Below are 121,896 nucleotides of genomic sequence, written 5' to 3'. Positions count from 1 at the left end.
GTGATGCTGTGCATGGTCTGCACCTGGAATTTGGCTTCCACAGTCCTCGTGCTTGGATCCTGAGGGACTCACGAGTCCTGCTGGTTTTCAAGCTTGAATCTGCAATCTCAGTGCAGCTACAAATGCATCATTTACCAAGCATGGCTGAGCTTCTGCCTCGGGCCCTTGGGTCACCGCCTTCCTGTGGCAAATGCATTGTCCAATGGCTGGGGTGGAGTTCAGGTATTCCTGTCTTCTTTAGACATCTCTGTTGGGTTTCTAGGCTAGGACAGAGATGCTTCACAGAGATCTGCATTTTGCTTTCTCCTAACTCAGGGCTGTGTGCTGAGAAAAAGGGGCAGCTTGTAGGTGGGCCATGCCTGTAATGGGAAGGGGCTGGGGAGGCTTTGTAGGATCTCTGGTAAATCATTGCTTGGCACACAGGACAGATTTGAGCAGGATGTCTCTGTAGATCTCCCCAGGATGGTTTGACATTAAAGTGTGATTTGGGCAGCAAATTTTACACTCTTTGTGCTCCACCCAGCAAAGCCCTGTCAAAATGCAAAGTGCTGGGGATACTCTGGTGCTTCAGGCTTGACTTTGTTTTACCTTGTTTTATTAATTTAACCTTACTTCAGCTCTTGGTTAAATGTAATATTTGTGTCTCTGAGATGAGCAACAAACACTGTGCCACACTGTGGGTCTTGCTCTGTTAGGAGTAATGGATGGGAGTCAGTGGTTCTTGTCCAAAACAAGACTTTCAGAATCAAAGACATAAATAAGAGCCAAGAAAAATTAATTGTCTGTATTTTTATTACATGGCAGATCTTAGAGAATTTTTTATTTTTAAATCCTGCTCCTACTGCAAGATCACTGAAATTTACAGCAGAGATTGTTCCTAATCCTGTGTGCCAGGGGAGCAACATCTGGATTTGCCCTTTCACTCACGGTTTTTGCTCAACACTTCAACACACAGTCAGGACCTGGCTGTGGTTCTGTGTTTTGGGACCAGGGTGAGATCTCCAGGGGATCCCAGATAACCTCCAGCTGTTTCCAGGCTGTTGGAATGGAGCTTAAGCTGGGCTTGAGCTTCAGAGAGCTCTGCTGGCTTCTCCTGAGAGGAGAACAGGAAACTTCAGACAGCAATGCTTTCCACTTAGGGTGACAGCCACAGGAACATTCCATTATCAAATTAGAAATTTTTCATATTCTTGAAGACTAAATGCTGAGACCTTCAGGTTGAAAAGGCAATAGATTATTTATGCTATGCTGCTGTTCTCAGGTGATAAATTGGATGGTGCCATTGCAAGCAGAGAAATAATTAAGAATTCTGGTACAATTGAGAAGTCAAATTAGAAAGGATAATATCATGGCTTAAGAAACCAACTGTCTTTGGCTGGAGAGTAAAAATAATTTAAAATGATAAACCATACCCTCCACTGGCCATTTATTCTGGTTTATGCAGCAATATCAATGTTCCAAGTGGGTTCTTCTGCCTTTCCGACACACAGCTGCTACAGGACACTTCATACTCACAAGTACTCCTCAAAATCATACAATCTGAATGGAGCTGGACAAATAAATACCCAAGTAGCTATTCTATTTGCTCAAAGCCATCAGCCTAGAGAAAGAAAAAGGACCAGGAAGGTAAAATAAGGGTGATTGCACTCTCTGGAAAATGTCCTTTGGGTTTGGCTCACCAGACAATTTCTGTGAGCAGAGAAGCGAATTTTTGCCATTGTCTGTCAATTTTAAGGGAGGATAAAGGTGGACAGCGCTTCATCCATGGTTTAAAAATTGTGTATTAGACTAAATTGGCAGTACATAGCTATGTGAAAACATGTGGGGTTTGTTTAGTGCAAGGCACAGCTCTAAATTAGATATAGATATATAGATATAGATATAGATATAGATGATATATATCTCCCTTTTTGGATGTGGTGGTACCCTCTGGTGAGTGAAGGTTTGGCTGCCTGCAGCCTCTCTTGATAATCTTAGCCAAAACATTTGTCATTTGCAAGGAGGGGTTTCATTTGGTGAGGGGAAAATAGAGATCCAGTAAGTAATTTTTTCCATATTTTTCTTTAAATTAGTCTTGCTGTTTCTCATCTAATTAATGAACCAGTACTGAAGAAGAAGACTTAAATTCTTGCTCTGTTTCTGAGATGTAGCACGTTTTTAATGAAAGCGGTTTTTAATGCAAACCACTCCTGTGACTGTCTTTGCTGCCTTGCCTGCTGCTAGGCCATGGAAATTCTGTGTGCAATAATTTGAACCAATGGTGCAAGCACTCCATGGGCCTCTTTAAAAACCTCTCTCACAGGGCAGGGAACTCAGGTGGGAACAGTTAAACTGAGAGAGTTCCACTTTTGTGTTCCAGTTCATCAATCTTTAAAGAGACACTAGTAGGTCAAGTGGGTACAGCACTGATCAATGGACAAGAGGAATCCCTTTTTAAAGTAATCACAATTCATCTCCAATGGGCAATGGAGAAAGTAAAATAAAAAGACACAGCCCTTGGGGTCCTGGTGGGGGAGAACTTAATTAGCTGAGCACTCACACACTCCTTAGAGAGCTCTTCCTCAGAGTCCATAAAGGATTTGCAGTCCATTACTCTTCCAGAGGGCAGGTTCCCTGCAATGTGACAGTGACAAAACCTGTCTGTGCCCCAGACTCTTGCCAAAGGCTCCTTGTTGTGTAACTGCACCCCAGGAACAGCCAGGAACTGCCTGGCCATCACCTGGAAGGCAAATACCTGCAGGGCAGGACCCTGCAAAGCGCTCGTGGTTGATTTTATTTGAGTTCCATTTGAGTTACAAGCAGTGTACTATTAAACTCTGTGTGGTAGCAGTAAATGAGGCACGTTGAGGGGATATTTTAATGGCATTTTTGGTAAGAAAAGCTTCTGGAAAGTTGTACACGAGCTGAAATTACTATTCAGCTGCCCATCTGAAATCACAAAAAGTGATATTTGAGATGTTTCATACCTGTTGCTAATTCCAATATAATTGAAATTTGGAGGTTGCTGTCTTTATAGTAGTTAAGTTTGAGTGCTGTTTCCCCCAGGACAGAAATTCACAGACTATTTACTCAAAAATGGAAAAAAATGTGTGCTGTGGGAATCTGAGAGCCAGGGTTCTGTGAACAGTCAGAAATCAGAGAAATGGAAGCCTCGTGCAATCCATTTCCTTACACAAAAAAAAAAAAAAAAATCAGCAGAAATATCTGAGTGACTGCCCAGGGTGACTGAAAATACTGTTTTTATTCAGGTGTCAATATCCATAACCTCATACAAACTCAGGAAGCACAATCCAACTCGTGGCAAACGATATCTCATTGCTAAAAGAGAGAATTTAATGTGCCACTATGTTAACTTTTTTTTGTTCTGTGAATCTTGAGGTGTTTTTTTTTTCCCTCCATAAAAATCTCAGTTTCCTGGATGAAAATAATTAGAGAAGATTTTTCTTTTCTGTTTTCTAATTATTTTTAAGAGAGTTAATAGCACTCTAGCGGTGATGAGAAGCTGATTAAAAGCTGATTGTTGTCTACCCTGAAAATAAACAATCAATGATTTGTTTCTTTCAACAGATCTCACATCTTTAAGGCAATCATAATTGCCTTCAAGAGAGGCAGGGGAAGTGGGGGGAATCTCATACTTCATTTCCAACCCTGAGCATTTCAAAGCATAATCAAAATTACACCACTCACCCTCCCCCTTGCTCTTCCCATCAGGCACATGGTTACATGATCATGAAGAGGCTTTTGCATGAATGAAGAACAGGGAAAGAAAAATCCATCACAGGCAGATTGGGAACTGAAAGTCTGAAGTTCAGGCTTCCCTGAGCTTTGTGAAAGGGATTATTATTTAAAGAAAAAAAAAATATAAAAAAAAAAAAAAAAAAAAAAAAAAAAAAGAGATAAAACACCCCATATAAAGAAGAAAGTTTCCAGCCTTAGCCATGAAGAGGACCTGGTGTTGCTCATGGAAACACGTTCCCTCAGCTGGGACAGGGGCTGGAAGGAGCATCCTCTGACAATCCAGGTACTTGAGAAGGAAATACCAGTTAGCACCTCTCTTGTTCTTTCTGAAGAGCAGTTTCAGCTTTTTGTGGCTGCTGCTCTCCTCTGCTGCTAGTGCAGCCACAGGAAGGTGCCTGGGACCTTTAGGGGTTTGCTCCTTTTCCACTGCAACAGTACCCAGAGCTCTATAAGGCTTCCTTAAACCTGTGGAGGGATGAAAACAGCATCCAGCAGATGATTAACCTGCCATGGGAGACCTTTTCCATGACTGATCAGTAGGTACCTCAGGGAGGTCTCTTCCTCTTCCTCCCAGCCCTTTTTTGGGGATTCACACATGGGCTGCTGCCAAGCAGGGAGAGGGGCTGTGAAAGCAAGAAACACAGAGGGCTGAGAGTCACAGGCAAGGAGGCATGAAGGACCAGGCAGGAAGAGGAAAGGGTGGAGGAAATTCCTTCTGGAAGTGAGGAGCAAAATTTATGGGACTTCTGAAATGTTCTTGCATAAGGGAATGCAGTTCTTGGTGTGTCTGGAAACGAACATAGCTGGGAGTGTTGCTTTATGTGCTCATATTGGGATTTGGAATTTTTCTGGTTACCAGCCGAAAGGCAGGACCTGCTGGAGGGATTTGTCAGTCTGGGGTGTGACACTTTTTACTTTTGAGTAACAATTCCTGAAGTGATAGGTCAGAAATTCTATTTTGGAATTCTACTGCTCAGTAGAGCAATGTTTTTCCAGAGTAACTTGAGGAAGTAACTGATAAGCAAACAATGTTTTCTAACACTGAGTAAGAAGCTGATTCAGATCAAGAATCTGGGTTATGGCTGCCTGGTCTGTGCTTCCCTCACCTGTGCAAGTTTTATCCTTCATTATTGAGATTCTGTATGTTAGGGGCAGAATTTTACACCACCCCAAGATGACTGTGTTGTTTTTTTACCAAAATGGGAATACCAAAAATGCTCCTTTTCAATTTCCCAGCAGTTTCCTGTCTTACCCCACACCTGCCAGAGAGCAGGGACAGCACAGCACAAAGAATTTGCTATTGGGTTATGTAGTGGATAACACAGGTGCTAAAAAAATGTGTGTTCAGCCTGTAATTACACTTCTGAAAATTTAGTGCTGTATTTATGAAATGCTTTTCCTTAGAATCTTTAAATAATTAGCTAATGAGTCCCAAGTGGAACAATTATCCCATATACCCAGACAGAGAGGATTCTTCATCAGCCAACGTGCATCCAGGGCTCATAAAACATGCTTGTGTTCTAAAAGCAAAGCTGGCTGTTCTGTGCTTTCCTCTTGCAGCTTTTGGGAATTGAAACCAAAGCAGGGACAGGTGACATTGGTGACAGAGAAATGGACAGGCCCTGTTGCTGTCAGGGCCTGACACAGCTTGGGGAAGCACTCACATGCTGTGAGTGAGGTGGTTTTGGGAGTAACAAGAGAATAAAATATTCTAATGCAGTAGAACCAGAAATAACCAAATTTGTTTGCATGAGGACCCTAAGAACCACAAGAATATATTGAAATACAACACACCCTGACTCTGCCTGCATGAAAAAAACCATGTCCAGGAGGCATTTTCAGTTTGTTTCTGCCAGGATTTTCCTCCAGTAACCTCTGACTTGATTCAGGGTATTGAGGATGACATGAACAGTGACTGACTACCTCCCATTTATATCCCACTGTTTTCTTTTTGCTCCAGGGCATAAAGGATATGTTGTCCTGTTACATACCCTGAGCAAACATGTAATCTGCCCTGTGCATGGAGAGGGGAGCCTTGATCATCCCACAAGTGCTCATCCAATTTAAAGAAACCTCCAGGAACCAGGCTCCATGAGATTCTGAGCAGTTTGTACCACTAGTTTCCCCCACTTAGATACAGAAAGTTTCTCTTCCTGCACACAATTAATCTTTGCAGGCCACTGAATTTATTTTTATGCTATTTGCAGCAGCTACAGAGAACCACTTTAAATCCTGCCCTTCTTTAAAGAAAGCCTCTTCAAGGAGACAGTTGACATGTCTCCAACTAACTTTTTTTTTTTCTTGACTAAGCAAACAGTTATTTTCACATTTTTTTACCACTTGCATTTGCTGACTCTCTTAATTTTCATGTTATTCCCCTTGGATTTCCTCTTTTTTTAAATTTGAACAGCCAGCCTTAGGAGTTTACTTCTTGCATGTGAGCCCTGGGCTCACCCAGAGTAGGTTTGTGAGCCACCACACACCCAGAGTAGGTCTGGGCCTCCCAGTCCATTATCCAGAGGCACAAATGGACAGGAATTTTCCTCTTCCATCCCTTCCTCCCTCCTCTGAGTGGATCCTTGGTGAGGGGAAAGGAAGGTGAGTGACCTGCTCTACAGCAAGGTCAGCTATCTTTGCCTTCCATGGGAGAAATTAAATTCCTCCATCAGCTCAGGGTATAGAAAACAGTGTTTTATGGCTCAAGATGCCCTGTGCAACAACTCTAATGCTTTGCTACCTGGCAGGCAAAGTTTACAGCAGGGGAAAATGTGTTTTTGCTGTGTTTGAAACATTCTGCTGGAGAGATTTCCTTCAAAGACATTTCTCTCCGTGTTTTTTTTTTTTTTTTGGTGTGCTGCCTGCTTTAGATGGGAATTTCTCTGCTTCTGGGAGTGGAGCAGGGCACTGTCTCTGCTCTGAGTCCTCTTTGAACAGGGCTGCAGTAATTCCTGCTCTCCCTTGAACAAAGTGCCTGAAGCCTGCACACCTCTTTAGCAGGGCTTGTGCAGGGGGTGGAGAAGATTTTGAGCTGCAGTGGGGAACAGAAAGAACCTGGATAATCACAAGGAAAAATTCTTTCTGATAAGGGTAATTGAAAGAGTTGAAATCCTATGGATCTCCTGTGTTGGCTGTCCACATTGGCAACCTTGAAATGAAACCTTGGTGGGGATAGCTCCCTTTCCTGGAGTTTGGTAGGATGGTCCTTAGTGGGGTGGTGATGATTAATGAATAATATATGGAGAAAAGGGTCTATTCTGCCTCCACTTGCCAGAATAGCTGCACTTGGCCCTTGAGCAGCCCTCTTGGTCTGGATGGAGTTTATCCTGGAGGAAAGATGAGAACTCACTTTGTGTTGAGAGAGCAGAGGAAGCAGCAGCTTTGATTTTAAACTCTTCCTTACTCTGCCTGGACTTTGGGTGTTCTGGCAGTCAGCCCTCTGCTCCTTGCTGGAATTTCTCTCCTGATCCTGAGCTCTGCCCTTTCTGCTGCTGTGTGACCTGAGCTCTGCTGCCTCAAATTTGGAGGCCACAAACTCTCACTTAAAACCAGTCCAGCTGGAAAACCTTTCCAACAGATGATACACACAAGTGGCCACTGTGACTCTGGCACTATGAACTAATGAAGTCTCTGTGTCTGGGCTAGAAAATTTGGGTGATTTAGGCATGTTTTGCAGGATATCCTCCCAGGGCATCATCTTTAAACACCCATAAGAGACAAAAGGTTTGTTCTCATGTTCAAAGGAGGTGGTGAGGACAGATTTACCCTAGAGAATGCTGCTGAAGACAGCCTTGGTTCCCTCCAAATCCATGGCACAGAGGATGTCTGTCTGTGTGTGCATGGTCTGGCTTGCTGGTATGGTTGACACCTTCTGTTGTGTGGATATAACAGCAGCTCAGCTCTCCCTCCTCAGCAGGATGTGGGGTTTATTTCCTCTAGCTCTCACTGGCATTGTTTTCTTTCCCTCCCCAGCACCCCCAGTCCCTGTTCAGTGAGATTTTGAAATATTCCTGTGGAAAGGCCTGACCAGAGGTGACAGACTGAGCTGCTGCCAGCAGAGACTGATGTCGTAAATGGGACGTGATGTTATAAAAAAACAGTTCAAAAATTGCCCATGAAATGTGCAGGGAGCCTGCTGGGGTCTGAGAGCACTGGGCACTGCTGCAGCGACCCTGTGGTTTTTGGATACCTGCCTGGATGATTTTTGTGTGGTCCAAAGAGCCTTCTCACTTCACTTTGCCATGGGGAGCTTGATGTGACGAGTCCTCCATCCCTCAGAGATTCCTGTAGGGAAGCAGAAGAGCTGACATCAACTCTGGGAGTAAAGGGAAGAGGAAATTGGTCCAAGAAAAGTTTTATTTTCTTGCACTGTGAGCTTAGTCTTGTGCTACTTTCCAGTACCTGAAGGGAGCCTACAGGAAAGGTGGTGGACTTTTTACAAGTGTGTGAAATGACGGATGGGGGGGAATGGATTCAAACTAATAGAGAGTAGGTTTAGATTGGATATTAGAAAAAATCCTTTGCTGTGAGGGTGGTGAGGCCCTGGCACAGGTTGCCCAGAGAAGCTGTGGCTGTTCCATCCCTGGAAGTGTCCAAGGCCAGGTTGGATGGGGCTTGGAGCCACCTGGGATAGTGAAAGGTGTCCCTGCCCATGATGGGGGGTGGAATAGGATGGACTTTGAGGTCCCATCCAACCCAAAAAGTTCTGTGATTCTGTGATGATTCTGTGACTGTGATTCTGTGACTCTGTGACTCTGTGATTCTGTGACTGTACTCCATGGGTAACTTTAAATCCTCTCTCAGTTTGCTCAGTGCCTTCCTACCTGGTGTAACACTTACTTGCTGTGAGTAAGGATTGGCAGAACGAGGCCTTTGAAGGCCTGACACATTCTGGTGTGATGTGTCAGCTGGGAAAACCACGGGAATGTACCGGGAGGTACAAGCTGAAGGTGCAGTGCTTACGGTGAGGTTAATTAACTGTTGGAATAACTCAGCTGAGGTGGATTTACTGACCCTCAAAGCCTTCAGAGCACGCTGCAGATATGTGAGCTGATGTGGAGATTTCTGGGTGATGGTTAAGGGACCAAATGCAGAATGCGAGCCGCGTTATTCCCTGCACCCACCCACTGCCGGGCCCGATGGGCACCGAGGACAGGGCTGTCCCTGTGGGCTGAAGACCAGCGTGTCCCTGCCGTGCCCAGGCTCCGAGGGCAGCTCAGCGCCCGGACCCTGCGACAGCGACGCGTTCGTGTGGTTGATGTGGGGCGCTAATTGTGCTGGAGAGCTGCGGAGCGCAGGGAACGGGGCTGACCCAGGGCTAGCCCGGGACAGGGAGCGGGGCTGGGCAGGGACAGGGAGCGGGGCTGGGCAGGGACAGGGAGCGGGGCTGACCCGGGGCTAGCCCGGGGCTGGGAGCGGGCCTGGCCCGGGACAGGGAGCGGGGCTGGGCAGGGACAGGGAGCGGGGCTGACCCGGGGCTAGCCCGGGGCTGGGAGCGGGCCTGGCCCGGGACAGGGAGCGGGGCTGGGCAGGGACAGGGAGCGGGGCTGACCCGGGGCTAGCCCGGGGCTGGGAGCGGGCCTGGCCCGGGACAGGGAGCGGGCCTGGCGGAGATTGCCGAGCGCGGCCGGAGCCGGGAATGGGCCGCAGCCGCATGCAGAGAGGCGCGCGGCCGCCAGGGGGCAGCACCGCCCCGATGGATCCTCGGGAAGCGCCGGGAGCGGCCCCGGCACCGCGAGAGGGACGGCGGAGACCCGGGCCGTGACAGGGACCTGTGTCCTGACAGTGATCTGTGTCCCGAATGGACAGCAGAGACCTGGGTGTGACAGGACATCAGTGACCTGTGTGGTGACAATGACCTGTGTCCCGACAGGACATCAGTGTCCTGTGTGGTGACAACGACCTGTGTCCCGACAGGACATCAGTGACCTGTGTTGTGACAATGACCTGTGTCCCGACAGGACATCAGTGTCCTGACAGGGACATCAGTGACTTGTGTCATGACAATGACCTGTATCCCGACAGGACATCAGTGTCCTGTGTCCTGACAGGGAGATCGGTGACCTGTATCGTGACAGGTACAGTGATCTGTGTCCTGACAGGACATCAGTGACCTGTGTTGTGGCAGGGAACTTGGTGACCTGTGTCCTGACAGGACATCAGTGTCCTGTGTTGTGACAGGGACAGTGACCTGTGTCCCGACATTGACCTGTATCCCGGCAGGACATCACTACCTGTATCATGACAGGGACAGTGATCTGTGTCGCAACAGTGACATCAGTCACCTGTGTCCCAAGAGGGACATCATTACCTGTATCATGACAGGGATGTCACTCACCTGCACCCCTACAGGGCCATCGTTCACCTGTATCCTGACAGGGACAGTCACAGTGACCCCTGCACCCCGACATCGCTCACCTGCAGCTCTGGAGCTGCACCAGGCCACAGGGCAGCATCGGACACAGCCAGGGATGGTTTGGGTTGGAAGGGCCTCAAAGCCCATCCATTCCACCCCCTGCCATGGGCAGGGACACCTTCCCCTGTCCCAGGTTACTCTGAGCCCTGTCCAACCTGGCCTGGGACACTCCCAGGGATGGGGCAGCCACAGCAGCCCTGGGCAGCCTGTGCCAGGGCCTCCTGACCCTCACAGGAAAAACTTTTATAAAACATCTGATATAAATCTCTCCTCTTTTCATTTAAAACCATCCCCCTTGTCCTGTCAATACCTACCTAAAAAGTGTAAAAAGTTGCTCTTCCTCTTTTTTATACTCCCCATTCTAGTACTGTCACTGAATAACTGAGTGCAGTGATTTAGCCCCAAAATGTGTCCTGGGTTGGTCAGTCAGTGTGTAGGTGTTTGCTTTAGCTCTCTCTTTTGTCTCTAGCTCCCCTCAACAGCAGCAGTTTTCAGATACACACAGTGTACTTGTTGTGTATCTTTTCCCCCCTCCTCCTAGAAATGTCAGATATTGGTCTATTTTCCCTTTGTCCTTTATTCAGTGTGAGATAAGGGTTTGGCCAGGCTGACATTGGGGCTGAAGTCAGGCTGGAAAATCCCCTAAACAGTACATGGCCCCCAAATTTCTTTCCTTCTCACCCCTTGCTTTACAGAAGAGGAGACTTTAAGAGATGCACAGTTGTATTTTAAGTGAGGAATTATTCAGAATGGAGAAATTAAGGCCTTTTAAATATTTAACGAAAGGAGGTTTTCTAAATTATTTAATAGCTTATTATAAAAGATGGCACAAAATGGTTTGGTAATTTATTCTTTGCAGAAAGTAGCCATAAAAAGTATTTTACAACATGTAAATATTGGTAGGAAATGTACCTAATTTAAAGTGTTATCTTATTCCATCTGTCAAAGGAATTATACAGTGCCTATACAGTTTTCAAATAACTTTAGACCTTTATTGTTTCTGTTCTTGAAACTCTTCCCTGGCACAGGGAAATGCTGTTTATACTCATTTTACTCAAGTGCAGAGGCACAGGGAGCAGATTGTGCACCAGCCCTGACCATTGCAATTCTCTCCAGATCCCACAATCTTCATCCCCTAAATACTGACCCAGGGGAGGGGTGTAGCCTCTGGGGAGCCCCTGTGCAAAGCAGGAGTTGCTCATGGCCAGTCCATGCATAAATGCTGAAAAATTCAGCCCTTCTTCTCTCCAATTCCCTCTTCCTTCTTTTCTGTATCTTTGCTGGAGATGGAGGTGGGTTCAGCTGCTCACTGGGCAGAGCTCACTGTATAAAAACAAACAAACAGCTCTGTTTTCCAAAGTAATGTGTCACCCTGAGACAAGACAGGGCCAGCAGCTAAACCCACTGTTCACACAGCACACACAAAGCATGCTTCTGCCATCAAAAGCCTGGAATTCCTTTTACAGCTCTTAACCAGAGCCTCTTGTTTCTGTTCTGATCTGTCTCCTTTATTGACATAAGCCAGCTGAAGCTGGTTTCAGGAGTTTGCCTTAATCTCCCCTTATACAACTCTATTTTTTAAAGAAATATCAGTGCCTGGAAGGCATCAGAAAGCCTGGAGATATGCAGGTGGAGGTATCATCTGTCACTTTCAGTGCATCCACTTAATTAGGATGAGCTGGACTAATCAATACTCCCTTGCCTTTTACCAGTGTTTAACATGTGTTTACAGAGCAGGTTCCACTGATGTTTGTATTTACCTGTAGCTGCATCTGCACGGGGTTTTATTTTCCTCTCTAATAAAAATTATGGAACAGATAAGCACTAAAACCCAAGTTAGTGTACTGCAGTATTGATTTCTTCAAGAGCACTGTAAGAGTGTATTTATCTACCCGTCCTATTATGAAATGGGTAAAAATGTACCACATAACCATTTCAGTCAGTCAGTGCTGTATTGAAAATCCTGTTTGTTAGCTTCTTTTAATAGGCCTTTTGAGGCACACTCTTGTTTTATTTTTATTTTTTATTTTATGTGTATTTGTGGAAGAAAGGATGAATGCAGGATGGTAGTGCTTTTTCTTAAGACAACTCTTTGCCTACATTTTGTTTTGATATCCACTGCTGATTTGATAGAACTGCTGGTTTTGGCTCGGCCTGGAACTCCACATTGGAAAGCAAAGAGAGCAAAATGTGATTAATTATAGATTGCTGGCCTGGCACCTCTTTAATTCCAGCAATTACTCTATTTTCTCATGGCATTCTAAACAAATAAGAGTTGTTAGGGCCAGGTTGGATGGGGCTTTGAGCAGCCTGGTCCAGTGGAAGGTGTCCTTGCCATGGTTTGGAACAAGATGAGCTTTAAGGTCCCTTCCAACCTGTGATTGGAAGGTTCTGTGATTCCATGAGTGTGTTGAGCAGGGGCTTTCCTGTCCTGAGCTCTGAAGGGAGCTTTTATGTGCTTTTATGACCCCAGACAGCTCTGCTCTCCAGTGTGGTGCTGTAATTTCATGTTTCTTAAAAGCAAATTTCTAATTGATTAAAGGATGAGTGAAATGGAAAGAATGATGGGTAAGATAAGAAAAGGTTGGGATTGCTGTCTAGGTGAAGACCACATTATTACCACTCTCACAAACTGCTCTGTGTCATATTTTCAGTAGCAGAAGGTCAAGTTGCGCCCAGGAATGGAAGTGAGAGAACAAATATAAACAGCAAAAGCAAAGAGGCCTGAGTGTCTATAAAATGGAGTGTTTGAGCTCCTCATTCTGCAGAACATGTGTCAGAGCTGCTGTGAAAGTGCTTCCACGTGGAGGTTTCAAAGTGTAACTCCTGGATTACAGCATCAGCTGTAACCTGTGTGTTTCTCGTGGAGAGGCTGAGAAAACTAAGGTTAAAAAAAAAAAAAAAAGTTCAGTCACCTGGGAAAGATTTGGATGACCAAAATCTGAATGGTACACTGATTTTAGAGCTTGCCAGGAGAGGCAGCAGGGTCAGAGGGTGCAATAATGCACAATTCCAGACACTCTCCTGGGGGTGTGACCCTCTCTGCTGAGGCAGGCACAGGGCCTGGGCCAAATCTTTATGAAGACAGAGACAGATTTCCCCCACTATTTTTAACAATCTCTGCTTCAAACTCTTGGGTGTTGGGTGGAGAGACCCCAGAGAGCTGCTCACATTCTGTTTGCAACCCCATGTACAGCAAACTCTGCCTTTGGTTACTGTAGTGACACCCCAGAGCTGCCTCACCACAGCTCCTCTGTGCTCTCAGAAAGAAAAGAGAAATAAACCTGCTGCCTTTTGCCCCGGATTGCACTGTAGATGGCACTGTGAAACTAAGATTTTGGTAACAAAGATGTGTTTTAGAGCACCTTTGCAGACGTTAATTGCAGTGTAATGTGGCTTTCTTTCTAGGTCCCCGAAGTGAAGGAAAAAATTCTGAGATGCAGAAAGGCTTATTTGCTGCTGCAAATGGGAATCTGGAATAACTATGAAAAACACACTGAAATAATTGTGTTTGACTGGAACAAAATTCTTGCAAAGTCCCCAAGGTAAGAGCACTTTTTATCTTTCAAATGACACTGAAGATTCTCTGTTCTGGTTAGCAACAATATCCACTTGAATCCAATAGAGAATGAAGGCTTGACATTTCTGAAAGCAGCAGCCCACTGACGCTGAAGGGCTCAGCACCCCTTGCTGCATCTGTCTGCCAAATTTCATTTTTTCCCTGCCTTTTCAAAGATCCTCTTGTATTTCTTTACATTAGCAGGCTGAAAACTTGTGTCCTGCCTACCTGCAAGGCAGACTAAAGCCTGCAGATGTGTCCTTCGGATGGCACTGGATGCTTTAAGCAGCCTTTCAGTTTGGATAGGAGCGAGTGGATGCTTTGTGGTGATACACTTCCTCCTGGAATTGAATGTTCTTACTCAGGGCTGAGGTTACCCTGTTAACCTGATGAGCCCTGGTTTCACATTCCTTGTTTAGTGTCTCAAAAGAGTCAAACTCAGCTGGGGAAAACTTTTGGAAATAGGTCAGTACAATTCTATTTCCACTGAGACTGGTTTTGCTGCTGCACTGGGAGTGGTGGGAACACCTGGGTCCAATAAAGTGCTGGAACAGCAACTGTTGAGCATATGATGCATGATTTGGGACCTGTCCATCATCACACCTGCCCCTTCCACCACCTTCCACCAGAAATGGCACGATCAGAATGCCTGAGCAGTGTTTAAGGGGTGTTTAATTCCACAGGAAAGGTGGAGGAAGGTTTGTGTCTTCACGGTGACACATCAGAGTGACACCAGAACTTGGATCAGATCTGAGTATTTGCATTTAGAGCAACAGAAGGATGGGGTTGGAAGCTGAGCAGATGATGACGTCCTGTTCATGAGCTGTAACCTGTGTGTTTTGAAAACTAAGGTTAAATTCAGCTCTCTCTCTCAAAAAAAAAAAAAAAAAAAAAAAAAAAAAAAAAAAAAAAAAGAGTTCAATCACCTGGGAAAGATTTGGATGACCAAAATCTGAAATGGTACAGTGATTTTAGAACTCACCAGGCAGTTTTTCTAGGCTAATACTGGACCAAGAGCAATAGTGACATTTATGCTGGTTTCACAGTGACTCAATCCCATTAGCTGCAGTGACATTATGGGTTCAGCTGCATGCAAGAGGTGAATTTGGTTCAGCTGCTCTGAATTAGCCTGGGAGTGCTCCAGGAGAGGGCACTTACGGGGTGGGTGAGGAGCAGTGATGTCTTTATCTGCTGGGCTTGATTCATGCTCACAGAAGTCTCCTACAAACAGCTGTAAAAGGCCAGCAGGGTGTTTGTTCCTGCATTCAGCATGGAAATATACTGGGCTCAAAACAGAGCATCTTCTCAAAGCCAGAAAAGGTACCTTCTTGCCAAATCCATGCTTAAAGTGTGGCTTCTTTACATATAATTTTCATTCTCTGAAATCTGTAGACATGGTGAGCTGGTTTATTTGCAATATTTATATATTTTTTTTTTTTAATTGTAGGCTGAAGGTGCTGGGGTTTGCACCAATGTATTTCTTTCTACAGCGTAAACCAGAATTTGTTGCTAAAATCTATTTACATGCAGCAGGCTTCTGGTCTCTTAACTTTTGATATTAATAAGTGCATTTTTTATTTGTTTGGGCTTTATCAACATTTGCAATTAGAGAAAAATATTGTTCTGCAAAGCTTGAAAAGGGAAATTGTGTGAGCAATTTTAAGAGAGAAAACAAGGCCTCTGTTTTGGTTTCATTGGTAGATGTTCATCAAATTTAAACAAGATCCAAGTGTGTCACCTGGCTGTGATGGTAGATCTGTCTAAGGCATGTGTTGCTTGGGATTTCCTTTTTAAATTTGTCTCTTTAGCACTTGAATATTGGATTAGCTGAATAGTCTTAGGTATTTTCAAGAAATACAGATAATTTTGTTGTAGAAAAGACTCAGAACTGGAATCTGCAGAGGAAAAGCAGTTCCCAAAGGACTTTTTGGTGCAAATAAATTCGTGATAGGCTTGCCCAAATCCCAGCATGCTGATTAGCTGCAGACTAACGTCACTGCCATGAAAACAGTATTTGCTTCAATTTATGCAAATCTATAAATTGCCTTTAATTAATTTGATGTATTCCTGCTTGCAGAATTTGCTGAAATTGTGGAACACAGTATCTAAGGGTTCAAGTACATAACGCCCATTTATGTATCATGCAAGCAATAAATCATCATAACTCAGTTTAAAAAGATTATTAGATTCTCTTTCTGTATGATGAATGGCATAACATAAGCTATTGAGGGATTTAATTTTAGATATTTGCAGAAAAATGATGGAGGATTTGGGATCTTAGTTCTAAGAATAACAGGAATAAGAGTAACAACACCTTCTATAGAGCAAATATTTTCTGAAATGCAGTTTCCAACACAGAGAAGTGAGTCCTTGCATGTTTGACTGAGGTGCTGCTTCATGAGTGTTTTACCCTCAGTAAATATTTGGGTGATCTCCAGGAAATCTCCCAAATATTGTGTGTTGGGGAGACCCAGCCCAGAACTGTGCAAGGCTACAGTAAATTTTACATTATATTACAATAAATTATTATATGATATATTTCTTTAGTTAATATGTCTTGAGAAGTGTTAAGTAAAAATGACTTTTTTTTTTTTCTGTCATTGGGGGAGGTGCAGTTCAAAAATAGTAGCACAACTCATAAATGTGTGTGTTTAACTTTGAATCTGGCTGGATCTTGATAAAAGAAAAAAATCCCTTATCTCAGATTCATACAACTGCATGGCACTCATAATGTGTTATTATAAACATGTGTTTGTGGGTAATGTGATGTGTGATAGACATTGCTTGTAATTATAAAATGTCCTTAACGAAGAATTGATCCCAACCAAGTAATGAATATGATTTTGTGAGCGTTGCCTTGCAATAACCCACATCAGTTATTCTTCAGCATCCCTTCAGCTTTTCCTCCCCGCATCGTTTTTATGTTATTCCCTACTTGCATTGTTCTTTCACTCAACTGCTTCCTTTTCTGCCTCCAGGATGAGATTCTGTGCCAAATCAATGCTTCTGTCTGACTGGCTCTTTCTGCTCTATGTGTTAATGGTCTGCTGTAAATTGTTGTCCGCCTCTAGTCACCATCCCCGGGGGCACACAGGTAGGAGCTTTTAAACTCATTATGTGCTACTGAGACCAATTAATACCACTTGCAGCATGTTAGAGCCCACTTTCTAGCAATGGATAATTGATGAGGCTGTTGACAGCATGTTATAATCAGTGCAATAGGTTAAAAATACACCACCAACAAGGAAGGAAAAAAAAAAAGAGTTATTGTAAATGTTCATGGCTTTTCTCTAGTTATTTACGTACTGAAGCTCGCCAGGAGGTTTTTGGAGTGACTTCATGACTGCTAGGTCTTTGGCATTTGTTTGTGTCATTTTGCTCTATCCTTATCCAAAAACATTCTGAAATGTATCTTTATCTTCACCCTCTTAATCCTGTTGTTATCAACTGACTTTAAAGCAGTGGTGGGCAATAAATCGAAGCCCTCAGACTCATGTTAGCCAGTTCTCCCACTGACTGACACAAATTCTGACCTGTGCTTAGATCAGCCTCTGATACTCTCCTCCTTTTCCTAACTGGCATAATGAGGAAAACAAAGATCTTGCTTTTAAGGGATGCACTATTGCAGTAGGGAAATACCTACCAGGCATTAATAATATGATGTGTTATCATATTATTAATGCCAGAAAAAGCTCAGAATGAGCTGGATTGGCTTCCAGCCTGGATTTTTGTGGCAACATCTCTGGTAGGATCATGCAGACATCAGCTTGAGAGCAGAAAGAGATGGAGATGTAGCAGTGAAGGTATCTGTGCAAGTCCTGAATAAAATGGGATAGCTGTGCTAAGACTCTGCTACCTTTGATCCCACTAGAGAGAGATAAGGTAGCAAACAAAATACCCCCTGTCAGAGCTGCTCTTCAGGAGAGATCAAAAGTCTGGCTGCAAACCCCACAATGGGTTTGTTCTCAGCACCATAGACAGCTTCATGGCTTGGGGATTTCTGCAAGTGTTCCTCTCCGTGATGTGCCCTATGCAGTGTTCTTAGCTCTGAGCCAGACTCCTGTGGGTCCAGGTCTAATGTTAGCATCCACTCCCCTCAGGGCTGGGAAGTGAGGATGCATTTGGTAGAGGCTCCATCCTCCAGGAGAGACAAACTATTGATCTCTTTCCTGGCTGCTTCAGTGGCTGTCTGGGCAGGAGCTGAAGGCTCCTCCTGTGCTCACCAAAATACCTCCAGAACTGGCAGGCAGGACTGACTGACCTGCACGTAGCTGCTGCGTCTCTGAGAGCTACAAAGCCTCCTCCTTGCCTTCCCCCATCACCAGCTCGGCTTTCCCTGGCTGTGCAGCACTCTGGTTGCTGCAAAACACAGCCACAGTTTATGGAAAGTAACTGCATTGAGAGGCAAAAGCCTGAGGAGTGACTCCAGAGAATGCAGTGGTGGAGGATGACCCACGTTGCTGCTTTGCTCTGGGAATTAGTTGTGTCCCTTCAATGAGGAAGGGAGGTCTGTGCACAGTCACAAGTTGATAGCAAAACATTTCAGAGCTGACTCTGCAGACAAACCTGGAGAGGAGCCTTCTGCAGCTTTTGTCATTTGGGGAGTGGTCATGTCAGAAGAAATGTTATTTTTGTCCTTTCAAGATGCACTTTGCCTGTATACCTAAGGGAAATACCTGTAATAAGCAGTGATATGGTATTGTGGGCTTGTATGATGAACACAGTGTATTATGTGAATCATGACAATATTTTTTACATGAAATTTCGGACTACTTGAGAGCATACCTTAAATTGACACCAGGAATTCCTTCCTCCCTGACAAAGAGGTACCACGAACACAGTCAAGTTACTTGACTTTAATCATGTTTGTGTGCTGTGATTTCTCTGGTGAGCTAAAAGAAGGTTCTGCTCCTCATCAATAGCTTGGTCCAGCTGTGGAGCTGTTTTTTCAGATGGACCCCCTTGAAGCTGGAGCCTTCATGCACATTTTTTAGATCATGGTATCCTGTTCTTCCCCAAGTGTGAGTTTCCCTCTCTGCACACTGAAGTGACCCCCATCCCTCTTTGATTCCATGTGGTAGATGAAGCACTGATCCCAATTTTGATTCTCTAAATCTGACTCTTGGCACCACAGAGGGTTTAGGGATCCGTTCTCAAGGGCCCTGCATTTCCCAGCCCCATCTTATCTTTGCTGCCTGACACAACACATAGATTGCCCTTCTAATGGATAATCAAATCTCTGATGGAATCTATTATGTGAGCAAGGTGCTGCCTTGTTCATCAGGAAAACAAATAATTCAGAGCTTTTAGCAGAGCCTGTTTTGTGGAAAGCAAATAATTAGCCTCATTTATTTCATACAAATTAGCATGTTCTTGGATAGCAATTGAGACAAAATTTTTGCAGTCAATAGGCAGCATTCCTGTTCTTCAAAGTAAAATGTCCTGAAGCACATTAGAGGGATGAATCCAAGGCTTGGGTTCAGTAAGGGCTTTGTCCTTTAGGTCCAGCAGGTACTGCTGAGCTGGGAGGCATCAGGAGCCCAACCTGGGGTGCTTTGAGAGGAGCTGGTTTTTGAGAGCAGGTTGTGTCTGCTCCTGACACTCATTGTGTTTCAAATTATTTACTTGACATCATCAGCACCTTTAAATAAGTGTGTGCTCACTACAGCTAAGAAACTTTGTTAACCAAGAGCAGACAAGAGAATTCAAGATGAAAAGTGGGAATTGACATCTTCTTTTCAAAATGCTGCCATTTTTAAGGAGCCTAATCTGGGAAAAGACAATTATTGACCTAGGTCATGCTAGATGGTGCTTGAAAAACTCACATTTGGCAGCTGTGTGCCCTATTCAGGCCGGGACAGAGACTGGATCTTATGGACCCAAGAGCCATCCTGCTCCTAATAAGTGGGAGACAATGGCATTGAGAAATCCCTTTGACAATGGAGGCTCTTCCCTGGAATGAAGTGTAAGACAGACCTGGTTCTCTCTTTTGCTCTGTGAAATATTCACCACAAGTATCCCCTGAAATACCTGTCAGAGGAGAGATGCTCAATCCTGCCTTGCTTTGGAGCAGTTTGGGTCTTGAACTCAGCTTGGAGACTGCAGCCTGTTTTTCATTGGAACAGTGATTATTGCCCTGACTGACAGCGGCAAAAGGCAGAGGAGGAATTTTCCTTCTCATCACCATTAGATCATTAAACATGCCATTTTTAGATCATTAAAGATGCTGCTTGTGCAGATTATTTTAGCAGCCCCTTGTATTATTTGTGTGGAGAAGAAACCTGAGAATGTTCATCAGACTTTGTTGCTGTGAATGCCCTTCTGAAGAGTTTCTCTTTTGCCCTGACAATAACTAAGGGAAGCATAAGCACCAATTTTACTTTTTTTTTTTTTTTTTTTTTTTTTTTTTTTTTTTTTTTAATGGGCAGTATTTCAGGCTTTTTGAGTACCTAATACCAATATAATGATCAATTCCATGCTGTTCTGGATGAAGCAACATACATTTAGCACCAGAAAAGGTTTGTTTCCACCTCACTGCTCAAAGCCACAAATGAAGAAGCATTGAAAAGACATTTTGTCAGGTCAGCTCGTGTGAGGGCTGGCCCTGCAGACCCTGAGCTGGCACAGCCAGCTGAGCAGTTCCTGCCATGAATTACCTGGCTTTTTGGAGACTGGTTTGTGTGGGGATGCTCACCTGCAATGCTTCCAGCTTTGCTGAAGGGTCTAAATTTTTGGGCAGAATGTTCCACATTACTGCTGCTTTTCACAGCTTCAAGGACTTCTTTTCTCTACTTTCAGGGCTTTGTAGATGGACTGCTCCCACTGGAGTCAGAGGAAAAATTCCTTACTTACACAGGCTCCGGGATTTAATCTCCCTAAAGGAGAGCTGAAAAACGCAGCTTTATATCAGAAATATTGCTGCTTTTAAGAAAACAGGGAAAACCCATGCTGCTTGCTGTCCCTTTATTTTGGGGTTGGAGCCTCGTTTTTCCTGGCAGCGCTGCTGGGCAGCCGTGAGATGGATTCCTGTTTCCACCAGAGGGCCCTGCAAGGCTGTGCAAGGGGCTCCAGCACTCACCCACCACCAGCTTCCTCCTGATTTAAATCCCAACTCTGCATTTTGCTAACTAGAATTATGAGTTTTCTCTATTTCCACGGGTCAGGCATGGTTACTGCACAATAAGCTTTAGCCCTTTGTTCTATTTAACTCCTTTTATGTCTTAATGTTTTATTCAGTGTGCTATTTATGTGGTTTATTACCCAGCTTCTAAATACAGGGTGGCTGCAATATACAGCCCTGACTGTAATCTCTTCAAGTAATAAGGTAGGGAAGGCAATTCACTTGAGAAATAGGTTCTCTTTAAGACAAAAAGGAGCAGAATTCTCAGTGTGAAGTTTGCCTGTGTACTTATTTTTGTGGAGAAAAAAGTGTAAGAAATATTTATTTTCCATTTTAATTATTTTCTAAATAACAATGAGAGCTTTTGATATATATGACAGACTTTGATAACGACTTAAAATTAGATGCATATCTTTGTTACCAGTAAGAATTCAGTGTTGATTTTTTTTTTTTAATAGAGTAAAATGTAGCTTCTGGTATCATTTTCCAAGAATGCACACTTTAACTATGTGATTGCATATGGAAATATTTGTGTATTCCTGGGAGCTGAGGGGTGGGAGGGGGAGAATTACAGACAAACTTTTAAATGTGCATGTGTTGTGTTTCAAATGTCATTGTTTCAAAAGTGGGAGGGAAATTCTGTAATAAATAAGAGAGAGTCTCATTTAATACAAATGGTCAAGCACAGTTTGTCAAACTGTAGAGCAGGAGGCTGATACCAAGCTCTTTCCTGCAGTATCAAAGTGACCTTATTTTAAAGCCATTGGGGAAATCTTGTGAAAATATTGTCATTTTACATTGGCACCATCATTTTTTTAACATAACTGCCATCTGCTGTAAATGATAATCTTTATATTGCATTGACCAAAATTCTAACCAGGAAAGCTTTCTTTACCCTGTGTCTTTTCTTTTAAACCTACTCTTCCCAAACTTAGATCTGATAACAGAAAAAAAATATTACCTTGCCAATGGATTGTCTTGTGCTAGTGTGAGACAGAAATGGTTGGATAAGTGTAAATCCACAAATAGAATGGAAAAGATCTCGTCCTTGGTGTTCACTTCAGTGAAGTGATGCAACAAAAAGCTCTGTTCTGGGTTTCCATGGAGGTCAGCCTGCTGAGTCCTTGGGAGGATGGATGCCAGAGTGATGAAGGCAAGAGATTGAGATGTAAAGGACTTGCATCAGTTCCTTGCTCTGAAATGATTAAAAGACCTGCCTAAGATGAAGTCCTGACCCCACTGAAGTGGGAGTTTGATTCTTCTGTGATTTAGTTTCCAGCCCACTCCGGATGTGTCTCAGCAGAAAAGTTAAACTCCATAGTTATGATTTTATTAAAGCTAAAAGCAGTCACTCACAGCGTTCACCACTGGCAAATCACTGCCTTTTTGAAGGATGGAAACTCTTTTAGGCTCTGTTCTTCTATTGATCCCCAGCTCTGTGCTCACTGGCTGGGCTGCACTGCCACAGCCTTCCAGTTAACATTGATTGTGACAGCAGGGCAGAGCCTGCCCCAGAATCACAGTCCCATTTCAGTGTAATTGTGAGGCCTCTCATCCCAAATGGGTGGCTGCCCAGGCCTGAATGGATGCCCATGGCAATGGGCAGCAGTTTCTGGTGATTTATTTAGGCTGTCTGTTTTTGTCTGTCTGCCTGGTGAAGGGAGGCTCAGAGGCTGCCCAGGGAGGGCTGACTCTCCTGGTGGGTTTCATTTGCCCACCTGGCTGTGGGTGGGTACAAAATACTCACCTTGTGTTGAAGAGCAGGAGATCTGCTGTCATCCTTGGCTGTAGCATCAGGCATGGTCCAGCTGTGCCTGCTCCACTCACACTCTGGAGTGCCCAGCTCTGCTCTGGTGCCAAGCACCGTGCTCTGACCTCCAGAGATCTGCCCCTCAACTTTAACTTTGAAAGTTTGTGGTGCTGATGTGCCTGGTTTCAAGGGCGTCTTTGAGCAAGCACTTCTTGGAAACTGTTATTAATGAATAATGGAAGAACCTGGAGATGGAATTTTTTTTTTTTACTAACATTTAAGTGTTTTGCTGGCAGAGTACCTTGGGATTGCTGCTGGTAGCCCTTTGCTGCTGCTGTTTTTCAGTGTTTGGCAGCATTCTTGCATTCCTTCAGGAGAGTGACAACTGATAGCAGACAATGGATTCTAAATCAGGAGATTAAAGATGTCTTGTAGGCTTCAGCAGGGTAATCTCTCCTCATCACACTGGACATGGAAGCTAACCTGACATTCATTATCTTCCAGGGTGGCAATCTTTAACAATACCTCCAGAAATGCCAGAAGTTATGAGTGGAAAATTCTGGGATCAACTGTCCTGTTGCTTAGTGTTTGGCCTTTATTTATTTATTTATTTCCTTTATTTCCATTTATTTTTTCTCCTTATGGATATCATCCATATGCCTTGCAGTCTGTGAATGGTCACTAGTTTTCTGATTTATGTTGTTATTTTGGGAAATAATGAGCAGGGAAGTGTGAGGCAAGATTTCCCTTAGCTTTATTTCCTACTTGCACCCTCCTGATACCAGTTCTTTTTTTACCTGTGTTTTCTTCAGGTAGCATCTTAAGATGAAGTCCATATTTTGGAATAAGCAGATTTATTTTGGTGTCTTTTTTTTTTTGTACAAAGAGTCACAAATTAGCTGGGGTGGAATGGCAAGCTCTGTGTTTAGCAGACCTGGGGTGTGTTAACAGCTGTTTGTAGGGTGTTGCATCACGTTGGCTGGTTTTGCCTGATAGCAAAAACAAAATTATGATTGTAAAGCAAAAATACAAATGTATCAAGGTGTACATTTCATAAATGAACCCAATCAAGGTGTACATTTCATAAATGAACCCAACTTTTGGGTTTATTTTATTTTCAGATTGGGTGTAAAACATTAAAATACCTTTTGTGCTCTGTATATCCCATCTTCTACAGCTTCCATTCTTTTCCCAGGAGATTTCCTTCTGCATAACAGCAAATAAGGCTGAGAGGGAGCAGACACTGATCTCCCTTGTTCGTGGTGTCCCTGATTGTCTCTGAAAGGGACACAAAATCTCTCCTGACTTCCCATGTTGAGGAGGTGCCCTTTTCAGAGGAGATCAAACAGGAAGATCTTAAGACTCTGTGTCAGCACTGACACTTGTTACTAAATTTTCTCAGATTTGTCTTTAGAAAACATAATTTATTGAAAATGTTAAAAATCAAGTCAGAATATAACTTAAGAAAAGAGCATATGATGTCAGTTGGCTTAACTCACCCAGCAATGAGAGTGTCTGGCATGAATTGTGGCTGTGCTGATGATTTCTGTCCAGTGAGTCCTTTCAGCAGATGCTGGTATTCTTCCAGCTGGAAAAAATAAATCAAAGCAACAAAACATCATCAACAAAAAAAAACCAAAAAAAACCCAAAAAACCCAAAACCAAAAAAACCCCAAAAAACCCTACTAAAATTCAGTCAACTGAAATTTGCTCATCTAAAAGAGTTTGAATGCAGAAATAGGTCCTTGCTGTTCTCTGCAGGCACTCCATTGGAGTTAGTACTGTTGTGTCACTGAGGAAAAAAGTATAGCTGATAATTTTATTTTCAGTGTTTCTAAATATTGTTAAAAGAAAGTCTGATTGCTCTGCAAGGATTGTCACTTGCTCGGCTGGGTGTCCAACTCTATCTGTTTTTAGAAATGGCTGCTGACAACTGAGTTTAATAATTTACTTGCCTAGAGTTAATTTTTCAGCCTTTGTTCCTCTTCCAAGGTTTCAGAAATATGGAGACAATATATTGGGTTTTATTATCAGATCTATGTTCAATGTTGTTTGAATTATATAGAAAAAAGCAATAGTTTGATATTTCATTCAGAAACACTGTGACAGATGGGCTATTTTTCTCCCCCTGCCACACACTATTTTTAATATTTCATTTGGAAATACAAAAGACCCCTCAACTTTGTGTTGACACTCTTTAGAAATTGAGTAAAATTGCTGCCCTCAGCAAAATGCAATTTACTGCCACAGTCCCCAAACAAGGAGCCAAGATAATTAGTCTGCAACTGATAAATAAGTCTGCTATGCTAATGTGATGAAACATCCTTTTATCAGACTGTATCACATGATAGTTTGTGCCAAGCTAGAGAGAAAAGAGAGTTTACTCTGAAAACATGTCCTCTTCTGGGGCAACAAATCTAATCCAGCACTGACTTGAAAGAATTTTCCTGACCCTTCCCTGGTATCAAGGGATTTGGATTGAGTGAATTCTGGATCAAACCCAAGACCTGAGTAGGGTTTTTTGCAAAATCATTTCCATTTTTCTTTTGGCTGTAGCCAGAACAGCATCAAAGCAGCATTAAAAAGAGCTATGGCTGCAGAAGGAACAGTTAATCAGGGAATAAAGGTGATTCAGCATTTTCTCTGTGTCATCCCTCCAAAAAGGAGAAGGGTCTTCACCCCAAATCCTGCAGCCTAAATAAACAGCGATCTCTTCTCTGCTAGCCAGACCAAAGCAATAGAAGGTGTTTGTCAGCACCATGACCTGCTTTACAAGGCAAGTGTGATCCTTCTCATTTAAGAGATGGAGATTAAACCCTTGTGTGCATGGTGGACGCTTCCATGTCTTGGGAGCCAACAGGTCTCAGGTGCAGAACAGAGCCAGGGGTCAGGTTTGGATGGTCCTGCCTGGGCTGTGATTTATGCAAACACCACACTTAAACACCATCACTGTGCTGGCCAGCACAGGTACCACCAGTTAGAGCTGGCACGTGACTGGGGAGCTCCTTCCCAAACTCCTTTCCAGCATTTCTCAGTCCAGAGTCTGTCAGCTGAGTTGGTCAAAAGGCACTGCAAAGAAAGGGCATTTATTCTTATTTATTAGTTTGGCTCACTATATATTTTTGGTGAAATATGACATGACCTTTCAGCCTGAGATCTGTTAGATGATAAATATCATTAGCAGGGTCACTCCTTGGCCAGGGGAAAGCTGCCTGTTGTGCAGTGATGAATTCAGTCAGGGGACAAGCAGAGGGAAGATGTCTGCTTTGTGGCAGCCTCAGCAGATGGTTGTACTGAGGATATTGCTAATTGCCACTGCTCTTGTATTAGCATGGTGATTAGGAACTGGTTTGCTACTTGGCTGTGGGGATGGGGAGAGAAGAAATGGGCTCCTGGTGTCTCAGGTGAGAGCACAGGGGTTGTGCACCCACTGGCTGACCCTGGTTTCATGCAGTGTGAAACACAGGTGATACTAAGGAACCTGGAGCTGAGGGGCAGCAGGTACAGGCCTCCAGCAGAGGAGGGATCAGTGACGTTATAACACACTGTAAATAAAGCATTAAACAAAGTGATTCTGAATATAAAAAGAAATTGGTATGAAAATCACAAGGATAAACACCATGCTTCAGTAAGAGTGTGTGTAAAAATCCAATTGCAAAGTGCTCTCTGGGGCAATGAGAGTTATTTAGTCTTTTTTGTATAAATCTGGTGATTTAAGCTATTTGCTTTGTGAAAGGACTGCAGGATGGAGTGAACAGGATGTGAGTCTTAGGGAAAAGAAAGGCAGAAATCCCTTTCAGTGGAGACAGGATCTCATGATGTCATTGAACACTTGATAGGCCAATTGAAATTCAAAAATCACATTTAAATTTCTGAATGATGACATGAGAGGGAGATAAATAGGTCTGCACTAATGATTACATAACCTCTTGGCTAGAATCAAATAATATGTTGTACATTTTCTGTTAAGTCTGCGGTCCTGTGTCCAAAAAAGTGCTAAAGTTCAAAATGCATTTGAGAAGTAACATCGTGGAAATGTCCAAAGCTGAGTTTATTCTTCATGTTAGGTGCTGTGCAAGTCTTGTTTGTAGGGGTGTGTGAATGATCAGGGCTTTAATGCTCCAGTTAACTTGTTTAACAGGTAAATGGATTTATTGTGTTTTGGTACAGAGGCAAATCAAGGATATCTCTCTACTGACAGAGCACAACTATCCTAAATGAGTCCTCCTGAAATTAATCACTGGGAGTGTCCTGGGCTGGGTGTCTTGCTCAGACAGAGCTGAACTGAACACAGGGCAGTAAATCAAAGCAGATTCCCTTGCAGAGTCTCTGTAAAAGCTGACTTGGTGCAGCCTGTAATCACAGGGCAGCCCTGGCTTCTGCCTGTGACTCCAGCAGAGTGATTTTATAGCACTCAGGACTTCCTGGAGAGTGGAGGAGTTCTGGTTGTGCCCCTGCTTTCCTGGCAGGTTGACTGAACAGGGAGGACAACGTGTCAGGCTTTCAAACTGTTACCAAAACCCCAAGATAATCAAACCAGATGAAATGTGGATTATGATTCTCCCACTCTGCCAATGGTGCAGTTGAATATCAGGTACTGGTGAGTGCTTATCAGTCACCTGTTTCTCCCCATACACCAAAAATAAAGCAGCATCCCCTTCTTTGTTGGCTGCTACACCACTGCTGCTCTTTGGGAGAATTCTGTTTCGTGGGATTCAAAGATGAGTTAAATTAGAAGGATAAATGATCATTTTATGTTTCTTGTAGCAATTTTACAGGAAATATGAAGGTCTGAAAAATACAGAGACTAACACTTCTCTGTCTCAGCAGTGTCTCAGAGCAGAGCACTGATTGTGCAGCTGAACTGCTGAGGAAATCTTTGTCTTTTCCTCTTTCCTGGTCCCAAGTCAGCCAACTTTCCCTCTGCTTCCCTCCCATTCTCCTTGATTTGGAGGAGTCTGTGCCATTGATGTCTTGCTGTAGTCTCCTATTAGCCTCAGGAATTTATCTTCTTCATAAATTGCCCTGTAGTACCCTGACAATTTGTGTTGGCTTTAAATTGTTGTCACTGTCTCTGCTTCATCATCCACAAGTAATGATGTTGGTAATGAAAATGTTATGCTATCATTTACAAATTCTTAGCTTGTCTGTAATCTTTGAGGAGATGATAAGTAGATAACAGAATATCAAAGTCTCATTTTGCTCTACGTGTATTCTGAGCTCCCAAATACGGAAACAAGGCAGATACAGGCTTTTAACGCTAGATTTAACAAGATATTTAGGTACCTATCACAGCAGATTAACAGCCAGTAGGATTTTTCTAGTGGGTTTATGCAGGGTATGTGCTGAACCTCCATTTTAAGTGTAGTGAAATTCTAGATCTGAAGACTTGGAATTTGTGCTGGTATAAGATCCTGCATGTTACAAAGCTCTGTGTCACCATTCCTCTCTCAGCTCCAGCATCTCAAACACCTCAAGAGCTGCAGGGTGGAGATGGATTGAGCCCATGGAGTGATTTCTCAGGCAGCACCAGGAGTGAGTCTGGGCAGGAGGTGCCTCTTTGTTCCTTGTGCAGAAGGAGCAGATTCTTACAAAGGCTTCTGTGGTGGTGTTCACAGGGGTCCCAGGAAGAGGGAGGAGATGAGAATCTGACTCCATGTTTCAGAAGGCTAAGAAGGAAGGATTTCATCGGAAGGCTTGAAAGCAAAGAAAGAAAAGGAATGATAAAAGCTTGTGACTGACCAAGAGTCTGAGACAGCTGGACTCTGATTGGCCATTAATTAGAAACAACAAACACGGACCAATCAAAGACCTACCTGTTGCACTCCAGAGCAGCAGATAACCATTGTTTTCATGTTGTTCCTGAGGCCTCTTGTGACCGTGTTCACAGGGGTTTCAGGTTGAGGGAAGAGATGAGGATCTGACTCCATGTTTCAGAAGGCTTGATTTATTATTTTATGATATATATTATATTAAAACTATGCTAAAAGAATAGAAGAAAAGATTTCTTCAGAAGGCTAGCTAAGAATAGAAGAAGAAGGAATGATAACAAAGGCAGCTGTCTCAGACTCCCTCTCCGAGCCAGCTGGGCTGTGGTTGGCCATTAATTAGAAACAACTAACATGAACTAATCAAAGATCCACCTGTTGCATTCCACAGCAGATAATCATTGTTTACATTTTGTTCCTGAGGCCTCTCAGCTTCTCAGGAGAAAAAATCCTAAGGAAAGGGTTGTTCATAAAACACGTCTGTGACAGGCTTCTCATTCACGCTTTATTTTCCTTTCCCTGCACACCTTGGCCTTGCTGGGCATTGCCAGGAGGAGCAGCAGGAGCATCCCTGTGCCCGTGGCTCTCTCTCCATCCCCGGCCGGGTCCCTGTGCCGAGCCCCGCTGGATGGCAGCAGCGCGACAGCCACGGCCTGAGCACCGCCGCGCTCCCATTGGGAACGCGCTCTCCCACATTTCCACGGGATTTCTCCCCACTTCATCTCTTATTTACCTCTCTGTGTGTCCAGGAGAGGCACAGCTCGGTGTTTAGCTGGCTCAGTGTCCAGCACGCGTGTTGCTGCCGCAGATTTTGCAGGAGCAGGGGCCAGGCGAGGCAGTGAGGAGGGGACACGTCCCTGGTGTGGTGACCCTGCAGCAGGACCAGCCCAGCCCGCTGCTTCCCAGGCGCATCTGGACCTGGGAAGAGAAATGAAATTGAGCCTGAACGTTTCCTTTCCAAGTTTTATTAGGCTGTATCAACAGCAATTAAAACAGGCAGGTATTTACTGCCTGATAGCGCTGACAAATAATTTAATTTTGCACTGCTTAAAAAACGATCCTCGTCTTAGCAGCCTTTGTAATTAGGTTTGACCTTAAGCAGCCCCACATTCCTCATGTTGGTATCCTCGTGTTAGAAGCAGTTATCTGAATTTTGGGGTCTATTTAAAATGTAAATTATGTTTCTTAAAATTTGTAGCAGCATCTCCTACGGCATCAAGATGTTTAACGTTTATGTTATAAAGGTACATAATAACTAAATGTTTCACAACCAGATGCCATGATTTTATGCTGAGTGCTTGGACCTGCCATACTTTATATGTGTGCTCGTATTTAAATGAGATCCAGCACAGCTCCAAGGCTAACAATTTATTATGATAAAAGTGTGGGCAGTTCACCTCAGTGTCACTGCTGTATTTTTCAGCTATTCATGTGTGGACTCTGTACTGTGAGAGAAAATATCTTGCTGTCAGCTACAGAATTTACTAATTATCCAAGAGCAATTTAAAGAAATGCATCAACCGAATATTTAGTTGCAGGAGACCAGATGTTAAAAACGAAAAAGCTGTGTCTTGTTCATTGAAGTTTCGGCTCTACCTAGATACCCAAGATGTTGCTATCATTTGAATTTTAATTTTTGTGAGACTTTCTCATGTTAAAGAGAAACCCTTGACTATAAAAATTTTTATTTTAGATCACACCTGCTTTCTTTGGAAGTGGTTCTAGGTTTAAGAGAAAATATTTGTGTTTACAAGGGTGTGAATATGGCATTAAGTGGTTGCAATAAGGATAGTGCTGTTTGTGCAAGCAGGAAGTATGATATCAGAACAGACTATTTCCCTAGAACAGCAGGGTTATAAATGCTGAATTATTAACAGTAAATCCACAGCATTTCCTTTTGGATATGTAGAAGAGACTTAATCCCAGCCACAGGTCTTTATGATGGTTTTAGGCACGAAGATGGAGACAATGAAGTGAGGAAAATTGCTATATGGAAAAAAAATTGCAAGCTTGGAGCTGGTACAGACATGACCTCTGTTATAGCCCTTAATCCTGGAATGAAACAAGATTTTGGCAACTTGTTCACCTCCTTCTGAACTTGCTTGCAGATACAGCGATGCAAAACTCTTTCAAACTTATCAACTTACCAGCACTGGCTGAATGCATTATCTGATGCTGCACTGTGGAAATTTGGGCTGTTGGATTGATCTGGTTGACTGAAAAGCTGCAAGGAAAAATTGCTTTGAAGGAGAATTTTTAAAAAGTAAAGAGATCCCTTAGTTTTGGGTTAATTGTGCCATCCAGGGAAGGTATTTCATTAGCATTATTAATCTAGGACTCTGCCTGGCCCTGTGGGAGAGTGCTGTGCATGCTCCAGGTGACAGAAGATGGAATATCCATGGAGAGGACAGAGCAGCTCTAGCAGGCAGACATAAAATAATCCATATAAAACTGGGGAGTTTTAGGGAACTTTGGAAGTTTTAAGGCCACTGCTTAGAAGTGCACTGGGATTTGGTCCTGTACATTCATTATGAAATGATACAGTTTAATCAAGAGGTGATTTATGCACCTGTAACAGTGGTATAGACAGGCTGCTAAATTCATCCTGATATTGGTGCCTTGTTCCAAGTGTTGGGATGGGCTACAGGTGATGAGAACAATGCTTTGTTTTTGTCCTAGTTTGTTACATTTCAATTTGCTCTTATTATATTTGTCAATCCAACAGTCCAGCATGTTCTGAATTAATTATGAAATGCCTCAGTGTAAATGGAACTGGGACTTCTGCAGAGAACAGGAGATTGCTGTGGTTTGCTGAGTTTGGTGAGACTGTGTTTCACAGTGCTTTCCTAAAGGGCAGCCATGTGTACACCTTGAATTTCAAACACTTCTTAACCCTAAAGGACTGAAATTCTAAAGGAGCAGGAGAGATGATATTTTCCAGTGCCTCCACCTGCCACTGACTCTCCAGTAATTTTTGAGAGTGCTGGGCCAGCAGAGGTTGTGTCAGTGCAGACTGTGACCCAAACACTGGGCTCCATCCCTCCCAGCACAGCCTGTGCTGTTCTCAGGTGTCGGTGTCCAGCTCACACTTGGTTTCTGTTCCATTAAACTTTTATTATTAGATCTCATCCCTTTGAGACATCAAGCATTAGATATCATCAGCAAATGCTGAACTGGAAAGGTCATTGTTTTCAGTGTTCCCTTAAGACTCTTCTGAAAATCCCACCTTTCAACTCTCTCATTAGTCACATTTGTTACATGAACAATGTCATTCCTCATCCTCAAATGACAGGGTAACACCAGTAGTAGCTCACCTTTAATTTCTTTAGTGGTTTTTTTTGTGTTCAGTGACAAAGTTATAAAATATGTGTAGCAGGATGCCGTAAATAACTGCAAGCTGAGAACAGAATAATGATGGAAAGCAACTAGTTAGCCAGATCATTTAACTGCAATGCTTTGTACTGCTGGAAGGACTCACACCAGGTTGCTTGCAGAGTTGCTGTTCTGAACCTTCTAGAAACCTGGAAGGTGTGTAATTTGAGAACTCTTATGGATTTCTTTATATAATAGTTCCAAGAAGCCTTGCCCCCTGTGACCTAATTATGTCACCTGCATGCTGCACAATTTTGTACTCAAGCAAGACTGCCACGGGCATGTGAGCTTTGTACTGAAATTTTTTTTAAATTGGCCTTCATCTTTTCTTCCCCTCTCTCCCAGTACAAGCTCCTTGACTTTAACATTTTGCCTTAGGTTGGATACTTCACTTTTTTTTTCCCCCCTTGGTGTTTTGCTTATGTTTTTGTTGTGTGTGTTTTGGGATTTTTTTTCCTTTTTTTTTTTTTTTTTTTTCCCAAAAGGCCGAGGATGCAATGCTACAACTAATTTGTATTTTTAATCTGTACCTTGTAATTAGAGCTAGGAGGGGCTGGAGGGAGATGCCAAATGAGTAAGAGCTTTTCCTTTAAAAGCTCTCCAGGCACATAACCGAGTTTTGGGAGAGCTTTAAGGGAAAGCACTAATGAAATTCCTGCAGAAAAGGAAAAATAAGCCAACAAAATTAAGACTTAAATGTGCTATTTTTATTCAGGACTGGGGTTAAAAAGACTTTGCTACCCCCTGGGTTCACTCTCAGATAAAACATGTGAATCACTAATTATTATATTCTTTTTGTGTGGATGAGTTTCTACCCCATTGATTTCCCCAGTACTGAGATTTTTAGGTGATTGAAGATGATGTTGCTGTTACTTGGAGGTTTTGCATTGTTTTACCTCAGCTTTGTTTGAAAACCAGGCTGTTTTTACTGTGAGATCAGTAATTTTCGTGAAGTTTTGTTTTTCTAGAGGGCAAAACTCCAAAGCACAAACACCAACTTATTTAAGTCTTGGAAACTGAATAACTGTGGAATTGTGAAGGTTTAGAAATACACCTTTCACTCAAGCAGAGCAATGAATTAGAAACAAAACAGTCATGGTTATAACCTCCAGGAAGGTGCTGGTGGTGAGGAAGGGTGGAGGTGGCAGAGCAGGTCTTCTGTGAAGCTGAAATAGGAGGTTGCCATCCTTTTGGGCAGGATTCTGCAGTTTAAAGCCAGTAGATCTCCAATGGCAGAGCAGCACAGAGCTTTGTGCATGGATCTGATGATGGGATTGCTCTAGCACAGAGGATTCTTTGTTTCTGGGAAACACATATGCAAAATTTTCATTATCTGTTCCCTTCTGAGTGCGTGTGACTCCATGAGTGCAGTGAACTCCAGTGCCTTCCTTCTGCCAGCTGATCCTCTAAGGGCCCCTGACTTCTGCTCTCTGTGGCTTTTCTCCCTAATCTGTGACAACCTTTATTTAAAAATACCAGTTTATAGAATGGAAATGATGGCTCTGATCATTTCTCTGAAGCAGAGATTGCAGAGCTGAGCCATGTTCATTGGCAGGTTATGCTGTGCATGAGAGGATGATTTTGCATTCCATGTGCAAGAAGGAACACAAGCCTCAGCCAGTGCTAGCATTCCCAAGGACAAATGAAAACAAATGTTGAATGAGATTTCTTTTGATAAAGAAGATAACCAGTTAAAATGAAACTCAAGCCTTTTACTTATGCAAGACTAGCTTTTAGTCTTTCTAAAGAAGACATATCCAGGTGAACACACTGGGTCTTACCTGGTATTGCTTAAAACTGGGTTATTCCCTCCCTTCCCTGGTGGGGGCCATGGATAGCTGCCTTTCCCTAATCTTATTTTTGTATGCAAAGCTGGTTTTCTCTCCATAATATTTAGTACCTATCCTCTGTGACTTGACTTTTCCAGAGTGGTTTGGGTGATTTCTTTGTTTTCTGTGGCTTAGTGAAGGCAGCTTTCTCTCCTGTCATAGCTGGAGGACCAGGCCGAAGATCCAAGTGAAGTATCATCCATAGTCTGAAGAAAGAGAAGGACAACTAGCTATCAGGATTTGTAAATTGAAGAGTAAATGACAAGGATTTTTATATTTCTGAAACTAAATTTTGCAAAGGAGCGATATCCCCACCATCCAGGGTATTCTCAGCTATACCTCTAACTTAGGTATATTAGTTTTCCAAGTGTTGTAAATAAAATTAATGGGCCTGACTTTGTTTATGGGCTGTGTCTCTGTGCAGGCTCAGCCCTGGTGCAAGCACTCCCATCCTGGTGTTAGCAGGCAGCTGTAAACCTCTATTCCTTATGGCTCCCTTGTAGCTCTGTGCTCTGATGCAGCTCAGCGTGCAGATTTTTGAGTAAGGAGAGGCAATAGTTTTCAACATAAACAAGTCCACTGGGTCACATTAACCTCCTTCAGTCTCTGTGTTAAATAATTAAAATAAACTAGGTAATGTTTAACTATACGTATTTAGAGGCTTTCTGGAGGAGCTTATTAGTTCAATATTCTAACACAGTGTCTTAAACCTTCCTGAGCTCCAGGATCTCTTATTAAATATTTAATGCATATTGCTGAAAAAGTCAAGATTTGCTTTATTTCTTAGAAGAAATGTCTATTCTAAAAACTCACTCAGCCTTTAAAACACTGGCCATCTATAAATACTACTTTTCTCAAGTTGTCATTTCTTGCAGCAAGGAGTATTTTTCATTTGTACCAATCTTAATAACAAGAATGAATACTTGCAGGAGGCTCTGCAGTGCATCCTTGCTGCATTCTGTAGAACCACCTCAAATACCTTTTTAAGCAATTCATTTGACAGCAGCTCCTTTGGATAGAAAGAAGATGTGTGTCAGCTGCTGACTGTGCTTGGGAGACATCAATATTTCTCCTCTTCTGCTTCTAAAACTGTCAAAATGAAATTAGTTAATTGGTGGGTACTTTAGTGTAGTTGCTGTGGGATAGTAATTATTGGTGACAAGAGCTGCTGGATGTGCACTAATACAGTACAGCAAAACCTGAAATTTGGAAATGTAAGGCATTATCCTGCACTGCTATTATGACTAGTCATTTTGCCACAGTCTGACTTGCTAGAGATTCAAACCTTCAGGTTCAAGGACTTCTTCCCAGGAGAGAGAAGGTTTTGCTTTGTGCAGAGCAGAGTTTTATAAGAATTGCCACATAGCTAAGCAGCAGCAGCTTAGTGGATTAAAATAGCATCAGTGATATCTCCAGTCTCTGGGGTAATGAGTTCTAAGCAAGGCAAAGACCTCCAGGAAGGGATTTTGTTTCTGTGGAGTCTCTATCAGATGTTAGTGAATAATAAACAAATATCAAGTTGTTTCACTGAGTCCATTCTCATTTTGGCTAATTGCCTGTCTTGGTTCAGTACTTCTAAAGACAAGACACAAACCAGGTTGCATTTACCTTTACATGCAGGCCTGATTCCTTACTGCAAGCAACACAAATCCTGTGTTTTCCCTCTGCCTCTAGCCAGAAACTGGTCACCCCTGCTCCAGAATTGTCCCTTTACTTTAATTCATCACTTTCCATGTTGTGGTGTGGTCTGAACTGTCAGCTGGGAGAAAAGGGTCCCTGCTCAGCCCCCATGACAGCAGCACCTTGCAGTGTGAAGGTATCTGAGGAAACCATTCACAGAATCCTGCAAACAAAGCTGCTTTCCACTTCTAACAGACTCCCCATAAATGCTCTGTGTGCCATAAAACATAAACTACTAAAAATCCACCCCTGTACAGATGCTTAAAGTTACTCAAGACAAAGGCTGATGTGTTGGACTGGCAGCATGATGGATCTCTGACACAGGATCTATTCATCCTGGTCATTGCCATCCACCTCTCCCATGGAAATCACCTGTGCTTCAGGTTGTGCACCATGGTCAGTCATAGCTCTGATCTCACAATGCTGGGAAGGAGAAATGCGAGGTGAGAAACTCTTTTAAAGAGCCCCAATTTTGACAAGGTGTTTCATGCACAAATATGTTTGTTTCTTCACTTGCAGTATTTTCAGGTTTTATGGGGTCTAGATTAACAGAATTTTCTTCTCTACTCACTGATTTTTTTTCCTGAAATTTGATGGACATGTAAAAAGTTAACTAAAAAAAAATTCTTCTGGTTTGAACTGACAGGAATGTTAGAAGAAATAGAAACCTATTCTCTCTTACCCAACTTCAGTGCTTTTTGAATAACAATATATTACTGAAGTTCCTGATAAAATGTCAGTGATTTTAAATAAATAAAAGGGAGAATGAATTATGATTCTCAAAATACTGTACCTTTTAATCTTAGAGAGCAAAATGCATTCCTGAAGGAGAAATAATGCTGGTTTTTTTCCTAGACAATTAGAAGTAGATGTCAGGTTTGTTGCCAAATAACATGTCTGATTTCATGTCTAATAGTTAGTGGAATTTAATGAGTACAAACTGAAAAGTGGAATGGTTCTCAGTAGGAAGGGAGCTGAGTTCTTCTTTAACACACCCTGCTGTTCAGTGGCTTGTAAAAGATACCCACAGGTGGCAATTCAGTGCTCTCAGTGCCTTGCCTGCGTGAAAGAATAAATCTGAAGCCAGGGCACGCTGGGAACAAACCCACCCTGGCTCACAGGCTCAATAGATTTCAAGAGGAGTGAAAAAGGGCAGCCTTTTAACTAAGGGAGGGTGTTGGTGGTCTGAGATTTTACTATTGATATTTCAGGTACTTGATATTGAAGGTAATTATACCTAAAACTTATGCAGGGAATGAAATTTATACTAAATGCAGTGGTTCAGGCCTTCAGGTGCCCCACTGCTGCAGTCAGTTTGGAAGAAATACTTGAAAACTCCTCCAAGTTCTTTTCTGGAGATCATTTGCCAGCTGGCTCCATCAGAACCCTGTACTGTGGGCTCTGTGGAGAGACAGCAGGGAAATCCTTGTGAGGGCTGAAGGGGGCTGAGAGAGAGATGGAGAGAGACTAATGAGACTAATTTACAAGGGCCTGTAGTGACAAGAGAAGGGGGAAGGGCTTCAAACTGAAAGAGAGCAGCTTTAGATGGGATATTGGGAAGGAATTTTTTGCTGTGGGGATGTTTGCCCAAAGAAGCCCATGGCAGGCAGGTTGGGACTGATTTTCCCTTCTAACCCAAGCCTATGATTTGATGATTTTATGGTTATCTCACTTTTCTGCCACTGTCCCACCCACCACCAGTGCAGAATGTTTGGCTCAGGGACTCTCATGTGGATGTTCCCTTCCTTGGGGTTGTCCTGGTACCTAGGGGAATCACATCTTTGTGATGGCTCGGTTGTCCAGCTCTTGCCTCTAGGATGTGTGAGAGTTAAGAGCCTCTGAGAAACAGGTGATGCTGAAATTTGCAATTTACTCGCCCCATGTGGAACTGGGGGTGCTGGCAATGCACGTGGTTTCTGATGCTTTCCTGCTTTTTCAGGAAACTTGCATGGCAAATTTCCTTCAGGTAAAAGTAGGAAACTCTAAGTGAAGTGTCAGATATTTCCAATATCTGAAGGTCTAATTCTCTCTGGTGCTGAGCCTTGTGAAGCAGTGGTTTGTGTAAATTGGAGTTAGGAGCACTCTGTACATGGCCAGGTCAAATTATGAGCATGTTTATTGTCAGCTCATTGGTCTGGTTTGCTGTGTAGGTTTGAATTGTGATTAAAGATAAATCATCATTTTGCAGCCTCATAGAACATAGAATACTTGGATCAGGATAGTGAGAAACCTGTTTTCTTGTTTGTAAGTGAGCTCTTCGGGGGTTTTGTTGCTGAAGCTGGATCCCTCCTTAGCTAAGGCTACTTCCAAAGTGTACATATTTATGATAACCTCAGGCCATCTGCCACTGATTTCAGAATGAATTAAAATATTCATTCTAGATGTATCCTGCCTTATCACAGCCACTGATTCACAGTGGAATGTATCTTTTGCTGTATTTTCTTGTTTTAAGCCCAATAAGATTTTTATACTCATTTTAGAATCTTTTAAGTCTTCCACATTTTTTGTCTCTCCCTTAGCCTTTCCCCAAAAATAAAAGGAAAATTTTACCTTAGATCTGTACTGCCATTTTGCCTCCTCAGAAGGAATTTGTTGGGGACTGCAATTAAAATTATTGCATATTTCACCTGTAATTCAGGAGTAAAAAGTAAATGACTTTGTTAGAATTATTTAAACAGAAATCTTGCAGGCATTTAATCACATGAAATAACAAAAGACTTTTGAAAAGCCATTCTATTTCTACATTGTCATGTTGAATACCACCATGCCTGTTCCCCAACAATAAAATTTTTTAATATTTTTTAAGCAAAACTCATTTTTATTAAGTGCAGAAATGTAGGTATTTTCACATTACAAGGCTCAGACTATTTCATTGAAGAAAAGTCATGGCAGTTCAAGTGGGTGAGTTATTTTCCTTGAGAGTTCTGTTTGTCAAGGTAGAATTAAACTGGGCTAGGCAGGACTGTCAGTGTGCTGACAATTGAGTTCTCTTCAGGTAGGGCAGAAACCAACCTGTTAATTATATTGTTTAATCTCAGCTGGCCAGGTTTGCATGCTCTGAAGGTGGATAGTCACTATAAAGAAAATCTTGTAATTTCTTGTGCTCAGAAGAGGTGCCTGCAAATAATTGCAAGATGCAATCACATGAGATCAGGAAGCTTTGATGGATTAGTAATGAGATATAGAGCCTTTCACCTCAAGGTTGTTCCTGAGGCAGGAGGTGCCCTCAGACAGGTGCTGGGTTTGCAGAGAGCTGGAGCTCTCAGGGCTGTTGATAAGTACAAATTCACTGAAGAAAAGCCGTGGCTGTGCTTTTCTCTCTGGCTGTCTCCTTCCCTCTTATCCAGAGAGGAGACAGAATTTCTGCTGTTTTCTTGGGTTGTGCTGACTGAGGGAGACGAATGTGATTCTGGGCAGGTTCCTGCAGCTGGGAGCTGCCTGCTGGGCAGTGATGATGCTGCTGGACACGAGAGCTCTGGCGCGGGCACTGAAGGGAGCCCAGCAGCAGGAGGCAGGGCAGCAGTTCCTGTTTAAAGCAGAGCCTGCCAGAAGTTCACGTTTAAAGGCTCAAAGAACAGTGTGAGGGAGGCTGTCCAACCCCACACAGCGTCCTGAGAAGCTTTGAAAATAACAGGAGTTGAGCAGGTGTGAATGGAAGGGAAGTCTTTTTCCATGGGCATGTGTGCTGTTCAGGACTGGAGCGCCTGGCAGCTCCTCACAGACAGTGCCACTAATGCAGCTCTCACTGTCTCCTGCTGCTGGCATTCACTTCACATTAAACTGACCTTTTCTTGGCTTCTCAGGACCTTCAAGCAAGGGGTCTTGCAGAGGAATGTGCCTTTGTGGAGCTGCTGCTGCTCTGTAGGAATATCTATTGCAAACAATGGCTGCTTCCCACCCTGTCCCTGCTGAGGCACTGAGTTGAAGGAAGCATCGAAAGGACACTGAATATAAGCTCACAATGTCCATGGATTTTCAAAGCTATCTACTGTTCTGACAATTTATATTGCAAGGCAATGTGTGTTTTGAGATCAAGAAAAGCCACACTGGCAGAAACCATTTTCTAGTGAGTTAAATCAACACAATTTTTAAGGGTAGAAAACCTCTGCAGAAACTGGAGGTTGAAAGGTTTTTTTGAGAATACCATCAGAAAAAACCTGTTAATAGCTTCTCCTTTTTAATATGCTGATTTCAAGAGGAAAACCCAACTGCTTTATTTAGAGTACCATCTTTGTGGAAGGAGTGAAACTAATGACAACTGTGCCAGGTCACCTTTAACTTGCTCACACAGGAGATGGTGGAGCATTGCTGTTAAAGTCAATGGCTCTTGGGGGAGACTCACCAGCACTGCAGAAGGTAATGACATGTCCTCTCCTGCCACCTATGGCTGCTCCATTATCCTTGAAAGCAGCCATGAAATTTGCAAGGCTTTAACTGGAACATCTGCTTCTCTCCCTTGGTTGTTTCCTTCACATCTGCAGCGGTGGTGACAGGGCACGTGCTCTTCTTCATTCACCCTCGCTGCTCTGACCTTTCCTGTGGCTCATTTTTTATGCTCTGTCTCCTTAATGACTATTCTAATTCATCTCTGCATTTGCTGATAGTCTTATTAGGGCCAAGGGAAAATTCCCCAGGTGAGGAAGCCTGTTGTTTTCTGGTAAGAATGCAACTTTGTCAAATCTGACAAGCTGGCTGGGACACTTTCAAGGGACAATTTCACTACATTGGTTCTGCAACTTGCCCAGTTGTGACAAGTGTTCCTGCTAAAAAGAGCAATCCCTCTCTTCTGCAGTGAATGAAGTAAATCTCCTTTTCAGAATTACATGCATGACTTACTTCTTTTCTGGCCAACATCTAGAAAAATATCCAAGTGTTCTCCTGCTAGTTAAGCATCTAATTGCTGTAATTTCAAATAGATTTCATTGCCAGCATAGGAACGGGACACTTAAAAGCCCTTGGGAATTTGAGACTTCCTCTTCAATTCTAACTCCTCTGAGCTTCTAATCCAAATATGCTTTGTCAAGTGTCCTGGAGCTAAGCCAGTGTCTGTCTGGTTTCCTACAGGCACAGGGAAATGCTATTATTGCATCTGCTGCATCCCAAAAGAAATGTGCTCAGTTATTGGGGGGCAAATTTCCATCTCATGGTCAAAAACCCCCTTCCAAATATAATAATCTGCAAGAGTCAAGAGCTCTCTTAGTCCTTTGAGGGATGGCAGTGAGGATTGAATTTCATTCAAGGATCAAACTCCCAGAGTTGTGGTCTCTTTCTGTCAAAGCTGTGACATGGTCTGGGAGGAAGCTTTTGAAACTATGTTCCAATTTGTTCCTGTGGTACATATTGCAGGATATGGTGGCTTTTGTTATTATAAAGTTATATTTTAACTTTTCACTTTAAGCTGAATGGCTTAATTAAAATAGAAAATCTACCAAATTGTTGTCAAGGACTGTCAATTTTAATAAGAATGGAAGAAGAGCTGGATTCTTGGATACTTGGAATGGGATGCATGGAACAGAAAAATAATGTTTTAACTGATAGCTCTTTCATTTCTGAGAAGGGTCTGTTAACACTCTGTCTTTACTGATTTGAACAGCCTTTTAATAATAATTCACATTTTAAGCCTGGGTGAAATGTCTTGATTGTTGCTAGGTGCCAAATAAAAAAAGCTAAATTTATGTAGAACTAGCTGTACACTGACTTCCAAATCAGCTTTTTGCTGCACAAAATAATAGGGTTGATCATATAAATGGCATGGAGAAAATAAAGTGTGAGATCACAGCAGTTCGTGTGTTGTGGCAGCACCCACTTGTGCATGCCCAGGTACTGAGCAGAGATCTCCACATTTGGCTCTTTGAACTGCACCCTTCTGGGATTTTTTTGGGCTATAGCCTGCAATTGGAATGTTAAAAATTGTAGTCTTGCACCTTTATTCTTAGGTAAAGAAGATTAAAAAGTGAAAGTTGAGAGGTTCAAGAGAGCTGCAGAATCTTGAAAAGAGAAAGAAGAATTAATGATGATGTTTTGACAGAGTCGGCAGTATCAAATAGGAAATGTGCAGACCCTGACAGCTTCTGAATTCTGACCTTTAAATTATTTTTCTGTCATTAGCAGTGTAAGTTGGGGTCAGGAGTTTAAACGTGGGCCTATGGGAAACAGTTACCAGGTTGATTCTCACTTTATTTCATTGTGATTATATTTTATTGTGTGCCTGTTACACTGCAGCTTGAAGTGCTGGGCAGTCTGCAGTGTGTAAGAAAACCCCCCATGTTTCAACAGTGCTGACTAAAAAAATGTCTGTTGACATTCTGGAAACCTCACTTATGCTTTGCACTGCTGGATCTGGCAGCTAAAATAACTGAAGTTCAATTAACTGTGCAGCCAGGTTGGATAGAGTCTGTACATGCTGAAACCACTTAAAAGTCCTCATGGCACTCAGAGTTAAAAATGCATTTGTTCAATTTAGTTTTATGGCCTGTTATTGCATAACTGGCAGCTGGATCTTATATTTGGGCTGCTGTGATGCTTTCCTTGTCTATTCCATCAGATAAACCCAAGGTAATCATTACAGCTGATTATAAAATGAGACAAACTTTGAAAATAATTAATCACTAGTGATCAAGACAGAGGGCTTTTCCCAGGGATTAAAGAGCAGCTGAGGAGCTGGTGGCCTGGTGCCCAGTGCATTGACTCCTCTGATTCCTTGTAACATTCCTCAGAATTCCATTTGCCTGATTTGCCTATCACAGGAAAACTCCATCCCACTTGTGCAGTGAAATCTATCATTCACATTCAGTCTTATCTGCTGGTTCTGGTTTCTGCAAAAGACAGTTCTTCCACTGGCAACAAATGCTGCTCTGATTTTAATAAACACAGAGTAATTAGTGGAAAGAGGGATTCACAGCCCATCTTTTAAATTAAGAATGTCAAACAGGACAAGCAGAAGTGTTTCATAAACCACACCATTTAATGATAACAGTTATGTCTAGATCTTTCTGGAACAGATTGCCAAATGAGGGTTAATTAATGAATAATTAGTTATTTACCAATTTTAACTATCAAATTTGGGCAAAGTCCTATTATTCTATAGTCCCATCTAAGTAATTTAAGGAGGGAAATATACCTTGGCATTATAAAAATAAACCCCAAAGAAGCAGAATCTCTTTATGCTTTGTGAGTGTGAGCTGTTTTGAGCAGTGAAATGGAGTACAGCACATGTTTCCTTGGTTGCTCTCCCCAGTTTCACTGATTCTATTTGGACATGAGAATAAAGATTCAATTTTCACTTGAAATGAAGAGAATGCTTTTTTCCCCAAACATCTACTTTGTTTTCTGGCAGCTTCCATTTACTTAATCTGCAGAGCCTAATGACTTAGATGACAATTAGTGTTTCATATTCTCTAAACAAACATAATTCTTTTCTGGTGAACGACCTTGAACTGGGTTAAAAATACCTCTGGTATTTAGTAGATTACAAATGTTTGTTTTACACAAGTAAGCCTGAAATGATCATTAGATATTTCAGGTGCTGGAGGAATGCTCAGAAAGGCACAAGGCTTAATCCTCAAAATATATTTTGTTGCATGCATAAGATAGACTTAAAAGGTTTTGATTTTTTGTTTTTGTTCTTGTTTTTTTTTTTTTTTAATTTCTTGAAGATTATGATACTATTAAATGAACTTCTGTCATGCCATAGATGAGCAGCAATAAGCTGCACTGAGACTGGGTGTGGAGAGCAACTGCAAATGGCAGTGAGCTCCTGGTGCCTGCAAGGGCTGTGTTAGTGACACCTTGGGCAGGATGGCTTCATTATTGCTGTGGATGGGATTGCCTTTCTCAGTTTGTGGTCCCAAATATGCTATTTTTGCTTTCCTATGGCAAGAACAACCCTTTTGTAGGAGGAAATCAGCTCTCACTTCAGGCAGAAAATTAAATTTTTGCTTACAAAGTGGTAACCGTAAGCCTGGCCTGTATGGATGTGTGTGTACCTGCTTTCTCCAGGCAAGCAGAAATCTCTCCAGGGAACTGGTTTCATTCTCTTTCTTTTCTCTCATGATAAATTTGTGAAGGAAGGAACAAATGAGAGAAAAATAGTAGTCCACATGTAATAGCGGGAGTGAATGTTAATGGGACACCTGGGAAATTCTTCTATATTAGAGAGCACAATGTTGCTCATTTGCTCCAAGTTATGATTGAAAACCAAATCTTTCCTTTGCATTTTCTCCTCTGCCTCACCTAAAATAGCCCCTCAGCAGGAAGCTGCCCGTAGGAAATTATTAACACTGCTTTGCTCTGAGGTGCCTTATGAGGTTTTAAGTCTTGGATTCTGTCTGTGCAAGTGATGTGTGTGCTTGAAGCAGATGAATATTGGTGCCCAGCTGAAAGGCAGCAGACCTCATTGATTGACTTCAGCGAGCCCTCTGGCAGACAGAGACCACTCATGTTTTAATTTGTTTTTGCTTCCAGGTCACCCTTCATCCACCTTCCCTTTTGCAGCAGCTTTCCCCTCCTCCCCCCGGCTTTTCCAGCACCTTCTCAGCTGTTTTGATTTATTGACCACTCAGATTTAATGCTTCATCCCTCAGAGAAGTCTCTGTGCTCGTGTCTGATCTAAGGTCACCTGTGCTACTTATTCCAGGGGACTTTAATCTCCATATGGATGTGACCCCTGACACTCAGCACAGAATTCTCTGTGTTACATGGTTCTCTCCAGCTGTGTCAGCAGCTTCCTCCACCTGCTCTGAAGGGTTATGATTTCATTAACTCTTTGGGTCTCATTATCAGGGTTTGAGGTCACTCACCTATTTTCTGATATGGAGGTACACCCACTGTACCGCTGGGGTTTCTTTCTATTTAGGTGCTTGTTTTGAGAGTTGTTTGTTTTTTTACCCCATGTGTTTCTTCTCACCTGAAACAACTTCAAGTGGTTCAGGGCTGCTTCCCTGAATCCCCAGTTAAAATCTTGTGATTTTGCACATACCACACTGCTGGTTTCCACAAGGAAAAAAGCACAAATGGCTTGATGAGAACAAAATCTGTAACTTTATAAATTGTAAGAAAAACTCTTTGGTTTGAAACCTGCACATTATGGAGGCTCCATCCTCTATTCCTACATCTGTTAAATGGCTGTATATTTACCTGCCTTTTTCTTACAGATGTTAGCACGAGGAATCACAATCCCGCAGTGTATTTGAGGACTGTAAGAGTAATGGTTAGCAAACAGGATTCTTTTTCTCCTTTTTTTTTTTTAATTTTTGTTTGATTTTTTTGTGTGTTACATCCTACTTTGCCTACTATCATGGGCAGATTATGGGAAGATATTTCTTGTCTGTTTATTCCTAGAACAGCTGAACTGGGCTTTTGGGGCAGATCTGGACTATCTCTGAGCACTCCCTTACTGCCCATAAGTGAAAAGGTTGAACTTTAAAAGTGGAACTGCACTGATTTGTATATTCAGAGACAATTTCTGAGAAAGTGTGTCTGTGTATACATATATCTATACCCTTGAAGGAGGAGAGCATCTAAGATAGAACCTTGGGACATGAATGTGAAATTATGAAAAATCCCAGTAGCTTATGGAATGGTAGTAAAGAAAAAGCTCTGCTGATACTCTCAGCCTCTAACATGGTGTGTAGTTTTTACTTTCCAAGTGACTTTTAGCTTCTTTTCTTGAGAAGAGTTGTCATCTTTAGAAACAGCCTTTTTCCACTTTTACCCCTCGAAAAACCCTGCCCTGTGAGCTGGATTGGTTCTTGTAAATATGTTTGGCAAATAATATGCAAAATAGCAAGTGTTATTTCCTCTAATGTTTGTGTTTTTCTAACAATATTTGCCTTCTGGTGTGTGCTTCCTATGCCCATGTATTGTAAGCAAAAGCCAGCATGAGATGAAGGCAGATGATGAACTGGCATCAAGCTTCTTAAAGTGCTTTCCTCTTCCAAACAGCATCAGTGCTGACTTCTAAACTCATTTGTTTCTCTTAATGTTGTCTGCAATATTTAGTTCCATGGCTGTTCATCCTCCTATTGACATCCATCCTCTTACCCTTTAAATAAATGATGCAGTTGATTTTGTGCAGACCAAGCTTGCTGCTTTTGAGGCTTTCTGAGGAATGTGCTGAGCTGGGCTCATCCTACTCCAGATTTGCTGCCCTCCACAGCATAGTAGCTCTCTTCATCAGAGGTGGCAGATTATGAAACAGAGATAAAAACTCCCTTTAAATTTGTATTTTCCTTATGTTTCTTAGCCAAGAAATGAGCAGAAAGAGGCGTTTGTTCAGGATTTCTGGTGGAGGCATGCTGCCTGCATGTATATTGCATTGAGACAGCACTCCCTGGGAGTGATCAGAATTAGTCACAGAGAGGAAATGCATGTGGACAGAATTGGTTAGCAACCTTCTGAAAGCCTCCTTCTTTCTTTGATATGTTCCCTGTGGTTTTGAAGTGCATCACTACCATGTTTGATATTTTATTAACAATAATTGTATTTCCCTCTTTTCTTTTGAGCATTTCGAAGAGTTTTAGAAGTATTAATTGGTATCTGCCCTTTGACTCCTATGAAGAAAGTGAAAATAAGGTCTTGTCAAATATGTTTGTTGAAAAAAAAGTACTAAGAGTAATACTGAGAATATTAAGAATACCACTGGGAATAAACAGTTCAGTAGTGATTATTGAGTCATCTCCACAAGCCAACACAACTGCTGTGAGTAATGTTCAAGTTCAATAATTTTCTAGTTTGTGCTTTCTTGTTCTTCAGAGATGTCTGTGTTCTCTGAAATCCTGGGGGGCTGCATTGCAGCTCTGCACAGAACATTCTCCTGTGATAAAGATCCTACAGATGGCAAGTAAATGGTCACAGAACCTTCATGTGGCCACTTCTTGAGGTCATTAAGAAGCATTCTAAACCTGGGCACCTGAGGGCTGCTGTTATCTGTAGGTATTTCATTATGGAAGGCAGCAAAATTCAAGGCAGGGAGAATCCTGGAGGTTGTTCCATCAGGGAGCCCTGTCCCATCGTGTCTGTGCCTGTATGGGAGACAGAGAAAGTGAACCAGAGCAGCACTGGTGTTTCTGGGGAGGAAAAGCTGTAAGGAAATTAGGATATGGATAGAAACACACATGCCAAACTGCTGATAGGAGGAAACACAGAGCTGTGTGGTTTTCAACACCCATCCTTTGTCCTGTACCATGCCTGGCTGGCCCATGCTCTCCCTTCAGTGTGCAGAAGCTGCTCTGTGACACAGAGCTTCCTGTGATGCTGATAAAATGTTTCTCCCTCTGGAGGGTTTTCTTATTTAAAAGGGAAGATGTAACCAAATTTCAACCCCAAATACTGACAGCCCTGAAGTCACAGATCTGAGTAGGTTTACACATGATGAGCTATGAATTTATGGGCTTTGCTCTCCACAGCTTTTCTCCCTCTCTCTCACTGCATTTCTCCCTGAAATGGCTTTCCTGATGTGTCCAGCATAGAATTCATTTACTGTGATCTTCACATTTTGAAAACTCTTCACTCCCTGCTCTTCTAATGACTTGGCTTCCAGAGAATCCATCAATTATAAAATATTTTAAGGCATTTCTTGAGTGTTTCTGTCAGTATAATCTCAGCTGCATGTTAAGTGTACTTTAAACCTGAGGTGAAGGTTTATTTAGTGCAAGATGAATATTAAAATGTACAGGAGAGAATTCTTATGTTCTTTCTTTTTGCTGCTGTTGGGCACTTGAATGCAAATACAACAGGTTTCAGTAGATCTAGGGAGGAATAGATTGAGTTAGGGTTGGTTAAGATTTTTTGTGAGTTTTCTTAAATGTGGAAGCCACTCTGCAAACAAGTGTTTATCCTCTAGATTCCTGAGCACTGGCAAAAACAGGACTGAAAGGCACCACTTTAACCCTCAGCATTTGTTCAGCACCTGCTCACAGATGTGCCTGAATATTAAGGAGAAATTCATATGGTGCTCAACAGCATAAAAAGTGTCAGGATGTGTGTGAACAAGCAGGAGGAAATATCGATGTGAGCGTGTAGGAGGGGAAAGACTATTACAAGGGCAATCCAATTAATGCAAATGATGCATGCAGATGTCTGGGGCTTTTTAGTGCTGTACTCCATAAGAGCTGTGCATGAGGGGTGAGGGAGGGGAGTGCTGCCTTCCCTTGTGTGGCAGGGCTGTTTTCAGACCTGGCATCCCCCTCCTGCCAGGAGATGGAGAGGGGACACCTTCCCTCGCCTGCTGGTGGAGCTGCCAAAGAGGAGTGTGAGTGAAACAGCTCCTGAACCCAGGGCTGCTTTCAGGAGGCATCTTAATCTCAGCTTCTGCAAACAGCAGTGTGTCTGTTGACTCCTGGCACTCCAGGGCACCACTGTCACTGCTTCAAAAGTCAAACAAGATAATTGAAAGGCAGCCCCAGGTTTTTGGGGCTGTATGATCGGGGCCAGAGTGTTTGATTTCCTTTGGTATTGGCTTAACAGGACTGTACACCTAAAGGAAGCAGGGTTTGAGGTGGAAAATAGACACCCTTGCAGCTACATATTGATCCTTGGAGCTGGATCTTGTCCATCCTTATGACGTACCCTCTGGAAAAAAGGCTTCTCTTATCTCAGCATCTGATGTCTGGTGAATTGTGACTTTGCTTAAGGACAAGGCTGGCCACTTGGTTTTTCGGATGAGATACGTGGCAAACACAAATATGTGGCCTGAGCAGCTCAGAATTTTTGCTTTATATTTATTCCTTTGTAAAATCTCATTCTCAGGAGACCAAGTAGACTCTGACCTTGCTCTCCTGAAGTGAATAGAAACTCTGCTGTTGATTCCAGTGAATGCAGGACAAGCGCAATGGGCACTGTAGGAAACCAATGGAAATTTTTCCTGTTTACTCCAAAGAGTTTTGATTCAAGCTATAGCACTAAAAACCAGATAATTAAATAAATATTAAATTTATTTAATAAATAAATTAACAACCTCTCTTAAATAACAATCTCATTTTAGAAAATCTTTTCTGTCAGAACTTGTGCCACCTTTTCTCCAAGCATTGTCATGTCAGGTATTTTGAGGAACAGTACTTTGGGATGAAGTGAGAAATTTGCTTTCTCTTTTGTGTGTTTTCCATATTGACTTACAGAGAAGCTGCTGTTCTCCTGACTAGTAGCTGTTTTCATTTTTTCCATGTTTATTATTAAGTACTTGCATGAAAAGTCAGTCTCCCAATAAACTTATTACAGTGGCTCTGAAGATACTTTTATGTTGTCTTCAGCATTTTGCCAACTTGCTGTAAAATACCTTATACATTTTTCTACTGTAGCAAATTTTGCTTAAAAGTAGTGTAGCTTTGTCCTCAGGGAAAGAAAAAGGAAAAAACCTCAAAAAGCTCTGTGTAGATATAATTTTTAAAAAAGTTGAGTGCTCAAGTAGAACACCACATTTCCACTCCAAGATTGAATATGCATAGTTTCTTGTCCATTGAGGTTGTTATGAATACAAATTTGGCAAGAAAATCCAGGCAGCCGAGTGTTTTCACAAGTATTTCAGCTGTGCTTGAAATACTTGTGAAACCAAAACATACACAGCAAGGAACACTGCCAAGCCAACTTTTTAAAAAAGTTATATGTATGTATTTAATACTTTTTTTTTAAGAACTCCCTCCAAGAAGTATAAATTGAATTGCTAACTCTTTTTGAAAGTTAAGATCTCACACTAATCAAGTCATAACATTTTCTGCACAAAAATTACAGTGATCTTTATTCCTCAGGAAAATTTCATTTGTAAAGGTGTGCCTGATGTTAGTTAGCAGCAGATACTGTAAAAAAATAACCCAACCCAAAAAATCCAAACAAAAACCTCCAAACAGGGCAAACATGGAGTGAGGAAGAAGCAGGATAACTCTGAGGTTTGTCACTTGGAGGATTTTCTGTTTGTGGAGAGTTCTCTGCCTTCCCCCTGCATTTCTTTATTCTCTGTGCCTTTGATATCAGCCACACCTACACCAATATCTGGGCTGTCTCTCTTCTTATGCTTTGTGCTGCTTTGATGGTGACTATTTTTGTTATTCTCAGTGTTGTCTCTGTCTCTCTCTCTTATGAAATAACTCACCCTGCTCTGTAGTGCTGTTAATTTACAAGGTGCTTTACAAACACAGATAAGAGCCATCCAAGGCTCTACTCTAAATAAGACAAGACAAATGCAAGATGAAGCACTTGAAGGCTGCTCAGGAAAGTGAGGACATGGAAATGACTTTATGCAAGGAGCTGAGGGGCTTGTGAAGTGGAGTTTCTGAGAGGAGGTTTAGGCAGGATGGAGAGGAAGTTTGGCAGGGAAGGAAAATGATCAGCTGCAAGGAGCACTGAGGTGAGATGTGAAGGCAAGAGCAAAGGAGGGGAAAAATCAACTTGGAGAAAAGCAGGAGCAGACAATATTTATCAGAGGTTTGTTCAGAATGGTCTGGGAGGGAACTGAAGAAATCCATACAGTTTGGGTATGTTTATTTTTTCTCCTTATGGACAAAACTTGACTATCTCTGACAGCTTTACAGCCTACCTTGTTCTCAGCCTGTCTGTGATGGCAAGCATAGCAAGCAGTGCTTACATGTGGATGTGTCAAAAAGTTTCCCTACTGTTTAAGATGTCTCTCTTGTATTAAATATTACCCTATCCACAGTGTCCATTTATGAAGGGAAAGATCTAAATATAAAACCTGATGGATGTCAGGACGGCAAAGGAAGATGACTGTGCTCTTTTTGCCTTCATCATTTAACTGATTACTCTGACCTGCTCTGTTTTTGTAAGGGTGAGGGAAGATAGATTGGAAAACTGACTTACAAAAACTAATTTCATAAGGAAGAATAGTATATAAACTCAGGGAATGAGCCAGATCCTGTTGGAACCCTGGCTGCTGAGAATTTAAGCTTTCTGTGCTGACAGACACTGACCCCCAAGAGAACGCTGCGTTTGACCTGAGGCCGTGGAGAAAGCTTCCAAAAAGCTTCACCTTCTAATAAGATGAAGTCCCCCTCATCATTCCTCCCTGCCACAATGGTCATCCCATTTCGATGGTTTCTCACAGGCACTGATGTGTTTTTCTCTCCATCCTTTGCCTCTGGGGCTGTTAGGGCAGCACCAGGTGAAGCAGGGCACGTGTGAGGTGGTGGCTGTGCACCGGTGCTGCAACAAGAACCGGATCGAGGAGCGCTCCCAGACCGTGAAGTGCTCCTGCTTCCCAGGCCAGGTGGCCGGCACCACGCGGGCCCAGCCCTCCTGCGTGGAAGGTGAGTGCTGGGTTGTCATTTCAGGCTTTACCACAAAACCTGTGTCCCTCCCCTGAAGATTCTCTCCCAGGTGTGTCAGTCATCCTTCCTTTCCCCTCCCTGACGCCTCCCAGCACTGTCTGTCAGTCCTGCAATTCCAGAAGGGCGTTGAGTGATTGGCAGAATCAAAGGATGCCCTCTACCCCTGGGGGGCATTGGGCCATCTGGGAGTCCTTTGTCCCTTGAGACCTCTCATGTACCTGGTTGGTGGCTCCCTACCCCTCTCCCCAGGGTTCAAAGGAGCAGCAACCCCAGGCTCAGGGAGTTCTGTTGGAATTGCTGCTGCATTCAGAGGCCTGTGGGCCAGAATAAAGCTCTGGATCCAAACCCTCCATCAGAACCGACTCCTTTCTTTCACCATTGCCTTAAAGGTGAAGGAAAGAGATGAAACCTTCTCTGTCAGGGGAAAACCTGAGGAGCAGACCCTCTTAAGGGAGGAGGCTCCATCCCATCACCACCAGAGCTCTTGCAGGCCTGGACTTGTCTCCACAAGGCCAGCTGCAGCATCCAGCCAGCCCAAAGTGTCTGTGGGGTGAAACACCACACACCCAGCCAGCCTAAAGTGTCTGTGGGGTGAAACACCACACACCCAGCCAGCCCAAAGTGTCTGTGGGGTGAAACACCATACACCCAGCCGGCCAAAATTATCTGTGGGGTGAAACACCACACACCCAGCCGGCCAAAATTATCTGTGGGGTGAAACACCACACACCCAGCCAGCTCAAAGTGTCTGTGGGGTGAAACACCACAGTGCTGCTGTTTGGTTCAGCACCAAGGCCAGACAAGCTCAGGCACGTCCTGTCCACCTATACTGGTAAATATTCCGATAGTGAGAGCCTCTGCTCACTCCTGCCTCGTTAAGATTGTTTGAGTTTATTCTCCTTGATGTCTGACTTCCCACTGCCTCAAAAAAGCATAATCCTTCCTTTTGTTAATTTTAGAGACATCTCTGTGCGTTGTTGATAATGAGCCTGTGCATAAATCTTGGTGTAATTAATCCTCTTAATATATGTGCTGGTCCATTTCATGTCTGTGCCAATAAAACTTAATTTTTTCCCACAGAAGAATTCTCCTCTAAAACTAGTTTGAAAACAGCATAAGCCAAGAAATTCAGGCTTATGATATTAACTCTTCCAGATGTCTTAAGACTTAGTAGCTTGGCTAAAAATTCACTGGATAATAAATGCAGCCCTAAGACTGGGAATGCAGATGGGGCTGGGACATCTGACATGGAGAGCTTTTCTCTAAATCATTATTCACCATTTCATTTGCCTATTTTTTTAGGGGTTGCTGCTCTTGTTAAGTTAGTAAATCTACTCCAAGACAGATTTTTTTCTTCATCTTAAAGTTACCAAAATCCCTCATTCCATTAATTCATAAGCAAGATCCTGTTTTTATTCTTTTGTGCCTAAAATCGCAACCAGTTCACTTAAACATAAAAAAAAATTTTAAGTCCAATTCTAATCTAATATTCAGAAATATTTAGTGTCAGACATAGAACTCTATGTTCTGTGTGAATGTAAATATGTTCTATGTAAATTTGTGTTCCATGTAAACGTGAATCTGTTTTTTGATTTTTTTACCTATTACGAAGCTGTCAAAACAGATATTTTTTAAAAGTAGATTTAAAAAAAATAGATGCCTAGTGTTTTTATGCTTTACAATTCAGCAGTTCAGTTTAATGGTGCATTTTCTTAGGGAGTTTTCTTGTTACATCAGGAGTGTCTTCTGCATTTTTAGGTAACACATCAAATAGCAGAAATACTTTTACATGTAGCAGATAATAGAAGTCAGGCATTATTTTAAACTCACTTAAAGACTGCAAAAGTGACACTGTCATTCTATGGCAGAAATATATAAATACTGCAGAAGCTTGATTCAGCCAACAGTTGCTGAAGGAATTTAGTTTTTTTTAATTGAAGTATAGTTGCAATTAAGTGTAACAAAATATTATGAATGTAAGGTTTTAACTGTTCAAGTGGAAGCTTTTTATTCCCCTCACTCCTTAGGGTAATGCTTTACCAGGCTTAGCTTATTTTTGCCAGCATCTGGGACTGGAGTGAGTTGCTGCAGCACAGAAGCTGAAACTCCCTTTCCTCAGCCTCAGGATCTGATGTGTTTTCTCCCACTCTGTACATACCCTGCAGTAGACTCCTACACTGTGAAAGCAAGAAACTGTTTGAGTCTTCAATTTGCATACTACAGACTGATACAGACATTTAGGGGCTTTGTCCTGAGTGCAGGCTTTATCAGAAATGATCTCTCACCTCCCAGGGAAGGACAGTCAGGTTTCACCCATTTTTTGTCCACAATCAATCAATATCAATGCAAATGATCTGAGACCCAGATGAAAGTTCATACATTTATTTTGTAATGTTATAAGGCTGAAATATTAGTTTATAAAAGCCAAAGCTGTGTTCCAAAAGTGTGTCTTTTCATAACGTTTTTCAGTAAAAGTGCAAAACAAAGGTAACTGAATGAACATTTCAGCAATATCCTGATGTCAGCTTCCCTGCTTGACACCCCAATTTAAAGGTTGCAGAAGAACAAACATGTCTTGAAATTAAAAGGGAAAAAAGTGCTTTACAAGAAGTAGACTCCATTATTTTTGTTCATCTCATCTGAATGTGTTATCTTTTAAGGCATGTGATTCAATAGTTTGTGCACATAGTAGCATAATGCAGACTGGCTGAATCCACATCTTAAGCCATATTTTATTTTGAAATCCAATATAGATTATGTAGGATTGTGTACTGATATGATTCATAACAATTTTCTGGGATTTGATGAGTGCCATGAACAATGCAAACCTGAGAAATGCATGCAGGTGTTTGCGCTGTTGTTAATAGCAGGTTTATAAGGTCATGGCTACATTTCTAAAAAGAATAGGCATGGTCTTAATAGAAATTGGCTTAAGGGTAGAGAATTAATAAATTTGCCCAGCTAAGGTGTACAACTGTGGCCTTCCAAAACATATTGCAGAAGTGGCAGTGTGACTGCAAATGGATTTTTAGTCAATATCCTAGTGCTTGCCAGAGGTTTCCCTGTTCTTACCTGCAGTATTTGCTGACACACCTCTGGGGTTTACGTCTCTGTGCAATTCTATTTTCTCACCCAGTGAAGGGAGAAACTGGCTTTTCTCTGTCCAGTCTCCCATATGCATGTATGGATTAAACAAGAAGTCTCAGCTTCATTCCCCCTTACAGCAGGTACATGACTGAAGTATGCAAATGAAGGAGAAAAGTTGTTTTTGTAGTCTGTGGAGATGGAAAGGCACTTGCATAGGTCAATTCAAATGTTGGAATCAGTCTCTGGTGGTGCCTGCCTCTTTCTCATTTGGATATGGCATTTACCTTTCTGAGAGCTGGTGAAGTGTTCTGTCACTTTTTTACCTCAAACACACTCCATGTAATTCACTATTAAACCAGTCATTGTTGATTTTCCATTCTGAAATCAACTAATTGAACATGGCACAGACAACCGCCCTGCAATAAAACAAGGGTGACAAAAAATATATTGTTTGTTTCCTGCTTCTTTTTCAGCTTCCATTGTCCTGCAGAAGTGGTGGTGTCACATGAACCCCTGTTTGGATGGAGAGGACTGTAAAGTACTACCAGACTATTCAGGTTGGTCTTGCAGCAGTGGAAATAAAGTCAAAACCACAAAGGCAAGTACAGAGATCACCTATATTTAAAGGTGCCATTCTGCTGATTGCTCTTATTGCATTTTGTCTGTGGGTGTGAGCACCAGTCTTGGCCTTTGCAAAGTTTTGGAAAGCTGTGATTAATTAGTTGCTCTCAGAGAGGAAATATTAGGTCAGAACTGCCCCTTCACTCCTGCAATCACACTGAAAATGGCCCTGATTCAGTCTGCAGTGAGCCAAAGAAATTATTTCATTGTGCTCAGTGCTAGAGGGATAATCATGTTCCAGAACCAATTCTTCAATTTGCAGGGATCCAAGATCTTTACCACTGTCACTTAAACTTAGATTCCTGTGCTGGACAGCGTTTTACCTTTTGAAAGTACCAGTCTGGCTTGGGAGTTGCTGAGAACCTGCACTGATGACAGTGTGCCATACTGAGCATCACTGGAAATCAGGCTGGTTCAGAATATTTCTAATTACAGACCACCCTGTAGCTGGCCTGATTTATTTTTTTTAAACCAAACCTTTGCTTATGTCATCTTATTTCTTAACTAATGGAGAGAAAATATCATGTCCTCTGTCTGCCTGGCAATTTAAAATGAGTTCAGTGCATTGAAGTTCAGCAAGTCACAGCAAACTGCATGTCTAAATACATCATAAACCGGGAGTCTTTAGCAGGCAATAGCAAGGAGAGACATATGCTCAGCTTTTCCCTTTACAGCCTCTTCTAGCTGGGAAAGAATGTTCTTCATTAGGTTACAGTCTGAGTTAATAAGCAATACTGTCACCAAATGTTGTTTAGTGAAGGCTGCTCTGAGCACTGAAAACTGCACTAATTTGTGGATGGATGAGAGGAAATTGGATGTTTTGGGCAGCTGTGCTGTGGCACTGGTGCTCTGTAGACATTGCACAAAGGTAGTGGCATCCCTGCTCGTGGCAGAGGGGTTGGAACTAGAAGACTTTCAAGAACCTTTACAACCCCAACCTTTCTATGACTCTGTGGCCAGTGATATTTATCAAGTGCCAAAGATGTAGTCTACAGCATGCCTGGGTCCTGCTGATCTCCTGTGGTGGACACTATATCTGGAATTTGGCCTGCAAACCCTGGAATCAGTGTGGATAACTGGGACTCAGTTACTACAAGTTAAAAATTACCCTCAGCCTTTCAGTTCTTTCCCCAGGGCTGATTTTTAACTACTCATTCGTAGATCAGGAGTAGCATTGTAGCATACACTGAAGGGTGGGACTGGTGAACAGGAGTTCTAGGTTGTACAAGACAACTTCATCTCTGGACATACCAAGGGAGAGCTGACAGTTTATACCAAAAGGACTTTATTGGAGAAGAGTGAGTCAGGTTAATTATTCTTTGAGTGAGGGTTAATTATCCTTGATGCCTTGGACAGATACTCGAGGGGTGGGTGGCAGAACAAAGACTTTTATGTTGGCACTGATGTCTGAATTGTCAGATCCTAATCATGCAGCTGCCTCTTCCTTCCTCTGGACAGCTGTAAGGAAACTAGAATGGAAAGAGAGTCCCAGGGAAAAGGGAAATATGGCATTGCATATGTTTTTATTTTGAAAATGAACCAAAGATTTGTCTCAGATTAATAAACCAAATATTTCTTAGGTATGTTATTAAAATTTTACACAAAGAGGCCTATTTGAACAGCCAAACTGTTGAGTCACCTGTGAGCCTCAGCAATGGGATGCTCAAATCAGACGCAGCAAAACCTTTTGGGACAATTACAGAAAGTGTATGCATCCATGAATTTTTTCCAATTTAATAGTTGCCTTATGTCTAAAACACAATAGTTGAGATCCATTCCATACGAATTCTTTTTCTGTGTTATGCACCAGAGATGATCTCATTGCCATTTAAATTTGTAATCAATTTTTAAAGCTTTTTAAGACCCTGGGATCAGTGCTACGTGGGACAGTGGCTTTCACAGGTTAATTATACACTGAAAGAGAAAATGTCATTTAATCAACTTTAAGTCCTCTATCTTCTCATTCCATGAACATAAGCAAAAATAGTGTAACTAAAATATTTGAAGCAGAGGAGACTGCTGACACGACTCAGTATTTAGATGAACAGTTAGTGTCTGAGTGGGACAGTTAAAATCTGCAAAGCTGAGGAATTTGCATCTTCCATCAGTTCCCTCAGGGAAGGAAATAAAAACTTCTCTATGCTGAGTGTCTGTTTAGTTTTGTGACACATGTAGACACTGCAGAGCAGAGCTGACAAAGCTTTCCTCCTTCCAGCTGCCTGTTCTCATCCATTTCCAGGACAGGAAATCCAGCAGGACCCTCCTCACTGTGCAGCCAGAGCTGTGTCCTGTGTGTGCATCAAGGCTTCAACACATCCCTGCAGCCCCTCCAGGGTCCTGAGGGAGTTCTGCTGGCTGGGGGAGATTTCTGCTGCAGGAACAATTTATTCCCATGTGCTGCCAGGTCCCTGATTCCCTCCCATGGGATGGACCCCTGGGAATGGGCAGCAGTTTGCATGAATGGCCCTTTGGGATGTAAATCCTACACTTGTGTTGGAGGCATTGGGAATGACATGAAGCAAAGTAAAATAGGAGATGTCCAGGAGGTGTTGGTGGCAAATTTAACGGTGAATTGCCATTTCTTTATCTGCAAATCTCCCTCATGCTATGAAATAACATGTAATTAACATTTCTATGGAGATTCTGCTTCTCTGCGTGATATAAAGGTGTGGCTGGGGCAAGTTCATTCATTGTCTATTTGTGTGCAGTTTTTTGCAGTAACAATGCACTTGATATCCTTTTTAGGTCGATTCTGTGTAAGTAACTCTTTCCTCTCCTTTTATAGGTAACACGGTAGCAAAGGCTAAACCTGAGGGCCACTCCCAGAACTATGGCTCATGGAACTGTTCCTTGGCTGTCACACAGAGACCCTTTTTTGTCATGCTGTTATTGACTTCACCCTTTGAACTTGCAAAGGAGTTGGGAAAAAGGGACAGCACTTCTCCTTTGAACTGTGGCTGCAGCTCCTGAACCTGGATTTTGCTATATTGGTACATTACAATCTCACAAGAAAAATCAGGGAGATTTGGTTCTGCCTGAAATGCACCTCGGATTCCCAAGGATCTGAGACCTGGCTGAAAATTGTGGAAGAACACACCTGAACTTCTTGTGGTGCACCAAGGATAAGACTTTCCTAATGACACAAAGATATGTAAAATTGTTTTAAATGAATTTAGGTCATGAATGTAACTTAGGGGATCATAGAAAGAAAATGCTGATGCTAGAACTGGTACAGATGATCTCTAAGGTCTTTTCAACCTCTATGATTCTATGGATTTGTCTGAGGTGTTTCTTGCATACAGTACAACATCAAAATACAAAGCTGATCCCAGTGAATTGATGGGACCGTGTTAGTAAATTATGTCTTAGTGTATTTTCAACTGTAATTTAGTACCTATCAAGGTGGTATGAAGGTGAAAAGATGGAACTTATAGAATTAGTAGCAATTATTGTAGGGCAATAAACTTTGGTTATAGCTGTGCAATTAGATTTATTTCCTTAGATAGTTCTAGGTAGTTTAACCTTTACATTCATAAGTGATGACAGGAAAGCATGAGGAAGAGATAAAATTTGAAAGCAGGCATAGTTTTTCTTGTCCTAAAATAAATCCATTCTCTAGGGGAATAGCAAAGTATACATATTCCTTGCCTCTTTGAATCTAGATATGGGAAAGAATTTAGCCATTAGCTAAAAATATTCATTGAGATGCCTCAAAAAAAAGGAGAGCAGGCTTGTACTGCATAAGGAAGGCTTACTGGAATGGGAGTAATTTGTTTGGATTTTCATTGCTTTGGTTATATCCTAATAGGTAACATACTTAAAATTCATAAGCAAAATTCTAGATAAAAGTAAATTTTCAGTTTCAATCAGTTCTTGTTTAGAATGATTATAATAATTAAATGTCCAGTTCCTTGACAGACTGAATTTCCAAGTGGTTACATTTTGAGACACGTAATTGTTCCCTATTATTGTAGATGCATTTCATGCTCTTTTTCTTATTTGCCTGTTAGAGATTTTTTGTCATCAGTCTTCATAAATAGAATAGAGGGTAGAGTTGAAGCTGCAGCCGGTCTGCTCCCCCTGACATTGCAGCAGACTGAAGTGCAGTGGTGCAGATGAACTGCTGGTGACCCAGAGACAGAAGTCATTGTTATGCTTTATGTAAATATTGGGGTAACAATGCACATCCAATTTTTATACAGACTGAAAGGTGGAAAAAAAAAAGCTGTCTAGTACTAATGTAAGTCATTGTGCATAAGCTCTCTAGTGTAGGGGAAAGATCCCATCAGCAGTGGGAAGCTGTTCAGGGTCATAATTATTAAATTCTGATTTGCTGGAGTGGGAGCATTCAGCCAGTTAAGTCCACCAGAGTCAGTGGTGGGAGGATCTGGCCCTGTGTTTTTTTGGTTTTGATTTCCTCGGTTTAGGTCACTTTCCATTATGTATTTGATTACAGCTGGGATCATAGTGGTCATTGTACTCAGTGATAAGCAAACAGGAGATTTTCTGCTCTGTGCTTGGACAGCTGAACAGTTAATAGACTCTGCTTGCCCTAATGAGCTCTACATTCCCAATATTTTTCCATTGTTTTGATTTTCCGATTAAATTTTAAAATTACTATTTCTATTGTTTCTCTGCATATATATTCATGGTGTCATCAGGGGAGATCCTTTTCATTTGCTATTTGTACAGTGTTTACCCATAACTGGAATTTTATTTATTTTGGTAAGTGTTCTATGGTGATGTTAAGTTAAAACCATTTCTGAGATGTTCTAGATGGGAAAAAAAGAGTTTTAGAGAAAAGTTGTCTATTTTTGAAGGTAAATTCAAAGAAAATAAGTTACTTTCCAGTGGTTATATACTGGATTTGTGGTGGAATTGAGAACAAAACCAGAACTTCTCAATTAGGTGCTACCCCAAAGGGGTGAAATGTGTCACATACCCTGAAATGGCCCTCTGGAAGCTTTTGCTGTCACTGAGGACAGGGGAAAACTACAATGTAAATTTGGTAGTAGGGGATTATGAAATATGGCCCAAATGAATGACTTGCTTTCCTTGAAGCCCAGCCCATGGCAGAGATTTTATATTCCCAAAGAAGTTTTGTTCCAGGGGATCTTGGGTCAATTTACAGCCTTTTCTGACTCGTTGCACAGGTGCTGTGATGTGTGCCTGCCTCTCCTTTTGGAGCAGTGCTGCTGCTTCCAGTGCTGTTGTCTGGCATCTGACACCAGCTTTGCCCTTCTGCTGGGAGGCCGCAGAATTAAATCTGTGCCAGCTGCTCTGCTGGGGGAAGAGAGAGATCCGTGCCTCAGATCCTCGGTGTGCTCTCTCTGGAATAGTTTGTGTCTCACTGCTGCTTCTGGATGAGCAGTTTTGGTAGGCAGCAATCCTCACCAGCTCTTTGCAGCCTCAGGCTGCTCCCACTGTTGAGCTTCTGGGGGCCAAATCCTGTGGGTCATCACACCCAGGGTTTTGTTTGGACAGACACTCTCCTGTGCTGGTTCAGAGAATAATCCTCTTGCTCTAAAAGTGGCAATGTCTTTCCATGCAGTTTCAAACAAAGATTATTGCAGACACTTCTCTGATGATATATTAATATCCAAGCTGAGCTGATTCATATTCTGATTATACCTTTATCTTATTTCTTCGCTTTGTTCTTTTTGTCCCTCCTCAGGCTGACCCTGAAGCCTTTCCTTTCCTCCAGGTGACATTTGAGTAGGCATAAAATAACCTTGGCTTCTTCATGGTCTTTTTTTCTCCCCTCTGCCTGTCTTTGTAGCCCTCCTTGCAGTTTTGGTGAATATTTTTGAATGCAGATTGCCAGAATTATGTGCTTTATTTGGCATCTGCCATTGCTGGTTTTTGGGAGTGTTGAGCACTGCCAGGACTGACTGATGAGGAGCTCCATCTCCATCCTGTCTCACTTTGAGCAGGAAGTGCCACTGTTCACATCCCAGCCATTCCTTACACCATCCTTGTCTTCTCCAGCTAGATAAGGAAATATCTGTGGTATCAAAATAAATGCTTGAATATATAGATTAAACTAGATCTATGGCATTTTATTTATCTAGAAATTAAATTATCATAATATAACTCCCTTCAAGGTTTCCCTTGCATCCTACAACTCTGTTAAATTCATGATAGATTTTTTCCATTTTCCATTTACCTCTAAGTCTTATCTTCAAGGATTTTTGTTCAAGTCTGGATCTAAAGAGAGTGGATAAATTTTTTACACTTGCTGTAAATTTTCTCAAGGGTTAGTTTATAACAAACCTACAACAATAGAATATGGCTTTGAAGACTCACAGTTTGCTGGCAGACTGAAAAGACCCTGAGGTAAGAGAACAGTTAAGACTTCTGTCATAACAATAGATGCTTCTGTATCTATTGAGATAGAGATGATCCTGTAACAAATATTTGGGATAAATTAGTGCCTCCAAACTGCAGTAATGTCACTTAAAGAACTGCTTTTTGCAGCACAGTGTCTCTCAGCAATGCATTGGGGTAATAATTCTGGACAAACTCAGAATGGATGTGCTCACCTTGGAATTTGGAATATATTGGTTATGGTTCAGGAGGGTGGTTTTTTGAAGGTTAAGGCTGCAGGGATTCTCACTGCCTGGAAATGAGAATTCTACACCTGAAAACGTGAAGTATGTACTGTTTTTCAGTTCAGTTACCTTAGAGTTTCAGAATCTCATTTTCAAGAGCAGGATTAACTAAACAATGATGAACCTTGGAGCTTTTTTTCTAAATGATGACTTTGCCTTGATGAATAAGCATATCTCCAAATAATTTCCTTTATGATTTTACTGTTAAAGTTACTTAAAAAGACAAACAAAAAAAGTGCCTGGGCAGAGTTAACAGCTTGTATTTTAGAGGCTAGATCTCTGCTATGTGAATACATCTCAGTTACCAGATTTTTCTAATTTGCATGAAAGTTCACAAATGGGGGTTAGAATAACAGCATGTACCAACCTTCAGGAGACCTTTTGCATTTTATAAAGTACCACAGCTTTATTATGGTTATGAGGACAAAGTCACCCACCAAGAGAAATTGAGTAAAAACACTTCAGGGGCCATTCTGCCATGCCCTGTGTGTATGAGTGTGACATTCCCATTAATACCCAGAAATCACATGCACTCAAAAGAAGAGCAGTTTTGGTAGCATGTTTTATTGGTAGCATATTGTTATTACAATCATTTATGCAAAATGACAGTCAGTGAAATGCTGCCAGAAAAATCACTGTAGGCTGCTCTGAATGTGGAGGCTCAAGCCTGTGAAAAGCCAATGTTGCATTTTACCAGCCCAAGATGGGTCCTGGAAATGAATATACAATTCTGGTCCTTTGAGAAGTAATGACTTGTAAAAGGTGCAGCCATGAGGGAGACTTAAGTGGAAAATCAGCTTTGTTTTCACTCTCCTGTCCCATTCCATGACAGAGAAGAACATGCTTGCACCTTCAGTCTTTGTACACTTTTCTGGACTGAAACTCAGAGATTTATAAATCTCTTCTAGCCAATGCAAGTTTTCCATTTTGGAAGGTGTCTAACAGCATGGTCAGATCACAAGTGGTTAAGCAGTGATCTTATCAGGACACTGATAAGCTGAATTTAGCTGATTTAGCTGAAATGCAGGTACCATATTTCCTTGTGGTTATAAAGCAAAGTGAGGGACCTCAGGCTGCTGTGAAGGTTGCAGCTTTTAAAGCTCTCTTAACTCTCTCAGTTTTCTGTCTCAGCCATAACCTGCACTGGGGGTATTTAGGGACACTGGATAATCCAGCACTAACAGTGACTTCGTAAATTCGGGATATATTTTTTTGTCTTTGTGAATGAAATTTTGCAGAACTGACCCCATTACATGCTTGGTGTTTATGCACTGAAGTCCTCCAGCAGAGAAATAGGAACACAAATGTTTTGTTTGCTTACTGGAGCTGAGCTTCACTTGATGACAATCCGTGCTGCCATGAGGTTGCATGGGTTGGTATAGGAATTTCCACAAAATTGTATAAATTGTAGTAATTCAGCATCCCTTCTGCTCTTCAGTGTTCTCTCTGGCTGAAGATTTGGGGATCCCATTGATGGCTCTTGGCTACAGAATCCTGATTTGTGCTCTTTGCAGTTCAAGGTTGTGGATGGATGTACTTTTTCCCCATTTTTAAAAAAACTTTGAACCACCAGAGAGGTTTTTCACAGAAATGCCTTCCAGTCAGGAAACTTGTTACTGGGTCTTCTGAGTAGAGGGAACGGTTGGCTCGGACATGAAAAGAAATCTGTGAGGGGCAAAGTTCATCCAACCCCACAAATATTCTCAGTGAGACAAAGAATGGCAATGTGACATGGGTAAGAACTTTACCTCAAGACACTTCATGTTATTGATACAAAGCATTATTCAAGACATTTCAAGGACTCTTAACCTGTGCCCTTCATATGGCTGAGGCTTTAGAGAGCCACAATAAATTGCAAAATAATTTTCATGCAACTTAAAGGAACATCTATGAGGCCATCCATGAGCCACCATGGGAAGGAGATGAACATTACAGCAGTGGAAAAAGAGCCTAAAAGGCAGCACAAAATTAGGTACAGAATCTATTTATCTGCTGTACAGTACTTTGCAGATCCACCCAAGCTCATCGTGCACTGGGTGTTTTTCCAGTTTACAGAATAATGATGATTTTTTCTTTACCACGTTTTTTGACAGATATTCCCATTGCTTAAAATTCACCAGAACAAGTGATTTGCAAGCAAAATTGTCAGCTGTTTGCTTACCCTTTAAATTAAGTAGCTCACAAAGTAATCTACTACAGTGGTAAAATCAATGTAAAATGCATTACTCTAACTCCCAACAAAATAAAATCGGTGCTTTGTAAAACAGCCCTGCTATTCACAGGACTAAACTCTGCTGTCACTGGGATTCCTGTGGAACTCCTGGAGCTGATGAGTTCACAGGGGTGCAGATGAATGCACAATGATGTTCTCTCTCTGCCTTTTGAAGATGTGCCTGCCGTCAGCAGGAGGCATTAGCAAATCCGTGAGGAATAGCGCAGGAAGAGCAGAGGAATGTGCTGCTGCTTTCAACAACTTTTACAGGGCCTGGAAAGTCATGGGGAAACTGCTTCCTCCTGCAGTGGCCCATGGCTTTCAGAGCCTGAGGATTAGGTGCACAAGTACCTGCCCATGTTAGCAGTGAGCTCAGGGATCCTTGGCTCTGCTTAATGTGCATTTTTTACAGAGGGATGGTGCAAGATGTAGTGTGGCTGTGCTGAGTGTCTAAATGTGTATTCCAAGCCTTGTAAAGAAGAGGCCAAGGGGGCACTGCCACTCTGAGATGGATCAGGGTGTGTGTGAAAGGATTGAGCTCTGCCCCCACACGGTGCCGTGTCCAGAGATGTTCTCTCTCTTCATGTGCTAAGAATCCAATAATCTGACAGCAGGAAAACACAAACAGTTGCAGAGGGGATGTGAATTCCTGCAGCAAGGGCTGGAAAGAACGTTTTTTTGTCACTTTAAGCAAAGCAGACAAGGTAGCACATCCCACAGGACACTAATGAGCCACCTGATAACACCGAGTGCACACCTGACCCCTTGACATGGGAAGTGAGGATGACAGATGTACTGTCAAAATACAAATCTATCAACTTCATCATGTAAATCTACCCACAGATGCTTTACAGTGGAGATCTGAGGGCAAACAAACATTTTAACTTACAGAGTAACCTTGTAAACAGGAACTTTTTACAAAAGACTCCAGTTAATAATTTATGAATTGTAACAGTGTCATGAGAAAAGGATTCTGAGCATTGATTTTTGGCATTGAATGACAACAAAGCCAATTCCCCAGTTTCCACAATAATGATGCACTCACTCTTCTAGTGTTGGGGTGTATTGATATTCATATTGCATTTGCATAAAATCCTGTCTCTCATCTTTTATATTATTCATTTGGTGCTTTCCATCTCTTTCCCAAATGTGTTGAGTTGTTCCCTTAAACACACAGATTTCTATTCTGCAGATTTCTGTTCAGAGTCACTTTAGGATGCTGAGTTTTGCTCTTTAATTAGGTCTGTAAAGAATTCGGTGCTTAGATCAGGAATTAATTTTGTTTTCTTGTTTATAAGTAATTTATTGTGACCTCTTGAAATGATAGCATTCGCCCTGTGTGAAGACAGTTAATTTTCCAAGATGTGACAAGCACAGTTTTTAATTAGATTAGGGTAATCATGTCAAAAAAGGAACTTTCTTTTATGAAGCATAGGAATATTTGCATTCTTTTAGCAAAACCTTTTTTTCACATGAATGAAAATTAAGCCTAGCAATGAACAGATCTGGAGTGTTGGAGCTCATGCAAGGAGAAATTTTTTGAGCTGTTTACAATACCTTTCAGGCCTCAACTTACAGAGCTGCATTTGTGGTACATGTTTATTTATGATTAATGTATCAATATTTTAGTTTCTATTTTAAAGAGGCTTTATCCAAATATCTGTAAGCATTTTTGCAGGGAAACCTTTAAAATATGGATTGGGTATAGCTCTGAATGTTGTGTCTTTTCCCCCCTGTACCCTTGAGCAGTGATGGCACAAATCCAATCCCTTTTGGATGTTCTCCCTTTGGGGAGAGACCCTGATGGATGGGGAAGGCTGGCTGGGCTATGGGGGGAGGTTTTTCTGTGTTGTTTTGACACGAAGTCATGAATGGAATCTTGGTTTATCCATTGGAGTTCTGGATTCACAGCATGCAACAGGTGTGGGGTTTTCAACACGATCCAAAGCCCCCATAAGCACCTTTGAAGATATTTTAGTTTATAGCTCTGATGAGGTTATTTGAGTCTGCCAAATCAAATCAGATTTTGCCGCTCCTTTAGAGAGAGGTACTTCTGCAGATCTGTGGTTTAATGGGCTGATGGCACTTTCAGAGATGCTACAGTTTTCTGAATTGCTGCAGGTGCACTGATGGGTGAGACCCCATAGACCTATTCTGAGCCATTAATGCTCACCACATCAGGAATATTTCAACAGAGTTATGTTCCTGGATCATTGATCTGCTGATCCATAGGTGTGCAGAATTATGTTCTGTCAGACAAGCTGAAAGAGGCAGGAATGTTTTCTGTATTCTCCAACAATATTTTTTTTTCCCTTATGGGAGGCCCAATTCAAGGATTGCTTTGGAGATTCTAGAGGTGCTTTTAATGAAGGAATGACATTACTGAGCCTACCAATTGTGTTTTACCTGCTGGATAAGTAGACATATATATATATAGAGAGAGAGATGGATAGATAGATATATCTGCTATTCATATATATATGAATAAATAGCCTGTGAAATTATGAACTATTATGAATTAATGTTTTTTCCCACTGCACATTGTGTTCTGGAGTGTGATTCCCCATATTCTCAGATCTAGGACAAATCAATATTTGATGACTGATGAAGTCACTCCTTTACATTTTTATTTAATTTTTTTTTTAATCTGTCAAGTTCATCATTGTCCTGTTCTGCGCCTTTGGGGTTTGGCTCTCAGCTGATTTCAAGGAGTGCCCAAGCAGGGAGAGAGTGTCACCAGCTCGAGAGGAATGCTGGATTTGGTGCTGCTCCTAGCCAGACTCCTGCCATGGAGATTGTATTTGAGATGCAGCTGCAGGCAGTGACACACAGGCAGTGCCAGGCTGGTTGAATAAATGCAGATAGGTTGGTAAATGCAGTGGATATCCTTTATCCATAGAAATCCCGCATGAATGAGGTAGCCCAAAGGTTTTCCATCAATGTTGGAAAGCAATTCTATCCCCCTCTGCTCTATTGCTTGTGACAGTGTGGGCTGAGAAGCCAGGGCTGTTCCCATCCTGTCCCCAGGGCACAGGTCCAAGGAGAAGCCAGACTGGTGTTTCCCAAATGTGGATTCCTGCAGCCCAACTGCCTACAAGCCAGTTCTGCTGTGTAGCAAGCAGGTAATGTGAGATGTAAGAGCTTTGCCAACTTGTCTATCAAATACTGACTGTGTGCAGCTACTGTGAGGCTTTACAGGCAGTGGAAAATTTGGCTGTGTGGTAAAAGCTGCTGCTATGCTCATTCAGCCTGAGACGTAGATCTAAATTTTCCTCATTTCTGTTCTCCTTTTCCTTCCACTCCTTATATCCAAACTGTGCATAAACACACATTCAAAAGGCAGTGAGAGATAGTCATTAAAGCCTCCTGCACTGCTCTTGCATGGACAGAATGAGATGAGATTCATTTGTCCTTTCAAAACAGCACAATTTGTTCTTCAAGAATGGTGACAGTATTGTGCAGGGGAAACTCTCCATGAGAGCATTTGGTTCTTGCAGACAGGTGCTGCAGAATGGTTTCTGTAAAGGGCTAAAGGTTTGCCAACTGCTCTGTGGCTGCCACCAGCTGCCATCCTGACACAGCTGAGCCACCCTGAGAGCTGTGGGTGGCTCACTGGGACCCTCTCAGTAATCTGTGGTGGCAGAGCTCACAGAGCTCACTGTGGAATGCCCTGGAAGGATTTCCTTTCATGCTGTTGCTCTGAGGCTGCAGCATGCATGGCACAGCAGAAGCTGTATGATCACTTTTGCTGTTGGCCCTGTTTATAGCTCCTGCTGGGATGGATTTGCATGGGTGGCAGGTGAAAGCACGACTGGCATGTAATGGAGAGCCAGTGTCATGGGGGAGACAGGTGGAGATTTTCCAGGGGCAGAGGAATCAGCTGCTGGCTTGCATCCCTCTCCAACACTGGCTTAGCCAGGTGGGTGCTGCAAAGGAACAGGGAGAATCCCATTTATCAGTATTTTGCTTGTATGTGTGGCTGGGATTGAATGGGATTTAATGCACAATGCTGTGCTGCCATCAGGTTGCAGGAAGGGAGAGAAAGACAATGCTAGATGAGAAACAATGGAATGCAAACATAGTTTTTTAACCCTTTCTAATTTTTCTAAATTATCTTAATATTTAGAGGTGGAATCATAGAATAACCTGAGTTGGAAGAGACCCACAAGGATCATCAAAGTCCTGGCCCTGTACAGGACAGCCCCAGAAATCACACCATGGGCCTGAGAGTGTTGTCCAAACATTTTTTGTAGGTTAGTGTTAACTGAAGGTGAGATGTAATACTTTACTACTTATAATGAGTGACAACCCTTTCATTTTCATGTGTTTACTAAATAAAATATTGGATTTGCAGAGGCATTCCTTTATAATTGAAAGTATTGCGAAAAATCTGAAATTAATTTATTCAGCTTTATGAGCCAACTTTTCTTACTTTGTATTGCAACCCAAGCAGACTGTCTTCTGTGGCCCTGGAGATGTCTCTGCAAATCTCAATAAATCCTCAAACTTCAGTTAATGTCTTCTGTGCATTAGTCACATGTGAGTTTAATCGCCATCATGAGAGCCCATCCTGGGTCATGGAGCCATTTCCCTTGGAAATAATTACCCTCAGGTGCAGCATAATGTGTTAATAGAATTGCTTTAAAGCAGGAGAGCAGCCCCATTAGCACTTGTCAGTGCTCTGTGTATTTTCAGGATGTCTCTCACTTCTTTTGTGAGCCATTAGAACCACAGGGCTGGGATGCAGTAAATAGTCTGGTGCACCCTGGCAGCTGTGAGTGATGAGCGGACAAGTGATTTATCCAAAAGGAGACACCTGACACTCCAGAGGGGGCTCTTTCCTGCTGTGCTTGGTGCAGCTCTGCAGCCCTGGGGCGGTGGTTTGTGTACCTGTGGTTCCTGGCTCTGCTCGAGATGTCAGAGCTGCTGAACCAGGCAGTGCAGCTGCATATCCAGCAGTGCTCTACAGTGAGATTTTCTTAGCTCAGACCACCTCAAAACCAGAGAATGGAAAGGAAGTGTGAGCAGGAGGCACCTCAAACACACAGGAGAGTGTACAGGCGCTGCCCCAGCAATCCTGGACCTGGCCGAGCAGTGTGGAGCTGCTGTTGGAGTGAGGGTGTCTGTCCCAAACCTGCACCACATGGCCAAAGGTGTGTCCTGGGGAGCTCTGGGCTGAGCTCCTTCACGTGGAGAAGGTGACTGACCCCACACCCTGGAGGAGATAGAACAGGGCAAGAAAAGGGGAGCTGGCAGCTCATTTGGCTGCATGATGGTTTTGCTCAGAAACAGCATTTATATTCCATGGCATCTGCAATCTTCCTTCACAAAGCTTTCTGTTCATTATATTAAATTGGAAGCAAATGTAGGAAATACGTGACTGTGGTTCGGTATATATTTTCATTGCTTTGCTTTTGCAATTAACTTGTTGGCATAAAAGTCATTATCTGATGACATTTGGGAACAAAAAAACAATATTGTCTGGGGCAGAGGAATCCTACCCATCTCCGCAGCAGCCATTAAGACAAACACTTCTCTGGTTTTGTGCAAGCAACCTGATCACTTTTTTGGCAATTTAAATCAGCTGATATCATCACCGTGCTCCAGACTCCATCCCAATGCCAAAGGTTGGTAAGTAATAAATGTTCAAGTCAAAGCTGACCCTATGCAGGCCTCCCAGAGCTTCAAAAAAGCTCACAATATTTCAGCCACAGCAGGTGCATTCTGTAATCCTTTATTAAAAACTCCTGCCACACATCCCCCCAACATGTCTTATGCAGATTAAATCTGACATGCTATGAAGTCACTACAACCTTTTCCTTACTCCTAATTAAAGGAAAGAAAGCCAAGAAGAGAATGAAATACTCCTGAAGAGAAATGTGAGGCAGGTGGGTAGAACTGATTGTGGTGCGTGGCAATCACTAAGACTCCAGGTTCACAAGATGGGGAGGGTGCTTGACCTGCTGTTTTTCCTGTGTGTGTGCTTAAATTAAATTGTAGGCTTTCTGTGAGAGGAAACTGACTTTGTTTAATTAAAAGCCTCTCTTCTGTTCTACCTGGACTTCTAATTCCAGGGTGATGTGTAGGCACACGGTGCTTTGTCTTCTCAGGGTAATTAGACTTAGTAATGCAGCTGTCCTGTTTACAGTGTAAATCCCCCTAATGATAAATGGAGTAGACTTTTGGAGAAACCCTGATGATACTTCAGACAGGGAGAGTGGGTGATCTTTGCAAATAACTGGTGGGTAGAAAGTAAATCATTATCTGCTAATAAGCCTCTGATTGCTGGGTGTTTTATACTGTGGAAGATTAGGGAACTTGACTTTGCTTTATTTCAGTCCTGGCCGTGGAGCTGAAGCACGAACAGGAGTAACTGGTTTGCATATGGGTGAGATTGTGACCTTGTGTCTTGAGAATCTCTTTGAGAGTTCACACTATGGCAGAAGCTCTTCTGTGGTGCTGATGAGAAAAATGTGACAAAAAGGCTTTAGAAATGGAAAATCTGCAGTAATATTTGGGGCAGATTCTGTGTTGTGACGCACCCAGTGACCTCAACCAGGTGAGAGGACCTGCTTAAACACTCTGTAGCCAAATAACAGAAGACCTCTGCGTCCCAAAACCCCCAGAGCATCAGGAGAGAGAGCGGGTTAAGGGTGGAATGAGGACGTGCTTTTACCCTTGTTTGCAGGTGTGCTCCTGAGGAGAGCAGAGTGTGCCAACTGCAGTCCCTGACTTGTGCTGAGGCAGGGCTGGGACCAGGAGGGGGAGGTCACTTCAGCTGTCAGATCGCAGAGACCAGAGACTGCTCAGCAGGGAAGGGATGAGGAAACATATGGTGTGGTGGGAGGAGGTGACAGTGGCGTGAAGATCAAGAAATATAATGAGAAGCAAACTTCTTGTGGGGTGCTGCCTTTAGGAACGCAGTGTCAGAGGGCAGGAGCTGGTGAGAGCAGGGCCCTTTGTGTGAAGGGGAATCAAATAGGGTAAAGACAGGAGCTGAGAACAGGGATGAGCCCTGGGAGGGAAATTGCCTTCTGTCAGGCATGCTCTTCCTGTGGCATGTGTCAGCCTGGAGGCCAGGGGAGCTGTGGTGTGAATTGCAGGAGCATCCTAAAGATGTTCTGTGTCCATTGGTTGCTCTTTAGAGGAATAAAACTGAGCTCTCTGGTTATTCTCTAGGTCTGGTTTTGATTCAGCAGGGGACAGGAGGCATTTCCTGGCATGATTGTATGAGTACAGCCCTGGGAGGAGGGAATGGCCATGGGAGATGTGCCACCAGCCCATCCTGCCTGGGGCTCACTCACTCCCTGGGACCTTGGGGCAGCTCTGGGAGGAAGCAACTGGAGAGGAGTTCCTTCAATTGGACTGAATCCCATTTCTCCTTGCTCCATTGCATTTCAGCTACAAGGGATGAGTTGGGTGGCTTTACCTTTCCTTGTTTTGTGTTGTGTCACACTGTCATTGCAGCTGGTGTGGCCTGGCACAAAACAATTCTCTCTGCAATGTCTGGTGCTGATCCCAGGTGTGCAAAGCCCACCAAAGAGAGCTTGAGGAGCTAATTAATCACCAACCATGTCCACTGACCATGCTCAAGAACTTCTGGACATCTGAATATCTGCTACAATTTGTTGTAGAGTCCTTGTGGCTGTTATGGCACCGTGGGAATAATTTCCTAACTGCTGAGAAATTCAAGATTTGAAAAGTGCTGTTATCTCAAATTGAGACAGCAACCCAAAATCTCAACCATTCTTATTTATCAGCTGAGGGAATTTAAAGGAAGGAGCTGGCTTAGTTGAAAAAACCTGTTTCAGTAAATTGCAATTACTTCAGTTTGAGTTCAGACTTTTTAAAATGTAAATGAAGTATTTGCTGATCATTATAAATTTCAAAGGAAGAAAGCAGGTCTATGTGAAATTCAGTCTGTTTCAAGTAAAAAAAGTGTATTAAAAAGTAGTTTAGGTTACCGATTTTTTTCTCCCTAGCTAACAAATTTTTGAACAATTCTTCATTCAAAATGTTTTGAATTAGGTGAAATGGCATTTACTGATGTTTCCTCAAAAAATTCCGGAATTATTTTAATGATCTAACCAACAACACTCTTCCGTGGCTTTTTGCCAATATGTTGGTTTATGTGTAATTATAATGGAATTATATTAAAAGTTTATTTCATAATGAAAATAACCTCAAGAGAAATGAAAATGGATACAGAGTTGCAAATGAAACACTCTGCAAAAAGTGAAATTTGCTCTGCAAGGAAATTCGTGCTCCACTTTCAGGTCTGAGGCGGTAATAAATTGAACACAGAATGTTTCACAGACAGTGTCAGATATAAAATATATTAATCTTGTCAGAGAGTGTACTAACTCTCCCAGATTTATGATCAGGTGCACTTAAGTGCTGTTCTTCTCATTAATCTTGATTTACAAACAGTAGCCTTCAGAAGAAGGGGTCAGAAGAGACAAGAGACTCACGGATGTGTTGCTTGGATAACTCACCTTCCCCTGCTGCCCTGTGCCTTTCAATGACACCCTTCCATCTTTAATTACTGAAAGGTCTTTAATCTTGTCTGAGTAAGGGCAGAATATGATGAATGTGAGGGGTTGCCCGTGCTACTCTGGGTTTGTTTTTTAACAAGAGATGTCATGGACGTTGGTGGGAACAGCAAGATAATCACATCTACCACAAGCAGGACTCGATGCTGAGAAAGTTCAAGAGGAGAGGGATGCACTGGGAAAGGGGAGAAAACAGCAGGAGAATTATTGAGTGAAAACATACAGAAAAAATACAGTTCCTGAAGAAACTGCATTTTAAAGTCTGATTGACACACATAATGTGTATAAAATTCTGTCCATTGACAAAAGAATGTCCTTTTGTAATTCTTAAAATTATGGAGAGTGGGAAAACCAAGCTTTCGCAGGAAATAAACTGGTAATTCCACTAGGTGATACTGGAGACAAATCAGTCTGCCTGCAGGCTGGTGTGCTAGGTAGGATAACATCAGCCTGGATTCTTGTCAAGGTGCTTAACCTGGAGGAGTAAATAACAAACCTCCCAAATGTACTTTTAATTCATAATAGGAATGGAACAAAAGAATTCATCTGATGAAGCTGCAAAACTGCCAGATGGGGGAAGGTAGGTTTATACCAAATGGAAATAATTTCTAACTTCCTCTCTGGTATGGTCTGTCATCTAAAAAATGTCAAGGACAGATTGAAGCATCCAGCACATTCTCCCTGCTCTTGCTTTTGTGTACTTTCTCCATGGATATTAACCTGCTGGACCATCTGTGTGTTGGGCAAGGTCAGTGGCAGTGTGGGCTAATGGGCTTTGTAGTTCTTCCAAATGGGAGTAGAAACTCATGACATTTGATCCTATGAGGGCTTTGGGAAGAGTTTTGGCATGAAACAGTTATCTGAGTTGTGAATTTAGGTCAGGAAGTAAATCCACCCTAAAGAAATATGCCTGAAGTGTACCAGAGTCAGGACTTGCCTGATACCCGCTAGAAAAATATTCCCCAGTTATTGATAAAACCCACCTTATTTTCTTCTCAGCTCCTCTAGGTGCTTTTTTCTGAGCTTTAAGACCTCTCAAAATCTCACAGATGCCATGGCGGTTCATGGATGAGAATTCAAACTTTGATGTGGTTGGAACTTGAGACACTAATTGCTTTGAAAAATAGAACCAGGGCCTTAAGCTGGCATCAGATACTGGCTGGGAGCCATGGGAAAGGCTTGAGCACAAATATGCCCTTGGCAACATAAGTCATCAAACAGGCAGTTGTTCCCCATTCCCAACCAGCTGGAGCTGGTGTACAGTTTCCACACTGAGTTTCAAAACACATTGAATTATTATAATCCAGCCCAGAGGTGACAAATTCATGGATTACTGATGCCACCTAAGCAGCCAGACTTTGCAAGGTGTGAGACCCAAGGCACAGCCCTGACAAATGTGAGCAGTGTGCTTTTCCACAGAGGGGGAAACAACATTTCCATGGGCTGCTAAAAGAAATCCTTCCCCTCATCCTGCATTTTGGCTGTGCTTGGATTCACTCACTTCAGCCTCCCTGGATGCAGTTCAAGCCATCTGCTCCTCTCCAAGAGCTGAGCTCCTGGAGGGGCCCTGGTGTGCTGTGAGTGTCAGTGGTGCTGTCTGTGGAGAATGAGGACATTGTCCTCTGCAGGCTGCTGCTCACCAAGCCTGAAGCCCTTTCTCCATCTCTCCCAGCCATCCTTCCCAGTTAAAGAGAGGAAGAAGGGCTACATGGATGTCTGTGGGCTGTTCAAGGATGGGAGAACAGAGCCTGCCTCCATGCTTAGGTTTGCTGGGCACCACTGACAGCAGCTATGTTGGGGTTGAACCGTCCACTTCTATTGTTGTTATGTTATTGTGTTATTGTTATGAGCTGTTTCTTCAATTTTTATATCAAAGGCTGCAGACTAATGTAGGAGTGGAAGGGAGGTGGTGACAACGAGACCTGGGTGCCAGCAGAGCCCTCTGTGCTGTTTCAGGGGCTGCAGCCCTGTTCTGTGCAGGATGTTGGCCAAAGTGAGACAGCTGGCAGGGAGCAGGGAGGCATCAAGAGGAGATCACATGTCAGAATCTTCAAGGTCAAGGATCAGCTTTTGAAAAGGTTGAGAAAATTTTTTATCATTGAAAGAAGGATTTTGAAGACTTGATTGTTTAATACTTATTTAGAATCCTGTTTTTTGTTTTTTTGTTTTTTTTTTTTTTTTTGGTTTTTTTTTTTTTGTTTGTTTGTTTGGGTTTTTTTTGTTTTTTGTTTTTTGTTTTTTTTTTTTTTTTAATAAAAGAACTTTTCTGGAGTACAGAAACACAGACATCAGTTTGGTTGTAGGTGAAAGTTTCTTTTCCAGGGAGAGCCATATGTACTTGATTAATAAGCTGACACTTCTCTACAACTTTTTGTTTTGCTGGCTTACAGATTCATGGGGTGACCTTCTTGGTAGGGATAAAGGGAATAGGCAGAGTGAGGACATCTAAACAGTAGAAGAAAATACACAGTGATTTTTTTTCTGACTGGTTTGCTCACCTAGGACAAGTTGAGGCTTCTTTGAAAGGCAAAGCAGCTTCAGTTGTTCTAAGCCATGCTGGTGTGTAGTTTAGCCTCTGATCTCTGCTCTCATTAGTTGGTAATAATTCCAACAGAGTCTGAAATTCCTAGTGCTTCCAGAATGCAAGATTTCAGATTTTTCATTAAAAAATTATGCAAAATATGTTCACCTCATAAGAAAATCCAGATAATAACATAATAGTCTTCATATGAAGTTTCCATGTGGTGGTAGGCAGCTGATCTATAATTTTATTCAGAGAGTCAGAAGTCTTTCTTTTTGGAGGAGAACATGCTGCTGATCATCTAATTTTCTTGCTGTATGGGTTTTCTTCATGTGTTTATTTTTAAATCTGATTATTCAATGCAGGAATACTTTCTGCACATCTGAAACTGAGGAACAGTTAACCCCTCCTCTTCATTCATCTGGTACGTACTAAAATACATCCCAGAGTGTGGAATGTGTCCCAGACTTTCTGATGAGAAGGAGCAAAGGTGAGAGAGGTGTCTCTCCAAGAGTCTACAGCATTGGTTCATGTCTCAGTGAGGCAGTCATGACTAAATGCAGCAGCCAAATTGAAATCCTGCCTAGTCTGACTGGGTTTGTTGGCATCTGATCTTGCAGTCACCTGACAGTGTCAGGCTTCCCCCTCTCTGCTCTGTTCAATGGTGCTGCAGAATGAGCAACTGTCTTCAGAAACGATTCAACAAATGGGGAACCTTGAAGAAATATTTTATGCAATTTGAGAAGGTTTAGGGCACTGCTATCACGGCAACTTCATCCTGGTGGTTTCTATTTCCTGAGCCCTAGTGGGATTGGCTTCTCTCTGCTCTGCTGGACTCTGTGCAAGATTTGCAGTTCTTTTTCAAGTGGGTGCAACTTGTTTAATGAATTAAAGTATAGGTCAAAGAATTTTTTGTTCTTGTAAGGTGACAGAGTCAAATGCTCAAAGGCCTTCCTCCCACCAATGTCACCAAGGCCAGAGCTGTGAGTGGAGGGAGATGGCCATCTGTGGCTGGGAAAACCAATTATTCAGCAAAGCCCCATCCTTTGCTAAATTAGCAAGTGTTGGTAGTAACTGCAAATGCACCATGCTCAGTGCTTGGATCTACCAGTGCTTCTCTGTGTATTGCCCAAGTGTCACTCAGAATGAGATGCAATAGCAGGTTTCCAAGTTAAAAATTCAAGGTTTTTTTAAAATATGTAAAGCATAAATTAACACATATAATGAAAAGCTGGATTATTTTTATCCCTTAGAACTGCTGCTCAGAATGTTTCTTTGTTTTGTCAGATTGGAAAGGCATCAAATTGTTTTATTCATGATTTCTCCCCATAGGTTGCTTTCCAACTTGGTGTGTTTTGTGCTGTAGAGTTTGGAATCTTTTCAGATTGAAAAGTGCAGACAAAGAGACTCCCAGCTTGTTTTGACAGTTTCTTGTGTATTTTATGCACCTGTTTAAAGCAAACACCACCCCTTGGCACCCCCTCAAATATAATGATCTTTGATTTGATTCACTCCATGGACCTAGAATTGAGATGAAAACCTGTGCAAGGATTAAACCATGTGAATAATTTTAAAATTGTGCCTAAATACAAGTGCAGCAGGGTTCACCCCTGGAAACTCTCAAAAGAGCTTAAAGAAGATCTTTCATGAATAGTTTAAGGAGATATGGTTCTCTGTTGGGACGGGGGGAACAGGCTGGTAACCTTTTCTGTCCCCTTGTGGATCTGTCTTCCATAATTACCTAATTCACTGCTTTAAATTTATTTCCAAATAAGGAAGGATTGTTTTTAGATGGAAAGCTTAGTAACACCACAGCTTACTTGGTCAGAGAAGCATGAAGAGAGGATAAAGGAGAATATATCTGGTGCCAGAGGTTTCCCAGGAGTTTCAGCCAGGCCTGGGCTGGGCTCAGCTTGGAGAGGGATCAGCAGGACACGAGGCTGAGCTGGATTTATGGGTGTAGTTATCTAACAGCAGCTTCTGCCTCTCAAGGTCAGCCCACCCGAAGTGCACATACACAGTGATGGGAGAGAGGAATAAGCCATAAAACCATAAAATGTACAGCAGACTGAGGAGATGTCAAGTGGATTACTGCTTTGACAGACCCAGGAGACCAAAGCACAGGTGCAGCCTCACAGCAGCTGATAAAGCAAGAGCAGGCTGCTAATGAGAGCTCCCAGAGCTGCTCATGCTCCAATGAGACCATGGGTAGGAGCTGCTCCTTCCAAGGGTGAGGACAGGCTGAGACACTCCTGAATTGTCTAACCCTGCTAACCCAAACACTGCTTGCTCTCTCCATCCTTGAGGAATGTGGGATTTTCACCAGAGCTGTGTGATCCCTGGTATGAGGGAGCATTCCTCAGGAAGTTTTGGAAGGGCTGAGGACAGCATCCTGTATCACAGCAGCCTTGGTGGAGTTTAACCATCAGTAATGGAAAATCTCCTGTGGGCAGAGAGAGGACTGGGGAGAGAAAAAGGTGCTGTGTTTTTTTGGTGCTGTGTTTTTGTTGTTTTGTTTGTTTCTATCAATAGGGATAAAGGAGTTGGTGTGTTGTATGTGCACCACCATCCTGGCACCTGAGTGCCAGTGCAAGGTGCTGTCTCCTGAGACTTTTCCTGCACACTTTTTTCCTACCTCCCCTTAAATTTAAATTTGTCAAATAAAAAACCAAGACACTGAGGGATAGTTTCTCTGTCTTTGGCTGTTCCTAGGTGTGGGTTTTACCAGCAGTGACTGCACCATGTACCTCACTGGCTAATTTGATGGAAGGAGCTTTGTAAAAATGGATTAAACTATTTTTCATTCACTTCAGGAGGGGATAATTAGGTGGGAACAGAACAGACAGGAACAAGTCACAAGTACTGCACTATCAGACACTGCCTTTGATCATCATGTTACTCCCAGGTTTGCAGTCACAAATTAGGGTGTTCTATTTGCAGTGGATGGGGCTTCAAGAACGTTGTGCTCAAAGCTGCATTTTTCCTTGATTTCCTCTTCAAATACCTTTTTCTCATGCAGAAATTTTCAGGCTTCTCTGGACTCAGAGAAACTGTGCTATCTCCAAAAGGTGTTCACAGGGGAAAAGGCACTTTCCCAGTCTCCAGGAACAGAAATTTTGCCTTCACTGAGTTTGAACTAAAAAGTAGGCTCTCATTTGTGCTTCTTTGAGGTACTTTCTCAGAACTAAAATTAATTATTTAATCCTCTGTTCTCTGAGCCCTGTCTCTGCTGTATATACTAAGTTTCCTTTCTACTAAGTTTCATGGCTGTGACTGTGAAGTCTGTGTGGCTTGTGAAGGTCTAATAAAAGCAGAAAATGTAGTAACAGTCAGCAAATCCACTCAGTGGCCAGGGCTGGGGGTGGTGAGGCACATCTGGGAGTCCTGGAACTGCACTGGACAGACTTACAGACCTGTCTTGTGTGCTTTGCTCTGCTCCCTCTCCAAGTCCTCCATCAGTGGGATGAGGGAAACCTTCATTTCTGTCCTTTAGGTGTGGCTTTAGGTTTGTCCTCAAGAGAAAGTCTTGAGAACAAATGCAGTGAGTCCAATAAAGGAATGAAAAATAACCAACTTCCTTTTGTAGTGTGAGTTAAGGAGCAAGGTGAAGGAGAGACTTAGGGGCTGCTTTGTCCTATTGCTTTTGAAACTGTGAAGGAAAAATCTGTAAGGTCTGAGTCTGGCAGACAGATCCTCTGTTACTGAGTCTCTTGAAACTAAATGTGGTGCCTTGGCTCCCTGGTGAGGGCCCTGGAGGGAAACAAGGCCACTGGAAAGCTCTTGAGGAAAACACAGTGAGGCTGTCACAGGGTGAAAGTCCCACAGCCTTTGAGAGAAGGCTCAAGCAAATGCTTGAAAAGAAAATTTAAAAGGGAGTCAAAGGCAGGGAGGCCTTCAAGTATTAGGAGAGATGGAGGAGAACACTTGTAATGCTTTGTCAGTCTAGCATATGGAAAATTTCTTTCTGGGACCAGTGTGGGTTTGAAGTATAGGGCTCAGCTCAAGCTGTTGGCATTTCTCCTTCAGTGCTGGGTGAGTGGGATGATGTCCTGTGCCAGTGGCAGGTGAGTCAGCCAAAAGGATGAATTTCATTTTTCCTCCAGAAAAATACTGGCCTATGTGTCCCAAGCACAGGTAATTTCTACTGCCTGTTCTCACCTTAGCAGTGAAGACTCTCCAAAATATTAATTTGGTTTGAAATGGGGAATATTTTCTGTCCAAACACCTGGGCTCTGTCTATATAGAAATTAAATCCAGGCACTTAGGCCTTAGCAACATAAAAAATATCCCCTCTAGGTAGAGGTGTGATAGAGTTCTTCATGGAATTTGTCATTTCACATTATTGCTGGGAAACAAGGAGACAGATTGCATTGAAGCCGTGGGGAGATGCTGATGAAAGCAATTTGTGCTGTGGGAAAGTGAGATATTTGTGGTGGAAATGAGAGGGCTGAGGGCTGGAGCAGAGTGGGTATGATGGGCACAGCAGCTGCAGGGCTTCCCCGTGGTCAGGTGTCACTGTCACATTTTCTGGAAAAATCCCTTCACCAGGATTTCTTCTCCTGGGAAGCTGAGAAGTCTCAGAGAAAAATGAAAACAACAATTATCTGATAAAGAAGCAATTATCTGATTGCTTCTTTGTGTTTTGCTCCTTTGGAATGTGGTTGGAAATGGTTTATCCAACATGTGAATTGTTTTTAATTAATAACCAGTCACATTCCGGCTGTGTTGGACTCTGAGGAGTCAGTCATGAGTTTTTCAGTAATATCTTATTAAGCCTTCTGTAAGTGTCCTTTCTCTATTCTTTAGTATAGTTTTAGTATAGCAGAATATAATATAATACAATACAATACAATATAATATATAATTAATATGCCTTCTAAGGAGATAGAGTCAAGTTCATAAATTCCTCCTTTGTCCTAGAGACCCAGCAAATACCCCAGTGAGGTGTCCCCATGAGCTGCTGCGAGGGCAGCTCTCTGTCCATGGTGCTGTCCACGTGTGAATTCCAGCTCTCTGTCCATGGTGCTGTCCATGAATGAATTCCAGCTCTGTGTCCATGGGTGAATTCCAGCCAAGTTCTCAGCTCTCTGTCCATGGTGCTGTCCATGAATGAATTCCAGCTCTGTCCATGGTGCTGTCCATGTGTGAATTCCAGCTCTCTGTCCATGGTGCTGTCCATGTGTGAATTCCAGCTCTGTCCATGGTGCTGTCCATGTGTGAATTCCAGCTCTCTGTCCATGGTGCTGTCCATGTGTGAATTCCAGCTCTCTGTCCATGGTGCTGTCCACGTGTGAATTCCAGCTCTGTCCATGGTGCTGTCCATGTGTGAATTCCAGCTCGCTGTCCATGGTGCTTGTCCATGTGTGAAGTCCATCCCTCAAGTTCTCAGTTCCCTGCTGGATGACACAGAAAGCTCCAGGTGCTCTCTGCACACGGGGTTTTCAGGAGTCCCACACCTTCCTGCGCCTCACCTTGCTTGGCCATCTGCAAGCCAACTCCTCCTTGGGTGGCCAAATCCCTGGGTAGGAAGAGGGCCTAAGGCAGAGATTGATTCTGTATCCTTTTCCATTCTTTTTCCTCATTCCCATGACAGAGATTGCATTAGAAACTGAGAGGATTATAAATTCTGAGTTATAGCTGTAAGGCAGTTCATGAAGGGGAAATTGGGACTGGGGAGGGTTTGAAATTTGCATATATACCACACCCACTGCCATTTAATTTGCATTTTGTTTGCATATATCATGGTTAAATAATACCCATGCAGTACTTTTAAGGGCTAAGGATTGTATCAGTTTGTCTATGATTTATATAATTTTTGCTTTAAGTGTAATTTTATAGAGTAGTTTGGAGAGCATGCAGTATGAACTTAAATTTAATTTCACAAAAATGATCAAATGACACTTATCAGCCATAAATATATAGTTCTATTTGAAAATAATGTTGTTTTCACAAAGATCTTAGATTAACAACACTGCAATCTGCTGGTTAACAACTGGAAAACCATGATCCAATACAATAGCAAATTTTCCCATACATTGGAATTGCAGGGGCATCTGCCCTGAACTGGGTGGGAACTGAGGACTCGAGTCTGCTCAGTGGTGTGTGATCCCTCCAGCTTTAGGGACTGTGAGTTTGGATAGTGTTTTAAAGCCAGTTCCTTCCTTGTTTGCATTAGGTGAATGATTTTCCAGGATGAGTGCAGCAGCTGAGTGACAGTGTCTGTCCTTCCCAGGATCGCATATGGCTGTAACATAATTATTAGATAATTATGATTAGTGTCTCATGTGGAAAGAGAGAGGCCAAAGTTATCTCAAGATGCTTTTAATATTTTTTTTTACCATGAGCTTGTCACAAATTCAAATGCAGGAAGTAAAACCACCTGATGCTATTTGCTTTGAGCCTTTCCCAATGGCACAGGAATTGCAACATCCTATTTAAAATTTGTTTTCCCTTTTAGTTTTACAACTGTTCTTCAGCACAATGACCAGTTCTGCAGAGCTATTTCTGCAATTTTAAGAAGCAGAGAGGTGCCATGCTCCTGTCATTGCATTTCCATTGATTGGGAGGACTTGGAAATTCCTTTAATCCCATCCCAGGATAAACCTTCTTCCTCAGAGATCTGGTCCCATGTGTTTCCCTGCATTTTTAGCCACCTGGTCATCTTTCAGCTGTGAGTACATCTTTGGTAATGTACTAAAACCCTTGGACTACTATGGTCTGCACACACTCATGAATCTCACTCTGCAGCCCCCCTCTCTGCTCCTTTCTATTAAAGGCAGCTCTCACCTGGCAGCCCAGCCATAAATCCTCTCTGTGGCAGCACAGAGATCTTGTTGTGTCCTTTTGGAGGCAGTGCCCTCCGTCCTGCAGTGCCCCAGCCCCACGCAGGAGCCCCTGCCCTGGCTGTGTGCTGGGCTGCCCACACGCTGCCTGCAGGGCTCAAGTTTGCCTTGAACCATCTCTCAGCTAAGAAATAACAACGTGTCACTCTGGCAACCTGAGATTAAATTGGTTTGAGCCTGTAAGGAATGCTCTTGGTTCCTCTCTAGCCTCCTGGCAGGGGCAATAATTCAGTTCTGAATGTGCAGCCCATTATTACTGAGGGCTTTTGACACATGGGTGGGAAACCTCCTCTAAACGTGGCTGAGCCTTGCCAGCAGGATGGGCACCAGGAAGGTTGACTCTGTTCTGATCAGCACCAATGTGCTTGGGAGCACATCCCCAGTCCCTGCCTTGGGCAGCACTCAAGTGCTCCAGCAGGAGCCAGGGATCTCACCCAGCTCCCATTCTGTCCCTGACCTCAGGCACTTGCACAGACTCCATCTGGAGGGGACACTGGAGATGTGCTGTCACACCAGGTGCAGACAATGTATTTAGCAAAATGGACCAAGTGTGGGTTTGTGCACTTCAGATCCAAGCATTTTTTCTTAGAACTTTTTAACAACTTCTTGTTGTTTCATAGCATTCAAAAGCAATTTGAATTTCTTCTGCTTCTTGATCTTTCTCATAGTCTTCCAGCTTTGCTGCTTTGTTTCTGTGCTCATATGTGGCATCAAAACCAGTGCACTTGCTGCTTCCCTTTGTCCAGGTTGCTCAGATGGCCCCAGCCCCTCTGCAAATTACAGATAGGTGTCAGTCTCCTGTCTTGATGGGAAAACAGGTATGCTCATGTGAGCTCAGAACAAATCCTGTAAGTCTATCCTCTGTGTTTGCACTTGAATGACTCTTTTTAAATTAAATGTAAACCACCAAAGCTGTGGAAGAATACAGTGTTTGCTTGGTGGGCTGCTAAATAGGATTTCTGAGTAAAGCCTCAGCGATTTAGGAGCACCTTTAGAGATCTGAGCCCCTGGAAATAGCTGTATGGAATGTACTGAACACAGAGGCACAGCACTGAAGGCATCTGTGCCTTTCTACCCTGTGGTGTTTCCAGGCTTGCTCAGGTGTTGCTACAACCTTAAAATCTCCTTGGTGCCACCAGCAGCTGCCTGGCTGGATGTGCTCCTGAGCCCACAGCGATGGAGGGGAGCTGCTCTGTGCCTCCATCTGTCTTTGCACACGGCTGAGGCTGGGGGATGCATGTGCATGGAGGTGAGTGAGGCTCAGAGCAGCCTGAAAGGAGCCAGGCTCTGTGACTGCTGAGCACCAGGAGCGTGCCATGAGCACGAGCCCTTCCACAGCCTGAGTGAGATGGAGCAAGACACCAGGTCAAGGAGAGACATGTGCAGCAGAGGGGGAAGTGGGAAAAAAATCCATACATATTCAATGAAGGAAGCGGGAAAACACATTCTGATTACAACTCTGGCTCTAATGTATGCAAATGTAACAGTTTCCACCCCTACCAAGGAATCATGTACTACATACATTACATGATGTAGTACTGTGTAGCAACACAGTTTATGACTCCTAGGAGAAGGAAATCATAATTCAATGCCATTAATAAAAATAATAGTGCTTTCACCCAGAGGAGCTTTCCTTGGGAAGCCTGCACAGATTCTATCTAACCTAATTTAGGCAATGTCATGAGTTGGAACAGATCGCTATCAAGTCTGTCATGCTTGTCATAACATGGCACTTGAATCGAAGACATCCCCTCCCAGGAGAAATCCCTGTGAAGGAACTGTATTATTTAATGGAGTTTAAGATTCCTTTTAACTTTCAGAGCTTGTTTGTTTAAAAACTGTTCCAGTAAAGCTCAACCGTTAGCCAGGTTTCATTTAAAGAGAAATGAGTTTGCACATCCATGATTACAGGCTGCTGTTCCTCAAAGTTGTAATTAACTGGGGGTGCAAAGGGGAAGCTGCTGAAGAGGAGCAGAGCACACACCACGTGCTTTGCAGCTGGCATTTATTGTCTTGGGGACAAGGTTTCCTGGAGCCTGTGAATGGGCACCAGCATTTATGGGAAGAGACATTCCCTGGTGACAGCCACCTGTCTCTGTCACACCTTCCCTCATCCCTCCTGCATTTTATGCAAGCTGCTAATTAGCTTTCAGTTTTTAGTGTGTAACAAGGCAGAAAACCTAAGAAGGGAATGAGACTGTGGTCTCACCCCCCAAAAATACTGTGGAGTCAAACAGCATCTTAATGAGTTTAACCCCTTGATGGTCACAGGCGCAGGCTCACAAGTGCTCATTTAATTTCTGATTTCAGGCAGCAGCAATGGTGACTGCTCATTTAATTTCTGATTTCAGGCAGAAACAATGGCTGTTGAGAGGTGTGGAAGTTCCCTTGCTCCAGTGCTGGTCTCACTGCCAGGTTTTTCCATCCCCGTTTGTCCCCGCGTTCCTGAGTGCCGAGGGAGGCGGGTTGCTCCTTCATTAGCAGCACGTGTGGGCTGTCCTCGTTCAGGGAGGCTGCTCAGGAACCTCCTGTTTGCAGCAACTTTGGCAGCTTGTCACAGTGTGTCAAGATCTGCTCGTCTCCCCAGATAGCAGAGTTTATGCATAATGCAATAAATAGAGACGGGCAGAACTGCGTTCCGCGCATTTAGCAGATTTCAGGCTGTGTGAGAGAGGAGTTCAACTAATGCCTTCCTGTCAACCTCTCAAAGCATTTAATCATCTTTTTTTTTTGTGTTTACTTTCTTCACTCCTCTTATATTTATTTGTTTATTTATACAAAATCTTTTGGGTTTTACATCAGCTATCTGTTAAAAATGAGTCGATGTCTTTTTTCTTTTTGTATGCTTTAGGAGATGCTGGGGAATACTTGAAAAAGAAATATATTGGGAGAGGCATGAGAAGGGTGTTTAAGGAACTGAAAGCTCAGAGAAAAAGAATAATTCTTTTCTCTTTTGCTGCCTGTTCTCAAACTTCTGTGACCAGGCCACTTGGTGGCCTTTGGAAACTTTGGTGTCTGATGCTGAAGCTGTGTTCAAAGCAAAGCCTGCCCAGTCCTGTGTGAGGCACAGGGCTGATCAAACCCCACTGAAGTCAATGAAAAGGCTTTCTCTGAAGGCAGTGGGCTTTGGCTCAGATGCTAAAAGCATTATCATCACTCTCTGGCTGATCCTCTTGATACCAGTTCTCTCATCAAACCCTCTGACAGAAAAGGAGAGAAAATCCAGTCCCTGCTGGTTAAACCAGCAGCTAAACACAGAGTTTTGACAGATCTAAACCATTCCTATGGAGAAATCAAAGTTTTTTTAGTATAGAGGTACAGAAACACAAGTGTTAGAAGCTACACCAATCTTCAAAGCATCTGTGCCCCCCGAACTATTAAGGTGCAGCTTTTTCATGACCAGAAGAGAAGTAAATGCTGCAGGGTATTGCCTTGCATCCTGCCCAGCCTGTGGGCATGGGGATCCCTTGGGGACTGTGGCAGGGGTGTGGGGATGTGCCAAGCTCCCAGGAACAGCCTGTCCATGTGGGGGAGGCTGAAAGATGGGAAAAAGGAGGGAGGCAGGGGGGATATCAGCTTGGGAGAGGGGGAAACTGAGAGCTGGTGAGCCATAGCCAGGGAGAGGCAGGAAACAGAGCTCAGAGCCCAAAGGGAAGAGATGTTTAATGAATATTCAAGATAAAAAAATTACATTATTAATCAGGACTGGCCTTATTTCTAGTCCTGGGATCTTGGTACTAAATGAAAGTGTAGCAGAGGGAACTTGAATCCTGACTTTTGTTCCTGTTCTTACTGCAAAGGCTCAGTCACAAACAGTCAGGTGGTGGATGCAGGGACACAAACCCTGGCTACACATTTTTATGCAGCTTCTCAAACAATAAGAAAGAGCTAAAAGACCCTCCTGATTCAATCAAACATCTCCTTCCAGCCAGCAGGAGTAACAGGCTTTGGATGGCCTGTGTGAGCGGATTAATCACTTTGCTTTTTATTATCAGTTGAGTTTCATCTAGAAATAAATCCTGCCTGATCTCTGTGAACATGACACAAGATTATTCCAGCAGGTGCAGAGGTTGGGATTTGTGCATTGAAACCACTGGTGAGCAGGGCTGTGGGGGGAAGGAGAGGATCTGTGCCTGGAGGGCTGCACTGGGTCAGGGTTTGGGGAGCTGAGAGAGGATTGTAAAGGTGAAAATCCTGCACACAACACATCCCTGGGACAAATTGCACTAAAAAGTCTTGTGAGAAGCTGGGGGTGAGTTCTGAGTGAGCTGGGAGTGTTAACCCTGGAGAAAAGCAGATCAGGGAGGAACTTCTCACTCTCCAAAAGAAGATTGTAGCAGGGTGGGGAGCAGTTTCTTCTCCCAGAACAAGTAATAGGATAAGAAGAAATGGTCTCCAGTTGTGGCAAAGATTAAGATTGGATATTTCTTCACTGAAAGGATGGAAAGTGTGGTGAGGTGCATGGGAAGCTGGACTGGCAGAGCATGGTGGAAAGAAATGTGGGAAAGGGTTTTGTCTGAGGGGGAGGCAGCTGTATCCCACCCCTCTATCAGAATTGTGCTGCAAGGCCCAATTTCCATGATTCTTCCCATGGGAAATTCTGCACAGTGTTTTAATTAGCAATAGAAAGACATTTAAAGAAGCTTGAGGTTTCTTACTCCTTACTCATGCTTTACTCATCCACTAGACCCACAACTCATAGCCTTTTGCTCTTGGTCTACATTTGCACTTTCTGTTGTTTGTCTTTAGTTTTGTTTTTCTTTTTTTTTTTTTTTTTTTTTTTATTCAGCTTTGAAACAAAGAAATATAGAGCAAATTTTAAATTATGTGGTTAAAGAAATACACTTGGGTTTTCAGCTGATTTTTGTATTACCTTTTCCCAGTGGTGCCTAATTCTGGGGTTAAGCCTTGTGTGACTCCCAGCAGAGCTTTTTGAGATCCTGCAGTGATGGCAGACCCGGTCCATGCTGGTGCTGTGGCTTCCCACAGGATTTTTGGCCACTGCTGAGAGCAAGCAGCAGGGCTTGGTGTGCCAAACCCATTCTGGACTTGTACGAAAAGATTGGCATCCCAATTGGCAGAACCACTGAGGTGAGAAACCGCCCTTAGACTGCAAACCAGGCTTTTAATTTACTTTTAATCCCTTATCCCCAAATCAGTATGAAACAAAAACGTTTAATAATATCATCCTTTCTACTGAATTACAAAATGGATGTTTTTTCATTGGAACATTTCCCCCTTCCACAGCAAGTTTCTCTCTTGTTTGGAAAAGCTTTCACAGATGTCAGTTAAAATGTCAGAGGATTCTGATCTGATCTGTGCCCTCCAAAGGACACCTGGGGTTATTTTTACCCTGCCTCTTGCCTTGCTGCCTGTTGTCTGTCGAGCCCTGCAGCAGAAGCTGTGCCCCAGCCCTGTCGTTTGGTGTCTCGTGTGGTTCTGCTCCATGGAGTTTGTGGCTGTCCCTGCCCTGTGCAGGGCTGGGGTGAGCCTGGGGCTGCCCTGACCTGGGGCCACCCCAGCACCAGCAGGAGCTGAGCAAAGGCAGAGGAGGAGCTGCTCAGCATGAGGTGGGAGAGGGGGAAATTGTGTCATGGGGGCAGAAAGGGAGCGAAATGGGCAAGATAAAAACAAGGGATGAAAAGGGAATGGGTGATCCAGCCCAGCTTTGGTGGCACTCGTGGGTGAACCTGTGCAGGTGATTTAAGCATCCAGCTGGCCTTGCTTCTGCACCAAGGGCCTGGGGAAAATTAGTGCAGTGACAAAAGCAAATAAAACTCAGTTTTTGATCCTCATTTTGGCAAAACCTCAATCTTTCCCTGACTGGTCCAGCAAACCTGATTAAGATGACACGGCAGGATTTTCTTCCTTTCCAGCTGGAGAAATACAATTTTTCTCTGTCCAAATGGAATGGGTGATTTTCTTGTCAGTGTTTAAATTGGCCTTCTTGGGAACATACTCTGAGCTGGTGATGTCTACATTACAGAATAGAGAAAACTCTTGCCTTGACAAAAGGAAAGAAAGGTGGTGGTTAATGGAACAAAAACTGTGTTCAAAGGACATTATAATAAAACCCTACAGTCAGAGAGCTTTCTGACTGTGCCTTTCCTTAGGGTCCCAGCTATGAGTTCTCTCAATCCAGATTAAACCCCTAGGGAGATTTATATATATACACACATATATATGTATATATATGTATTTCTCTGTGTGTGTATATATGTAAATACCACATAAGCCTGTAAAAAATCCGTATGAATCTCCCTATTGACTTCAAAGGCATTTAAATCCATGGTAGTAATGCAACTATATATTTGTAGCTGATTTGAGGATTTAGGGAATCTCTCTCTGAACAACTTAGGAAGGCTGTCTGAGATTACAGCATTACTCCAGGTAGCTCTATGAAATTACAAACGCTGCTCTGATTGCACTCCCAGCCTGCCTGTGCTGCTGTCTTTTTATTTCTGCCTTGGACTCAGAGTCCCAGATGTGGAGATGCTGGATTAATAATGTATGACGCTGTGGCTGGAGCAAGGCTTGTTCCACTGCCCAGAGGAGGCAGGGCTGGGAAGGGAGGGGTCACCTGGAGGGCAGGGAGGTAAAAGGTTGGGTGGTGTGGCTGCCCAAGGGAGCTGGAAGGGAACCCGGGGTCCTGAGCAGCTTTTGTGACAGCGCAGAAGTGATGAGTCAGTGCTGTGGTGGAGGGGGAGAGCCAGGAGATTCAGGACTGATATATTTTGATGGTACAACACAGAATCACAGAGAGGTTTTAAAAACCGTCCAGTCCCACCCCCTGCCATGGCAAGGACACCTTCCTCTGTCTCAGGTTGGCCCAAGCCCAATTCAACCTGGCCTTGGACACTTCCAGGGATCCAGGGGCAGCCACAGCTTCTCTGGGCACCCTGTGCCAGGGCCTGCCCACCCTCGCTGTGAAGAATTTCTTCCCAATATCCAACCTAACCTGTTCTCTTTCAGTTTAAAGCCACTTCCCCCTGTGGAGATAACAGTGAATTGAGCAGTGTCTGAAAACTCAGAGCCAGTCCTGTGCTGGCACAAGCCCATGACTGGTGGTGGCATCTCACATGTCCCTTTGCCAGGCTGGGACACAGCAGCAGCACAGAAATGAACCCTCCCTCTGTTTGCATGTGGCTGAAGTGGACATGTGCTCCTCCTGCAAACCATCACCTTCTTTATTCCAGACAGCTCTCCAATATTCATGGTTTTGCCTGAGCATCTGTAAAAGGAGCTCCCCAGGATGGAAAGCTTGTAAGTAAATGCAGGGACTGCTGGTCTGGGCTGTCACTGCCCTGGTGTGCTCTTTGGCAGGAAGGAGGTTTTCTTCTCTATCTTCCTGGACTAAGTTTTAAATAGTTTTTATAAAACAGAGCAACCTCCTGAGCCTTAGGTAATTTTATCATATTAGATATTGAAGCTTTGCTAAATCCTGTTAAACAAATGCAGGTCAAAGAATGCAAAACAAACCAATAATGTCCTAAACCTAAAGGTCGCATTTCTTCAGGGATTTCACTTGCTTCTAGTGAGTGGTACTGAAAGACAGGAATGGTTTTCTGGGGGAAAGTCCTGTGTCTGAATGGGTAACATGTGTGTTAATCACAGCCATACAGGACACAGGCTGCACCCAAATCACTGGGTTGGGTCTTGTTTCCCGCAGGGGATTTTTCTGTTCAACTGAGCTCAATTTTTTTTTTCTATTAGCTGATTTATGCCTTTCAACATGAGCTGTATCAAAGTCAGCATTTAGTACTGTATATTTACTTTGGTTTGCATGCAATTTGCAAATGATATACTGTACTTTTATACAGTTAATGCGTTCATTTTAGTGTATAATGCATGCCTAAACTTTCTGAATTTTGAGCTGAAAATATGATAAGTGGGTTATATTATTCAGTGAAGGAGTTGTTATATGAAAACACTTCCATAGCATCAATTATGTACCAGCTTAATACAAAATGGTATTAATACATGAATCAGTGAAGGCAGTTGTATAATAGAGATTCTCATGAGAACATAAGGCTGATATTTATTAAAGATGTAAGTTCCATGTTAAGAAGGAATCCTTTGTTTTATTCATTTATTTGATAAGCAGCTCTGCTGCTCAGAAAGGAAAAATTTCATTGTATATTCACAAGCAACTCTCACATGTGTTTCTCATATTTCTCACACAGCTCAGAAGTTTGATAAGCAACACAGATATTGTAAAATACAACTACTGGTTTATAGTCCACAAGTGCTGCTTTCATTTGAGCACAGAGAAACTCAGTGGCTTTGGAAATGACTCCTCAGACAGATGGAAGTGCTGAGTGGGATCCCATCCTGTGGAGCTGGGTGGAATTCTCAGTGGGATCCCTCTTGTGCTGATGCAGCGTGGTCCGAGCAGCTTCAATGTTATTTTTGCCTGGTGAATCTTCAGCTTATTCTACCTGGGACTCTTCAACTTATTCTACCTGGGTCCCAAACTGCAAATGTCCCTCCAGCTCCCAGGTGTATTCCAGAGCAGGCTGCGCGCCCAGAGAGCCCAGAGCTGTTCCAGTCAGCAGAGGTGGGTCTGGAGGTGAGAGAGGTCTTGAAGTGAGTGACGTGGCTGGGTTGGGTGTTCAGGGTCAGCTGGGATGTTTTGTGTAGAAATGGTTGCAGCTCCTTGTTTATCGGGATGGGATGGGATGGGATGGGATGGAATGGAATGGAATGGAATGGAATGGAATGGAATGGAATGGAATGGAATGGAATGGAATGGAATGGAATGGAATGGAATGGAATGAGTTCACTTGGAAGGGCCCTACGATGTTTGTCTTGTCTCACTGCAGAGAGACCCAGTGTAGAACCCAGCACATGAGGAGGGCAGGGATGAGCCCTGTCCTGGGAACAGCTCCTGGCTAGTCATGGTGGCTCCCCTACCAGGTGGATATTATTGAATATCAGACAGAGTCAACATCAAAACAGTGGTTAAGACTGGAGGAAGATGGGGGCTCAATTCTGCATATTTATATTAAGAAGTTGAAGTCTCTATTACTCCAAGGCACAGGCTTTCCCTTAAAACCCTGTGATGGGTGGGCATTAGAGATTGAGCTGCTTTAAGAGTGATCACGAGCCAAGAGCTGACTCTGCCAGTGGTGTCAGCAGTTCCCATTCATCTCATTTTCAGCAATATTTGGAGCCAGAATTAAGATGCCTTGAGATGAATGGGAGTCACTGTGTGCTGCCTTTGTTCTCATTTGATTAAAATCCAATAGGTTTTTGAGTACTGCATTTGATGAGAGGGTGCTTATTATTGTTTTTAACAAACATTTAGATGCTGTGGTGATTTAAAGGCTGGCACAACCCCTTCATCTGTCTGCAGCTCACAAGTGACTTATTTCCCCCATTCATTATAATGTGCTACAGGCACCTGGATGCCAAGAGGAACCATGGATATTTTGGAAAGGAACTCTGCTCTGCTGGAGGAGCTGAGAAAAGCCATTCTGTAAGGGACCTGTGTGAAATGCTGCACAGACATCCATGGCAAGAGAGCAAAGCTTTGGAAATCACAGCACTGGAATAAGTAGGGGGAATTTCAGGTGCCAGCACATTGCAGAGATTTTGTAGCACAGATTCGATCTAGAGGGGTCATTTACTGAATAATAGAAAATAGAAAGAAAAGCTTATACAATACCTAAACCAGGGTAAGAGTGGAGATTGACAACTGTATGATGAAAGGGAGAGGGAGAGAACTCAGTCTGTGTGTGAGAGAAAGAATGGTGATCAATAGTAACAACTGCACCCTGGTTGTTGTAAAAAGTAATGGGATATACAGGAAAACATAAGCAGGGTGATGAAAGCATGGACAAGGTGATAAAAGAGCCCATGAAAGTCAGAGGGAATTTGTCTTCAAATTTTCCAGGCATTGGTAAGAGTGACTCTGCTGCAGGGTAGCAGTCTGGTAGTTTGTTTGCTTAATAAGCACTGAAATTAAACAATAATTCAATTTAAAAAAACCCCAACCAAATCCCGCTCCTCTCAGGAACCTTAGATGTAGTTGTGGGGTTACTGACACAGAAATCAGCCCAAAGCTGTTTTGCAGAGGTATAAAGCAAGAAAGATTGCTGCATAATTATTATTTTCCTTCCCCTGCCTTGGCAGTTCCAACCCCCAAAACTCAACAGAGGATGACTTCAGTGTGCACAGTCAGTGTCACACACTGAAGTGTCACAGTTCATGAGTCAGGAGAATGTGCTGCTCCAGTGGTGGCCCAGAGGGCACCAGCTGGCAGCTGGGGACACTGGAGTGTGTCCAGAGCCAGTGCTGAGCTGCCCAGCCCCATTTTGGAGCTCCCTGCGCTATGGGAAGCTGTCCCTGCCCAGTGGGTTGGACTGGGATGAGCTTTAAGGCCTCTTCCAACCAAAATCACCCCATGATTTTGTGATTTCCCAGCCACGTTGAAGCTGGAGGCAGGGACTGGTCCCAGCAGTGTCACCAGAGCAAATATTACTGAAAATACCATCCTCCATGCAGCCCTTGAATGAGGCATGAGGGGCAGCCAAATTGTAGGAAATCTCAGTTCTTGCCATAAGTTTATGTTGAATTTCTTGTCCCCAGCATGCCACAGTGTGATGGATAAGCATCCAAAGCTCAGACAAACCTGAAGCAAGGGAGCACTCCCACCACTAATGAAGACACATTGTCACTGGGCTGGCCTCAAAGACCATTAAAGTTCCTGAGTGGTTCCAGTGGGGACCAGAACAACCCTTCTCCTGAAGAAACAGAGGCATATATTAACCTTAATTGGGAACAGCCTCCACGAGGATTTTCCCTCTGAGGAAAAGGAGCATTTTGCAGATATAATTGTTTTGGAGGGAGTAATGATTCCGTGGATGCTTCCTGAGGTGAATGATGGCTCTTGTTTTGTTTTACCCCTAAAATTGGAAGAGCTGTGAGAGCCTTGTCAAGGACCAGTGGCATTACCTGGCAAGCAGGGACTGGGCTGCTGCTCCAGCACAGACACACACCAGTAGGAGGAACATTTGTGCTGAATATTTCTCCATTATTCCTTACCCTGCAGCACAGCACAGTTTGCAGCAATTGATTGACTTAGCTGGACAGTGAGATAAAAAACTCCAGCTAAGGCTGTGTGGGAGCTGTTCTTGTGCTGTGATCAGATGTAAAACAGCCCCAGCCAGAGCCGTGTTTTGCCTGGGGTCAGATCAACAGAACACAGATCCTGGCGTTTCTGAGTGTTAATTTTCACTCAATTTCAGGAAGGCTGGAAATCATCACCCTAAAAAACCTTTCAAGTGATGGGGCATGAGGATTAGTGGGAGCCACAGGATTACCACTTTTTCCTCCTGATCAGGGAGATGATGTGCAGTAGGGAGAGGCTGACTAAGGAAAGGAAAGGAAAATAAATCAAAGCAAGATGGGACAGACAGAATCAGGCAAAACATAGCAGGGAGGAAGGTTCCCAAAAAGAGTTATCTTCTGCATGTTGCTCTGTGGTCAAGTCCTGGTTACATTTTCAAGTAAAGTGTATGAATCCTAAAGGAGCCTCCCTATCTCTTGATGGGAAATCTGCCCCTGGGATATTGCCTGAGCAAGGAGTGAGCCAGGGCTGATCTGCACAGCCCCTCCTGAAAGGGTCACTGTGACAGGTGGTGCAGGCAAAAGACACTTGAAATGAGGTAACTTTGCTGCAAATTATATACAAAATGATTTTAAGTTTTCTTTCATCATTTCCCGCTTTTGTGCCCCAGCTTTCCTCTTTGTCTCACCAGCTCTTGGCAGAGAAATTTGGATTGAGCAGGGGCTGCTGTTGAGGAACTGTGGTTTCAGCACTGCAATAAAGCAGTCCTACCCCCATGAATTTTAAAGGCTATTTTGGCTGCCCTGAAAAATGCTGATTTATGACTTGAATGCGTCAGGGTTTTTGCAATTAGCAGGACACTGTCTAGAAGTTATAGACCATCTTAGGAGGAAATAGGCAATTGTCTTTTTTCCAAGCAATTTTTATGAAACATTTTCCTTCATTCAAGCAGCAAGTTAAATACTCTTCATTAATAAAGCGGCTTCCACATTCAGATGAAGAAAGTGTTGCTAGATTTTTCTTTAGAGTTGGCATTATCACCAAGCATTGCTCTCTGCAAGAAGTTAAAGCTGTGGGCAGGGTGGTTGATTTGTTGATGCCATGCATAATATCCCCTTGGGCAATTCCATAAGCCTCATTCTGAAACCTATGAAACTCAGTTGCATTACGTGCTAATGCAGCAATTTTAAAAATAGTGGTGTCAAATATTCCATTTCTACAGATGTGAGAGGCTGTCTGTACCACATGGCATTATCAGACATGAGAGCAGACAATGAGGTTGGCTTGAATGCCACACAATTCATTATGCAAAATAATTTTCGTTTGAAGGCATTCAGACCTGTCCCATTTCTTTTAATGAAACCCTGCTTTTTTTTTTTTTTTAATTTAAAAAATCTTAGTATGCGTAGAATTTCAGTAATGAATCGGATAACATGTTCAAGCAGATATCAATTAAAATTTTAATTATAAGGAACAGTTTTTCTTGAATTTTTCACAAGATGTTAAATTTTTAATCAGTTATTTCTGGGGGGAAAAAAAGGTTTTCTGAGAAGAGAATTTTGTGAAGTTTAGACAAGGAGTATGTATAAACCTGAATTATTATAAAGAAAACGTACTTAGCAGATCTTGATGATCTAAGGGACATAATTTCCCACCAAACACCACAACCTCTGTGCAACACAGGGAAACAGAACCTGCCTAAATGAGACACAAAAATTCACCTTGTGTGAGCCAGCAAGGACAGTTGTTGCATTATTTCATTCCTGAAAACAGGTTGGAAATCTGTGTTAAAAAAAAAAAAATCAGCTTTTTAAGACGTTTTTCCATTCTATTTTGGGATGGGGAGGATGGAAAAAAAGCTCTTCATTTTCCCAAGGACAGGAATTGTGAATCGAAATAAGCACATTTTGCTGAATGGCATAAAAAGAGAACACCAAGGCAACAGCACCCACTTGATACATTTTCAGCAACTGCACATCCACGAGGGCCATACAGCTCTGAATGGGGCTCTGCTCTTGTTACAGGCAAGTGTTCCTGAATTTGCTGCTGAAATGCTCCTGTTGGTGCTTGGTGCTGGCATTTCTGGAGATAGCAGAGAATGAGGAGGAAGATGGAGAGTGAAGACAAAGCAGGGAAGAGATGAGGGCCTCAGATGTGAAATTTGGGAACTGGTGAGTAGGGAGGAGGTGGGCAAAGCTAACACAATCACTAAGTCATTTTCTTGTGCTCCATCCTAGTGTCAATTATTACAAATTCATAAAAAGAGATGCTTTCCTGCCCCTTAGAGTTATGGGGTGGAAATGTGGCCCATTTTGGCATTTTAAATAAACTCATTATCCTTTGCTTTGCTATTTATGATAGGAATCATTCACAGTTATTCCAATAGCATTTGTCCTTGGCACATTCTCCTTGGTGAAGGTACATTTTGGTTCGCTGTTAATGCACATTGCCTCAATGATTAACTTCATAAAGTGGGAATAATTGAAAGCCCAATGTTAAGCTGCATTCAGAGGGGTTTGGTTTATCAGGCTCCTGCTGTCTCTGCTATGTGCAGATTTTGATGCAGACAAGTGAAGTAATGGGCAGTGCAGAACATGCAAACCTTAATGATGGCTCTGGCTCAGCACTCACCCTATTTACAGCAGCAAAAAGTCCCAATTTAAAAGCAAAGTGTGACCTCAGGAAATATAAGGTTTATATTCCTGCCAATTCCTACTGCACTTTCCCAGGGAGGTGTTAAACCCATTATCAGCCATCATGGACAAAATCAGCATTTCCACCTTTCAATGGCATTTGATTGAGCAGATGTGGAGAATGACAGGCTTGAAGCACAAAGTGGGTACTTTGCTCTGCTGTCCACATGTCCTGCAGCCCATGGAGATGAAAGGCTCAGCCTCAGCTCCACGTGTCATTCATCATGCAGGATTGCTCCATAAAGCTGATTTTCCTTCGCTTCTTTGAAAGCCTCCTGTAATTGAGGCTTCAACTCTTTTCTTCCCATAGGTCTACAGTGAGTGTAGAAAAAGACAAATTATGGTGTTGAAAAATGAAGATTTTATAAATTTCCCAATTTTGTGACAGAAATAAACCAAGGAAATATCAGAATTCTTCATGGATATGCTGCATGCGCTGTGAGTTTTGTCAGTATTTCTTGTATGTATGGATTTTATCCTTTGGCCATTTTATAATTGCATTGCTTGGAAAACTTGGTTCAGTGAGCATCATCTTTCTGTTGTTTTCACAGAAGTGGGACAACACAGAGCAGACTGTGGGCTGCTCGTGCCTGCCACAGAGATCCAATGCTGTGTTTCATTTCCAAACCCTCTGCTGCCCGAGGCACCTGCAGCTCCTGAGGCAGGTAATGAAGTTTTGGGGATAAAGAAGTTGGCCAGTGGCTGGCACACCAGCCAGCCAGGGATGCTCTGCTGTGGAGATGGCGTGTGGAAGGGTTTGCAGCAGGCTCCAGCGAGATGGAGCCAGGAGTGTCAGTGCTAAAGTGCTTTATCTGAGGGAAATCAAAGCCCGGTGGAAGTGTTGGTTGATAACACGGCCCCGTCACTCTTTGAGGTAGGCAAGAAACATCCTGTTACCACCTGACACCGAGACACATCCAAGAGCACTCACACTTGTACTTTAAAGGCTCTGTAAGCCACAGTGGTACAAAGCAGTCGCAGCATCAGAGAATTAAGCCCTGAGGCACAAAGGCCAGATCTGTACTTGAAAAGGCTCCTTTGTGTTGCTGTGCTGGCAAACCCTCCAAGAAGGAACGAGGCGTTTGTAATCCCACACGGAGTAGGGAAAGAGATCTGAGATAGGGATACCCAGTTTTGTATGCCAGGGCTTGTGTGGCTAACACAGAGGGTTCACAAGAGATGTGAGGGTCATGAGTAACCTTGCTGTGCAGACAGAAACTCCTGAGTGGCTTAGCAGAGGCAGATTTGAGCCAAACAAGCTCCTGGCAGCCCTGTCAGGCTGGCTGCTGCTCTTGGTGGAGGTGCACTGAGAGACCCTCTCAACAGCAGCCACACACCCCACCATCTGCTCTAACGAGGGGCTTGTTCTTGTTCCTGCACTGCCTTCCTTGTCCTCCCCACAGGGATATTGGCTGGAATGAAAGTTTTCCTGTTCATTTCGCCTCTTTGTTTTCTCATGCCTCCATTCTGAATTGCTTTGCTCCAATCCTTTCCTACTAAGTAAGATTCAAAGTTTTTCTGCTGAGTGTGGACCAGCAACCTTTCCAGGCATCAGTCACACATGGCCGTGCCTCCCTTTCCTCATTCCCAGCCAGAGTGCCAGACACTCCTTCAGAGCAGAAGCTGTCTGGGAGGGTGGGTTTAATGAGGAAAAGGCTGAAGTTATTTCCTCTTGAGAATCTGTACAAGTTCCTGTCTGCTTTTTAGAACCACGATTCTGCAGAGACAAAGGAGCCACCAAACAAATGACAAACAAGGCAGAGTATGTGGCTGCTTGTTTTATGCATAGCTCAGAGCTTTTGGGTTTGTGCCTGCAGAGTCACCATATTTTAAAAATGGTAATTTCTGAGACCAATCTAAAAGGCTAATTGTTGCTGTTACTGATCTGCTTTAAAAGCCATGATTAAAGCTGAACAGAACAGTCACAATTCCTGCCAGCTGCAGGAGGCTTTGTGGCTGCCTTGTCCCAATTACAGGGTCTTTTGTAGAGAGCACACTGTATTAGCATAGCTGCAGCTCCCCTCTAACAACAAGCAATCATGAGAAACATTTAATGTCAGCCTTTGGACCATGTCTTTCTTTTCTGTACACTGTGAGTAGTGAGGGTATCTGGTGCCCATAAAACATTTTTTTTTCCCCCACAGTTAATTAACAGGTTTGGAAAATGAAAGTCAAGGTTCAGGTTGATATATTTGCTGTATTTATTTCTTTTTCCAAAAAGAAACAGCTGTCCAAAAGTTTGGGTGGCAGTTTCCATTTGTTCATCTCAAGTGGCACCCTGTTCTGCTCTGACAGCAAGGGAAGAAGAAGCAGGGAAGAGACTTTGCTTAGTGCTCACAAAAACTCTCCACTCTCTTGAAGTCCTGTCCAGAGACTTCAGGACAGGGAAAACAAGTGTGAGAAAATGTGGATAATAATACCTAGGGCTGACTAGGTCACAGCAAAAGGAAGATTGGACTAGACCAAACTGTCTGCTCCGTGTCTGGCACTTGCTTTCAAGAGCCAGCAACTCAAGAAGCTGCCTTCAAAAAGCAGCCAGACAATCCTCCCAGTGGCCCAGGCTCTCCATTAGAAAGCTGTTCACTTGAACCTCATCTATCATGGGCAAAGAAGTCTTCTAGGAATAACATTTTGTGGTAACACTGTCTAGTTTGGTCATATTCTTCCTGTGAGTTGATCCAAAGCCCACTGAGGTCAATCAGAACCTCCCACTGACTTTATAATGGCTTAAGCTCTGTTTAGTCAGAGCCACTAATCCAATTTCCACACCAGTGCTGCTGTGAATCCCAGTGCTGACACATGAAATTTAGCTCACTGCCAGCGGTAGCATCATTACAGTTCCTGCTGCTCTCAGCTCTCTCTCATGCAGATTTGTTCACAAATCTGCAGCCACAGAAGCTTGGGCAGAAGTCCTGCAAGGCAAGCTGATTTGGGCCTTGCCCACTGAGAAAGGCAGACCTCCAGGGGCAGCCTGGGGCTCAGGTAAAGCTGCCCATGTAGCTCAGTGAGGTGGTGCTCAGTGCTGGTCCCATGGCTTGGGGCAGGTTCCTCTGCTGTGAGCAGAGTCACTGCCAGGGAGGGGAATGAAATGTGTCAGGGAGACCATTGAACACCTTTTCCAAACCAGGGGCCATTGCCAACCATGTTTGTCACTGATTTCCTCAGCCCTTTGAACAGAGAGAGCTGGAAAATGCTTCAGTAGTTGGTGATGTGGCACTGGACAGCTGAATAAGGATGCACTGACCCTCATGGGCACATGCAACTTTTCCCCCAGAAAAGCTACAAAACTACACTCATCTGTGCTAGAGGTCAAGAGTGTTGATGAGTTTCTCGAGTTAATTCCCAGTTTAGACTTAGTTTTATCTTCTGGTCTGACTTAAAGATTTTGAAATTTCCTCTCTTTTTTTTGATGGTGGTTACCCTCAGGAGCCACCCAACTGGATGCACCAGCCTATGGCTCAATTCTCTCAATTAAGATTCCCTTCCTGCAAGCCATTAAGGTGTGAGATTGACCCTTTCAGTGTTCACAGAGAGTTAAAACACATGGGGTAGAGAAGAGCTGAAAATAAATGTATTTGGGGACCCAGGCCAATACTGAGGAATTTGATTGAGCTACAGTGTCCAGCTGGATGTGAGATAAAGCACACCAGTGCTTATATCTTGATTTCTAGACTAGCTGTGCAGAACCACAGTGATGGGGTTTCCCATAGGTAACACCATACCTCAGGGATTTTTGAAAATTAAAAGGTCTTATGACTGGAAATGATTATAGTTTACAAAAAAAAAGGTTTTGCTTCCTTTTTAGCAAAATGGGCATTGAGCTGTGCAGAGTCCTTCAATTTAGTGCTGAACTTGTGTTAAGTCTTACATTTCAAGACTTCCTGAGTTTCTTCTAATTTCCAAGAATACTGGAGATGAAACAGCCACTATAAATCCTGTAAGTCCATAAGTGCCAGGTGCACAGCAGCAGGTAGTTTATCAGGCCCTGTTTGTCTGGGTTTTCTTAAACCTTGTCAGCTACAATGATGATCAGCACTGACTTCCTACCCAACAGGTCAATAGAGGCTCTGATCCAGATGAGTTGTCCACGGAACATCCATTAGGACGCAGACCTCAGGTGGAGCAAAACACAACAAACAATTACAGAGACTTCCTGGGATGAAAGAATTCAAGCCACGATCGCCTGCTTGCTCAGAAATCACTGATGAAATTGGTGATATGATTCCTCGTGATGGCCTGCCTGCTTTGTGTCAGGAAGGTGCACCCCTGTAATGTCTCTTGAGGTGTTTTTAAGCCTGAAGCACTGTGCTTTGTTTTAGCAAGAGTGTTGTGCCATCCTTGTCCAGAGAAGCAGTGAAATTCTGACCCCTGAGAGGTGCTGGCCAGGATGCCATGCATGGCACAGAAAGGAAATATTTCTCTGGTGTAAATCTGCATCTGGTGCTACTGGGCCGTGCAGAAGGTAAGGGTTGGTCCTCAAGAGTATTTGTGATATGTGCTGTGGGTAAAGCAGGTTTTGAGTGCAGTGGGATAAGATAATTCCGTAGTCTGAAAACACATTTGTCTGTTGAGTCATCTATTATGTTGTTATAATGTGATAATTGGAATCCACACATTAGCAAGCCAAAAAGACAATAATTAAAGCCAAGGCACAAAAGGGAGTTAATGCTCCAAAATTATTTTGTGCAGAGTTATTTGATAAAGTAAGTCTTTCTGTTTCCTTGTGAAAACCCCTGCTCTACAATGAATTTTTCTAACTCTCTGGAAAATAATCTAATTATAGTTAACATTATTATGTTCTTTGGTGCTTTGAATGGAGCTGTGGGTAATATTGTGCTTACTCCAAAGCAAATAGCTGCATGTTTCAGTCTGACATTTCATATTGATAGAAACAAAAACATTTTGTTAAAAACAATGGATGAGGGAAATAATTCAATTTCTAGATAATATAATAAAAGAGGGAAAAGCACCACCGTGTTCTCAACAACTGCAGAAATATGCTTTGCCAGACACTCTTCTATAAATACATTTAATTATAATATTGTTTTCTACTCTAGGAGAAAGCAGGTGAAACTTAACTTTCTCTTTCCTGAAATCTTCCCATATATTTTTCCAAACAAATGAGCATCTTAAGACTCAGGCATTGTGATCACTTGAAAGCTTATAACAACACTGGAAAAAGAAAGATTAAATATGAAAGAATGGTATAAAGTCTGAAAATGTTCATTTAAATCTTCTAGTCAATCTCAAACAGACAAGCCTCATCTTTATTTTTCTTCTTTTCTTGTTTAGTAAAGCCCCAACTGGAAGCCAATGGAGTTGGAAATGTATTGACTTTGTTCCATTTCTGGTATAATTAGTCACCTATAGTTGAACACTGACGTTAGATGCACAAAAACCACCCTCAGCCTCTCTGCAGAAATGGAAATGCAATTGGAATTTGCTGCTCTCTCTGAAACAGGTTTTGCTGAACCCAATTTGTTTTCACAGCAGCCCTGTTGCTAAATGTTCTCAGACCTGGGAGGGTAAGTAACCTGATGTAAGCATAACCCATGTTCACATAGGCATGGCTGAACAGGGAAATTTCTGGTCATTTGAGTCACAAATCCAACATTTTTTGCTGGTTATGGAATGAGAAACATCTCAGGAAACTGGGCTATGCTCAAGGGGCTGGCAGTGTGGGAAACTCTTAACAATCCCTTTTTTCCCTGTGGGACACCATGGAGATGGTACCAGGAGGGACAACCCACTGATGTGGGAAATAGTAAAGGTAGGATGATTTTCTAAAAATGGAGTGGAAGCTGCCTGTCTGCTCTCTGGCTGGAGGACTGACGCATTATATCTCCCTCTGTGAAAGCAAATATTTTTTCTGTCAAAATGCCTGTAATACAATCCATTCTCACTCTTTTCTTGGTGTAGAAGCAAAAGCTTGAATGATTTTAATCAGTGCAGGATTTTGTGCTCCTGTTAGTATTAGAAATCCAAGAACATACAAAGCTGTGCTCCAAAGACAACTGGAGCTATTCCTTTTTAAGGTCTCAGCAAATGTAATAATGCCAACAGCTCATAGTGCTCTTCATTAGGCTGTGTAACTTCCCAACACATGAATCACTCAGTGGAGAGTGTTTGCTTACTTTCTTTAACAAGATGAGTGTATTTTTAAATTGGTAACCTAGTTTAATTCTCCTTTGTGAGACAGATGTGTCTGACCCCGCTGCTGTGGGAATCCAGTGATGCAGAGCACTAGAGGCAGATTTGGGATTTCCCTTCCCCAAAGAGATAAAGCCAGACAGGTACCCAGGGCACAGTGCCTCCCTTCCATCACGTGCCTCAGCACTGGCTGGATGATAATTGAATATGTGGAATCTGCACTTGAAAATGTCCTCTCTTCTCTGCGCAGGTCAGCTCTGTACTCACCCCCTGCTGTACCCCAGGAGCTCCTGAAACTTTGGAAAAAAGGTTTGATCTGTTGCAAACCCTGATTTGGTATGGCACTCACCTCTGGGCTGGTAAAACCTCTGAGGAAGTCAGCAGGAAGTCACTCAAAGAGGTGAAATGGAGCCATCAGGTGCTGGTGAGGATCAGCACTGGGTTTGCTGCTCCAGTCTCTGAGTGTTCTTTGTTTGGATGCCTTTTCTGGCCCCAAAGATCTGTTCCTGCAGGAGCTTCTCTTCCTTCTCCTGGCTGAGAGCAGGGGACACTCTGCATCCCAGGGACTGCCCACCCTGCAGGTTCCTTGGCATGCAGCAGTTTGGATTATGTGCACTTTAGTATTATTTAATCAGAAATTCGGGCTCAGGGGTTTGGTTTGGGTTTGTTTGCCCTTATTTTCTAAATATCAGCAGAGAGCTCCTGGGAGCTTGCTGTGGACAGCCACACTGACAGCTCTGGGCTTTGGTGAGGTCCTGGTGCTCGCCAGTGCTCGCTGCTCACTCCTTCCTTAATTGAAGGTTTGGATGAGGATAAGGCTTGGCTCACAGCCCTTGTGAGACCTCACACATGCAGCCAGCTGGGCTTGATGGGAAGGCAAAAAGAGCAGACTCCTTCCTGAGCCTCTGCTGTTTTTTCCTCAATCCCTCCTTGGGATGCAAGGAAGATGTGAAAGTGCTCCATGAGCAGCAGGAGGGGAGACCTTGCTGCTTCCCAGTGTAGGGATTATATATTAATACATCAGGCTTCAATGGCTTCTGGTTACACAAAAACAAACAGAAAGCAGCAGAGGGCTGGGAAAAACATCAATTCTCAACAGCTCTGTGATCTCTGGCAGCACAGGCACACATCCCTGCTTCCATGTGTGGGGCACTCACAGAGGCAGAGCCAGGGACGGGAGAAAGAAGAGAGGAAACCAAACCCCCAGTTGCATGTCAGGACAGCCAGAACCACCACATCACTGCATCCAGGGAGCATCCCTTCCTGCTGGACTCTTGTGAGAAGACAGGGAGGAGCAATGCAAGAGGAAGCATCTGGAGAACAGAATGGGTAGAGAACATGTGCACAAGCGTGTGGAGAACACAGGCTGGCAGAGGCTGCTCACACAAGGAGATGTGTGTTGGGGTGTTGTGCAGCTCTGCAGAGCTCTGTTAAACACAGCAGCACTCGTGGGTGTGTGGTTGGGATGTGAACTGCTCCCACAGCACATCTATGGCACAGCTGTGTGTGTGGGCAAGCAGACAGAGCACTGCTGGTGCTGGATGGTGTCCCTGAGAGGCAGCACCGTGCCTGGAAGGTTCTAACCTGCTCTGTGACCACGTCAGGTGTGTAAGGTCTCAGTGGATTTGTTACACTGGGTCAGTGTGAATGCACTCAGGTTACGGGGCGTTTTATTTTGGTCACGTTGGATGAGGGACAAATGATAGCAGGGCTGCTCCCAGCCCCTTCACCCCAGCCTGTGGTGACACACTGGACCTTGTTGAACCTCATGAGGCTCACATGGACCCACTCCTGAGCTGATCCAGGTCCCTTTGGTGGCACCCATCCCTCAGGTGTCACGGGCAGGCTGGCAGAGGCTGCTCACACAAGGAGATGTGTGTTGGGGTGCTGTGCAGCTCTGCAGATCTCTGTTTAACACAGCAGCACTCGTGGGTGTGTGCTGGGGATGTGAACTGCTCCCACAGCACATCCATTGTCTGACAAGTGTGGCAGTTTCCCTGGAGCAGCTGGGCAAGCAAAGAGAAGAGCAATTCTCTGAATGCCTTGTGCTGAGAGGATGCAGGACTACAATGCAGCACAAACACTCCATCTACCTGAAGTGCAGACCTACTGCTGCCACTAGATTAGCCTTAATGCCCTTGGAAGGTTTAATTCAAATAAGCAACCTTGTTTCTGGCCCTACACAAAACAACCCTTTGTGGTGGAAATCTTCTTTTTGTGGAGATTATGTTTGTGAGTGCCAGAGGTACTTGGCACTAAGTGCCTCATGCATTTGTATCCCTGCATAATCCACAAATTGCCTGAAGATGGTCTTTAGCTGCAAAATTCAGATCCCCATCTTAAAACACTTTGCTGCCCTGACATTCTCAGTTCCAGGAGTTTAGGTCTATCTGCTCAGCATTTCTCCACCGTGGGAATTTGGTTTGGGACCAGCTGTTAATAAATTAAATAGCACTTTTTTTTTTTTTTTTGGTAATTCTTTTGCAACAAAGGCCCATCGGGGAATATGGAGATAATCAGCTTGAAGAAAATCCTGAGAAATCTGTCTGCACCTCTCCAAATAGGTCACCCACCAGGCAACATCCCTGAAAATTGTGTGGGGTGCCTCTGAGATACCCTCCAGATTATTTATGGTGTTATAATTCAATTAAGTGGTGGCAGGGGATCCGTGAGGGTGGCTGTGAGATCCTCATGTGCTAGATATTTTTGGACCCTACAGAGGAAGAAATGAGAGTATTTAGGATGGAGTAATTACACTGGTTGGGATTTAACAGGGAATTTGTGCTGCAGTCTGTGGATATTAGCCTAGATGGGCTCACATGGAGGCACAGGAATGACAACACTTGTCAAACAGGTAGCTGGGATGCTGCCCATAGATAATCAGTAAATGATCTATGGGAAAAGAGAGTGGATGTGCTTGGACAATGTTTTATGACCTTCCCTAAACTATGGAGATAGATGCTCTAAAATGTGAGTCTGCCTTACAGGCAGGAGAATTTTAGGTCAGTAAAGCAGAGAAAGGTTATGGGTTAAAGCCTGACAGATTCCTTTCTGCAAGACACTGAGAGCAGATTTTCCTCGAGTCATTTAAAGGAAATGGGGAAAAATTGTGTAGCTGAGAGAATAGCATGGTGCTTTAGTGTAAGGCACTGAAAGACTTTTGTTGGGAGAGAGCATGAGCTGTCAGGGTCAGAATTGTCCCACTAGAGGTGCAGAGGAATCTTGACTGAGCTGAGAAAACAAGCAGAATGTTGCCTGGGTTCAGCTACAACAGAAAAATAGTGAAACACTCATAAAATTGGTTCTCTTACACTCTGGCCAAGTGGAAGACACCTCCTTCAGAGCAGTTACAGGTTTTTCAAACCCTCATCTCAGTGCAAGCGACCTTTAGAGTAATAATACACAATTTATAGTGTACTATTGATTAATAATGTATTATTACTTTAGAGTAATAATACATCTATTAGAATAATAACAAACAATCCTCATTTTCTTAAAGCATGAGGTTTTACTACTGAGGGCTTTTTAACTGGTTTGTGAGAACTCTGTCTGCCTTTCCTCATAAGCACCCAAAAAGCTGTGGGTCTGTAAAATGTCAGTGTCTTATTCTCACCTTCACCAGTTCCAAGTGAACAGAAATTGTTTAAATTTGTTAAATCTGCTTGGTGAAGTGAGGGATGGCATGGATGGCCCTTCTGGGTTGGGCTGCAGTGGCATTTCTGTATAATGGCTATGTATGTATAAATATACATATATATTCTGTATAATATATATAACCATATTATATTCTGTATAATTTCTATATATGAGCTGCAGAGAATGTTGTTAATGCCATCATCGAGTGCTCCAGAATTGAATCGTGACTCGTCAAGCTCTCAAGTCCCACCCAAGAGTGGCTGTGGCTTTCAGTCAGAATTATGGCTGAGCAGACCCCTCTTGTGCTGTGTGGGATACCCTGCTCCATGCAAATTTCATTTATCTCTTGGGAAGCAGAGAGCAGACACCCTTTGGATTGGAAAGTGGTGTTTAGCCTTTGGGGCTCTGCATTAAGATCAGCTAATCTGGGTTCAGCTCCTGCTTCTGCCTAAGGGGTCCTGCTGGGGAGGAAGATGAAATTCTGATTTTGAATTACCACGTGGGGAGGAAGATGAAATTCTGATTTTGAATTACCATGAGCAGAAAAAAACCCCCAAACAAATATATACCTGGACCCAATTCTCCTAGTATCCAACAGCATATCTGGATTTCTCCAGTGGTGATAACTTCTGTATCAAAAGAAGGAACTAGAAGAAGAATAGCAGGTTCCTGCTGTAAACCAGGAATTTTTCCTTGTTTAATGCTCCCTGTGGCAGGGGCATATAACTCTGCCATGCTTCACACACCAAGAGAAGTCACTCCTGTTTCTCATTTTCTCCTGTCTCTGGTCACTATTAATCATTAGGCAATTACATTCTTAAAGATAAATCACCACAAGTTTCTCTTCTGTAAACAGAGAAACAGCTTTTCTTTGTAAAGATTGATTTCATTGCCCTGCAATTTCCTGTTTAATTAAACAGGATCAGTCTGACAAATGCAGGTTTTTAAGCACTTTGTTTCTGGCTTTTTTTTTTCTCCTCTTCTAGGAATATCCAAAGGATGGAATTATTTTTCATGGCATTGAGAGGGCAGCTAGGTTAATACCAGTCACTTTGCCCTTGGGCATCGATTATCATCAGCTGTGCCATAAAATCTCTTACATGAAAACTCCAAGAGTGATTCTCCACCATCCTGTGTGGCCTTCAGCTGATACCAAGTGAGTGTCAGACCTTCCAGAGGCAGAAGATGTGTTTTGTCCAGATGTGGGGCATCTTCGCTCTCCTCTCCTCAGCCACATTGAGCCTTGCTCAAAGGAGTGGAAGATTTGTTCATCCATATCACAGCCCTGCAAGCTGGGTAGGTAAAATCAGATGTTGAAGTGCTTTTTTGAGGGAAATCAAAGCCAAATCCTCAGATGGATTTTGAGCTACTGACTTAGAAATAATATATCCCTAGATACAGCAACAAATGGAAGGGCTGGGCTGGGAACTTGTGGTTCTGATGGAAGATGTTTGAGGGGAACCTGGGTGTGGGTCACCAAAAAGGAGAGTGGAAGATGCAGCTGGCGTGGGATGTTCATGTCCTCCAAAATCAGGGTTATGGGTGCCTTGTGAATGAGGCTGAATTTTAAAGGGAATTAATGTGCTCACAGGACAGTGTGTGCTGGCACATCCCAGTGTGGAGCTCTGGGAATGGATGGACAGGTCCAGAAAAGGATCAGCCAAATTGCTGAACCTTATAGGGATAATGGGGATGATGGGAGGAGGAGGTTGGGGCAGTCAGAGGGGCGATGGAACCAAAGCCTCGGGGGCCATTCCCTGTGGGGCTGCAGGGAGCAGCTGGGGCAGGTGTGCTGAGCAGCAGATGTGCCCTCCTGCATTGTCTGGGCTGGAAACACTCATCAGGGTGATGTTTTACAGCCTGGGAAAGCAGGAGACAGTCACACTTTCATTGGCTTTCAGATAAATGTTCCCTGACGTTGGAGCCATCTGCAGATTCACTCCTGACACTCCTTTCATTCATGCCTCTGCTTAAATGATTTCTTGAAAGGGGGAATCCAAAGAATTGTTTTCCCCCTTTCAAGCTCTGCCTTTGCAGCCACCTGGGAATATCCCTGATCACCCAGTGAACAATTAGCACTCAGCCTTGCCATACCCTCAGTACCATTATTACACCAACAAGGCAAAGGTGTCACGTTCCTGCTGCTTCCTCCTGAGATGGTAACAAGAGCAGGGATTGTTTCAGAAGATATTTTCTTAAATACTCCCTCTGGGGTTTTCAAATGATACTCCTTAGCTGCTGTGACATGAGCTAACCCTGCCTTTTGTTGAAAACTGCTTGTCTTTTGTTATTAGCTCTGTTCCAGGGTAAACAGTTGGAAATGGTTCATATTAATGTCAAGTTTCACATTTGGAGCTGTGGTTGGAAGATGTGCAAGAGAAGTCCTGACAGGTGTACTTGGAATAAGGGGTGTTTTGGTGCTTTTAGGAGAAAAGAGGGGTAAAATTTCTTCTAGAGGTGGAGGCTATGCTCTCCCAGTTGTATTTTACCCCTTTGTGATTCAAGAACAAAAGCCAAGATGTGCATGAAGGTCCTGCAAACACTTGTGTGGGATGGGGAAAAAGCATAGATAGAGACTGGCACATCTGTGGCTTCCAGGAGAAGCTCTGATCAACAAAACCAAAGTCCCACCAGCCTGTAGTGCTCTCTCCTTGCCTCCTGCAGGGAACTTAAGCCTACCAACACATGAGCACAAACGGTGGCAGCAGGTCAGGGATGTCCTGGCATGGAGACAGTGACAATCCCCAGGTACAGTCACACAGGGGCTGTGTGGAATCCCTGACCACAGAGCAGCACTAACAAAAATTATTCCCATCTTCCCAAGGGCTGAACCTCTCAGCATGAATGCAGGGGTGAAGAGGGGGCTCAGCAGGAGCTCGGGGCAGAGCAGGAACTCTGCAGGAAGGCTGGGCAGAGCTGGCCCAGCGCGGCAGGAGCGTCACCCGTCGCTTTGAGGGTTTCCTTGCTGCTCACCCTGCTGAAATATCTTCTCCCTCAGGCTAAGTGGTTCATGGCTCTTGGCTTATTGCTATTACAAGACATTTATGTTTCATGGCAGATGGTTTAGTGCACAACTTGTTGTTTTGCCTTTTTATTTTTTTTTTTTTCAACCAAGGTAGATCAGCAGGCAGCGGTTCAGTCTCAGCAGCTCTGGGTTGAGATATCAGTGGTTGAGATATCAGTTTTATCTCACATTTCTTTAAAGCAAATGAAAGAAGAAGGAAAAAAAAAAGGTTGGGAGAGAAACATTTTCATAGTGACAAGGTTTGTCAGCTTTGTAGTGTATTTGGCACTTACTTTGTGATGGCCAAAGTAGGATGTCCCAAGCACCTTTAGAAAACTGCTAAGGTACAAAATAATGAGTGCAGAGTACAAAGCTTTGTGACTGAGTGCATTAGAATACACTGCCTTTCAGCTGAGCTGCATGGAGTTTGACCTTGGCACAAATGATGGTGCTTCTCCACCTCCCTTCCGACCTGTGCCTTTTCAGACAATTTGCAGATTGAATTTACAATGCATTTCCATATACAGAGGAAAAGTGCTACAACTTTATCTGTCCGTGGAGTCCCAGTAGTCTCAGCTCACCAGATGTTCCTTACTCATTTAAACAGTGCACTGAGCTTTGCTTAGTGTGATAATTTTGAAATGCAACGAGTATGGGGACACATAATGAGGAGTTAGAGGTAGTGGCTGTGAGGGTAAAAAGTTTCAAGGAAAAGATCAATTGCCTTGTGTCCAGCTGCATTACCATAACTGTGGGTATTAATTGTTGTGCAAACACCTACAGGTCACTCTGAGCATAAATTAGGTCTTGATTTCTTTTCTTAAGGCCAGAAACTTGATCAATAACCTTCATTTAAAATCAGGACCTCACTGCCAGCAAAGTCTTTAACTCCAAACCTTGCTGGGTTTGCTGCAGCAGGGATTGTGCCTGGCTCTGGGGTGTAAAGGACATTTTTTACAGCCAAGTAAAAAATGTCCTTTTCCCACCCCCAGGAGCAGGAACAGCTGAAGTGTTTTTCCAGGGACTGACTCGTGTTGTGGCACCTCCTCCAGGAGCTTTGTGAGGGGGTCTCCCACTCAATCCATCTTCCCACAGGCCCTGGCAGTGAGAAGCAGAGGGGGAATATTCACGGTTACCCTGCAGAGACCTCACCTTGGAGACTTCACTGTGAGGTTCCACTCCAAGCCCAAGAAATAAAATGGAGAGAGACATTTATGTCTAGGACAACAGCCCATGGTGTGACAGGACCCTCAAAAGGACACAGAGAGGTTAAACGACATCAAAAAGAAATTTCATTTTCACCCAGTAGAGACCAAAAAAAGAAAAAGAAAAAAAAAAAAATCAGCATTTTCACCAACTGAAAGGCAAACCAAGAGCTCACATTTCCTAAAGAAGTCGAAATCTAAGAATCCACATAGTTACATGAATATTTTCCCCTTAAGGAATGTCGGGGTTTTGTTTTTTAAAGCTTAAAATAGTTTCACCTCTCCTCCAATATCTTGCTGAAATAGTAAAAAATCCTCAACCTCACTCAAGCTCGCAATAAATTATTTTTGCCCTATATTTACAGCAAGGTCAATTTTTTCTCCCTGGATTTCTTGCATATAATTCATTTGAATGGGGTGGCTTCTATGTCATCTTTAATCTTCTAAATGTATCTTAAGCCCAAATTACAAATCCTAGAAATGAGTGACCCATAATGAATTCTTAACCACAACTTTCTGGCAGAACAAATATACTTCTCAAATATGCAAACTGTTAAATGTTTTCTTATCATACTAAAAGTGTGAATTAAATTATAATATGATGAAAAAGTAGCAGTTTGCAGTAATTCCAAATGTGGCAAATCTTCAGTAGTGCATAAAATTATTCAGTGAACTGTGGAAAACATCAGAGCAATTCTAGCCTTAAAGCTTTTCTTCCAACAACCAAAAAGTGCCAAAAACAAGCAAGCATAGCTAAGCATTTCATCTTGGAAGCAGCTTATTGAATTAATAAGACAAGTCAATTAATGTAATGCTCTGTTGCTTCAGGATAAAACATGAAAAGGAAAAATATGGAGCTGTTTACTGTAGTGAGATCAAGCAACCATGAAGTCTGTAAAGTTAAAGTTGTTAATTTCTCTAAAACCTAAGGAAATGATCAGCACAGCTATTGTATAGACTCACTCTATATGAAAGTGTTGAGTGAGATGTGGATCTTCTGCTGTCCAGACAGAGCTTTAATACCAATTTCCTCCTGCTAGGAGTCTGGTTTGCCTCTCTACTGCATGAAACTGAAACTGAATTGCTGTTTCCTTCACACTGGGCAAACATTGGAACAGCCTGCTGGAATCACCAGCCCTGGAAGTGCCCAAAAAACGTGTGGATGTGGCACTCCACATGGTTTGGTTCTGGGTCTGGCAGTGTTAGGTTAATGCTTGGGTTTGATGATTGTGGGGGTCTCTCCCAACACTCATGATTCTGTGGTTCTCTATAGGTTATGTTTGATGGGCTCCCCCGTGTCTGAGGGTGTTCCAGTGCCAGCTGCTGAGGAAAGTCACCTCAGAGGTGTGCAGGGTGTTTTCAGCAGCATTTCTGCATTGTAGAGCACAGAAGAAAACCAAGGGCTGCAGGCAGAAACTCCCTGTGTTTCAGCAGAGCAGCCTGTGTTTAAATCATGGCAAGGTCCTGAGAAATTGAAAGTTAAGGTTGGTAATCTTTGCTTTCAGGTCAGTTCCTCAATTTTCATTTAACTTAATGCTAGGCTTGTATGTGCCCAGAAATCCTGATTCCAGGTGTCTGAAAAAGTGTCTGAGAAGGATGGAGTCAATTAATGGTGAACAGCTGGTTTTTCTGTAATAGACCCCATCTTCCCAGAAATCCTCATTATGCAAACTGTGGGTTTGATTTGAAAAAAATTATAATAATCCCGATCAAGAACTTTACCAGTTGTGAAGTCCTATTTTTCAAGTCTTCTGCCCAAACCACTGCCTTTGATTGCAAGGGACTAATTAGATCAGTTTGACCAGGGCAGCTGGGGGTACAGAAACGCCTGAGGGATGAGTGCTCAGTTATTCAGACACAAGATGACTTTCATGTCTGACAGCAATTTGGGAAGAGCAACTTTCTCATGGCTATTCTGGTGAAATTCTGTTGGGTGTGAAGGGCAGCAGGTGGAAGGGAGACAGCAACACACAGACCAGGCCTACCCTCATTTCTGTGAGGTTGATTTTTGGGGCTCCTTTCTCATTGTCAAAGCTCCAAACGCCACAGAAGGTGCTCAAAGGTGGAGCTGCTGTAGTCTGCAAGAAGATGTTAAAGGAAGATCATGAGGACTAGAAATCAATGAAAACTCTGTGCTAAACCAGTTTTAGTTTTGGGTATAAACCATTCTAGCAGATTTAGGCTGCTCTTCCTAATTTTGCCACAAGGTTTTCAACAGCACTTACTGTAAGAAATCTTTTCACTCTTATTTTCCTTTGCAGCTTTTTTCCATGGTGGAAAAAGGGATGTATTGTGGTCCCACTGTAAGGATTTTCTGTAGATTGCTGCTAGATGCAGAGTGGAGATGATTTTGTTGAGAAAAGCCATTGTGACATTTCTGAGAGCTTTTGAGGGACATCTTTAACTCCAGGATCTCACAGATCATGTGCAATGAGCAGTCACAGAAGTCAAAATTAAATTAGTATGGAGGGAAAAAATATTTTAAAGTCATCAGTAGGGCTGCAAAGCAACATTATGAACCAACAAATACTGTGAGTCAGATCCAGTGATGAGGGAAACTGAGGTACCTGCAGAAATCAGGTTTTGACCCTTACTATCTACGTTTTTGGGGTGAATTCTGAAACTTCAGCTCAGAAAATCTTCCTAGGCAGCAGGAACAGTGTGTCTGGGTAACTCTCTCTTGTTTTGATCCTGTCCCAATTGTTCTGCTTGCCTTGCTGGGCATTGGTGAAGTTTTTGCCATGCTCTGCTTAAGGTCAGTGCCTAAAGGAGAAAGACCAGCAAAAATATGAAACAATCTAACATGCATTTTAATTTGTCTAATATATGAATACCTGGAGTATCATTTCAGAGTTGGCTGTTTCAGTTTTTGTGGCCCAAGGCTGGTGCTGACTGTAGCAAGGCACTGTTGGAAAGAGCATTTTAAATGGGAGTCCCAGATTAAATGGATACATCTGTAAAGGGAAAATGCTCCACTATTTTGAAAACTGCATTCAATTCTGCTCAAATCAGAAAAATAGACACAGGTTACATGAGCTAGAGCTGTAAACGAATCAAAGTGGTCTGATGAAAATAAAAAGAAAAATTGATATAAAATAGGTGTTTCAGTTATGGGAGTAGATTGGAATACTGTTTATAATCCAACAGTGAAGCAAATGACGGGATGAGTTTTACTGAATAAAACCAACAGGCTCTTATCCTCTGCCTTGTTTTCTGTGCCAAGTAAACCAACAGGCTTTTGTGTAAGCAAAGCATAATTTTTTCTGCCTCAGACAAAGAGCAGAGATGAGGTGAATGGAAGATAGGCTATAATAACATTTAGAAATCAGGTGCTGAGAGAGTATAAAAGCTAACTGAGAATGTGATATTCTCATAATAACCACATCTCAGCACAGATGAGCAGAAAATATCACTTCAGGCTTGTAAGAGTCTTACAGCTTTGGGTTCTGAATTTCCCTGTCCTTGCATTTATGAGTCTTCCCTCTCTCCTATTCCCGATGAGGAGAGAGCAGTTCTAGGACACACCAACAACAGCTATGAATTGTTTTGCTTTGTTTTCCATCCAGTCACTACTCTCTTTTGAGATTGTAAGTTTTTGGGAGTCAAAGTCGGAAGAAAATGAAGCCAAATGAGTGAAGTGCTCATGGAAGCTGCCTCTGGTAGGTGCACATCCAGATTGGGGTATTTCTTTTTTGCACTGGCTGTAGCCTTTGAGAGTCTGGTGGCCAAATAGAATGGGGAGATACAGCCAAGCTGCTGAGGAAAAATATTGTAGCCTGGTGGTTCCTCTTCAGCAGCTTTGAACATCCATGCCACCAAACTGTGCTCAAAGAGCAGGTGATTCAGCTGAGGTGGAAATGCCTTCCTCAGTGGGAAAGCTTTATTTGGACTGTAGTGCTGTGTTGTGAAGACAGAAGTGCTGTTATCACACATAATCATCAGTCAAATTCAGACCTGACTAAGAGCAGGGGAAGTTGATGGAATACAAATCTGCTTACTGTGGGTCCACTGCTGAATGATAAATTGGCCTGTGGCAAAATTAAAGCAAAGCTGCAGAGTGCCTGGAGGTAGCACTGCAAGGCAGTGACATCTTTGTGACAGGTCTCCTTCCCTGCTTACGTTCATTACTAAGATTTTAGTGGGTCTCAGTGTGACCTATCAGCTCCTATTCAAGGAGTAAAGCTGGTGGAAGATTTGCCTAAGGGCTTGAATTCAAGAACCAAGTGCAGTTTTTATTTTAAGACATTTTTAGCTGATCTTCAGCATCCAGTACTGAGGTTCTTCAGGTTGCAAAATGCTTGAAAGGTTGTTTAATTTCAAAATTACTTTCAGGGAGTATTCTCTTCAAGCAGAGAAGGAGACACAGACCATTGTCTTTAGATTGTAACATTTCCTAACTGGTTCTCTGCTCTATATCAGTGTTTGTGAGACACCAGGAGGGCTTTAGGGACTTGGGGTCAGATCTGTAAAAACTCTGGACCATTCTACATGGGACATCATGAAGGCTCTACTAATCTGGATAGCAGAGTCTATCAGAAAGAAAATGTAATGAAAGAGCACAAAAAGCTCAGAAAAAGCATTGGCACTGGCTTCCCAGAGAAGTGGAGGAATCACTATCCCTGGAAGTGTTCCAAAACCATGCAGATGTGGTGCTCAGAGACACGGTTTAGTGCTAGGTTAATGACTCGACTGGATGATCTTAGAGGTCTTCTCCAATCTCAAAGCTTCTATGCCTGTGCTTGGATCCCACACTGTGCATTTCACAGCAGCTTGGCCAGTTCTTCACTTTTTATTTCAAGCCTGAAACAAGTCTGATCAAATCAATAGTGATAAATTTCCCTCCTGCAGAGGCTAAAGCTGGTGGCAAGCCCCCAATAGCCGGCGTGCCGAGTTCTGAGATCTGGTCAAGGCAGAGGAGACCTTGGGAAAAGCAACAAACAGAAGGGTTCAGGCGAGGTGAGGAGCTGACACTTGACTCCTCTGCTGCAAATCAAGAAGCAGCAGCACCTGCTTTGTACCCAGGGCACACCTGAGAGGGACCCTGTGGCCCTGAGCTGGTGTGGGCAGTGAAATACAGGAGCTGCTGGCACAGACTGGCATCTCGCCTTCCAAGGTACGCAGGAAAAAGGAAAAGAGTGAAGATCACATAAATCACTGTTGCTGTGGGGGACAGCTCCCTGAAAGGGGTCTCTTCTTTAGTCTGTGGGGCAGCGGTGGTGATAAAAGGCTAATAGAGATGGATGAATGTAATTGAGTGGTGTGAAAGAGAGGGGATGGGATGAAATGAAAGTGAAATGAAATAGGAAATGAAGAGGAATGGCAGGTGGGAGGAAGAAATTACATATTCCCCTGAGCAATATTTTAGGTTATGGGTAGTTTGCTTCGTATCTAGGTGGGCCCCTAGCCCCCACTTCTAACTGAATCAAGGACAATAATCTGAGAAATGAAACAGATGAGAAATAATAGGAAACAGGTTAGTAACTTGATGCTCAATCATGTATTTTGTTTCTGGTCAGACAAATTTCATCATATTGCTTCATGGTGGGGGAAAAAAACATAACCTAACCATGAGTGTTGGATGAAAAGATGCCATATCCCAGTCTGGTATGTGGGAAAGACCTTTGCATATTTCTGAATTAGGAATTAAAGGTACAAGTCAAACTAAGGTTAAAGGTTTAGCAAAGATCTGCAAAATGTGCCCATACAGGAATATTTGTCAAAAATAAGGGTTTTTCCCCATGACTTAGCTGCTCTGCATACTATCCTCTCCCATGGCAGTGGTGCTCACACTCCCTGGTGAGACCAAGTTATTTGTGCTCCTCTTTGGCTAGTTCATTTTTCTGCTGGAAGGCAATGTGGGCTTTCTCCCCTCCAGCTTTTACATGAAAATGTTCTCTCAGATGGATGTCCCCAAAGAAACCGTGACCTCCAAAAGAAGAACTGCTGGTCATTTTTTTCAGCCTGTCAGGGTTAAGGAGGACCATTTTCTATCTCTGCTCTCATCTGAAAGGCTCAGAGCAGCTTCTACTATGGAGCCATGAGACCAAACTAAGGCAGGACTGTGTTCCTGTGGGACCAGGAGATGTTGGAGCTGACCTGGGGGGGATCTTCCAAGCATCAATGGTTTGAAAATCCCAGCTGAAGGGAGACGCACAAGCTCTGCTCAGCTGGTGCTGGCACAGGATTGTCCACACGTGACTGCAGGCCCCTAATTCTGCTCTCTGTGACTCAGGGTCTGCTCTCAGCAAAGCTTCACTGGTGTGAATCACAGATGAACCATCCTCAGTGATGACCTGAAATCCAGGAGCCCTCAATTTTACAGCCAGGTCTGCTGCAGGTTTTCAGCATCACCTTGGGCAAGTCTCAGCTCTTTTGAGTTTCAGTTTCCTGCCTGGAAAGCAGAGGATTCAGTTCCTTTCCTCGGAGCAGCATGGTTTTATAAAGTACAAATATTTGTGAAGTTAAGTGCTTTGACTGTGTGAGCCTCTGAGAGAAGAAACCATAAATATGTGTCAGGCCTATGATCTGAATTCAAACCAGTGAACTAGAAAAAGTGTTGACAGCCTGAAACCAACTGCCCTGTACACACATCTCCTTCTGTCTACCTGAAAGATTATTTGTGGAATGTGTTTCTATTTTTCTCTGACAAAAAAATAGAATACCAAGCAAAGAAGCATGACCCAGTTCTTTGTCAGGCAAGCTCTAAACCTTGCTTACTGGGATGTGACTGAGGTATTGATAAAAGAGAAGCTCATTTTAGGCCACAGTATTCATCCTGCCCTTGAAGAAGAAACAAAGCCTGCCACTTTCAGATTAAATGGATGTGCTTTTCAAGCCAAAGTATGTTTATCTCCTCCACAACTTCTCTAAGATCTGTAATTATATTTGGACCAGCCAGTGAAACAGGTGAGTGGTAAATGAGGAGAGTTGGGAATGTAACTAATCATTTTATAATGGGAAAACATCCAAGCAGTACCACTGACAGTACCTGCAAACTCTGCTAATAGTCAATCAATAGGTCTGATAAGAGCATCACTCATCACAAACTGCTTCACCTTCAGCAATTTTTCATGGTCCTTTCTCTGTGTAGTGCCAGGTATGGGTGCACATCATGCTGTTCCTGATGCTGGCCATAGGAGTGGACTTCTCCAAGATTTTATTTTTGTTTTTTTTTTTTTATATTGCATATAGAATATTCAAAACAATATCAAGTCATACCACACTGAGCCTTTTATTAGCAGAGATTTTTGGACAGAAGCACAGAATCTAAGTTTTCTGAATTAATAGGCAGATGGCAGCTACCTTTTTTTTTTTGGCATTTTTTTCCAACTTGTACATTTTAGATTTACAGAACTTGATTTCACACATCCGAAGAAACACTGACATAAATCTAAATTTATCTTTGATGCATTTACAAATATTCTTTCTCTTTTTTATTTTTTTTTAATTTCCTGAAGTGTCTCTGTCTAGACTTCTGCCAAAAAGCAGGAACTTCCATTTTCTCCTCTGTTAACATAAACCTTTTAACATTATGCAGAGAATGGCATGACTGTCACTTTCCCATGGGATATGAGGATCATTCACTCCACCACTGACAGACATCTGCTCTCCGTTGGCCAGGATAAGTAGCTCTGACATCTTCCTGCTACACACACTGCTACTGTGAGTATCCCTGAAATGTAGAATATTTGTGACTCTAGGCTTCTTGAATTCTTTTTTATTATTGTTTTCAACTTGGTTCCCTGAAACAACGAAGGTTAGTTGCATCTGACTCTTAATTGGACTTCATGTTCTATCAGTCATTATTTTTGCAAAGGCCTTAATTGCCCTCTAAAACATTTTAATTAAAACAGCAATTTCTCGATGCCGCGCTTCACGAGCGGATTTTTGCGGCAACTTCAAAGAGACGCAGATGTTTACTGAATTTGGTGGGGTGGCATTGGAGGCTGCCTACTGGCAAAGAAAAATTCATAAACATCTCAAAGAAACTTTCCTGTGGTAATGACAACATTTCCTTCTGACATTTTAGCAAGTCTAATACTTCCCAATCTCAACAGGCATATTTCATAGGCACGGCACAGCGGCGTTATCTGCTCACAGGATGAGCCATGGCAGCAGCTCTGCTGGGGAGTAAAAACCTCCCAGTGGGGACACCTGGGGCTTTGGCAAAGGGCACCAGAGGCCACACATGGGTTTGTTTGTGGGGCTCCTCAAACAGAGCATCACTAGGCTGGGAATAAGGAAACCAAAGTTCAGTTTCTGCTGGATTTTCCATAGCTCCCCAGTATGATTGTGGGAGGCTGTTGAGCTTTGTGTGCATCAGTTCCAGCTGGTACAAGGGTGATAACATGTCCTGGCTTTGAATGGACTTACCTGATGGTCTATCTCCTAGTGCACCAAGGAGTGCTTGAGGAGGTCTTGGGGTTTATAAAGAGTTTGAATAAAACTCAGAAATTCTAGGGGTTTATTTTGGAGGCGTTTCTCTTTACTAGTGGCAGCTGAGCCCAGAGCTGACTTTATAATCCATTTGGGGCTAAGCAGGAAGGCAGGCAGTGTTCCCTTCTGAACTGAGATGATGGTACCTGACACATGGCCATGGCAGACTACATCTAAAATACAAGTAGGGTCCAGGTATCTTCTGTTTGGACAGGTGGCTGTCCCCAGAAAACACCCAGCCTGTCCAGCTGAGCCACCAGGGAGGGTGGTCTCCATGTGCAAGGATCACCATCACTCACAAGTGATGGTGAGGCTCACGCTCCTTTCTGTGCACAGAACCAGAATTCTTAATGCTGGAAATGACCTCTAAACTCATCAAGTCCAACTGTTAACCTCCCACTGCCATCTTCACCACTAAACCGTGTCCCCAAGTGCCACATTGAGGCCTTTTCCTGAACATTCCATGGACAGAGAGTCTACCACTTTCTGGGGCATCTGTTTCTTCCCTGGGTACTCTTCACTCATATTTTTGAAGGGGGATAATAGAAGTACTTGGAAACAGCTTATCCATTTCCACTGTGAGCACTGGGAAAAGATCAGCATGGAAAGCCAGCATGGAATATGGCGTGACACGTCATGTAGCTGCTTTAATCTGCACTGTAATTACAGTGACAATTTCTGCCTCTTGAAGCATCAGGATTGAAGTGGTTACCCTGAAGGAGAAAGAGACTCAGTGGGAGAATTTCAACCAAATCTAGGATGGGAAGTGCAGTACTTCCTCTGCATTGGATTAAAAGTGATCAGCATGGCCAAAGGCATCCTGTGAGAGACAGGTAAGCAGGCTGAAAGGAAATTGGAAATATTAAAGAGATGAAGCTGGACTGAACAGAACTAGTTTTACAATTCCCTATTCCTCCTTCATTTGGTAGCATTAGGCAGACTGAAGGGTAGATTGTGCAGACTTATGCGTGACAGCAAGACACTTTTCCACACCAATAAACCCCCTGAAATTAATTGGATTGCTCACAAAAGTGCCTGGGAATGTGAACTAGGCTCTCACATTTCAGCCCTCACATTTGATCTTTCCTAAGCAATGCCAGGGCCAGACTGCCTGGTGAACAGCTACAGCTCAGCCAGAAGTGGGAGTTCAGCAGTGACTGGGTCAAGGTCTCAGTGGACACATCCTTGCTGAGGAACATCTCAGCTCAGGTGAACTCACCATAGCAAGAAACAGATTGAAAATAAACTGAAGGAAACTATTCTGAAAGTGAAGGGATCAGCCACAAGCTTGTGCTTGCCACAAACTGCTGGGCATTTGTTATGCCATGGAATTGCTCATGTGAACGCTTTTAGCAGGTGGCAAATGCTCTAAGGAGAATTAGCCTGGCCTGCAATGAGGGAAACCTAAATTTAGGCAGTTCTCCCGTGTGTGCTGTGGGGTAAGAACACACAGCCAGGGGTCCACAGAGGCATGCTTAAGCTGAGGTGTCTGTTCACCAACTGCAAAAGGGCTCCTGAAACACCAAACCATATGAAAAACTCCCCTCACATACCAGTCTGGAAGGAAATAGCTTTGTTGTTGTTTCAAAGAATGAGTGAGCCAACAATGCAAAGCTTTGGAGGTGCTTACTGGGTTTTTACTGGAGTCTCTAGGAACTATACAAAGTCTGAAGACATTGTATGTACAGTACATCTTTAATAAGAAGGGAGCTCACAGTCTACCAAACTCTGCCAAATAAACTTTTAATACATACTGTACTTCACTCAGTAGTTGTCCATCTCATCTTCATGGAATATCTAACAGCTCTAAAAATATTTTCCTGGAGGAGGATAGAATTATCATCGTTATATATCAATCAAGTATGGTTAATGAAGCAAAGCCAGCATGCTAGTATTGCACAAGGGGAAAAGCCTCCAGAACACAAAGTGGAACAACAAATGCCCTCAAAATTCTGCCGAAGGGAACAGGAAGCTCTGGATGCTGCATCCGTAGGATTCGTGTAGCTCTTAGGCGTCCTTGTACCACAGCAGGTTTGCTTTGCCTCTTCACTGCCACATTTCTCTCTCAAACAGGTAGGGAACTTCCAGACCATTGCAAAAAAGGAAAAAAAAAATACAGCAGCTGGAGCAAAGTGTGGTACTATTCAATTTCTTGAAGAGTGAGGCTTTTATTTCAAAATATCATATATTAATATATATATATTTCTATATATATATATATACTTTAACTGGTATAAAGTAAATTGTAGATCCAAACTTATACTGTTGCTTGTACTTTGCAATCTCAGAAACTTTAGCAAAGGAATCACTTTCTTCATTTTTTATTTTCAGCTGTCAAAAATCAGGGCCATTATTTCCACCGAATCCTTTCTTTCACACAGTAAAGCCACTGTTGTTGTCTGGTAAACAGTCAAAGTGCAAATAAGAAATCCATTTGGCTTGGAAATGCTGAGATGGTTTTAAACTTTCAATACTTTGTCCTCATAAATCAGCAGGGCTTTCACTGTCTCCGTGCAGACGTGGGCGCTCTGTTAAGTCCTTGGGTGGATCTGCAGTGAGAAAATGGGAAAGAGTCAGTTATGCATAATATGTTATTTTTTAAATATAGTCTTTTGGAAAAGAAAGGCTCTGTGGGATATAGCTGATTGATATAGCTGAGTCTGAATGCAATACCAGAGGGGTGTGTGTCTTTTAGCACTGCAGGGGTGTAAAAATATGCAAGAGACAGATCCTGAGCAAGATCCTGCCCCTGCCTTGGGAGAGACTGGATGTGCTTTAGCCACCTGGGCTGGTGGTGCTGGACATCACAGAATGTCTTGGTTTGGCAGGGACGCCTTCCAGGACCCCAGGTTGCTCCAAGCTCTGTCCAACCTGGCCTTGGACACTTCTTGGGGTGAGGCAGCTACAGCTTCTCTGGGTAACCTGTGCCAGGGTCTCCCCACGCTTACAGGGAAGAATTCATTCCTAAATCCAATCTAAACCTCCTGTCAGTCAGTCTGAAGCCATTCTCCCTCATGCTGTCCCCTAATGCTCTTTATAAGAGTTTCTCTCCATTTTCCTTGTAGGAGCCCTTCAAGCAAGAAGGACAAGCCAGGACAGATTCACCCCAGCCTTCCACCTCCCCTTCCCAGAGTGATTCCAGTGACTCCTGCTGGACAAGACAGGCAGGAGCATCTATCCACCTTTGAGGTTTGTTGGGAACCCTCCAACCCCCTTCCCCAGAGGGCAGGGCCATAGCAGCTACTCCATCTACTCACCCTGTGTGAGATAACACAAAACCCATCCCTCCTTGTGACCACCACCACTGATCTGAGTGCTGCACTAATGCTGCAAGGGCAAACACCAGTGCCCAGGAGTTCTTTCAGCGTGCTGAAGTAAGAACAACTGTCCAACAGCAGAAATAGTGCTCTCAAGGAAATGCTTTTGTTATGCTTTTGCTGTTCTGGTTCACCCATATGAACACCATGAGGGGTTCAGCCCTTTGCCAGGCAACTGGGTCAGCAATGAAACTCACATTGATTTGAATATGTTCAGGCTTGGAATTAAATCAGGGCTACAGATTATTATCTAACTATAAATTATTGTATCTAATTATAAATTATTAAACACAGCAGTAAATATTAGAGCAAGAGAGATTTACATGAGATCCAGACAGCTCAAACTGAATGACACTGAATCCCATCAGTTAAACCTGAAACAAATGGTTTAAACTTCAAATGAGATTAAACTGGTCAAAACAGGATAAAAATGGTAGACATCAGTTTAAATCAGTTCAAAACAAATCAAACCTATCAAAACCAGTTCAGACTGCTCAGAACCAGTTCAGATGGGTCAAAGCTTGTTAAAACTGGTTAAAATTGATCAAACCAGGCTGCAGCACAAGGCACAGGCTGAGAAACTGGAGAGAGGCTTTGAGCTGGGCTCCTCTGCCCATTCCCAGCTGACCAACACATTAATTTCCATGCTCCAGAATATCAGCAGCATCCAGCCTGAGATGCTGCTCTCCTATTTCCACTGGTGGCAGTTTCTGTGCTGAAAGTGGCAAGGTGAACTTCAGCACGTCCTAGCACAGCTCCAAGGGCCCCACATTTTTAAGGAAAGCACTGAAAGTTCTTAAATAAATTAAAAAAAAAAAAAAGAAGGAATGACAAGGGATTAAATGAACATTAAAACTGCTCCAGAAATTGAATGACAATATTATTTCCTTCCAGTGTTTGTCACCTGCCTGACCATCAATAGAAAACAAATCAATTTAAGGAAGCTGTGAGCTTTAGAACTTTGGCTTTAAAAACTTAATTAGTGAACTATGCTAAAGGGCTAAACACAGAAATACATGAAAAGGAAGCAATATGAAGAATATGCTGGTAAAGACTTCACTGAGTCTGTTGTCCACCTCTTTCTGTCATTAATCAATATGATCACACGTGAGACCCAATTGAAGTTATACACTAGGCTAGAAAATTATATATATTGTATATATCCATGTATTCAGAAATATAAATATATATATATGTATATATTTAAAAACATACATATATGTATATATATATAAACATACGCATATGCTTATAAGTGATTTAATTTACTGTGGGTCTGGAAGAATGTACTAATGGGTACCTTAATCCCAAGAGTCATAAATGGGAATGTTTTCCTGGTCAGGACAGCAGCTAATGTAAATGTATTTAGTGTAAGGAAAAGCTTCATTAAAACAGTTTACAGCCTATGGAGACTGGCTGTAGCCCTCTGCCTCAT

General features: G+C 42.9%; 2 protein-coding genes across 2 annotated transcripts in view; one reads left to right on the top strand and one right to left on the bottom strand.

The window, feature by feature from the left end:
* The first annotated feature begins 13,570 nt into the window (after positions 1–13,570).
* Positions 13,571–58,804, top strand: TAFA4 (TAFA chemokine like family member 4). The gene is made up of 5 exons (XM_063164314.1): positions 13,571–13,695; positions 16,688–16,803; positions 50,327–50,482; positions 54,064–54,188; positions 56,997–58,804. The coding sequence occupies exons 1-5, from the start codon at positions 13,616–13,618 to the stop codon at positions 57,006–57,008; spliced, it is 489 nt and encodes a 162-aa protein (XP_063020384.1). The 5' UTR covers positions 13,571–13,615; the 3' UTR covers positions 57,009–58,804.
* A 60,405-nt stretch (positions 58,805–119,209) lies between these two features.
* Positions 119,210–121,896, bottom strand: part of TAFA1 (TAFA chemokine like family member 1) — a 209,362-nt gene continuing 206,675 nt past the window's right edge. Inside the window, 1 exon segment of the mRNA XM_063164989.1 lies at positions 119,210–119,693. Within this exon segment, the coding sequence (XP_063021059.1) occupies positions 119,676–119,693 (18 nt within the window). The 3' untranslated portion in view covers positions 119,210–119,675.

The sequence above is a fragment of the Melospiza melodia genome, chromosome 10 (assembly GCF_035770615.1).
Source record: "Melospiza melodia melodia isolate bMelMel2 chromosome 10, bMelMel2.pri, whole genome shotgun sequence".
NCBI lineage: Eukaryota > Metazoa > Chordata > Aves > Passeriformes > Passerellidae > Melospiza > Melospiza melodia.
The sequence above is the reverse complement of the archived record's forward strand: the minus strand, read 5'-3'. Positions and strand labels throughout refer to the sequence as shown.

What these genes read in the sequence shown, in the direction of transcription:
- TAFA4 (XM_063164314.1), top strand. Translation starts at nt 13,616, where the DNA reads ATGGGAATCTGGAATAACTATGAAAAACACACTGAAATAATTGTGTTT. An exon ending in ATTCTTGCAAAGTCCCCAAG is followed by an intron (nt 13,696 to 16,687) that starts GTAAGAGCACTT and finishes TTCTGCCTCCAG; the next exon opens with GATGAGATTCTGTGCCAAAT. An exon ending in CCAGCCCTCCTGCGTGGAAG is followed by an intron (nt 50,483 to 54,063) that starts GTGAGTGCTGGG and finishes CTTCTTTTTCAG; the next exon opens with CTTCCATTGTCCTGCAGAAG.